The sequence below is a fragment of the Mesoplodon densirostris genome, chromosome 9, assembly GCF_025265405.1.
Source record: "Mesoplodon densirostris isolate mMesDen1 chromosome 9, mMesDen1 primary haplotype, whole genome shotgun sequence".
Classification (NCBI taxonomy): Eukaryota; Metazoa; Chordata; class Mammalia; order Artiodactyla; family Ziphiidae; genus Mesoplodon; species Mesoplodon densirostris.
The window spans coordinates 68563569-68707747 of record NC_082669.1 but is presented as its reverse complement, the minus strand read 5'-3'; the positions used below and the strand labels follow the sequence as shown (position 1 = coordinate 68707747).

Sequence of the window (144179 nt, the reverse complement as noted above, 5' to 3'; positions counted from 1 at the left end):
AGTAGAGAGTAGGCTTCCCTGTTTGATCCACCTTGTCTTGGTCCTTATTGGAAGCTCTAGGACAGAGATGAAGGCTGCCAAAAGGTAATGCTCCTGGCTAGGAAGGGAAACGCCTGCATGCTGAGGCAAAGTCCCTAAAAGCAGCTCTCAGTTCCAAACTGCCTGCTTTATCCTCGTACCAGCAGCCTTGTTGGCCAACAGGTTAGTGGCATCTTCGTCTCCAAACTTAGGTGGAAAGAATATGCTTTCTTCCTAGACTTCTCAATTCTTTTTAAAAATTAAACCTTTTTTTTTTTTGGATAACTGTAGTTATCCAAAAAATAATAAAATAATATTATAAAAAATAAAAAAATATTTTTTATAAAAAATAATACAGAGAAATCACCTGTAGCCTTTAAATAATTCCTTCAGTGTTACCTCTTGCAAAACTATAGTACGATATCTCAACCAGTGTACTGATATGGATACAGTCAAGATACAGAACAGTCCCGTCATCGCAAGCCTGCCTCACGTTGGCCCCTCCTCCCTCCCCCCCCACCCCGCCCCACCGCGACACTCTTCCTGCCCTTACCCATTCCTTAACCTCGGCAACCACTAGCCTGCTCTCTATTTCTATAATTTTGTCATTTCAAAAATGTTATGTAGCTGGAACTGTACAGTATGTAATTTTTTGAGTTTTATTTTTGTTTGTTTGTTTTTAACTCAGCATTGTTCCTGGTGATTCATCCAAGTTTTTTCATGTATCAGTAATTTGTTCCTTTTCATCACTGAGTAGCGTTCCATGGTATGCACCAAAGTTTAACCATTCACCTGTTGTAGGACATCGGGATTGTACCTGGTGTTTGGCTATTACAAATAAATCTGTTATGAAAATTGATGTACAGGCTTTTGTGTGAACATAAGTGTTCATTTATCTGTAATAAAGCCCAGGAGTGAAATTCCTGGCTCATATGGCAATTGCAAGTTTAATTTTATAAGAAACAGCCAAACTGTTTTCAAGAGTGGCTACACCATTTCATATTTCCACCAGCCATTTATGAGTGATTCAGTTTCTCCACATACTTGTCAGCATTCGGTGTTTAATTTTTTAAAAGTCATTCTGATAGGTGTGTAGCATTGTCTCATTATGGTTTTGCTTGCATTCCCCTGTTGAGTAACAATGTTAAACATCTTTCCATGTGCTTGTTTGCCATCTGTATGTTTCTTTGGTGAAATGTGTCTTCATGTGTTTCACACACTTTTCTAATTAGATTGTTTGCTTTTATTTTTTTACTGTCGAGTTTTGAAAATTCTTTATATATTCTAGATACTAATCCTTCTTTACCAGAAATACATTTTTGCAAATGTTTTCTCCCAGTCTATAGCTTATCTTTTCAAACTTTTAGCAGAGTCTTTTGCAGAGCAAAAGTTGAAACATTTTATCATCTCATGTATCATTAAATTAACTTTAAAGCATAAAAAGTTGAGATTATTTCTGGGGGCCTTCAGAGAAGCTGAACAGTGTTAGGAATTTTAAAACACTCTGGTCACAATTTCCCAAGTTCAAAGGGAACATTTTCAAAGAGTATGAATTCTTTATTTCCCCTTTGGATAGACATGTACTTCTCCAAAGTTCAGGTTGTTGTGGTGGTGTTTTTTCCAGGGCTTTCTATGAGCACTTTAATTGATTACACCCAACCCCCCTTTTAAGACAGATGTAAACAGCAACTGAGATGGCAGATGGTAATGTAAATCTATACCTCAGAGAGTTCTAAATAACAGCCACATATGTGCAGTGTTGAAGTCATGGACCCTTGGCCTACAGTGTTCCCAGTGTAAGAGCAAGGAGCCATTGTGTACGTGACATGATTTGTAGGTCCAGGAGCCCTCTGATGTGTGGCTGAATTGGCTTCCGGCTTCATTCCTGATGGATGCCTAATGGTAACTAGCTTTAAATGAATGTATTTTCATTTTAGTCACAAATATTCAATCTTTATGAATAAGAATGATCACAGTGATAGACATTTTCAGACAATTTATTTCAGTCAGTAACCTATAAAATGTGCACTTGAAATATTTGCCTTCCAAAATCGATCTAAGGCAGTTTCTGTGTTGATGGGTGATGGGGCTCCAGCTTTTCAATTAAGAAAGAGAGAGAGAGAGAAAGAGAGAGAGCACTGAATATTTGTAGGCTGGTTCTTATCCCAGAGATCTTGCTGGATCACTTTGGTTATTTCCTTCAACATTCAGAGAGGAGAATTACGGTTTCAGATCAATATCTTCTGGTAAATAAGTGTCTCTGTTTTGCTCTGGGAAGCTTTGAAAACAATTTTAGCTCTTTATAACAGAGGACTGTTTGACTTTATCTATAAGAAATTCTGATATCATTTATTCACATCTAATTGAAATAAAAATATAGAATACATTTAACCTTCCAGAAATTGTCAAATACTTAGTAAGTGCTTATGGAAATAGAAAGTAATATTAATTCACTTCAGATAATTGTAGATTCACATGTAATTATAAGAAATAATATAGAGAGATAGAGCCCCTTCTGTATTGTGCTCAATTTCCCCCAATGGTGACATTTTTTAAGACTATAGCACAATATCACAACCAGATATTGATATCCATACAATTCACCTATCTTATTCTGATTTCTCCTGCTGTGCGTGTGTGTATTGTTTCATACAATTTCATCACCTGTGTAGGTTAGTGTATCTACCACCACTGTCAAGGTACTGAACATTTCCACCACCAGAAGGATCCCTTATGTTGTTCTCTTATTTATTTATTTATTTATTTATGGCTGTGTTGGGTCTTTGTTGCTGTGCACGGGCTTTCTCTAGTTGCGGCGAGTAGGGGCTACTCTTCGTTGCGGTGCGCGGGCTTCTCATTGCGGTGGCTTCTCTTATTGCAGAGCATGGGCTCTAGGCTCGCAGGCTTCAGTAGTTGTGGCCTGTGGGCTCAGTAGTTGTCGCTCACGGACTCTAGAGCACAGGCTCAGTAGTTGTGGCACACGAGCTTAGCTGCTCCGTGGCATGTGAGATCTTCCTGGAACGGGGCACGAACCCGTGTCCCCTGCATTGGCAGTTGGATTCTTAAGCACTGTGCCACCAGGGAAGCCCCCATGTTGTTCTTTTTTAATCACACCCACCTCCCCACCTCCCATTCCTGTTTTCTTTGCCCCATCATAACCTCTGGCCCTCTGGCAGTCACTAATCTATTCTCCATTTCTATAATTTTGTCATTTCCAGGATGTTAGGTAAATGGGATCATACAGCATGTAACCTTTGGTATTGGCTTTTTCCACTCAGCATAATTCTCTGGAGATTGTTGCCTGTATGTTCTTTTTTCTTGCCAAGAAGTTTTCTATGGTATGGATATACCCCAGCTCACCTAACCATTCACCTGTTGAAAGATATTCGGGCTACTTTCAGTTGTCATTTATTACAAATAAAGCTGCTATGTACATTTATGTACAGGCTTTTGTGTGAGCATAAGTTTTCATTTCTCTGGGATAAATGCCAAGGGGTACAATTGCTGTTATGTATGGCATTTGAATGTTTAATTTTTTTATATGCAACACCTTTTGTTCCAATCACCTCTCAAAACAGGTTTCAATATGGTGACAACTAAGAGAACACATACATGGGAACGAGGCAGTGGGTTGTTTAATTTTATAAAAAATGACCAACCTATTTTCTACAGTGGTTATATCAGCTTACATTCCTGCTAGCAACGTGTGAGTGACCTAGTTTCTCTGCATCCTCACCAGCATTTGATGTTGTCACTATTTTTTATTTTAGCTGTCCTAACAGGTTTGCAATGATATCTCACTGAAGTCTTAGTTTGCATTTCGCTGATGGCTAATATGTTGATCATCTTTTCATGTACTTAGTTTGCTATCATTTTTTTTTTCTTTTTTCTTTTTGCGGTACGCGGGCCTCTCACTCTCGTGGCCTCTCCCATTGCGGAGCACAGGCTCCGGACGCGCAGGCTCAGCAGCCATGGCTCACGGGCCTAGCTGCTCTGCGGCATGTGGGATCTTCCCGGACCGGGGCACGAACCTGTGTCCCCTGCATCAGCAGGCGGACTCTCAACCACTGCGCCACCAGGGAAGCCCCTAGTTTGCTATCTTTATATCCTCTTCAGTGAAGCGCCTTTTCATGTCTTTTGCTCATTGTCTAATTAGATTGTCCAATTTTTACTGTTAAGTTTTGAGAGTTATTTATATATTCTAGATATTAGTCTTTTGTTGGATATGTGGTTTGAAAAGATATTCTCATAGTATGTAACTTACCTTTTCATCTTCACATGGGTTTTACAGAACAAAATTTTTAAATTTCATGAGTCTTATTTAATAGAGATTCTCCATTGAAACAATCTGGGCATAGACATTTCTTTTGAGAGCTTTCAAATTACAAATTCAATTTCTTTACTGGTTCTGGGTCTACACAAATGACTTATTTCCTGTGGGTTAAATTTTGGTAGTTGCTGGTTTTCAAGGATTAGTCCATTTCTTCTAAGTTATTGAATTATGAGCAAAAAGTTGTTTCCTTATTATCTTTTAAGTGGCTGCAGGATACATAGTAATATCCCTTACTTCATTCTTGATATTGGTGCTTTGTATCTTCTCTCTATTTTTGTAAGTCTTGCTAGTGGTTTATCAATTTTACTGATTTTTTCCCAAAGAACCAGCTTTTTGTTTCATTGATTTTTCTCTACTGTTTTCCTATTTTCAATTTCATTGATTTCTGCTCTTATCTGTATTATTTCCTTTTTTCTGCTTGCTTTGGATTTATTTTGTCCTTCTTTTATTAGTTTCTTGAGGTAGGAAATTAGGTTATTCATTTGAGACCTTTCTTCATTTCTAAGGTAAGCATTAATGACATAAGTTCCCCTCTCAGAATTGCTTTAGCTGCATTCCACATATTTTGATGTGTTATATTTCCATTTTCATTTAATTCTAGGTATTTTCAAATTTCCTTTGCGACTTCCTTTTGACACATGTGTTAGGTACAGCAGATACAATAGTGAATAAAGTACAGTGTCAAAGTCCTTTGCATGGAATATGGCAGGGGCAGATGGCCAAGGACAGTCAAATTTTGAAAGTTGGAAGATTGCAGCAACTATTTACCTACCCTTCTGAAAAAGAACAGAAAATTACAATCTTTCTGGAGGGACAGTGTCATATCATTTCAAGAACTGTCAAATTTTAAATGAAACTTTGAATTATTCCTGATGTTTCGGTCTCAATGATAACATCTACCCAGGAATGTGGGTGACTTGCCTTTAAATGGCATGGGTGTCCCTACTTTGTGATGTCAGCTGACCCGCCTGAATGTCTCAGGGGATGCACCACTCACCTGTCAGGACCTGACATTGCAGCTTTCCTACGGTGCTTGACTGGATATTTGATCTGTGATACATCCTTGTTTTCCACACATACCTCATCTTTTATCTCACCTTCATCTCTACCTTGATTTTCTCTCATTTCCTACAGCTGATTCAATTCCAAGGCTTGCCCCACCTACATGCATTTCTGTCTAGTTTCCAGGTCCTGGCCTATAATGGTTTGTCTTATCCAGTAGAGATTTAGAACCATGAGGTCTTTGAGCATCATTCTCACCAAAGGGGCCATAGTCCCACCTGCCTCAAGTGCATTTTTGACCCAGAGAGTCACAATCACACTGACTGATCTTGAGCACCATTCTGATCCAAACAGCCATAGTCGCCCTGACCTAACTACCTTTTATTAAGTTCCCACTTCAGTCTAAGTATGTTCTGGTGAATTCTCATCACAACCCATCAGGTATATGTTATTTTATGTTACAGGTTTAAAACTTGATTTTCAGAAACCTAGGTCACTTGTCAATGTTGAATAGCTGCTAAAGAGCAAGGGAGTGGTTTGAACCCACAATCTATCTTCTCCAGAGTCAACGTTCTTCCCTTTATCTTGCTCTGTAATGCATGTGACACTTTCCCCAGTTGTCTCTGCATTGGTGGTCTTCCCATGCTTCATGCTCTTCTATTCTCTTGCATCGGTGAAGCAGACAGATCCGACCCATCCTTTGCTCCCTCATGAAAACCAAGCTGATTTTATTCTTTTTGAGTGACATGCTCTCAAAGCTGGACATCTGGCTACTGTATAAAATGGTGATCACCACTCAGCAGAATAGCAAGGGAGCCATGTGGCTTTTCTTCGGTTACTAATCCAAAGCTTTGCTTGAATATTAATTCTATCATGGCTTCTCTGATGCCCTATTAAGTAAGTATACTAAAGATGAGAAACATGCTGAAAATATGCTGACGAATGCAGCTGTAAGTCATTAAGGGTACCCAAATGCTCTCTGGTCACTGGTTACCTCTCCAGCATGCGAGTTTGAAGACGCCTGTGGAGAATGAATTCATTGCCCTTTCCCATGCATGCTTCCTTCTAGCTAAGCTATTAGAATTTTCCAAATCTGAGACTTGCCTGGATTCTGAGAAATCTCCACCAGAGGCAACACAATAAAGGAACTGAGCCTAACCCCCACTGCGTCACCAAAGCCTATCAAATGTTACTGTAAGCGTTCATATAAGGCTGCCTGGTTGGAGGAAACCAGCGAGGGAATTGATGTGAGCTACCAGATGGTAATAGTGGCAGACACGACACATTGTTTATGGGGGCTTCTAAACACAGAGGGAGCAAAGCACATATATTTTCCCAAGAGGCACATAGAATTTTAAGGTACATGCAATGCAGTTTAAAGCTTTTGTTGCTCAGAGAGAAGTAGTTAAATGAGGGGTTGTCACATTTGAATCGTGCTACGAAAATATTAAGTAAGTTCATTAACTTTCTATGAGCATAAAAAGTGTTGACTAAGGTTTTTATGATATGGAAAAAAATCTTTTAAAGTTTTAGGACTTTGCCTCTTTGGTTTCAACTGCATGAAAAATGACACACAATTTAGGAATATGTGAAAGCAAATTTTAAACTCAGCATGTGTTTAAAACAGCGGCTGTAACTTCTGCACTTGATTTCAAGGAAATTACATGCCTCATATTACTACATGCATAAAGCCCAGTGGGAAACTCTCTTGCCTTTTGCCAGTGAGAAGGTCAGCTCCCCGGTTTCTGGCAGGGCCTCCATGCAGAATTTTGGCTTCTCCTCCTGTCTAGTAAACCCTGGCCTGGAAGGGGCAGCTCTAGAATGCCTACATAGGAGCAGCCCTGGGGTGCCCTCTGGTTGGAAGGGGAGGTTAGAGGCTCTGCCTCAAAGCTGCATTTGCAAAGCCAGCACATGGTTATTACTAGATTGTATATTCATTTGTGTTTGGATTGGTGGTACACACTATGGGCAGGCTAAGTCTACCAGCCCTTGTCTCTGCCAGTGCTTCCAGAAGAGTTTTTCTTACATTCCCATCACAATCCAGGAAGTTGAAATGATACCAATTGCCTTTAAGGTCAATTTTGAACATCTATATCTAGAATCAAGGCTCACTTGATCTGATCTTTTCTTACCTCTCCAACCTGGTCATCCACTACTGCCTAGATGATTTCCTCCCTGTTCTCCAACATTCTTGTCTCAAGCATATAATATACTGGAAAAGAAAGCACAAGGTTTGAAATCATAGAGAACTGGGGTTAAATCTGTATCATGTCTAGTTGCACTCTGGGTGATCACAGACAATTTAATCTCTGAGACCTCATTTTCCCACCTATAAATGGTGATAGTAATACTTGTCTTATACAGTTCGGATAAGTATTAAGAGCGATAATACCATGAAAGTATCTGATACAGTGCCTTGGCTCAGAGCTGTCACCTAAGAAATACTCATCCTCTTCCATTGTCCTTTGCTTCATTTTTTTAATTCTCCCAACCCCATAAATGATAAAATCAAATTTAATTTTGTCAAATAAGAACCTCCTGGATCAACTTAGACAAAATCTGTATTCAGAGGGTCAGTAGAACTTGGAAAATCATGTATGAGAACAACTAGTAAGAGGTAATAGCTCCATGACCATTCAAACTATGTTCATTAAAATCAAATCTGGGGAGAGACTTCTGTTACCAGTTAGAATATAGAAAATTGGAAGATTCTCACAATGAGTACAAGCAAGATACACCACAAAAATCACAGTGTTTTAAAAAAAAAAAAAACAATTGGAGAGTTGAGGATACATAGAAAGCTAAATGAGCTAAAAGTCAGAGAGAGTGACTATTTTTTCCAGGATAAAATAGGCTTATGGCTGCCTTTATAGCTAGTGAGGTAAAGGAAGAAAAAGAATTCATTGTAGATAAAGATAAAAAATAATCTTAATGGCTGGGTATGAGCTGGAATATGGATTAAAATCCTCAAGAACCCTGGCCAGAGTGAATCTACACCTACTTGCTATTACTTTCCTAAGGGTTTTCGTTGAGTGCAAGAAGTTAGGTAGTGTGCTGAGGCTGGGGCAAAGCAGGAGGGCTGGAGGAAGGCAGAGGTATCCTCCTCGAGACCCTTAGTGCCTTCTCCAAGTGTAGTGGTCCATTTCACTGAAAACTGCATGCAGGGCAGGAGAACTAAAGGAGATTCCCCTTGAGGCATTTCAGGTCTTCACTGAATGCATGGCGGGAACCCATTGAATGCAAGGATTAGAGAAGAAAGCCAAGGGAAATCACTCCAAGGCACTCTGGGCCATCACTAAGTACACTTTAGAGATGATCAAAGGCTAGAATCTGGGCAACAGGATGGAGAAAGATCTCCCAGAAATGCACAGAAGAGGGACTAAAGAGCAAAGAGGAGACCTCAATGATCAAAAAGCTGAAAGCAGGGCTGTCAAGCAGAGAAAGATACCCTATGGTGCTGAAAACAGCAGCTGGATAGTGAATCTTAAAGAGATCTTGAAATCCCTAATATATGGAGTCCAAGCCCTGCTGAAGGGAAAGTCCTTATCCCACCCTGAAAATATTTGGAGCCAGTGGTGAAGTGAATCTAATGAAAGCTATAACAAAGCCCCAACCCAGCTTAACTTCAGATTAGACTTATTCAGGCTCTCATGCTAGTGCCTGACAGAAGAATCAAAGTGCCCTTTTCTGGGGGTAAATATTATTCACCTCAGTCTCTACAGTTCTTTTGCCCATGTCTGCATACAATAAAACATTCTGAGACATGCAAAGAAGCAAGAAAATAAGATCTGTGGAAATGGTAACTGTGAATACACATAAAATACTTTTATTTTTCTCATTTCTTAATTTTTAAATGATAATTGGATGCTGAAAACAAAAAATTTTAACAATTTATTGTGGAGATTATAGACAATATAAGACAACAAAAGTTGGAAGGGAGGTAAAGGGAAGCATACTGTTGAAAGGTTCTTAAGTTATATGTAAAGTGACATAATATCACTTGAAGCTAGACTGTAAGATGTTAAAGTTGCATACCATAAGCCATACATAGAGCAACAACTTAAAAAAGAGAACACATTAGTGTGTCTAATAAATCAAGAGTGGTGATAAGATGGAATCCTAAGAAATACTTGATTAATTCAAAAGAAGACAGGAATTGAGGGAAAATGGAACAAAGAACATATGGCATAGAAAATATTAAGATTGTCGAAGTAAAACAATATCTGTGATTACAGTAAATGTGATGGAATGAATATTAAAATTAAAAGACAGAGATTGTCCAATTGCATAAGAAAGAAAAGCCAAACTATATACTATTTATAAGATACAGACTTTAAGTATAAAGACACAAATAGGATAAAAGCAAGAAAATGGGAAAAATATGTCAGGCAAATAGTTTAAGAAGGCTCAAGTTACAATATTAATATCAGACAAAGTAGACTTCAGGATAAGAAACATTACCAGAGATAAAGAGGGACATTTCATAATAACAAAAGGGTCAATTAATCAAGAATGCATATAAATCATTAGTGTATAGGTACATAATAACAGAGTTTAATAAAACAATAACTGACAGAACTAAAGGAAGAAATAGAGAAGTTCACCATTATAGTTAAAGATTTTAACACTCCTCTCAGTAATTGATAGTACATGTAGAAAAACAATCAGTCGCAATATGGAAGATTTGAGTAACAATATCAACCAAATTAAATTAACTGATATTGTAGAACATTCAACTCAACAACACATCGTTTTCAAGGGCATATGGAAAGTTACCAATATAGACCATATGCTGGACCACACACACACACACACACACACACACACACACACACACACACATACTCAATTTTTAAGGACTGAAATAATACAGAGTATATTTTCTGGCCTCAGTGGAATAAAATTAGACATAAAAAAACCAGAATGTTTGGAAACTCCTCAAGCAGTTGATAGTTAAGACATACTTCAAAATTTTCCGTTAATCAAGAAGTAAGAATCAAGGAAATTATTTTTTATTTTATTTTTTTAATTTATTTTTTTTTTTGCAGTACGCGAGCCTCTCACTGTTGTGGCCTCACCCGTTGCGGAGCACAGGCTCCGGACGCGCAGGCTCAGCGGCCATGGCTCACGGGCCCAGCCGCTCCACGGCATGTGGGATCCTCCCAGACCGGGGCACGAACCCGTGTCCCCTGCATCGGCAGGCGGACTCTCAACCACTGCGCCACCAGGGAAGCCCAAGGAAATTATTTTTAATTGAACGATAATAAAAATACAACTATCAAAATTTGTAGGGTGTCATTAAAGCAATGTTTAGAGGACAAAAATTACCAAAGTAGATTCAAGAAAAAATAGAAAATCTGAATAGATCTTCATCTATAAGGAAATTTAATTATAACTAAAATCTTGCACAAAGAAAACTGCCAGCTCAGATGGCTTCACTGTTAAATTTACCAACATTTAAGATGGAAATAATACCGAGTTTACATAAAATCTTTCAGAAAATAGAGAGAGGGGAACACTTCCCCCCAAATTCTATAGGGCCAACGTAATTTTCATACCCAAACCAGGCAAGGATATTGCAAGAAAACTATCAACCAATATCCCTCATGAATGTAAAACTCAAAATAAAATCTTTATGAATATGAGAAAATCAAATCCAGTAATACATAAAAAGGATGATACATCATAACCAACTAAATTTTATGTCAAGAATTCAAGTTTAATTTTACATTCAAAAATTAACAAATGTAATTTACTACATTACCAGGATAAAGAAGAAAATATGTATTATCATCTCATTAGATACAGAAATAGCATTTAACAAAATTCAACATCCATTCCTGGGGCTTCCCTGGTGGCGCAGTGTTTGAGAGTCCGCCTGCCGATGCAGGGGACGCAGGTTCGTGCCCCAGTCCGGGAGGATCCCCCATGCCACGGAGCGGTTGGACCCGTGAGCCATGGCCGCTGAGCCTGCGCGTCCGGAGCCTGTGCTCCACAATGGGAGAGGCCACAACAGTAAGAAGCCCGCGTACCGCAAAAAAAAAAAAAAAAAAAAAGAAATGCTTTCCCACAAAAAAGGCCATAAGGATATTTTCTAATATTAGAAAATATATTTTCTAATATGCTAGGGTTGAATGCAGGCAACATAATCTAGGTATTTTAATGGAGAGGAGTTCAAAAGAGGGAGTTCTAACAAAATCTGGAGGCAGTATCAAAATGAAATCTATGATCTAGGGTGAAAAAGCCATAATCACAAAGCTGCCATGGCCACCAAATCAAGCACGTCTTGTCTGCTCTGAAGCTGGTGACTGCAGGCTGGAACAGAGCCCAGCTACTGCTACCATCGCAACTGCCCGTCACGTCAGGTGGGCAGGATGCTTGCTGCATTTTCCATGGTCTTGCTTGAAGCAGAAAACAGCCTAAAGCAGCAGGTGGGTGGCCTTGGCCTCATTGCCATCTTCTAAATCTCATGTGAGCACACCTATTTGCTGAAACCTAATTTGTATCCTGGGCCTTAGCTACTGGGAGTTTGAGAAATGTCCTTTTTTTTTTTTTTTAAGATTTCTGCAGTGTAGGGATACACATCAGAAGAAAGTAGAAATGGATTCTGAGCATCGGTCGACTGCATCTCACACCTCCTCTAAAACTTTCCCAGCTCTGCCTTCCCATTTAAGTCCTTAATTCATCTGGTTTTATGCTGTCAGGAAGGAATCTTATTTTACTTTATTTTTTCCACACGGATAACTGATTGTCCAAGTACTATTTCTTGAAAAGGTTGTTGTTCCTCCACTGATATGAGATGCTGTTTCCATCATAAGTGCAGTTTCTGCATACTTATGGGTTTGTTTTGGGGTTCTTTATTCTGTTTTTTTGGTCAGTTTTTCCATCTCTGTAACACCACATTGTATTGATTAATATATCTTTATATTTTTCTTGATATCTAACAATATTCCCCTGATCTTGATCTTCTGCAGAAGTGTTTTAGATCTTCTTTGGGTTTTTGCTTTTTTTTTCATTCTAACAGTTTATTATGTAAATTTCCAAACATAAAACATTGAAAGCATTTTACAGGGAATAAACATATAACTACAACCCAGGTTTTTATCATTAACATGTTACTATACTTGCTTAGTGTATAGCTATCCATCTACTCATCCCTTTAACTTTTATTTTTGATGTATTTCAAAGTATGTTGTAGACAATAACAGCCAAAACTGATGAATGATGGAAAAAATCTAAACAGTGATTGCTTCTGTGTAGGCTGGGGCAGGGCTGACTGGGAAAGAACATGAGGGAACTTCTGAAATGATTGTGATATTCATTATCTTGATATTATCTTGAAAATGTCTTGAGTTGCACAGGTGTACCCATTTGTCAAAAGTTGCTGAATGGTATATTTAAGATTGGTACATTTCATGATATGTTTAAAGGAAAAAGACTGTGAACACAGCTCTTGTGAATGAGATGCATACTCCTACAACAATTAGTTCTGGATTTTCTTCTAACTGCCCACAGTGATGTTCACTCCCTGCCCTTCTGGCACATCAGACTCTTACCTTTTAAAGCTCTGTGAGGCACTTCATAAGCTGAGAGTGTAATTAAAACTTCAGAGCCTGATATTATTATTTAATCAAAACCAAAACTACTGGTGGGAATGTACTGATGGGCAATGAATGGATTTTTAAAATAAGTGATGTTGAGGCAACCACGTATCAGTTTGAAGAAAAAGAAAACTAGTCTCCTGCCACCCACCTTACACCAACATAAATTCCAAATACATTAAATGTTTAAAAAGTACAAACATTACAAGAAAATGCTGGTGAATATTTTATAATATTTGAATGTGAAAAATCTTTCCAAGCTAACTAAAGCAGAGGCTATGAAAATTAAGGTTTATATAAAATTTAAAAACTGATGGAACATAAAAACATTAAAAACTCAGAATCAATTTGCAACATTTATGTCAAAGATTGAATCTCCTTACCCTATAAAGAGTTCTTACATATCAAAGAGAAAGATATTTTCCCCTCCCCAAAGACTGAATATACAAACAAACAACATACATTAGAAATAAAAAAAGAACTCTGACCCACAGTCTCTGCAGCGATCAACACCAAATGGCTGTAAGTTGATAATTACTGTCAGCTTTCCTAATTTTTACCCCCGTTCCAACTCAGGACCAACCAGAGAAAGTTAACTATTCTCCCCCAAACCAATCATATGAACTAGCTCCCTTGCAGTTAGTTCATTTCCAGCTTCCCCATGGCAACAACTTGCAATCACGGCATTCTCGAAGCCTTCCATTCATTTCACTATAAAGCTTTCCTACTCCCCTGCTTGCCCTAAAGTCGGCCAAACACAAGCACTGCTAGCTGACTCCACTGTTACAGCAAGCTCTGAAATGAATAGTCTCTGCTTGTTCTCAGTTGAGTGCTGTTCACTTACTTTCGCACTCCCAAACATGTGCAAAGAATATGAATAGGCAATTAAAAACCAAAAAAGAAAAAAAAAAGAATAAAAGAAAAAAGTCAGAAGTATATGTAAATACGTTTGATCTCACTAATATTCAGATAAATGCAAACCAAATTCATTGATCAGATTGGTAGAGTTAAATGAATGATAATGATTTGTGAAGAGTATGGAATAAGGGTCATTGTTGGTGAGTTTACCTTTATGTTGAAATGGGGATAGTTTGGCAATATGTATCTAAAGCTTTAAAAAAGTTCACATTTTGACCCTGAAATCCCACTTTTATTAATTTAATCTACCAAAACTGTCTGACCTGTGTACAAAGATATCTTTTCATTGTTAATAAAAAGGAAACATGAGAAGCTATCGATGTATCAACATGGGGAATTAGCAGTATTGGAAAACAATTATAACAGGCTGTGATGCAGCCATGAAACAATGTTCATGTTTGCAATTGTGTAATTTTTTGAAAGATCATACAATGTATTTCCCTTCTTGGTAAAGTATACCTCCTGCCCCCTTGCCAAGCAGTTTTTTTGACATGAACACCTGGTCCTGAGTCTGAGGCTTCTGGCCCCAGGAGAGGGGAGGACTGATAAAGCTTAGAACATAGAAGTCATAGCTCAGCTTTGAGCATTTTAAAGTCCCTATCAAGAGAAAAAACATAAAAACAGGGCTTTAGGAAAGAAAAATAATAATTTTCTAGAAAATTCCAAAATTTTTCACAAATCAAGGATCAATCCTCAGACCATGAAAAAATGGAGGTTATGATAAACGGAACATTCTTATCACACAAGCACGAAAGTCCTTCTGGAGTCAGGGGTAGGAGAAGCTAAGAAAGAGATAAAAGGGGGGAGGGCTTCCCTGGTTGCACAGTGGTTGAGAGTCCACCTGCTGATGCAGGGGACACGGGTTCGTGCCCCGGTCTGGGAAGACCCCACATGCCGCGGAGCGGCTGGGCCCGTGAGCCATGGCCACTGAGCCTGCGCGTCCGGAGCCTGTGCTCCGCAGCGGGAGAGGCCACAACAGTGAGAGGCCCGCGTACCGCAAAAAAAAAAGGGGGGGGGCAATATTTTAGTTTTAGTGTGGGTCTTGTGCCCTACTTCTATGTGTGGCTAGATCCCTGTTAGATCTCTGGGATTCCCTGACAGAGGTATGGGAATCCCAGAGCAAAGGGCAGTTATAGCATGCTTCCCATCCGAGCTTCTGGTTGAGCATCTCTGTGTCTGTCCCACGGCTATATGGGGTGGGCATAATAGAAATGCCAGCATGGTGGACTTAGGTGGAGAGAGGGTCTGAGACAGGGTCCCATGATTCCCCACAGCCTGGGCACGATGTTGAGGAGTGCTAGATATTCCAGTGGGCCCCAGTCTGGCGACGAGGGTGGTGGTGTGGAGTGGGGAATGCACAGCAGATAGCTGACTGTTGAGAGCCAGTGGACCTGTGAGGCTATCACCATGGCACAAGGCAATGAATGACCAGTGAGGTACAATGAGATTTTGTAACAGAGGTAGTTGGATAGTCTCACAGAGGTTTATAGACAGGGCTTGAGCCTGAACTTCTAAAGTTACCTGTGAGTCTACTTTAAAGCATAACTTGACTTTTCTAGAATCTAAGCTGTAATGGGACAACAGTTACCAGTTAGAGAGATCAGGAGCAAAACAAATATCACAGGGAGATATGCAGGATCATAAAGGAGAGAACATGGAAGAAAATTGCACTGAAGCAGGGGCAGGTTTAGAATTGATAAACCGCCTCTGAAATGATCGTTACAATCACCAGTGCATGGGTATGGCTCAATTTTATGGAGAAGTGGGCATGTGGTATACGAATGTTTGGAGCTGGCTGAAAGACAAGGTGTCAAATCACTCAGACTTTCAAGGTTGATTGGCTCCTGACATAGAAATATCTGGGTCAAGTGAAAGAGATACCTTGGGACCTGTCACGGGATGGGAGGAGGGCTGGAGGAGTCCCAGATGAGAGTTACACATTCCAAGCAAGGCTGAGCACAGTTCTCTGCTGAGCAAACCTCTTCTGTGAGAAAAACTGATGCGTTTGAAAGGATGGGGGCTGGAGAAAAGAAAGGGCGTTTTTAGGCTTTTATGCTTTTATTTTTAAATTATATTTGCTAATCAAAACGTCTGTAGGCTGCAATTTAGCCCTGAGGAAAGTGCCCATTGAAAATTGTGTTGAATAGCAGACCTCAAATCTCATTATGTGAGTAATGGTCTAACAAAGCCTGCCTATTCTTTACCACCCACTTGAGCTTGCATGAGGGAAACAACCCCTAAGGCAAGAAGAGGAATCTAATGCAAACGCTGTTTTTCTACAGATGCCTTATTGTTCCTTTGCCAAATATAGCACTGAAGACTAGTTTGTTTGTGATGTAGGAAAATCATTTGGCTGCTGTGAGCTAGAAAATTGGTGTGGAAAGAGTTGTCATGGACAAATTAAATGGCCTATGTTTTACTTTGACAGTGCTATTTGGAGTGAAAAGCAGGTTTCCATACTAAATTGGGATAATGCCTTCTTTATAAGGATTAATTATATAAGAGTTTAAATTTTTCATTATTAATAGATTGCTCTCTTGTGAGCAGTGACCGTATAGCTTGTTTGAGGTACTAAAGGTTAACAGTGGGTCAAATATTCTGGATAGTAGTCTTTTTCTGGGGCAACTCATGAAAATTGTTCTGCTAAATATAAAGTGACCTTGCTGTTTATGATAAAGAGAAAAGAAAGGAAGGGAAGGGAAGGGAAGGAAAGGAATCTGACATTTCTGAGTGTTGCTCAAACTGCAATGATAGGTCCTGGCAGGTCTGCCTGCTTCCTTTCACTCCCCCTGAGTCAATAACCCACAAGATAGCCAGACTAATCTTCTTAGTATGTTTTGCATCCTGTCACTATCCTACTTCAAACCCTTTGATGGCTTTTCATTACATTCAAAACAAACTTCAGAAAGATCCTACCATGGCTTGAGACCCTTCTGACCTGGTCCCTGCTTCTCCCTCCTTGACTGGCTCCAGCCTTACTTTCTCTCTGTCCCCTAAACAGCGCAAATTCATTCCCAGCCGAGGTGGTGTACTTGCCGTTGCCTCCCTGGAAACACTGCCTCAGGTGTTCATGATTACTTTGTTTTTATTTATTTATTTTGCTTTGCTACCTTTTTAACACTTCATTGAGTTATAATTTACATACAGTTAAAGTGAACAGTTTAATGGTTGTTAGTATATTTACAGAATTGTGCAACCATCACCATAATTTCAGAATATTTTCGTCACCCCAAAAGAAATTTCGTTCCCCTTGGCAGTCACTTTCATTCCCCTCCCCTGCCACCTCATTTTCCAGCTCTAGACAACCACTAATCTACGTTCTGTCTCTATAGATTTGACAGTTCTGGACATTTTATATATACAACATCATATTGTAAAATATATGGTCTCTTGTGACTGGCTTCTTTCACTTCGTGTGATGTTTTTGAGGTTTATCCTTGTTGCAGCATGTAAGCATGTATCAGTACTTCATTCTCATATTGTTTTATTTATTGATTACATAAATGCACTTATTTGAAATTTCATTGTTTCTGCATATTTGTTTACTAGTCCACTGTCTATTCTAAAGGGCACATACTCCCACTCAAGAAGCCCTTTCATTTGATGTATATAGATAAACATACTCAGCAATCCCAGGGGGGTGAGTAGGTGGAGAAGTGAAAATCTGACAAATTATCTCTGTGGAGGACTCAGGCATATGTGAGCAAGCTTAGATGAGAATCCTTCCCCACTCCTCCACTATTGTATCTAGGGAAAAAACCTGAAGGTTAGGGAAAAAAAAAACACTTGGATAGGGAGCCCCTTGTTTGTAGTTGTTAGGACCTTCTTTGTCATGCTGGGGGGTGGGGGGGTTGCTCACCCAACCCAGGTGAGGGTCATTTGACTCTTTGGTAGAAAGTACATAGAAAGTATGCTTGTTGGACTTATATCCATTAGGGCCATGGGATTTAACAACTCTCTACAGTTAGATGTAAGTTTATCAGAATCTGATAAAACACAAATTATTTTATATCCAATAACAAATCAAATAATATTTATCCAGTAGAGGGACTTCCCTGGTGGTCCAGTGGTTAAGACTTTGCCTTCCAATGCAGCGGGTGGAGGTTCAATCCCTGGTCGGGGAGCTAAGATCCCACATGCCTCGGGGCCAAAAAACCAAAACATAAAGCAGGAGCAATATTGTAAGAAATTCAATAAACACTTTAAAAATGGTCCACATCAAAAAAAAATTAATCCAGTAGAGAAAATAACCCCCCAAAATATGATTTATTGCTCTGTAAGGCATTACCCGTCTTTTACTTAAAGTAGAAATTTTATCAAGTATTTATTTGTCTTACACTCATTATATAAACAAACCTTTCTCGTGTTACTATTTATTGTTTTTTGGGTTTTTTTGGCTGCACCGGGTGGCATGTGGGATCTTAGTTCTCCGACCAGGGATCAAACCCACACCCCCTGCAGTGGAAGCACAGATTCTTAACCACTGGACCACCAGGGAAATCCTCGTATTATCCTTTAAATAAACTGTCATCTTCCTAGTTCCCTCCTTAATGAGTTCAACAAAACTTCAACAAATTTTCATTTTGTATTTGAATGTAATGTCTTTTTTCTATAATCTTTTGGAAAATGACACACTTCACACAATTAACTTAAGACTGTAGTTTGTATGGATACGTTTGATTGCACTAAGAGAAAATCAAGTTTGGCATACAGACCTGATTTTGTTCTTTGGAAGGACACTAACTGCTTTTTAAAGTACGGTTATTAAGGTATAATTTACATACAGTAAATTCACCATTGTATGGTGTGCAATTCTATAAATTTTGACAAATACATTGTCATATTCCATCACTACAAGTCAAGATAATAGAACATTTCCATCACCCCAAAATTCCCCACTTAGCCCTTTTGGTAGTCAATGCCCAGCTTTCAATCTAGCCCCTGATAACCACTGGTCAGTTTTCTCTCCCTATAGTTTTGCCTTTTCTATAATGTTATATGACTGGAGTCATAAGAGTATATAACTTTTTCAGTCTGGCTTCTTTCAGAAGCATAATGTGTTAGAGATTCACTCATGTTTCTTTTTATTGCTGAGTGATATTCCATTGTATATATTTATAGTAATTTGCTTTTCCATTTACCAACCGATGGACATTTGGCTTTTCTTTCTAGTTTTGAGAGATTATTAATAAAGCTGCTATAAACATTAATGTGTAGGCTTTTGTTTGTATATTTGTTTTCATTTCTCTTGGGTAAATACCTAAAAGTAGTAATTTCTGGGTTGTATCATAAGTGTATGTTTAATGTTCAAAAAACTGCTACACTGTTTTCAAAGTGGCTGTACTAGTTTGCATTCCCATCAGGAATGCATGAGATTATCAGTCACTCTGCATCCTTTCCAGTACTTGGTAGAGTCAGTTTATTATTATTAACACCATTCTAATAGGTGTGCTGTAGTATGTCATGTGGTTTTAATTTTTTCATTGCAGTTTGAATTTGTCTTTCTCAGTACTCTTTTTTTTCATGTGCTTATTTGCATCCATATGTTATTTCACTGAGGTCTGTTTAAATATTACATCTTTTGGAAAAATTAGGCTGTTTGTTTTCTTATTATTGAGTGATGACAGTGCTTTATATATTCTGGATGCCAGTTCTTTATCAGATATGTGTTTTCTAAGTATTTTCTCCCAGTCTATGGCATGTCTTTTCATTTTCTTTCTTTTTCTTCTTATTCCTCTTCTTTTTATTTGTTTATTTTAAAATTTTATTCTGGTTGGATGCTAGTATTATTCTCTTTTTTAAAAAATAAACTTTGTTTTTTAGAAACATTTTAGATTTATAGAAAAATTGTGAAGATAGTACAGAAAGTTCCTATATGCCAGAACCCAGTTTCCCCTATTATTAACAGCTTACGTTAGCATGGTATATTTCTTAAAATTAATGAACCAATGATTATTAACATGATTATTAACTGAAGTCCATACTTTATTCAAATTTCCTTAATGTTTACCTGATGTTCCTTTTCTGTTCCAGCATCCCATCCAGTATACCATGTTTACGCAGTCATCATATTTCCATAGGCTCCTTTTGGCTGTGATAGTTTCTGAGACTTTGTTTTGATATTCTTGACAGTTTTGAGAAACATTGATCATACATTTTGTAGAATCTCCTTAAACTGGCATTTTTCTGATGTTTTCTTCATGATTGGATTGGGGTTATAGGTAGAAGGAAGACCATAGAAGTAAACTGTCATTTCCATCACATCATTTAAGGCTATACAATACCAACTTGCCTTATCACTGTTGAAGTTGATCTTGATCACTTGGCTGGGGCAGAGTTTATCTGGTTTTTCCACTGTAGAGTTATGTATTTTCCCTCCTTTCTGTACTGTGCTATTTGGAAAGATTTTATTGTGCACAGTCCATACGTGAGCATGGGGGAATTACAGTCCACCTCTTTGAGGATGGAGTATCTACAGACATTATTTGAAACTCTTCTGCATGGGAGATTTGTCTCTTCTCCCCATGTACTTACATTTTAATCATCCACTTATATCAATGAGGACTCATGGAAATTTAGTTCATACCTTGAATAATAATCCAAGATGACTTTATTTTGTTGCTTAAATCGTTCCATCTTTTGCCATTGAGAGCTCTTACACTTGGCTCCTGTGTCCCTTTGACATAACCCCTACTGGATTGTTTTTGAACACTTACTTCCTTTCTGGCATTACAAGTTAAGCCAGGCTAAGCTTGTATATTTCCTGCCCCAGTCCTAGAATCAGCCATTTTCCCAAGCAGTCCTATTTTCTTTTATTGGAGGGTGATGTTAGAAACTAAGGTCTAAGTGCTAGGTGTGATTGTTGCTACTGCAGTGTCCTTACTTCTAAGTCTGTTCAGCTGATAGGGCAAGAAAATATGTGTATTTTCATGTACATTTGTAAGGTATATTAATTGGTAGTTTTTATCTTGGAATATCTTTTTAAAATTTTGATATCAGGTTATAAAGTCAATACATAAACATTAATAGCCTTCAATATATATAAACAAAAATAATTTTTCTCCCAAGCTCTGTCACAGGGAGACATTCCTGTCTCTCCTTGGGGTGAGGTGGGAGGTTCTCTCTCCTCAAATTTCAAGTTACTTGGTTGCCCTGTGATCTCAGCTGTATGATAGATTTACAAAAATTATGATTTTTATCTAGCTTTCCTCATTGTTCATTAAGAATGATCTAACTTTATACAGTCTAAGAAGAAAGGGATCTCTCAAAAGTTAATCTATAATGTAGTTAGTTATTTTTGAATTCAGACATTTCATAGGAAAATGAGTCACAAGCCAGGGAATAAATTCCTCCACATCCCATTCTCTACTGCATCCACAAGACTAGAGCAGAGGTCTGCAGGATTTGGGGGAACACCAGGGTACAGGTCAAGACTGAATAATGCAGACTTGGAGGGGAGAGAGGATCCTTAGGTGATATCAACATCTGTAAGTAAGATATGTGATTTCTTGAAAAAAGGTATTGCAAATTCTCATGAAGAAGGTTTGAATGAGGCTCTGCATGAGAAAAAATCAAAGCCTGCAGGCAGGTGGGCAAGGATACCACCTGGAAGGCATCCAATGAAGGAACCTTCTAAGAAGTGCCTAACTTGTGAGGTGCTTCTCCTTTGGACTAGAAGAAAAGTCAAATTCAGCATACATGCTATAATTATTTTCCTACAAATATAATTCTCTATAGATTACTTATACTAGTAGTTCTCAACCCTGTGTACCTATTAAAATGACTTGAAGCACTTTTATAAAATGCCAGTGCCCAGCCCCATCCTATACCAATTATATAAAAATTTTTGTGGGGACTTCCCTGGCAGTCCAGTGGTTAAGACTCTGCACTTCCACTGTAGGGAATGAGTGTTTGATCCCTGGTCAGGGAACTAAGATCCCACATGCTGAATGGTGTGGCCAAAACAAAAAAAATTCTGTGTTTTTTCCTAGGCAATGGCAACTTTTTGAAAATTCTTAGGTTATTTTAATAGGCTCCAGTTTTGAGAATCACTGACCTAGATGATTTACTATAGTCTGAAAATCTCATACAGGCATGGGATTCAAAAGTAAAGGAAACCTGTCCATATGAAATCCTGATTCAAAGGAGGCCCTTGGGAGGAAGTAGCTTTACAATAAGGTAATGAATTCCATGTGCTGGTGAAGCAAGCAGGGGCTTGGGGTGGAGGAGAGATCTTTGAGGGAGATTATATAATTTGGATCCAGGTTTGTGATTCTCCAACCAAGAGGCAACTCCTCTAATTTAAAAGGAGAAGTAACCCTGAAGTAAGAGGAAGAACACTGTTACTTGGGTTGCATTAAAGACTTGCCCTGTTGTCCTAATATTTTTTTCTCAATTTCCCCGCTGTCTGGTACAAATGATGATCCCAGGTCCAGAAACCCTGCTGTTAATAGGGAAGTTTTGAAAAGTATAAATAAATAACATAGACAGTTTGTTAGCTATATGTTTTTTCCTCCCCAAACCAAAAATTCCTTGACGGATTAGACTGTGTCTCATCTTTATTTATCCAATGTTTATTAGTGTTGATATACTGATTAGTTAATTAGCTAATTAACTTTCTTGTCTATTCACTCATCAACTTCTTTTATGAACTGATATCATGCCAGGCAGTGTTTTAGGCCTGGAGATAGGATATGGAAAGGTGACAGACAAGTCTCTTCCTTATGAAGCTTACTTTCTAATAAGGGAGATAGCCACTAAACAAATAAAGTAATAAAAATCCAGGTAATAAATGCCATGAAGAAAACAAAGAGGATAAGTGGATAGAGAATATACAGAGATGTGTGTAGGAAGAAGCTCTATTTTAGATAGGGTTGTCATGGGAAACCTTTCTGTAGAGTTTGCATTTGAACAGAGATTTAAATGAGAAGGTACCAGCCATATGAATATCTGGGGAAAGTGGACTAGCAAATGCAAAGAGGGAACAGCAAGGGAAATGCCCTTGAAGTGAGAATGACCTTAATGTGTTCAGGAATTAGCAAAAAGATCCATGAAGTTGGATCATAGTGAGAGAGGCAGAGAGTGGTATGAAATGAGGTCAGAAAGGTATGCAGGGCTGGGTCATGTAGAGCTTTGTAGAGATTGGTAAGGAGTTAGGGATTTAATTATAAATATACTGAAAGCCATTGGAGATTCTTATGCAGAGAAGCAATCCATCTGATTTATGTTTTTAAAAGACGACTCTGGTTATTGGGTGGTAAGTGGATAACTTCAAGAAGGAATTAGATATTATTATGATGTTCCATTATGAGAATAAATGTCTTGGTTAGGTGAGGTAAATTGAGTGTTCCAAGACCCAGAATGGAAAAATATTCCATTCAACTGTATCTCTTGGATACCATCATGATCTAAAAGGACTCAATTAGTCTCTTTGAAAGGAAAAGTTCCTTTGAGAGACAATTCCTGTTGGATGATGTCCCATGTTATTGGCAAGAGTTTATAAAACATCTTTCCTTCAAACCGTCTCAGACATGGTAATCCAGGAGGATTCAGGTACTGCATCTTAATTGATGTCATCATAAACTGTTGCATCTGGTTGCTGCAGAGGCAGACACATGAGTCTGTATTCCATACCTATGGTAACTGGAGCATCATTTTCTATTATGTTCTATTTTGTTCTGACAGACAAATGATTAATTAGCATAATCAGCATCTCTCCTTGAAAAGGGCCATGGATCAGCGTGTTCCCCTCCATCATGTAATTGAATCAGGGCCCACACACCTGTTTCCACTTCCTTTAAACAAACACCTGTCCAATAACCAACACAAAGCAATATTAAATCTCAACCTGCCTTGTGCATAAGTACATCTTTCAACTTGACCTAATCAATGCTGAAAGCTAGGAAAACATGGGTCTCAGAGAAGACTGCTGCCTGATCATCACATGTAATCAGAGTATCTGCAGCTCTGGCCCCACTCATGATTACTTTGCAGAGTGATTCTGGAATCAGACCAGTCTAGGATCATACCTGGTTTTCCAGTTGCGTGACACTGAGCGATTCAGTTAACCCCTGTTACGTCTCTATTTCCTCATCTTTAAAACGGGGTTAATGACATTTATCACAAATGTTTGTCATTTTTCTATATGTAAGTCATTGCAAGTAAAAGGCTTAGCACAGTATTTAGCACATAGCAAGCAAGTGTTAGCATTTTTTACTATAATAAGATAATATTAAAAACAATTAGGTTGAAAATTTTCAGTTCTGGTTAAGATAGGGTAAATGCATGCCACCTTCTCTTTTCCACTGATTACAACTAAAAGTCCTGGACAGAATATATGAAGCAACTATCTGAGGACTCTGAAAAGTATACAACAGTAAGTTAACTGAGGAGGAGAAAAAAGCCACAAAGAGCAGCACCTATGAAGATGAGTTCCTGCTTCTTTTCTCCTCCCATACTTCCAGGCATAGATTCAAGGACTGCTTGAATCTTGAGACTGTACAACAGGTGCTAACAGAAAAAGTTGCATGAAAAGTCCTCTCTCTTGGGCCAGAGGGCTGGGAATGGGGCCCCTGGGAAAGAAAGATTTTTTTACCTCTCTAAGCCCTACTTCCGTAATGAGGTGGCATTCCCATGGCAGTGGGAATTGCAGCAGAAGTGGAGGTGGCATCATGGGTAGCAGCTATAGCAGCAGGGTTTCTGCAGGCTCCTTTCTCTTGCTACTTTGCCCTGAGGTAGATCCAGTTTCAGGAAGTTCATTATAGTACATGGATGCTAAAACCATGGTTTTCTAGGCAGAGCAATGAAAAGGAGTCCATAGGGGTCAGAGAATGTGGGGGGGATTCATAAGGAGGAGGTAGCAGGAGAAAGGGATCCTTTAAATCTGTGTATAATGTTTGGGCTCATCATGAGTTGTGCATGTATAGAACTTGATCATAAGCAACATAGCAAAGTCTTTGAGAACTGAACTACAAGGTAGACCACCACCCTGGTCTCAGACTGAACCTGGATGGTGCATGCACAGGTAGGCCGGGTAGTACAGAAAGGCTATGAAAACTGAATTCACAATAGAGCTACAGCCTGCAGGTGGGTCAGGACTGTGGTCTGAACCTAACTAGGTTAATTGCCTACTAAAGAAAACAAACAAAAAAATAACACTCCTCAGAAATTTTTTAACAGATCCTATATTCTCATAGCATAATATTAAAATGTCCAGGATACAGTCCAAAATTATTTGACATACAAAGCACCAGGAAAATGTTAACAATCTTCAAGGGAAAAAGTAATCAACAAATGCAAACTCCAAAATGACCCAGATGTAGGAATTATCAAATATTTCAAAACACCTCTTATAGTGAATATTCATGCAGTAAGGGTGAACATTCTCAAAATGAACAAAAAGAAATAGAAGGTATGCCAAAGAACCAAGTGGAAACTTTTGAACTGATAGATACAATAACAGAACTAGAAAGTCCACTGGAGCACCTCAAAAGCAGAATAGAGATGAGAAAAAAAAGAACCAATGAGCTTGAAGTTCGATCAATAAAAATTATCCAATCTGGAAAACACAGAAGAAAAAAAAATGTTTGATAAAAAATGAACGGATCCTCAAAGAACTGTGGTACAATATCATAAGTTCTTATATATTGTGATTACAGTCCTGGAAGGAGAGGAGAAATAAATTGGTGCAGAAACATATGTGAAGAAATAATGGCTAAAAAATTTCCTAATTTGGTAAAGGCCATATATTTGCAGATGCAAGTTCAGCAAACTTCAAATAGAATAAGCTCAAAGAAAACCTGCTCTTACTCATCATAATCAAAGGGCAAAAAACCAAAACAAAACAAGAAATCTTAAAAAGACCATAGAAAAACAATACATTAAAAAGGGATCAGTGACCCAAATGATGGCAGATTTCTCATCAGAAACCATGGAGGCAAAACAAAAAACAAAAACAATAACAAAACACTGGTGAAATAACATTTTTTAGGTGCTGAAAGAAAAATACTGTCAATGCAGATTTTCATGCCCAGTGCAAACAGCACTCAGTAATTTAGGTCTGAGATCAGGTCTGGTACTTAAAATAATTTTTTTTTCACCAAATGTTCCTACTATGTTTTAGATATAGTGCTCAGTACAAGTGATTCCAGAAAGATCAAGATTCAGCTACGCCATCAAGAAACTTACTCTGAAGTCCAAGATAAGGTGGAAATGTGAGCAGTTAAGTGCCATGTAAACACTGGAGTTAAGGATGAAGTCCAGATAAGGTACCTTGGTGACACAAAGGAGGAGGTAGTTGTTTCTATTCAGGTAAAAAGAACGAACCAGGCATAGTTTCAAGAGGAGATTATGTTTGACTTGAATATTCAAAGGTATATCCCAATGGGTAGAGAAATTAGTGCAGTACAGTAGGTACTCTGTAACAGGGAGAAACATGAATACACCCTGCAGTGGTTTGTTGGTATATTTGGGCAACTTTAAGTTTTTTAGTTATTATAGCACATGTACCTCTGAACACTTACTTTTCACTTTCACCAAATTTCCAATTTCCAGTTCCTACAGCACATTGATTGAGGGCTGGATCCAATTCTTCTTGCACACAGAGCAATCTGATTATACTGGGGAATTAATGCTCCAGGGGCAGCTTTCAACCAATGACTGATGGGAGTTGATGAATAAATACCCCAGCTCCCATACCCCTTGGACAGGATAACTCTGAAGTACTGGGGTCTCAGATTTCCCCAGTGGAATTAAGTCCTGTTTGCCCACTCTTGTTAACTTGCTTGACAATGCATACATTATTGATTTTCTTCCATTCCCTCTCCTACTTCCCCACTTGCCTGAGTAGTGTTTTTAGGGATAACTTCTCAAACAAACTATTTGAACTTGTATCCTTGTTTCAGGATCTAACTCTGAGATAACTCAAACTAAAATAGTTTCACAGATTAGGTTTCCAAAGAAGCAGATTCTGAAATGGAGATTTCGAATTTATTACGAGGTACTCTTGTAATTAACATCTGTGAGATAAGAAAGCAGGATTGGACAGAGGGAGGAGTTGGGCTGTAGTTAACAATGAAAGTCTCAAGTAACCCCATGGAGAGCTCTGAAGCTGGAGTGACTCGAGATTTGTCCCAAGTTGAGGTGAGGGGGCTTGGCTGACATTCCTTCATATCAACCAGTCATCAGTTGCACGTTTAACCTTAATTACCTCCTGTAACATCCTATCTCCAAATACAGTCACACTGCAGGTTAGGGCTTCAAGATATGAATTTTGAGGGATACAATTCATCTTATAATGTGTGTCTTTATGAAGAGAGTGTTATATGATGTAGTGGACTATGCCTTTACATAGACATATGTATAAGGATGCCTCACCTTGAGCATAAGTGAAGAGAAATCCCTAAACCTTGTTTTATACAAAGCAAGGCAGTGCTCCTTAATTTATTTCAATAAGCATTTATAGAGAAGTGACTATGAGCAAGACACTGTTATCAGATGTGAAAGATACAAAAGTGAATAAGGTTACGTTAGAAGTTCTTACTGTAATTTTAAATGACTTGACTATTTTACAAAAGGACACACAAAATCTTCTTGCAAACTAAAGCTTTTCAGAAAGCAGACCACTCAACCAGAAGAAAGGGAACCTATTACCTTTCTAAATTTCAAAGAGCATCCCTATTTAAATAAAGAGTTTTCAGGGGAAGCAAATGTATGATTCATTGCTCTACAGTTATTCAGATTAAGTGAATAGTAGAGAGTTGTTTTCTGAAACAAAATACCGGAGCATACACATAAAGTGACCAAGTGCCAGACAAATATCCTACTCTACCACTTGTATACCCAGCTCTGGAGCCTCCACTCTGGACTGAAGAAGCAGCAGAGGGGTTGGTGGAGGTTGAGGCTGTAGAGAACAGATAAGTGGTAAGACTGGGCAGAAATGAGAGTTGAACAGGGCAGGGAACCTCCCCCTGTAACGCATCAATGTTATGCACTCATTAAAGCAATGGGGAGTTTGCAAGATTCAACAGTTTTCAACAGTTCAAGAAAACTGTGTCAGTGGATAATAAAAAATAAAAGTAAATTTCATTTTATTCATAGGAATTGCTAACAGAGCAATGCAGTTGACAAATGCCTACCCATTTCCATAGAAGCATACAGATGGTCCAAAGCAGAAACATGTAACTTGTTTTGAATGGGTAAATTCTTGGCTTTTGGGAAAGAAAATGCTGGACACCTATTATATTCCTTAAGTCCTAGAAATTATATTCTTATAAAATATCTCAAAATATTTATTTTAGAAAAGAAAAATATAGATGTTCTATGACTCTGGTACACTGTCATTAGCAAATAAGCAATTATTGAATGATAATGGGAATGAAGAAAATGTAGGTGCATTTAGGAAGTAGGTGCATTTCTTTCACTTCCATTTTCCTGGTGAATGAATTCAGAGAAGGACTGGCTCTGACTGTTGGAGTGGATTACCAACTTTGGATAGCACTGAACTCTTGAAGTACCCAAATGGGAAAAGTCTTCAATTTGATTCTAATGATTAGAAATCATTCGTGACATGGAAGTCTCTTTCTTTACATAATTGGGTTGACTCAGAGAGGGGGCATTTCATACTAAACTTCTGGTCTACTAATGTTTGAAAATTAGACTATTAGAACCTGAGTCTTAGGTTAGAGAAAGGTGCTACCAATATTTTGGCTTCTGTTCACATTCTCTCATTTTCAAGAAAGACAATTTGACATCATTTCAAATAATCTACAGTCCCTACAAATTATGGCTGTTCTTTGTTGTTCAAATTAAAATTTGAAATTAGATATGTAACCCACCATCTCACAATAAAACATTTTGAAACTTTTCTTCTCAAAAAAACTTTTATCCTTTAATCTCTGCACAAATGTCCTATTTTATGACCTCTGTTATACCACAGAAATTATTTCTCAACAAGAAGAAACAGTTATATTAGACCAGATTTTCAAGTCATTAGAACATACTCTGATTTTATTTTTTCTACTTTAGCAAAGTTATTTTCTTTTGAAGAAAAGATGATTCTGGACCTGCAGACAAAAATGCATATATAAGGGAATATCTGTTAAACAAAAGCTAATGGGATTTTGTGGAAATGTTTTCCTGTGGACTGAAAGATGGATATCCTTATATAAATCTACATAGCCTATGCATATGCTGTGGTTCAGAGCAACCTTCAAGGTCTTATCCTTTTGTCTCCATCGTGAAACCTGGGTCTTCACTCATGCATAACGAAACCAAGGAAAATATATAACCCGAGTTTCCAAGTATTGTTTCTCAACTCAGTTTTCTCTATTCATACCTTGGGCTTTGAATATTGAAATGAAATCTGGATGGAATAAAATTAGTACAGGAAGGGACCCCTGTCCTTTGAGGTAAAAGAGGTTAAATTGTTCCCTTGCCAACTTCTAAATTTGAAAATGATCAGGTGGTGTGATTTTTATTTTTTTCTTCTTTTTCATTGAAATGGAATGACGCTAACATCGAGCTGGGTTTCACAATGAAAAGGTTTTCTATGTTATTAACTTTGTACAAATATTTATTGCGATGATCTCTGATTTCAGATATGTAGTCTGGATTTTCCTGAATAAAGTCAACTTGGATAGGTTAACTTTGAAAAAAAAGAGAATGCAGGATCTTGGAACTTGAAGATAGAACAGTTAGATTCCCCAGAAAATCATTCAGGGACTGCAAAGGAACCCTTGCCATTATTCTCGGGCAATGGGACAAGCAGTAGTAAGCTAAGAGTTGCTAGGATGGTAGGTTCCTGAGGAGTCTTTGCGGAAGAACTCATCTCTTTACATGAAAGCAACTCAGAACCTGCCTTTGACTGCAAGAGTCATTTGTCATTAACATAGTACCGTGCTTTTCAAACTTTTATATAGAATGAGAATTTTTTAAAGGAAAATCTCTGCCAAAGCTAAATAGATAATGCAGACAGAAGCAGGGTTACTTTGGTTGATTTGGACCTATCAGTGGGCTCCATATAAGCCCCAAGGCTTGGCAGAGCCATAATAGTGAACCACTGGCAAAACATGGAATCAGAGAGTCAACTCAATCCCTTACTAGTTGTTGGAACTTAGACAATTTATAGTCTTTTTGAGCATGTGTGTGCACATGCATGCGTGCGTGTGTTTGTATTAATTTTTGCCTCTCAGGATTGTTGTGAAGATAAGTGATAATACACATAAAGTGCTTAGCCCAGTACCTTGCATGTAAGTAGATATTCAAAAATTGCCACTACTCTTATCATCATCATCATCATCATCATAATGAGTCGTACTCTGTATGGAATCATACAGGAACCATGTTCCAGGCTTGCTCTAAAGGGCTATATATGCATTAACCCTTATAATGTACAGATGATGACACTGAGGCTTAGGAAGTTTAAGTAGTTTATCCAACGCAGATAGTGGAGTTGGATTTAAGCTTCTGGATTTAACTCTAGAGCTTGAGTCCTTAACCCCACTGTACAGTTGCTTCTCATTAATAATACAGCACAGGACTCAGTGTGTACCTGTGAAGATCATTCACTCCATCTTAGCTTCCTCCTATTCAAATGGGGAATACTTCCCTTAGCACTGAGAGGCTCAAATGAGGGAAAGTCTGTCGTGTCACATGCAAAAGACTTCTATTTTTATATGGCAACTTATATGGTCAGTTCCTTTTATGCAGTTTGATTATATGAAATAACAACCACCAAATCTTCATTTGCATCTGTTTTGTGTGGAAGCCACTCAGGTCACAAACAGGCCTGAACTTTATCAACACTCCAAACTCCAAAATGGAACTTATTTAGCTTTAAGCTAGGTTCTCAGAAAAAAAAGTTTGCCATGTCTAATGAACAGTTTTGCTGTGGGCTGCTTTTGAGAATAAGAGATTGTCATATAAGTACTTGGCATGGGGCATTGTGTATCACACAGAAATAAAAAGATAGATACTGAGTGAGACGTGGAAGCAAGTCTTCCAGCTGAAACTATCTTGTGGAGAGTAGAAAATGCTGGGCGGGAATTCTGGAGAGAGCTGGGAACTGGGCTTCTAGAGTGAGTGTGTATATTGAGAAAGATGGTGTGGAGAGAGAAAAAGAAGAGAATTGAGGACAGAAGAGGGATGTCCACACTCCAAGGAAGTATAGTTAACAGAGGAAACTGCAGGGTGGTCTGAAGGGTAGGAGGGCTCCCATGAAGCCAAAGGGCTTCCGAAAAGCAAGGAGGATGAAGAACGGAAATAGGCTATGAGATGGGTTCTAGTAATGGGTAGCTTCCAAAGAAATAGCTTCTTAGCTTGCTTGCTGGAAAGTAACCACCACTGGCCCATCTTACATAAATTATGCACTTCCCTCAAGGAGTTACTTTCCATGAAGTTTTTCTGACTGTTCCATTCTTCGTGCATTCCCCCCTCCTGAGAATTCCTGTAGCACTTAGAGACCGCCAGTGCACTCAGCCCTGGTGTACACCACCCTGCATTTCACTGGCGAAGGGGGGTGGAGGGCTCACAAGCCTCCCCAGCGGGATGGAAGCAACTTGACAGCTTTGCTTCTCCCTTCAGGGATTACACCACCTGCCTTCTAACGGGACCTCCTGCACAGCTGTAAGTCCCCAGTGGTACCTTCTCCACAAGGCAGTTAGTGTGACTTTTAAATGTAAAGCAGATCACAGGACAACCGTGCTTAAAACCTACAATGGCTTTCCATCACACTTGGGAAAAACTCAGGCTCTCGGACTCTAGCCTACAGTTAATCCGAAGCCCCACCTCTCAGACTTCAACTCCCTCCACTCCCCTATCACTCACCCACTCGGCAATGCCGGCTGTTTCTGTCTCAGAGCCTTTAAACTTCCCATTCCTTCTGCTTTATTTTTATTTTTTTTTAGAGAAGGGCTCTTTTTAAAAAAAAAAAATTAATTAATTAATTTTTGGCTGTGTTGGGTCTTCGTTGCTGTGCGCAGGCTTTCTTTAGTTTCAGTGAGCAGGGGATGCTCTTCATTGCGGTGCGCAGGTTTCTCATTGTCGTGGCTTCTCTTGTTGTGGAGCACGGGCTCTAGGCATGCAGGCTTCAGTAGTTGTGGCACGTGGGCTCAGTCGTTGTGGCTTGTGGGCTCTAGAGCACAGGCTCAGTAGTTGTGGCACATCGGCTTAGTTGCTCCGCGGCATGTGGGATCTTCCCAGGCCAGGGCTCGAACCCGTGTCCCTTGCATTGGCAGGCGGGTTCTTAACCACTACACCACCAGGGAAGCCCCCTTCTGCTTTAAATGTTCTTTCCCCAGAATTTCATATGGCTTCCTCTTCCTCACCATTCGTGTCTCGCCCAAATAGCTTCCCTTTCGCAAGGCCAACCACTCTGATGAATGTGGTAAGCTTCTCACCCCACATCACTCTCTATAGTATTATCACACGGTCTTCGCCATGGTGAGGAACTGAGGTGATCTTATGTACTTGTTTGTTGGTGCGGTGGTTGTTTCTCACTCTTCGTCCGATGCTTTGCTGAGTAGGAGTTCTGTCTCGTTCACAGCTCCGTCTCCAGCACAAGAGGAGCTGCTGACACCTAGTGGGTGCTTCTTCACGAAGTCTGGCTTGCCGACCAACTCAAGGCTTTTGGACAGTCTGCTGCCTCTCAGGCCTGGATCTTCCTTCCTCCTTCTGTTGTCACTCCTTCAACCAGGCCCTTCTGATACCCTGATCTAAATCAGCCTCCCTGTTATTCTCTCTTTCATAAAACCCTGTTATTTCCTTCAAAGCCCTTTCACAGTTTTCAAATTCATACCTATTTATGTGTTTACATTCTGTCTCCCCCAACAGACTGTAAGTTTCAGCAGGGCAAAGACTGTACACAATATATACCTTGAGGGATATATATTATATACATCTTGGCCACTGCACCCTATGCCTGGCACATAGTAGGTGCTCACTTATTCTGTATCGAATGAGTATTAAAATATTCCTCCCAGGTTTAACCATAGAGTAGAATATTTAAAAAAATAGCTAGGGAAGGATTGATACATACTTCCTCCTTAGGGAAAATTTAGATATTCTTTTTTTTTTTTTTTTTTTTTGCGGTAGGCGGGCCTCTCACTGTTGTGGCCTCTCCTGTTGCAGAGCACAGGCTCCGGATGTGCAGGCTCAGTGGCCATGGCTCACGGGCCCAGCCACTCCGCGGCATGTGGGATCTTCCCGTACCGGGGCACGAACCCGTGTTCCCTGCATCGGCAGGTGGACTCTCAACCACTGCGCCACCAGGGAAGCCCTGACCCTTCACTTTTGAATTGGCTCATATTACTTTTTAAAATTTGTATGATTTTCTTTTTCTTTAAATCTAAATAATAAACATTATAGATGGATCTTCTAATATACAAAACTCTTATTTCATATACAACTCGTTTTCTTTTCTGGGAAGATTTTATTTCAAATTAACAAATTATTGTGAAGAAATCACTTATTTATAAGAAATTAATCATGTCAGCAAACCATAATCATAGATAACCCACGAGAGCACACCCTCTCTGTGACTTTCTTCTGAAGTTTTAAACACAGTTTTGGTTTTTTATACTTTATTATTTTAAACAATATATAAAACCAAATATGGTTTAATTTCTATTTCCTTATAAAATTTATCTTAAAAATGTAAATTAGAAAAATAATATTTTTTCAGGATATGTTAGATCAATAATCTGGTTTTCATCATGGAAACTGGAGTACCTAATTGTAGGATTTAATATTTTTCCTCTTATAGCCTCTTAAAATGTCACCTTCTCCAGCTGTCTTTCATCCGTAACATTTTCCTGCCTGAACTATATGGTCAAGTAAATGTTTATTCCCTTAGAGCTGAGTTTTTCAACTTTGACATTGTTGACATTTTAGGTCAGATAATCCTTTGTTGTGAGGGATGTCCTATGTATTGTAGGATGTTTAGCACCATCCCTGACCTCCACCCACTACATGCCAGTAGCACCTTCCCCAGTTATGACAACCGAACATGTCTTCCAAACATTGCCAAATGTCGCCATGGGTGGGGTAAAATTATCCCCAATTGAAAACCACTGCACTTCCAATCTCTCAACTAACATCAGTGATGATCATGACTCCTACTATTCTCCAGGATTTGAACCTTGGTCTTTTTACTCCAAAGGACCCAAGCTATACATTAGCTTTTGTTCTTTTCTCACTGAAACTTAGCATAATATTATACCTAGAATTGATCTCAATACCTTCTTTTACTAGTTCAACCCTTATTTTATCTTTCATATAATCACTTTCTATATTTATATTACATTTGTATAGATTTCTATATCTTGAAGGGCCATGTAGTAATTTGCCTTATCTTTCAAATAGTCACTTTCTCATGTTACTATTACACTTACATAGATTTAGATATTTTAAAGTTGGACACATCTTTGGAGTGGATAGTCCAAGAATTTGGTGTCAGCTAAGCTTGAATGTGACTCTGGACTTAGGAGTTGTGGGAAGTTGGAAAATTAAACTCTCTCAGTTCTTGCTTCCTCATCTGTAAAAGAGGGAGGACTTGGCACATTTATGGCATGGAGGAAAATGGGGGTTATTTGCACAGCATAAATAAAGTGCTTGGTATAGCACTCAGTAAATATTTGTGGAATTAACAGAATGGGAAGGTAACACAGAAGGCACCAAATAGTAGGCACCCAGGAAATTACAGCTGCCCTTCATTCTCCTTTGAACAGCTACAGTCCTACGTTATATGTGCTACCTTGTTTTCCCACCCTGCCTATACACGTAGTTTCATGTTTGATACTCTTAAGTTTTTAAATCAGTGGCTAGCCTTGATAGACTAGATTATTTCTGACCTTGAGAATTGCTGAAGGGGGTTCATTGGAAGGACTCACTAAATGCTTGTCGATTTACCAGGAGCTGAACAGCGTTGTGGGTCCTTCAGCCCTCAGTAACCTCAATATTCACTTTTTTTTTTTTTTTTGCGGTAGGCGGGCCTCTCACTGTTGTGGCCTCTCCCGTTGCGGAGCACAGGCTCTGGACGCGCAGGCTCAGCGGCCATGGCTCACGGGCCCAGCCGCTCCGTAGCATGTGGGATCCTCCCGGACTGGGGCACAAACCCGCATCCCCCGCATTGGCAGGTGGACTCTCAACCACTGCGCCACCAGGGAAGCCCTCAATGTTCACTTTTAAACAAGCTTAGCAAAGGAAGACCAAAAGTTCCTCTATTTGACATGAGAAGTTCTATATTTAAGACCTGAACAACAATAAAATAGTAACAAAAATTGGTAACCACACAATTAGCATTTTCTAGGGCTTTCTATGTGCCAGGCACTGTGCTGAGTGTCTGAGTGTGCTGAGTGCCTCACAAGTTTTCTCTCATTTAATCTGAAAACGATCCTGCATCGATGACATGAATAGTCTCCCTATTTTACAAAACAGGAACTAGGCTCAGAGAGATGAAATGGCTTGTGCAATATTATACAGCTAAGTGAATATCAGACAGAATTTTCAGTTAGACTGAACTGAAGAGGAGGTACAGATGCATTGATGCTTAGAACCTTATATATGAATGTACTGTTCTATACCCCTCTGTAAAATGGGGGTGGATAATAAAATTTGCCTTCCTTCCTTCATAAGGTGATTGGAAGTATCAAATAAGAAGAAATTTGTAAGAATATATTGTAAATAATAAAGCAGTCTACAAATATTAGTCATGATTTGAAATGGAAAGGTATGTCCCGAGAGCTCACATTTGGAAGGGAAGGCTGAACTTTATCCCTGAGGTATTTATTGTTGCTGTGTCTGCTTCCCCATCTTTTCTTTGTTGTTGTTGTTTTTAAAAGTTTTTTTTTTTTTTGTGGTACGCGGGCCTCTCACTGTTGTGGCCTCTCCCACCGCGGACGCGCAGGCTCAGCGGCCACGGCTCACAGGCCTAGCTGCTCCGTGGCATGTGGGATCCTCCCGGACCGGGGCACGAACCCATGTCCCCTGCATCAGCAGGCGGACTCTTAACCACTGTGCCACCAGGGAAGCCCTGCTTCCCCATCTTTGCAGAGGTAAACACTGACAGAATACAGCTCCCTCACTGTGGTATTCTGAAGGACTTTCAAAGTCTTCATGAACTGGGCTTCCAGATGGTTATGTGAGCATGAGCAGTGCCTACAGGCTGAAGACACAAAGCTGGGGCTTTGCCTTGCCACGTGGCAGGGGAGATGGTGGTGACAGCAGCCACCACAGTGGGCAGGCACATCTTGGCAGGTGCCCCCTGGGTAGATACCAGGGAAACATGTGTCTGCAGAGACAGATTTGGTGAGGGGCTGGGCCTTGTTACTTGGAGCTGAACAGCAATGCCAGGGCCTAGGCTCACGTGTGTTAAGTCTGAACAGAAACATCATTGAACTGTCTTGCTTCTGTTCCCAGTCCTGGTTCTGCTGTGGTAACAGGGTCACACGTAGTGCATTCTAAAGTTGCTTCTCTAGAATCCATTCCCAAGACCACAGCACTCTGAGCAGCTGATGCCAGTTTGGAGAACATCTGGATTGTCACAGACTTGGAGCTAACAGCATTTACGTTAGCATCTGGAGGAAGGTTTCCCATCTCAGATTCTGCCCTAGGTGGTATTTGACCCAAAGCACTACACCTTGGCCTCACTTGGGGAGTATCGCCAGCCACTTAATCTAGATGGGGAATGGACTTTCCAGATGTTTGGACAAGGTCTCCTGTATAGGGCATGGCTTCACTGGGCTTGGGGACGTGCTGTGGGACACTTTTTTTGCATCAGGAAGGCGTTGTTAATATCAGGACAGAGTTTACCACCTTCTATTCCTCTTGGGGCCTCCGAGTCAACATGAAAGGACTTGTCTTGAGCACGATCAATTTCCAGGTGATCTCTGAGACTCACAGTGGTGGCTTTGTACATATACTGCCCCAGCTCGCTCAGGCCTCAGGAACCCATCCTTCACTTCTGTGATGTGCATCATCATAAGACCCAGAGGGCAATCATATTTGGAGGTAACCGTGCCTACAGTGGCCTCATATTCAGTCTGGGGCACAGGCAGATGCTGCCACAGATGGCTGTTTTTCCTTGGGGGTTCTCCCCCAGGGGTGATCTTATCAAGGGCCAGATCTTGGGTCAACAGCTCTGAGGGCCCGTCCATGGCCTCAAACTGAGACTCTTTCTCTACCACAGAGGTTGAGGCTTTTTCTTCCAAGACACTCCAGTCTTGATTTGAAAAAGATGTCCTCACTATGCTCCTGGAATCAGACTCCTGTGACTCTTGCTGACAGTCCTGGGATGACTCTAAGCTGTGGCTCTGATTCCTTGGCTTTCTATATCCATTCTCAGCAGGACTCTGGTAGCTTGACAAGCAGGGTATCTGTGGGAGAAATGGGAATAAAGGCAAATGGGTCAGAAAGGTGGGGGAGGTACTAGGTTTAAGAAATGCTGTGTTTTCCTTTTTTCTTATCATTATCATTGACTTAGGAATCAGGAGACAAGGGTTACAAACTCAGGTTTGTGTAAGTTTAGTACTTTACCTGGAACCTTCTTTCTACGAGACTCAGTCTCCTTCTTTAGAAAAATCAAAAGAAAATAAAAAGGAAACAAACACTGAGCTTTCTGTACTTGTCCACTGTGACTCCATTGTTCCCCATCTCTTGGGTGCCTATGGCGTGTCTTCTAAGCATTGGTTGCACTTTCCAACTGTGGTGACGCACTTTCATCTTATCTTTCCTTCTGTTCCTATTCTGATCCTCAAGGGGCCCTCTACCTGCAGGGGTGGTGGTTCCTCCAGGAACCCGCTGCTGTCAGCCTGGCAGCTGTTTGCTCTGTCGCCATGGCACCTGCAGAAAGATAAAGAGGCCTGGGGTCAGTAAAGTGAAAAGAGACCGCCAGCAGGACTGGGGTCAAACACTCTCTGTGTCTGACACACTACAGATCCTCAGTAGATGTCCACTGTGTGGAAGTATAAATGAATAAGGGAATTTCAAGGATTTTTTTCTGTTATCAGAGGGTCCATGTAAAACTGAGTCACTGGTTTCCTGTTACAAGGAGTAAAACATGAAACAAAGTAAGGGGAATTAACATCTCTTAAAACTAAATAACAATCTGATTGTGAGATGCATCTTCACTAAGGGGAAGAAAATCCAGAAGGAAATGCATATGCCACACTAAAAAAACAATAAACACCACAATTTATATATCTGTGTATATGTATTGCAATGGACAGAATGTTATGTTCCCCTTCCACCATGCTATGTAAACATTAGGAGACCCAAAGATTCAACAGAAGGGTTGAAACTTGCTGAAGATGGACAAAACAGACTTTGCAACCTCTCACTTTTTCTATATTTGTTTTGGTGCAAGATTTGTGCCACAAGCTGTGAAGGACTCGCAGTACATCATTATTCTTTAAAATTTCCAGATAATGTCTAAGCAATTACTATTCTGGAATATAAGCTTCATATAAAATGGTTGCTATTCCCTTTTTTATAACTCTGGAATGAAATTATACATTAGAGCGCTAGAACAAAATTATCGGTTAAAGCCCATTTATTCGTATGCTGGTAGGTTCAAGTCAATCTGGTCCAAATGAAAATAAACAACCACAAGCATAAAGGATCCCTAAAAAGTAGAGAGAGTGATTTCCTCTAAAAGGGATATAGTTATATTATGACTGTTACCTTTAGTTAACTGTACTTTGTAAAGCACAAAAAACCAAAAATAAACAAAAATAACCTCTGAACCTCATTTAAGTGAATTTGTGAAGAAACCAGATTATGAAAACTTCTCTTTGATGGTGAGATCAAATGGTGGAATTGGGCATATTTCTCTCAGGAGTGGAGCCTTATTTATCTTGTGTTTTAGAAGCCAAATACATGCATCTGAATCGTTTTGAGCAAGTCACCAAGAAAATGTGGTCCAATTTACAGATGGTTTTGTTTCTTCAGGAGGCTAAAAATCTTTCCTGCCTATAAACCACCTTTTTGACAACTCAATAATAAACTCAAAATTGGGTTTGCAAATTCTTTTTTAATTAATTAATTAATTAATTAATTTGGGGCTGCATTGGGTCTTCGTTGCTGTGCGCAGGCTTCCTCTAGTTGTGGTGAGCAGGGGCTACTTTTCTTTGCGGTGCACAGACTTATTGTGGTGGCTTCTCTTGTTTCGGAGCACGGGCTCTAGAGCTCAGGCTCAGCAGTTGTGGCACATGGGCTTAGTTGCTCCGTGGTATGTGGGACCTTCCCAGACCAGGGCTCGAATCTGTGTCCCCTGCATTGGTGGGCGGATTCTTAATCACTGTGCCACCAGGGAAGTCCCACAATTTGGGGGACAAATTCTAACCATTCTCTTAGGGTTGTAGTAATTACATGATACAAAGGATGAGAAATTGCCTAGTCCAGGATGGCTATGATAGATGATTAAGCAAATAGACAAATACAAATGTGCATCATTTAGCACTCCCACACCCTCACACCTAATATGTAATATGAAGGTTGGCATGACTTAGGGGAAGATGATATGGCCTCTGGCAAGAGTAAGGGACTTAGTACCTGCACCCCCAGGCCAACCCAACCCAGTTCCTGAAACTGTCGAGGCCAAGACAGGTAGGACTTCAGAAGCCTCATCACCTCCAATAGGATTTTCCCTACGCACTTAATATGGACAAGGAGCCATAGCTCTTCCTTACTCCACTAGACTGGGGTCTTGACTTACCCCTACCTTATCCCTTACCCCTACCAGTCCCTTTCCCCTAGCTATATCTTATTATTCAAACCCTTGCCTACTGGGTGGATCCTGTACCAAACCACCACGAATCCCCTCGTGAGTTTGTCATGCCCCTTAGACTGATGATTCCCCCATTCTGCCAATCCCGTAGCTCGGGGGGTTAATCTCTCTATAATGTATGCTACAATCCCGTAGCTCGGGGGGTTAATCTCTCTATAATGTATGCTACTAAGATCCAGTTTGCTCCCATAGCTGAGTCATCTAGAAAATCTGGAGCCAAGTCTACTGGGTTAAGATTCTGATTCTCCTACTTACTAGTTGTGTGGTCTTGGGCATGCCACTTACACTCTCTGAGTCTGTTTCCTCATGGGAAAAGAAAAAATATGCTGATGAGGATAATATCCAATAATATATACGTGAAGAATTTAGGTACATGGAAAAGATGATGTAATTATATATACATTTTTACTGCAGAACATCATCTTAATATATTATCAGAATTCAATCATTACTAATGTTATTAAATATCATAATGAGTGTCATTATTAATATTAATATTTACTAGAAATTACCTTTTCCAGCACAGGACTGTCCTCACAGAGTTAAGATTTTACCCTCCCAATTAGGTAGACCCTGCCCCGGGAAGGTTTGCTTCACCATCTCACGGGTGTGAAGCATTTCTGCCTGGGAGGAGAGTGATGCTGCAGGCACTTTGTCCAAACAGTCACCAGGTGGCAGCATTACACCAACCACAGCACAGAGGAGTCAGGGCCCTGACAAGAGTCTCTGGAATGGCTTAAAGCAGTTAAAAGAGAAGTCAACCTGAAGGGTTACTTTTCTGAGCTGAGTTAGTGATAAAAGCTCTGAATCCTAAGTGGAAAGTTTTTACTTAATGTAGTCTGAGTTCCTAGAGGCTCAGGAAAAAAAAAGAAAGCCTGTGGAATTGAAACAAATGAGGGGAGGGAGAAAAAGAAAAGGAACCTTTAAGGATGTGATGTATGCTGGAGTTGTGCAGAACAAAAGAAATGGTTCAACCTTAGGCTGTTTGGGGTTCCCATCTTCCCTGAGCTATTCTACTCTACCTCTTTGCCAAGTTCTCTCTTCCATCCTCCAATGGCAGAAAATTCTGTGACAGCTCCGTGGTGAAGTTACATCTCAGGGGCAAATTATCTTTGAATTGGACTGTACATTACAGATTATGCAAACTCGAATGCCTTTAGGAGCTGGGCAGGTCGCATAGATATGTGAAGGGAGCCGTGTGAATAGTTTGGACTCCAGAGTGTGTGTTCCCCCAAAGGCATTTAAAAAAAATTCATTTGTAGGGCTTCCCTGGTGGCGCAGTGGTTGAGAGTCCGCCTGCCGATGCAGGGGACACGGGTTCGTGCCCCGGTCCGGGAAGATCCCACATGCCGCGGAGCGGCTGGGCCCGTGAGCCATGGCCGCTGAGCCTGCGCGTCCGGAGCCTGTGTTCTGCAACGGGAGAGGCCACAACAGTGAGAGGCGTACCGCAAAAAAAAAAAAAAAAAATTCATTTGTAGAACAAACACCCCCCCTCTATGGGCCTGTCAGTCCCCCATGTTGGAAGCCTGCATGGTGCATCCTACCATCCAGTGCAGGAGTACCTTCCAGAACATTCCTTATAGATGGTCATCTAGCTGGTGCTTGCCCACTTGTGGTGACAGAGACCTACTCTTGTGTACTCAGAGGGTATCATACCTTTTAGAAAATGTCTTTTTATATTGAGCCAAATCTACTTTAGCACTTTCCATCTGTTGCTCATAGTTCACTCCGTGGAGTAATACTGGACGTGTCAAACCCATTTTCCTCCGAACAGCTCTCTTGTACTCTCCAGGCCTTTTCTCCTCACCTTAAATCTCCCCAGATCTCCTTAAATCAGCCCTCAGAGGGTGGGGTCTCCAGGCCATTTGTGTTTTGTATTTTGGAATAAGCACTTACTTAATAATGTTTGCTGTAAAACTGGGCGCCCAGAGTTAGATTCCGTGATTGAGCCATGGTCTGACCAGCATGGAGTAGAGCAGGACTGCCTTTTTCCTTCTTCTCGATATTTCTCTTCTGTACACACAGCCTGAGTTTAGTCTAGTCAGAAGCTGTGTTTGCAGTGTTGGGTTGTACTGAGATCAGTCTCTATTTTGTATTCTCACAAAATTGACCTAGCTAGTTTGGGACCACGTTTTCATCCAGTCAAGGATGATTTTGACCTTCATTCTGAAAGCTATTTGTGTTATCTATGGCTTTGAAACACATTCTTGCTGTGGGCCAAGTCACAGCTAATATTCTGAAGAGAACAGGCCATGAGACAGAGCCGGGCAGCGTGCTCTACTGCAAACCCCCCTTCTTCCATTTAACACATGTTCACTGGCCCTGCAGGGCCCTGCACTGCTCCAGAAACTCCACGGACACAGCAACAAAAGTACCTGGCCTCACACAGCTTATATTTTATCTTGACTGAATTCTAGAACTCAAGAAAGGCTGACAATATTCGTGATTGTGGCAGGTACAGCTGAAGAGATTTAATTTTTCCTTTTATGCCAGCAGGCTGGCAGCAGAGGAGTTTCTATCCCATAAAGATTTCTACATAAGGATTTGATAACTTCCATTAGCACCCTGCTGACATTTTTGTTTCAATCTCTTTCTTACAACCTGGGAATCCTTACTTTTTTCCTTTTTCCTCCTACTCCCCTCCCTCTCCCTCACCTCCTCCCTCTTTTTTTTTTTTTTTTTTGTTTTTTGTTTATTGCTCCAGGTTTAGCAATTTCTCCTTTGTTCTTTAGTCAGAATAATCTTCCTTCATCATTACAAAAAAAATAGCTGCTTCTCTAAAATCAGCTTCTTTTTGGCTTAATACCATTAGTTATTTTTTAGCATTATAGAAGTAATACATAGCAGTGAAAAAAATTTGGAAAGTGAAAAAACATAAAAAAAGAAAATAAAAATTACATATAATCTAACCATACAGGAAAGTTACTATAATATATACTTCAATCCAGTACATTTTCTTTGTGTACATGTATATGTATGTTTTATAAAATAATCATCCTAACATACACAGTATATATTCTGCTTCTTTTCACATAATATATTGTGAATTTTTCTCTATCAAAAATTCCTTATAATTCGTGTGTTCATATGTGTGTATTTGTAAGCACATGAATTTCTTTTTCAGATTTTGATATAATGATTGTGCCACTTGTATAAAAAAGTAACTAGATAGGTTTCTTTTTTTTTTTTTTCCCTATGCTCTCAAGCAGTGTAGGGAGCTTAGGTAGTATCACGTCCTTAAACTTTTTTCTTTTTTTTTTTTTAAGAAGATGTTGGGGGTAGGAGTTTACTAATTAATTAATTTATTTTTGCTGTGTTGGGTCTTCGTTTCTGTGCAAGGGCTTTCTCTAGTTGTGGAGCACAGGCTCCAGACGTGCAGGCTCAGCAGCTGTGGCTCACGGGCCCAGTTGCTCCACGGCATGTAGGATCCTCCCAGACCAGGGCTCGAACCCATGTTCCCTGCATTAGCAGGCAGACTCTCAACCACTGCGCCACCAGGGAAGCCCGTCCTTAAACTTTTTTAAGTGCTCAGCCATAAAACCACTGATCATGGTGCATCTTAAAAGATGAAATTCTTTGACAACTTTTAATTTCTACAATAGTTATTGACATTTTTGGATTCCTACTTCTTGAATTAATGGAAATACTTTCTTTTTCTTACTTATTTTCTAATGTTGTCAGTCAAATAAATCATTTATTTTCATTCTACACTCTCTAAAAAGAACAAAGACTAAGTTTCTGCCTCTTGTCATAGCTTTGGCTTTATTGCATAAATTTTTGTATGTACTTTTTTTTCCTTGAATTCTACTCTGTCTAATAATAATAATGTTGGAATTCCTGTTTTCTTTTTGTTTACTTTAGCATACTTTTTGGTATATTTTTGCCCATTCATTTTTCTTTTAACTTTTCTGTGATTCTTTATTTTAAATGTCATTAATTTATTTTAATGACCTTTGAGTCTTTTCCTTTGTTAGATCCATTTATTATATCTATAACCATTTTCATAAAATATGATCTTGGTCTTATTGTTCATAATTTTATGTTATCTACTTTTTTTTTTTTTTTTTTTTTTTTGTGGTACGCGGGCCTCTCACTGTTGTGGCCTCTCCCATTGCGGAGCACAGGCTCCGGACGCACAGGCTCAGCGGCCATGGCTCACGGGCCCAACTGCTCCGCGGCATGTGGGATCCTCCCGGACCGGGGCACGAACCCGTGTCCCCTGCATCAGCAGGCGGACTCTCAACCACTGCGCCACCAGGGAAGCCCCTTACATTTGTTTTTTTTTTTTTTTTTTGCGGTATGCGGGCCTCTCACTGTTGTGGCCTCCCCCGTTGCGGAGCACAGGCTCCGGACGCGCAGGCTCCGGACGCGCAGGCTCAGCGGCCATGGCTCACGGGCCCAGCCGCTCCGCGGCATATGGGATCCTCCCAGACCGGGGCACGAACCCGTATCCCCTGCATCGGCAGGCGGACTCTCAACCACTTGCGCCACCAGGGAGGCCCTGTTATCTACTTTTATAATTGTGATTGATGTAGTAAGCATATGGCATACTTGATGCAAATCTTCTCTCTTTTTTTTAAAATAGGCATCACTAATAGTCCATGCTGGTCTTTTCTGCTGAGCTGGGATTCAGCCTCAGAATATTTATCAGTTCAACATTACTAAAGGCTAATACTAATCAATGAGAATTGGGACATAAGTTATAATCTATTTGCTATTCTTGTTGTATTAATAAAGACCATAACTTCACATTTAAGCTGACCTGATTTCGAACTGCATCATAAATAGCTATCTCAGAGACTTAATCGAGGATTAAAGGAGATAATGTAAAACACTTAGCCTAGTGCCTGGCACTCAATATTTGTTAGTATCATTAATATGATTAATTTTCAATGATTATTCTTTTGCCAGGTGGACTATATTTTCTTAGGTTCCTTTTTTCCTCTGGTAATTCATAAGCATATAGTGTATATAGATACTTATTTATTAGATATTCTTGAGAAAAAAAGAAGGGGCACAGAGCCAATTTTGAATTGTAAACCTGCATTCATCGTTCGGGAAGAATGTAATGAAAAATTTTCATTTGGAACCGGTGCTTATCTCATATTTGAAAATAGGAGAATAGAAGTTTCCAGGGCTAAATGAACGTCACCATGACCATTTGAGACAATAGGTGGATTACAAATTTTGTGATACCAATTTCTTTGAAGCTTTTAATTTCTGTACTGATTCAACTACCATAGTTTTGAAGACCACTGGTCCAAATGTTTTTTCTCTTGCGAAGCTGTCTGGGAGCAACATTATCCTTGCTTGACTTAACCAGCTGATGGGCAGCTGATTATGCCAACTGCTCAGACAGCAAGAGGCAACAGTCCATTTACATGGTAGCCTACTTCATCAAAAGTAACAATTTAAGTATCCAAACTGGATCTATTTTTCTTACAATTATAAGTAAAAACTGTTTATTAAAAATACAATTCTTAAAAATGTAATAATCTAGGATGAAAAAGGAAAAAAAGTTTGGAGACACCAAGCTGGAGAACTAAAATTTTCATCAAGAATCAGGCTTATGATTTTCATCTACCTACATTCTAGGGGACAGATGTAGGACTGGTGGCTGCATTGGGGGCAAAGGGGAAACTCTTAGGGAAGCCACTTGTGTGTTGGTTAGTCTCCATTTGCCCTTCCTTACTTTCACTGCCGCTACTCCAGTCATTTTTTGCCCTAACACTGAGTACTTACTTACCACCACTTCCTTCAGGGTACTATTTGAAAATAGCTGCACTCCTTTACAGTGAGATCCCCAGGTAAAGTGTTTTCCTTCTAAAGCTTCTACTTTTACCAGGCTCCAGTAACATGATTCTTTCCCACTGTTTTTTCAGACCTAGGAGTGGTAATGGCTTTCTGCTCTTCCTAGCCTAGGGGTGCTTCCCTATCTCTTATTGGTTCCTTGAATTCAGCCCACCTCAGTAAATAGTTCCTTTTCAAACCTCTCTTCAGTTAAACTTTTTTGAATATGCTATTGCTTTTCTGTCTGAGTGAAACATCCAGGACAGTCACCCAGATAACTAAAAATGCTTTGCCATGGCTAACCTAGTATTCTCATAGCATTGTATCTTTTTATTTAAAATTTAAAAAAAATTATTTATATATTTATCTTGCCATACTGTGTGTGCGATCTTAGTTCCCTGACCAGGGATCAAACCTGGGCCCTCGGCAGTGAGAGCACAGAGCCCTAACCACTGGGAAGCCAGGGAATTCCCAGTATCTTTAAATTTTAATCCTAATTTATCTCATTTTTTTTTCTTTAAAAAAAAAGGAGGTTTGGGTTTTTAGGGACCTTAACCCACTGAAGCTTGTTGGAAAGATGGACAGAGGATTGAAACCCCGTCCTCCATATCTGTCATATTTAATCCCTTTCACCTCTTTGCCTTGTTCATTTTGATTTTTCTCTAAAGAATGTCTTTCATGTCACTCTTTTTTTTGCACTACCAATGTTTTTTTACTACTTCAAAAACATTTTAAATTCTGGTAAAAATTATTTTATATATTCTCATTCATTTACTTGACAATTATATTACTGATTGGCTACTCTGTGCCAGGCATTGGATGAATAATGGAGAGACCTGAAAGACACAGACCAGGCTTTGAGGAACTTGTCTAGTTGACAAGGCACAGATTATGGGTAAAATAGATGGTAAAGAAAAATGCTAAAAGTGCCTTTTAATTTAATTTGATAGCAATAAAGAATACCCCAGAAGATCTTTTTCAACATATGTTTTAGAAACACATATTTTATAAGACATGCCTCCTAAGCAATGAAATAAAATAATTTTAAAGCTGATGACTAGCCACCGTCTAGAAAAAAGCTTGCTATATTTATTTATTCATTTCCAGAAATATTTATCTATTGAGTGCTTACTGTGAGTTAGGCAGTGTTCTAGATTCAGGGGATACAATGGTGAATAAGATTGTGTCTCTCGGCAGAAATTCAGTCAAATGTTCTGAGAATGAGCTCTGAGGATGTTGGTAGCCCTTACAAAGAGTAAAATAGCCTTATAACAGAGTCTTTGTACACTTTAAAAACTAAGTCCTTTTATCTGGGGCTCCAGCAGCACTGGCTCCTCTTTAAAGCATGGTTTCACTGACATTTGTAAACTATTTGGATTCAAATGCTAAAAACTATTCAGAAGAGAAATCCTGAATACCTACTACAGGGGAAAAAAATCAAGTGAAGATGTTGTATGCAGTTTTGTGATATTCATGATAGCAAAGGGAAGCATGATAACAAATGAGAAATATAATCACGGATCTATAAATAGTGAAATGCAAACACAAGTATATTAGAAAAACTTATTTCTACCTAGTAGCGCTAGATAAGTGATGGCAATTGAAGTATGATTAATGGTAGTGCTCAGAACGAGGTTACACACCCAAACTTAAAGCGTGATTGTGGTCACAAGGTGGCGTATTTCAAATTGACTTTTCAAAAGGAATTATATATCTGGCTTAATTTCAAACAAGCAATTTTAATATCTTTTGTCATACAGAGTATATTCCATTGCTTTATGTGATGTTATCATTCTTTTTTCTGGTCTTTGCTCTTACAAAAGGAAAACCAGAAGATGCACAGCAGTAACAGATTTTGAGGCTGAATTCTTTTTTTCTTAGAAGGACATGTTTTTGCCAAGTTTGCAACCCACTTGAACTTCTGTTTGTTCTTTGATTTTAGAATAAACTTGGGTTCCTTTTAACATTGGGAAAATTACAGATTTTGCCATAGATAAAGAAGTCTAACAAAGTTTACTCAAGATTTTTATCATCACCAAGTATCTGTAAATAAAGAACCTTCTTAATGCAATCATTGTAGCTGAATCTGAAATATAGTGTCTTATTAAGGTGAAACCATTTTATTTTCAGTTAAGCATTCATAAAATAACTTTGTAAAGGAAATATTTTTTAAAAGACGTTCTAAGAAAAGCTTACTCTAATTTTTAACTGTTTGAAGAAGAGCTTGCTTTATTTAAAAAACTACTTGATCATTTGTTTCCCCAACAAACATGAGTGTTTGCTCTGTGCTAGGCACTGAGGTAAATTCTGGGGATTGAAAAGAAATCAATTATTCATGCCATCAAAATGCTATTACCTGCTTAAATTTACTTTTACACATATCGTTTAAACAAAGAATAATTTGGGAACATGTTACACAGAGAACTGGTTAATCATAAAATAATCAGAATTGAAGATTCAGAACTGAGAGTCTTGGGTCTGGATTTGTCACTAATCATCACTGGCATTGGGACAAGTCATTAACCTTGTGGGCCTTTCTTTCCTCATATGTAGAGTATGAGGGTTGGCCTAGAAATGGAGTCATTAAGCCTTCCATTTTATAATGACAACAATTTGATTGCCTGAAATAACCATAACCTCATGCCCACCCCTAAATGTCTGAGCATGCATATTGGCTCAACATGGTCCACCAAAGCCTACCAAGACATGGAGAGGGTAACTTGCATGTATTTATAGACAAAGAAAAGGAGGGAAGACTAAATTTATTTTTAAAAATAAATAAATAATTATGGTTAATATATACAGATTACAGGTAACATGGGCATATTTTAGAAATTATAAGAAGACGAAGGTGAACAGGGAGTCAGAGAGGATTTCCTCTCTCAGACATATTACAAGGTGGTGAACAATCAGGTTTCACAGAGTGAATCCTGGAAGGCTTTGTGTTACCCACTCCCTTATGACCCATGTGATAAAACATTTTATCTGCTTTGGCTTCTAATGAAATGCAGTCTGCACCAGCAAAACTCATTTTATAATAAAGTTACATCCTGATAGGTTATTTGCAGCCCAGAATTTGGGCAGGGCATTCCAACTGGAGTCAGAGAAATCTGGGTTTCGTCCTGATGCCAACACTTGCCAGTTGGGTGAACTTGAGCAAGTTACTTAACTTTTATGAGTCTTGGTTTCCTCATTCACAAACTAGAAATAACTGTAGGTGAGTCTTTATACTCAACTATAATTATGGGGTACTATGTTGTAACCAAATTAAGGAAGGGAAGTTTCTGAAATATGCCTTTGGCCTTTCTTGACTCCCTTTTACTTTCTTGGCTCAGAGCCTTTTCTAACATCATCTCTACCTTCTCCAAGGAAAAAGGAGGACCCCACTTAGAAGCATTTTGTCTTGGAATTAGGCTATGGATCAGCGAAGAAACAAATATTTGTGAAACTTGGGTACAAAGAGTTGGCAAAACCCAGATGCCTCTAGCAGTGTTGTGTATCAGAAGCAAAGGGCATGAGAGGGATCCCCCAAAGAATAATGTAAACTTGCCTTCTTTCCATTTCCCCATAAACGGCCCTATTATTTGTTATGGGATACTGGTCATACTGGGGAGAGGGGCAAATTGGGTGGTGATTGGAGAGATACACATAAAACAGAAAAGTTCTTACGTTTGGGGAAATGATTACACCGTTGGTCTGGATACAGACTTCAGAGTCCTTGCTCCCATAACACTAATGGGTACCAAAAAGGCATATGAGTTCTAAGGGTCTGTGAGCCAGCTGGCTTCTGTCTTCTCCAGGCTTCCTTAGGATCCCAGGGAGGCCATAACTACCAGGAACTGTCAGAAGAGCATGTACAATTTCTCTAACAACAGTAAATATGGTGCTTCTGAAATTATTTCCCCACCATTTCCCTTGCTACAAATAGAAAAGGAACTTTATTTTCTTCCCCTACAGTGATTTGTGTTAGAAGTAAATTTAAGCACCTTTCTTCTGAAGTTAAATATTCTTTTCTGAAACTCAAATATTTTATCTTCGCTCTGTCAACCAAGTTTACTGAATTTATTTTAGGTCCCTAAAGTACTGTGGGAGCAGGAATAGGGCACAAACATAAACCAGAAAATTACAAGAGAATATGGTGATGTTTTTCCTTAGAAGATGGGACACTGAATTATTTGTAAGGTGGGACATTGAGTTATTTGTAAGGTAAGGGACTTGTCTAAAGAGTGGCTGTTAATGGAGACCAATCAGAATAAGTTTCCTCTGAAATAAGTTTAACTAAACTCTGTTCTTTCCACTTACCGTGAAGTTTTCTTCACAAAAAGCAAGACGATTTTGATTTTATACTGATACACATTTTCTTTTAAGTAAACTGTTGGAGATATTTGGTTATATCTCAATGCCCCTCTTGTGTAACTTAGAAAGGCTTAATATTGCATGGAGGTATGATACCTTGGCACTCTGAAACTTAAGGCTACTTTTATTATAGGTTATCAATGAAATACTTGCTATTGAGAAACTCCTTTACATAAATCATCCTCTCTGCCCAGGTCTATCACGTTTTAATTGCTGGTGTTGTCTCCATTCTAATTAGAGCAGCGCTTCAAATCTACTGAGGTTATAGGAGTAATAATAGGATTTTCCCTTCTCTAGGTTTTTCTTCCTGAAGGATGCCAAGTGCTTTAAAAATTGAATAAGTTGGGCTTCCCTGGTGGCGCAGTGGTTGAGAGTCTGCCTGCCGATGCAGGGGACACGGGTTCGTGCCCCAGTCTGGGAAGATCCCATATGCCGCGGAGCGGCTGGGCCCGTGAGCCATGGCCGCTGAGCCTGCGCGTATGGAGCCTGTGCTCCGCAACGGGAGAGGCCACAGCAGTGGGAGGCCCGCGTACCGCAAAAAGAAAAAAAAAAAATTGAATAAGTTGATAGACAAATTATACTGGGATGAGCACACCTACCAAGGATGTGCAACCATCTCCAGGGTAGCTCCCTGTAGCTGTTTACTACCTCACAGTGGTGCCTAGGCGCAGTTGATTAAAAAGGAAAGAAGAATGCCACTTGGAATATAAGCAACAGGGGGTTTGAGGAAGAGCAGATATAATTATCTAGATTGGAATGTGACCAGGCCAACCACACCATATATGCAAACTACTAAGATTAAAATAATTCCTTTTATTGATGGAGTAATCGGATTTGGAAAGGCAAAAAGTAGGCAGGAGAGGTTTGGGAGTCTGACAGTTGTTTGAAAGACAAGCTAGTGTTTTTACGCTGCCAACATATGCATTTTAGAAACCTTTTTGGTCTTGTGTTTTTTGTCTCATTCACTGGTACTAATCCTCACGCTGTTTCTTGCTTTGGGCACAGAGGAAATCAGAAAAAATCCACTGAAAACTACTCTCCCAGCTATCTAGGGAATCTACTGTGTGATTTAAGGCACTAGCTATTTTCAAAGCTAAAATAACAGATAGTGCCTGTGGAATCAGAGAAGATGAAAAATTGAACCTTTGTCAGTGTGTGGAAGGGGTATGTTAAAAAGTGTATTACCTCCTTCAATTCCTAGTCCCACTCCACATTCCCCTACTGTTTTTCCTGGGAACACTTCCTAATAAATCACTTTAACACGAACCTTTTACCAAGGACTCTTTCTGGGGAACACAGTCTAAGATAAATGGTAGGGATGATTCATAAATGAACTCTAGAACATAATGTTAAAAAAATCTAATTATCGAAAGTCCAATATACGTAAATATTCATCACAGGCCCTGAAGGGCTAATCATAAATAGAATAAATGAAAAAGAAGTAAATTAACAATAATTTACATTAAAAAAAAAAACCAAGAAAGAGCCACAATTGAAAACCATGATCAATTCAAGGTAATGTTACTAATATGTTGATAACAAACCATAATTCTTGAAAATTGTAAAAATTCCAAAAATTTACATGTGTGTATGTACAGTAGGCATCTTAAAACGTTGTCAAAGCATTGTGTAGCAGCCAGGCCTCTTTATAGAAAACTGAATTAGAATTCTCAGTAAACTCTAATGTACCACTTGTATGAGCTCTTAATAAGTCACTTAGTATGTTACTAGTAATAGTCTGGATCATATCTGAAAATGAAAGTCTGTGTAATTACACATACCTTCCTTTTAAGAATCAAAGAAAAGACTTCCATTTTTTAATCAGTTAATGTCTCATTTTTCTTAAGAGAGTACTAAGGACTATCTATTGATAATCACTTATCATGTCTTCATATCTTTCCATAGAAACGACAGAAGAGTATTTACAAATGACTTTCAAGATGAATCCACAGTAATAACTACAGTACTAATAGCCACTATTTATTGCCCACCACTACTGTTTGTGATGTTCTGTACACATTGTTTCTGATCCTTACAACTGCCAAGTTGGGTAGATTTCATCAGGCTTATCATAACAATGGAAACATTGGGGTTTGCGGGCCTCAAATAACTTACCATAGGTCACACAATGTGACCTGACCTTATGTTCATGCTTTTTCCATTAAAGCACACATATCAAATCTTTGGTATTTCACCAGTCAGTCCTGTATCCATGTCCAAAGAAGAAAGGAGAAAATATTGGCATTAATTTTCTAAGGGCTAAATTCTGGATTATGGTGATTTCTAGAGTTTTGCTAATCAATATATACTTTCCAGAAGCCACTCTTATGCTCCTTAAGGAAATTAATATAAAATTAAGCTGAACTAAATAACATTCTCAAGCTTACAGCTTAGAGTTTAAAAAGAAATATCTGTTTAGTCTCTTGGCTGATGGTGATACAAAACATCAGCAGTGGACCTGAAGTGAGGTCCAGTGTTTATTCCTGCCATTCTACTTCAGGGAATAAGAAACGACATTCCAGGGTTCCTTGTGATTTGAAAGTATAAATGGAATTTCTGAGTCAGGAGTTTTCTCAGTGGTTCTTTCTGAAATAGGTTTCAAAAAAAATGAGCAATGAATATTCTAAAATCAGATGACAATGGTGTCCAATCCCTTCTCCTCAGAGAATCTTTCCTAACCGTCTAATAAAATATAACTCCCTGTACCAGGACATTCTATACTCCATTACTTCATTTTATTTTTTCATAACCTTTAAAAACATCTAAGATTACCTTATTAGTTAATTAATTAATAATATAAATGTATATTTATTGAACACCCATTATGTATCAGGATCTGGGTATGTCCTAAGGAACTGGGCATACAGTATTGTACAAAACAGAGAAAATAACTCTATTCATGAGATGTGTACAGCTATTAATTGTATGTCATCTCTTCCTTTTGTGGAGACTTTGTTATTTATAGCTCTGGACACATAATAGGTACTCAATAAATATTTGTTAAATTACTAGAAAAAGTATAAATCTGCAAACTTGCATGCAGTTATTTTTTAAAATAAGCTATTGAGCTAAAGTTGAGTCTCTCTTCCCTTCCATACCCTTCTCCCCACCAAAAACAAAGATAACTAGCCCTGGTCTTCTCCTATAAAGCATAATTTTATTGGAAATATTTATGAACTGACCTCTCCATCCCCCTTACTTTAGATGCTTAAGAAAATATTGGAGGTTATATAGGTATTTTAAGCATTGGATGGTTTGGACTAAATAACAGTCTGAAAGTCCATGGTACCTGGAGTCAAGGACACTGGATGGTATAACGAAGAGGTCTCTAAATTTTAATACAGATGACCTGAATTCAACTTCCAACCTTGGTGCATACTAATTGGTTGTTTTGTGGCAAATCACTTAACTCCTCTGAGCCAAAGTTTAGCATCTGAAAAATGGGGATAAGCCTGACTGCTTAAACTACTATACTGGTGACTGTAAGGAAAAAACTTAAGAGCTAGAAAAATATGAAGCTCTTATTAATGGCAAGAATAACACAAATGTAACTTAATGTCATGAGAAGCCATCTCTCGAATTCAGGAAGGTTCAGAATGCTGTCGGGTATACAACATAAATATAAACATAACCAATGAATCTAGCTTTACACAGAAACAAAACAGACTGCTGATCATATGGGGATTTAAAAGAAGGATGGTCTTAACCAAGAATATCTTTCCTTCTGGTGTGTCTTACTACCTGATATTCTACTAGTAGAAATGTTTCAATCCATTGTTACTGAATAATAAAACAAATGTAGACTCTGGGCTAAAATGGTAGAATGAACACATATAATTTTTTTCTTTGCAAATATCTTGCTAAAACTGTAGTAAAGAAATTTGTTCATATAGTAGCATCTTGGACATGGAATTGTTAAACCATCTTTGAGAAATGTACACCAGGACTTGTTCATTAGGTTGGCAGCAGAGGGGCAGAAGGAAGTATAAAAGGGAGGGAAGTATGTGGATGTGTTCCTATTTATATTTTGATGATAACCATTGATGTGTGTGCATCTCTTAGCTGTACTATAGGAATATATTGTTAAGTAATTCAAGGGAAACATACCTCCTTGCTAATACTTTAATAGTTTAGATCGGATAATGAGTCCTCTTAAAAAAAAAGAAATTTGTTTTATTACAAAGACATAAAAGGAGAGAAGTACTTTTGGAATAATGGAAAAATAGCCTGCCAAACCCCATTTCTACATAAAAGCAACAAGAACACTGGCAAAAATTGTCAAAATTAACTTTTTCAGAACTCTAAAAATTAACTCAAGGCTTGCAACAACCTAAGGAGCATTTATTCAAGGGAAAATAAAAAGCTGGATATAAATAAGAACAGTGAACTTTGTGGCATTTTAACTTACCCTAATCCCATCATCCTTTCCCCAGCTCTGCATGAGCCTTGAAAACCAGCAGCCTTGGAACAACAATAGCTGTGAAAATCAGAAGACTTAGCAGTGAGTGGTAGAAGCAGAAAAAGTGTGAGCCTCCCAGAAAAGCCCATCCCTGGAGAACTGTCACTAGTTGACCTGGCTGGCAGCTCTCTGGCAAAACCCCATTCACTAAGCTTGTCTTTATTTGATCTGACTCACAGGTCCTTAAGTGAGGAAAGCCACATCTTCAGGGTATTTGTCAAAAACAACCAATTATAATTGTTTAACATTGCAGCTACCTGAGATGGCGATACCACTTGGGGCAAACATGAAGCTGACTAATGCCCACAGAAGACTTTGAAAAGCTCCAATATATTCCTATGGATCTAGAAGGTTGTACACATGTGCAAGGTTGTGTGCATGACAGGAAAGATCTGAGGAGACCCCAGTCTTTCACCTCTGGCTGATCTTGAGGCTCTGAACAAGGAGGAAGTGAAGACTAGAATGAGTTGTAAATAGTTGGTGCACTGAAGCTGTGCTCCAACATATGCACAGAAACCATCAGCAGTGCGTGGGAGATTTATTTGTTCAAGGCACTTAAAAAAAAATCTGCCCAATCATTAACTGACCACTAAGCTATCTGAGTAGAGACTTCAGTGACTGCACATGACAAAGAAGACAGACTTCACAGAATTAATCCAGGGAAGTCACTTTAAAACAAACCAACCAACCAGAAACAACAACAAACTATCATAACAATAAACCATAGGGAAACTCAATAAGATTAACAGTTAACTTCCCATCAGAGACCATGAAGACCAGAGGCTGTGGGATGACACTGTCAAAGCACTGAAAGAGAAAAGAATGCCAACCAAAAAATTCTATATTCAGCAAAGCTGTCCTTCAAAAATAAAAGACAATTTAAGACATTCCCAGATAAACAAAATTGAGAGAATTTATCACTAGCAGACCTGCCCAGTGAAAAAAACTAATGGAAGTCCTTCAAGTTGAAGTGAAAAAACACTAGAGGGTTGGTGATGCTAAGATATCCTAAAGTGACAACTGTGCATCAGGCATTAAGCGCCGCCATCTTGTTGATTAGAAAGGCACACTAAGAACAGAGTTTTTGTTTTCTGATTATATATCTTTTTAATCTAATGAAATCACTGGAGGATGTTCTCTGAAAAAAAAAGGGGTACCCAAAGAAATAAATGAGTTCTAGGAAAAGGATAATCCAACCCAAAAAGATGTAGGAAAAATAAGGTGAAGGAAAATCCCTGAGGATGACAGTTTCATAGCAGGCTTAGAAATCATTCTATCCAGAGGAAAAAAAGGATGGAAATTACCATAAGAGTAGATGCCAAGAGTAAATTGAAATTATTAGATTTGTTAGTTTACCTGGCATAAAAATTTATTTTATGAAAAAATATATTAAGAAGGTATTGGAAAGTGTAGGAAGAGCTGGTAATGTACATAAAAGAAAATAAACAAAAAGAAAAAAATACCTTGCCCAAAATATCTTGGTCCATTCTTCTATTCAATAGCTCCATGTAAACTTTCAATTTCTCTGATAAAATCCCAGTTGATATATTATTTGATATTAATGTTTGAAAATAATAGTCTGATGGGCATAAAATTTTTTTATTCTTCTAAATTCAAAGCTTTTTATCATTATCAAGTCAGGTCAACAGAAGTCCATACTACTGCACTACATTATCTTTGCAAAAATTTATTTAAGTGACGTTGATTTTATTTAAGCCTTTAGAGCTTGGCCATCGTAAGTTTCTCCGTCTCTCTCTTTCTCTAGCTCTCTCTTTCTCCCTCGTATCATTGCTCTATGAAGACATTTAGATAGGGCCTTGATTTTGCCTTTTTATCAAAGGCAGGAATACAGCTCCTGAGAAATCTTTGTTGTCTCATTCATCCATTAAAGAAATACTTTCTGAGCTTCGAATAGGTGTCAGATTCCCACTAGATTACCAAGGTATGCATGTCAGTGTCTTTGGACTGCTAGGAAATCACAATTTATTCACTTTATCGTTAGCAAAGATCAAATACTGGTTTTTGAAATAGTCATATTTTTCAGGAGGCAAGAATTTATACTAATAATATTACCTATTAATCAATAGGAACAATAATGATAGAAACAGAACTTTGAATTTCCCTGTAGACTGCATATTTTTAAAAGAAAGTCATTTAATGAAAATAGAATATTTAGAAGTTCATATCATGTTATATTTTATTAAATAAATTTAAAATCCTATTGGTTAGTGTATCAGACCATGACCAAGGTTAAACCTGTGCAATTGCCATGCAGGTGGGCAAATTGCACATGCTGAAGGAAATAGACCATGTCAGATATCATCCTTGAAGTCTATGTGGGCACCAGAAGCAGACTACAGTTGGCAGCAGAAGAAACCAATCAAATTCTCAGCTGCTCTAGCTCTGAGCCACTCTCTAACCTCTCTTCCCAGGGAGAAGAACCAGCCTCACCTCTGGTTTCAACTTTCCCAGGGAAGACTAAGAGGGGAAAATGCCAACTCTCTTTCCAAAGTGAGGAGAACAGCCAGAATAAGATCAGATATGGAAGGAAAAGCCCTAATATTCAAAGCCTCTTCTAGTACCAGTTTCCTTTTCATTTGCTCAAACTTTTCTAGAGCCTTGTGCTTACCATACAGGATGATGTTTGCTACACAAGACAAGTACTGGGATCTTTCTTCCAACAGATTCCTGAAAAGAAGGTGGGAAGCTATGATTTTCCCCTTGCATTCCCCTAAGCCATGGATGTTCACATCGATTTCATACTACCTAGGACTTTTGGCAAAACACAAACTCCCTTATTAATGGCCTAGTTTCTTGATGCAATATTCACCTTGGATGATTTTATACTAGTACTTGGCCAGTAATTAAAGGAACCTAGAAAGGAGTGGGGGAAAAGTGGTGGGGCTGAGCTGGGGCAAGAATAGGGGATAAACCGTATGACAAAAAACATCTGAAACACATCCTCTTTACCTTCCCTTTCTTCCTCTTTGGTGGCTACTATCAACCACCTTGGCCGCTCCCTTCATTCCTTCCATCATCACCTCTCCAGGCTCAAAAAAGGGCCTGTGGGGCTTCCCTGGTGGCGCAGTGGTTGAGTCCACCTGCCGATGCAGGGGACACCGGTTCGTGCCCGGGTCCGGGAAGATCCCACATGCCGCAGAGCAGTTGGGCCCGTGAGCCATGGCCGCTGAGCCTGCGCGTCTGGAGCCTGTGCTCCGCAACGGGAGAGGCCACAGCAGTGAGAGGCCCGCGTACCGAGGAAAAAAAAAAAAAAAAAGGGCCTGTGACGGACTGATTTTCTAATCCTCTTCCAAAACAACCTGTTAGTCTAAAACAAAATAAATGATTCCTGGTTTCATATCTGATATAAGCTATCCTCTGAACAAACCCTGAAACACATCTCTTGTTAAACAAAAATTAAATTTTTATAAGGGGCATAGAAGAGCATGCTCTTGTTTATTTTCATCTAGCATAGTTCTGTGGGGATTTATATAATGATAATAACTGTTATTATTATTAAGCGTGAATTTAAATAAACTGAACCCCTAGTTAAATCATAAACTTTGGTTTGCTCCCCCTTTTTTGGTGTGGTTCATTTCAACCATATTAATATACTTTGATTTTAATATTCCCTTAGAAGTACGACAGTGTTTTCTCTGTTGAATTATAAATCTAATTCTGGGCTTCCCTGGTGGCACAGTGGTTGAGAGTCCACCTGCCGATGCAGGGGACGCGGGTTCGTGCCCCGGTCCGGGAAGATCCCACATGCCGCGGAGTGACTGGGCCCCTGAGCCATGGCCGCTGAGCCTGCGCGTCCGGAGCCTGTGCTCCGCAGTGGGAGAGGCCACAACAGTGAGAGGCCCGTGTACTGCAAAAAAATAAAATAAAATAAAATAAAATAAAATCTAATTCTACCTACATTTTAATATTAGGGTGGTATCTTGACTATTCTAACATAACATTAAAATTTTTGTTAGGGAAATAGAGGAATGTTTTGGCAAGAATAAAAGTTTTTGTGTCAGACAGATCTGTGAATCCTAGCTTAGTCACTCAATAGCTGGGTTACCTGGATCCAATTATTTATCCTCTCTAAGCCTCAGTTTCCTCTTCTGTAAAATGGGGGTAAAATCCACTAATTCCTGTGGTTGTTTTAAGGATGAGTTAAGAATGGAAAGCGCTGTGTGTGATGCCTGGCCTATAGAATACTCAGTACAGGTTTATCCCCATTCTTTAAGCCCACTTCCCATGCTAAGTGCTCCACGGATGTGATGCCAACCCCTAATCAAGACATGGCTACAAAGATGTATGCAAAGAATCCGTAAAAGAAATACCAATTTAGTTAGAGACATATGTTTTGCACCAGCTAATTATAATCAAGGCAAACTGTGTTCAGGCCTATGGTAAAGGCATATCAAAATTTATGGGAGCACTGAAGAAAGGGTGCTCCAGGGAAGAGGGTTCTTGGAGGAGATGATAGAAGAGGCAATAGCTGAACTGAGACCTTGAGGATGGATGACTTTTGGCATGTAGAAAAAGAAATTGGAAGTGGATTCCATGAAAAGGGAGCAAGGCAACTACAAAGATGTAAAAGTGGGAAGTGCTGAGGGATGCAAAGCAACCTGAATACATGCAGTTTGGGCTGTGGGAAAGGAAGTGAGACTGTCAGGATGTACTGAGGCCAGAATGGGAAAGACCTTGAATTCAATCCTAAGGATATATCCGAGTATAGACAATTAGGAGAAATGAAATTCAAAAAACAATCATGAACGAACACTAGAGCATTCTTATGGAAGTAAAAGCTCCCAGACAAGTGTAGGGTTATAGCTATAGAACTTAGCATCAAGCAACTGCTCCTTTTATTTGATAGTGGATAATACCAGCCTTCATGCTATTGGAACATACTCAGTCAATTAAGAAAAGTACTGATTGCCGGCTGCAAAATATCCCCATGGTGCCAAAATGTCTGTGGAGTGGGTGGGGAGGGGGAGGGAAGGTGTGATAATTAAAAGAATTGTTACTTGCAATGTCACAGGAGCCAATGTGTTAACTCTGCATGCTGGAAGCTAGACTGCTCCCAGCTGCCACAGGGAGGGAGGATGTGGTTTGATCCCTGGCACCACTCGTTGGGACAAGATGAATCACAAATGTGTTAATAGTGAGGTTCCATGTCATAATGTGCCAGATGGAGGTGGTTACATCTCTGATTGATTGCCTCCTGGCCAAGACAGGGGTTTTCCAGAAGGCTCCAAATTGGTGTTGGAGCTCTAGGGATCAGCAGGTCTTTATTTTGGTCAACGCGGACCTGACATTCTTGACTTTATGAAGTGTGGCTTCCCCAAGACACAGGCAGCCAGAAACAGTACGTGGATGAGCAAAGATGTGATGAGGGTGTGATATATGGAAGAAAGTTTTGCACTGGACTAAGCGTGGCTGTTAGTGAATCTATGTATGCACTGGAAATAAGGGGGTGCAGTGGGGGTGAGGAGATGCACTAGACACCCTGCCCGTGAATGAATTAAATAACTAGAGAGAGGAAAGGAAAGAAAAAGAAGAGAAAGAACAGGGAGGAAATGCTTCCCAGCCTCAGACACCAAATCCCCACAGCAGATGAACCCGGATGCCAGGCTGAGGCCACCAGGCAGAACTACAGAGCAGAGTAATGCTGGGTGACCTTCCCGCCTGTTCCGTTCCTTTCCATTCACCCCAACTATAACCACCCAGCCCTTTGTTGTTGTTGATTTTTCTCCCCAACGCAAGCTTCCGACTATAAACAGCCAACTACAAGGGCAATAACTGTGGCATCCTACTGGGAGCTAACGCAGCCTCTCGTGCAGGCGCTGGGTCCTAATACAGGACAGTGAATAAAGCTTCATTACAGAACAATGGAGTTAGCTGCCAGAGCCTACAGATTTGAATAAACAACAAATAAGCAACATCTGTTCCAGCATATGTGTATGGTAAAAAAAAAAAGTCACAAAATAAAAGAATTTGTAAATGCCAAAAGCAACACAAAACTGGCAGTGCTACTGTAGAGTGAATTTTTAATTGCACATGCAAAGAGGCAGGCTGTGGGTATTAGTCTCACATATGTCTTGTTGCTGCCAACCTGGGAGTATAGATGAATTTAATTAAATAAGGATTATCCCTTCTCCCCAGTACAATTACTTATTTATAACAATGATAAAATTGCCTAATAAAAATTGTAATATTTCAAAAACAAGCCTAGAAAACACCCTGCTTTCTGTAAGTCGTTCAGGGCTGTTTGAATTTGAGCGTGTCTTTTAAAATTGTCTTTGCCTACTGCCAACGAAGAAAACAACAAACAGTAACCCTTATCATAAAGCCTGCTGCAGTTAAACAGCCAAAGATGGTATTATGGAGAAATATAAAGAAGACACAGAGCAGCATGGGAACTGGCTTTCGTGGGGTGTGCAGAAAATTAAGCAATTGGACTCAAATTGAGGCCAGGCGCCTGAGCCAAGGGACAGAGCCACTGAGACCTGTGCTCCACCAGTGTATGGGTCCTAATCTGTCTTGTGAACAGGCAGTCTCAAGTGATCAGTTCCCTTCATTCTGGCTATCCTTTTCCCTGTGCACTAATTCCCCCAAAACAAGTAACACTACCTAGGCCAAGCAAACAACCAAAGAGGTGGGCACTCCTGCCCCTCTTCTCATTGCCAATGGAGTCCATTTTTACCTTCAAGTTAGCAAATCACACCATCGGGGAGGTCAGTGGTAATAATCCAGGTATGAAGCCATAAACACCAAAGTAGATTCATGTGTAGGAGGTTATTATAGAAATCAATATCTTCTGAGTCTCATGATGTAAGTTTGTTTTATATTTGAGCAATGTTGTTGTTTCAATAGACTTTCTGCTCTAGGGTTTAAGGCAAGTGCTAAGAGCTCGTCACCATGGGGATTCTGTCAATGCCAATTTAGAAGGCAACCAGAAACAAGAGACAGTCAGGGACTCTGAGATGTGTGGCCATGGGCAACCACACAATCTCTGTACATCAGTTTCCTCATCTGTGCAATGGGAATGATAAAAATAGAATCCACCTCCAAGGGAGGATTCAATGAATTAATAGATGGAAAGTGTCAGGAAGTGTGCCTGACACGGAGTGAGCACTCAGATGTTGCCAGGAAATTAAAATGATGCTTTATCAAGGCACTTAAATCTGTACTTGGCTCTTTCCGGGATGTTAGCAGCTTTCAATTCATCTTTTGCTTTTTCCTCTTGACACTTTTGCACAATTGTACATTAATAATTAGTTTCTCCTAAATCTTGTAAGCTCCATGAGACTAGGCTCTGTTTGACTTCCATCTGTAACCCCAGCACCTAGAACAGGTTCTTGTATGTATAAGTGCTCATTGAATATTTGTTGAATGAATTAATTCAGTATGGAAGGAGGACAAGAACCTGGCTTGAATTTTGGTCCTTCCCTTGGCCAGGTGTGTAAACTTAGTCAAGTTAATTTATTGATGTCTTATCTTTTTTTTTTTTTTTTTTTTTTTTTGCTGTATGCGGGCCTCTCACTGTTGTGGCCTCCCCCGCTGCGGAGCACAGGCTCCGGACGCGCAGGCTCCGGACGCGCAGGCTCAGCGGCCATGGCTCACGGGCCCAGCCGCTCCGCGGCATATGGGATCCTCCCAGACCGGGGCACGAACCCGCATCCCCTGCATCGGCAGGCGGACTCTCAACCACTTGCGCCACCAGGGAGGCCCTGATGTCTTATCTTTAAAGAGGAAAGAATAGTGTGATCATTACATTAAGTAATATAATTAAAACTGCTTGGGACACTACAAATCTGTGTATTGATGTAAATTGTTAATTAACAAGGAAATGCTCCTTCATAATAATTGTAATTGATTGGAGTATAAAGTTCAGCAACAGATTTCACATATATTCTGATAAACCAACTTTCTGAGAGATGTTGTTGAAATGTGTATAAAAGTGAAGTAAACTGTCTGCATTACTTAGTACTAAATGCAACATGAATAAAATGAAGGAGCAATTCACAGATTTGAAAGGTATGTACAAATTGGATAAATTCCTAATTTGCAAATATTGAAATCTATGACAGTAAAACCATGAAAAAAACCATGCACTACATTTTAAGCTAGTCATTATACTCTGCCCATAATGCACTGTTGCAACATTAAATCACTACTGATGAATTAGAATTGGGAACTCTTTTGGCTAAGACAAGAGAAGCCCAGAAGGCGACATGATCAATGTGGGGAGGCAACATGTATGATTGCCTGATGGGTCAGGCACTGTGCTAGGCTTACTGGGTAGATAGGACAAGATTCGTACCCCTAAAAGGAACACAGTTTGGCACAAGAGAGCCAGGTTACAGTTTCTCCAGTAAGTCCTGTGGAGGGGTCATTCACCAAGGGCAATAATAGCAAAAGGAAGCGGGTATAGGTAGAGAAAATAAAGGAGGAAGAATAGCAGGGACTACGGAATTTGTCTGCCTAACAAAGGAAATAGGCCATTTTTGGTGTTTTCTAAATTCGAATACCAGCCTCTTTGCATTAACAAAGAAAGAAGAAGAGAGAGGAAGAGGGAGAGGGAGAGGGAGGGAAGAGAAAGGAAGGAAAGCGAAAAATTGAGAGAGGATAAACGATACTAGTTTAGTGGTAACTGATGAAGAAGACGACTAACCAGGAGATAGGATATAAAAGTTATCTCTTCAAAGTTCTCTAAGTCCCCAAATATACTGAAATTGTAAAAATTTACATTTAGGATTATCTTCACTGAATGATTATTCTGTGTAGACAAATTAGAAAATACAGATAGCAAAAGGAGGAAAAACCAGATGTAATTCTATTATCTGGAGATTGCCATTGTTAATACTGTGATCTCTCCCTCTTTCTCTCTCTCTCTTGATTGATCAAAGGATTGATTTTTGTTGTTGTTGTTGGAGGGCTAAGGGTTAGAAACTTGTTTCAAACATTTTCATTTGTACTGTATAAAATGTAAGAAGGGGAAAGACAAAATATTATCTGAAACTCATCATCATGAGATGGTCACCAAACTATTACCTGGAGTTTATCTCATATGTAATTTTATGTGTATTATATGGATTAAATATGTAATTTTATATAAGCAAATTGAGATATTTTTCTGTAGGAACATGAGTTTTATTTTGACTTGTTTTTATCTCCTAACTCTAAGTCTTTAACCACTGTGGCATAAAATACCAGTTGTGTTTTCATTAATCACTGCATGATATGCAGCATTATTTATTTAAACAATTTTTTATGTTGGATATCTAGGCTAGTTCTGTTTTTTTAATTTAATTTTTTGAGTGTTTTTATTTTTATTTTTCACACCTCTTTTATAACTGTTTTAGGATAACTTTCTAGAGGGTGCGCACAGCTCAGAAGGTAAACCATTTGCAATATTTCTGATACCTGTTGTTATATTGCCTTTGGAAAACAATGTGTATCCTTGACAACATTAGATTATATGATTTCTTAACCCTCCATCAATTTAGTAACTCATTTGTCTATTTTAGTGTAATTTAAATTTATATTTCTTAGATTACTACTGAGGTTGAAATTTGCTTCATTTACATTATTTTGTTGAGTAAAATTCCTACTGATGCCTTTGGTTTTTGTTAAATTTTCTCACATTGGGAAATATTTCAAACACTAGAGGGTATAGAAAAATAAAACAACAAATACCTATTCCTTGAAACCTTCCACCAGCTCTGTTAAAGCGCAACATTTAGCCATAGTTTCTTCAGTTTTTTTTTTTAAAGGAAACACCACAGTTACAGTAGAAGCCCTTGGTTTATCTTGTCCTGATACCATTTCCTCAGTCCTTTCCTTCCTTCCCAGTTAACCAGGATCCTGAATTTGGTGTTTATATTTTTCCTTGCATATTTTTGTGCTTTTACTTTAATATGCATTAATACAGGGCAAAATGTTGCTAATATTTGTGATATTTTCCCAAGTGGATAAATTAACTTGTTTATTATCACTGTTGTGTATTATTCTACAGTATGACTATATTATAATATCTTTAACGGTTCTGTTATTGATTTGATTGCTCTTAGGTTGTTTTAAGTTTTTCACTATTTCAGTGTTGCAAAAAAAATATTCTTATACCTCCATTCTTCTGCATATATGTGAATATCTCTCTAGGGCATATACTAAAAATGGAATGGCCGAATCAAAGAGTCTGTGTATCTTAAACTTCACTAGATTTTGCTAAACTGCTTTGAAACTGCTTTACAAAATGGTTGTACCAATTTATAATCTCACCAGTAGTGTAAGAGTTCTCCCCTTTCTCCATAGGCTTACCGGCATTTGGTAGTATCAAAATATAAAATTTTGCCAATATTTTGGGTTTAAAATAGTATCTTATTTAAATTTACCTCCTTCTGATTATAATGGGATGAAGCATTTTTTCTTCTTTATTGGCCAACTTTTCTGTGAATTGTATATTTTTATGTTTTGTCCATTTTTGTTTAGTCATTTGCCTTTTTACTATTTTCCTATCAGAATTTTTACTGAAGTTGTGTTGCACTTCTAGATTAATTGGTGAAAATTTAATTTTCAATAAATATACTGTCTTCATTTAGATATATTCCAAGGTACTTTTATAGGTTTATTGTTTTTGTTGAAATTCTGAAAGAAATCCTTTTTTTCCCCCCATTAATGTCTTCGTTTGGTTATTGCTGATGCATGGCAATAATACTGATTTTTGCATTTTGCTCTAGAATTCAACAAGCTTGCTAAACCTTATTATTCTACTAATATGTCTATCAATTCTCTTGAGATTTCTATGTAGACAGTCACCTTGCCTGCAAAGGTGAACAGTTTTTAAGTTTATACACTTCTTACTTTCATGGTGTTGTCATTCTGCTTTGACTTTTAGCTCAATGTTGAATAAAAGCAATGTTAGCAAGTTTTGTTCCTGGCTTAATGGAATTTCTTTAAGGTTTCTTTGCTAGGATTGATATTTGCTGTCAAGATTTGATAGATGCCCTTAGATTAAGAAACTTCCCTTCCATTGCAGAGTTTTTATTTCTTTGTTTTGATATTTAACCATTAATTACTTTTGCATTTTGTTACTTTCTTTTCTGCATATTTTGAGATTATTAAATGTTTTTTGAACTGTTAATGGATAGGTTTTAAGTGATTTTACTGATGGTCCCTCTTTAAATTTATGGGAAAACACTATTGCTCTTGTTAGATGTTTGATATGCAATAAATTTTATGTAGTAAAAAATAATAATCCTGTCTTCTTTATGATGAAAATATACTTCCAGTTTGTCATTTACCTTTTCATTTTTTATGGTTGTTTTCACATGCAGGTGTTCAATTTTAGGTAGTAAAAAATCTATTAATTTGTTGTATTTTAAGTAAAGCTTTTAAAATCATTCTCTATTTCAAATGATATAAATATTCATCTATATTTACTTCTAGCCCTTTTGTAACTTGCTTTTTTTCTTTTTTTGCATTTAGTTGTCTATTTTTTTTTTTTTTTTTTTTTTTTTTTTGCGGTACGCGGGCCTCTCACTGTTGTGGCCTCTCCTGTTGCGGAGCAACAGGCTCTGGATGCGCAGGCTCAGCAGCCATGGCTCACGGGCCCAGCCGCTCCGCGGCATGTGGGATCCTCCCGGACTGGGGCACGAACCCGTGTCTCCTGCGTCGGCAGGTGGACTCTCAACCACTGCGCCACCAGGGAAGCCCCTAGAGTACTTTTTTTTCTTGCAGGATCTTAGTTCCCTGACCAGGGATTGAACCTAGGCAGTGACAGCTTGGAGTCCTACCACTGGACTGCCAGGGAATTCCCAGGACTATGTTATTTTGAGTAACATCTTAATCAGTCAGGACATTGTCCTAGAAGGGCAGTGAAGGGAATACTTCATGAATCTTCCTTTGAGAATGACTTTAAGCTGCCCTTGCATATAGAAAAAATATGAATGGGTATAAAATCATTGGTTCACATTTTCCCACTTCTAAATTATGTGTACATCAGTTTCCTCCCATCTGCCATTTAGTGTTCCTAATGACATGTTGGAACGTTTTCACTTGTAAGTAATCTGTACTTTTCTGTCTGGAAATTTGTGGATTACCCCTTTCCCCACCTTATCATTGTATCTCATACATTTTACTGTGATATTTAGGTGTTCTCATTTCCTTCATGTACCTAGACTTAATAAAAACTATTTTTGTTGCAATATTTATTTATAAAAGGTAAGATTTAGCTAATTTACACTGCTACTGCACTCCCTTTGTCCTTGTATTTCTATCTATCTATCTATCTATCTATTATCTATCGTCTATCTGAACATTTCTTACTTTTGCAGTCTATCAGCTTTAATCATTATCTTGCCAACCTTCTATCTAAGGTAAAGACATTAGTGTACTGTACTGAATGTTTTCTGTTTGCTCCTCCAGATCTAGTCTCCTTTCTTCTCTACTCTATGTGTCCCTTATTGACCATATCAGTGAGCTTCCTTGATCTCTGGGTTTGGCCATTGGAAATTGGAGGATAGCGAGAGAGGGAGTTTGGAGTATTTATTTTCCCACCTGCCTCCCTGCTGGGTCATCCACAGCTTGGCTGCCTCACTCTACAAAAAGCCACAGCTTTCCGTACAGCTGTTCACCCCCCGGTTTCAGCCACTACTCCTTCCCCTGTCCCTGCAGTCCTAAGAGTGGTAATTTCTCCCTAATATTTCCAAACCTAGGATTTGGCACCATTCATTGCTGGGTTTAAGCTTGCTCGTAAGTTTATGGAAACTACTTCTCAGTCACCCAGGTTGGGTGCCATCTGTTTTCTTTTTGGATGAAAGTCCCTGTTCTTTCCTCCACCTTTCTTCCAACTTTTCATCTACCACATCCCAACAGCTATAATTCTACCTTCAAAATGTTTATGTGACCAGAATTAAGTCTCTGTGTTTGCCTATTTGTTGATTCTCGAAGCTGAAAACCAATCAACAGCATTTACATTGTTATAGCTGTGTAAATATGATTCAATGCAGAGTCTGTAGTTTGGTCAGGTGGCATTTCCTTTTCTTTATGCCCATTGCCATCAAATGGTATTAGATACCATTAATTTAAAGATTTCTATTATTTATGTACCACTAAAAAAGGAAAAAACCCTCTGCCAATTAAATTATGACCTGCCATCAATTGTAAGATGTATCTTGATTTCAAGGAAAAATTGTTCCTTATAATTGATGAAATACAGTGGTCAACTCTTCCCTTGCCCTCTTGACTTGTTCTTGAGCAGTTCTCGGCCTGGAGTCACAATCCATTTCACAGCCTGCATTATTTTTCTCATTCAGCAACCACATGTCTTCCAACTGCAGAGGAGTCATTTCAAAGTTGTATGGTATGGTATTTAAGAGTTCAGACTCTGGTGCTAGATGACCTGAATTTGAAACCTGGAACCACTTTCTACTATCTGTGAGGCCATGGAAAGTTACTTAAACCTCTCTGTGCTTCAGTTTCTTCATCTAATAATTAGAAATAATGATAGTGCCTAACTCAATGGTTTATTTTGAGGATTAAAAGGTGTAATGCACGTGAAGTACCCAGAACATGTGAAGTACCTGTTACACTGTGACTGTCCTTGTTAAATATAATGAAATTGCTCTGTGAGTGGTCTCCTTTAAATGCCCCTTACTGCTTGGGTCTCAAAGTAGCATCCTCAGTCCTCCTCCAAATGGTAGAAGGGCACACAACAGGGCATTACTGTTCCTCAATTAAATATCTTCACCAGTCTTTTCTTTCTCTCTGCAACTTGTCCCCTCTTTAAATACACAATGAGCTCAAGAGTTGTGGAACTGAGTCCTACAATTTCCTTAGAAAAGTTGCATATACAGATTTGTCACATGTTGACTTTGTATCTGATATCTTTTTTAGAACCTCAGTCAAAACTAGGACGGGAAGAGTCCAACTCTAACCACCTGTTAGGACTATGTAATATACTCCTTGGATCTGTCTTCCTTGACATTTTGTTTATTATATCCATTTCATTTTTCTATTTGATTCTTAAATAATTTCTCACACATGTCTCCTACTTTTAAAATTCAGTTATTTTTCTGCAGTATTCAATCTGTCACTTACTGCCTTCATTGTACTTTTTCGAATTATAATTTTTCTATCAGCTTTTTGCTGATAGAAAAAATCACCTCTGTGATTTTTTTACTTTTTTATTCATACAGCAGGTTCTTATTAGTTATCTATTTTATACACATCAGTGTATACATGTCAATTCCTATCTCCCAAGTCATCCCACCAACCCACCCCCACCCCCCCTGCTTTCCCCCCTTGGTGTCCATACGTTTGTTCTCTATATCTATGTATCTATTCCTACCTTGCAAACTGGTTCATCTGTACTATTTTTCTAGATTCCACATATATGCATTAATATCTGATTTTTATTTTTCTCTTTCTGACTTACTTCACTCAGTATGACAGTCTCTAGATCCATCCACATCTCTACAAATGACCCAGTTTCGTTCCTTTTTATGGCTGAGTAATATTCCATTGTATATATGTACCACATCTTCTTTATCCATTTGTCTGTCGATGGGCATTGAGGTTGCTTCCATGACCTGGCTATTGTAAATAGCGCTGCAGTGAACATTGGGGTGCATGTGTCTTTTTGAATTACAGTTTTCTCTGGATATATGCCCAGTAGTGGATTACTGGATCATATGTAATTCTATTTTCAGTTTCTTAAGGAACCTCCATACTGTTCTCCATAGTGGCTCTATCAATTTACATTCCCACCAACAGTGCAAGAGGGTTCCCTTTTCTCCACACCCTCTCCAGCATTTGTTGTTTGTAGATTTTCTAATGATGCCCATCCTAATTGGTGTGAGGTGATACCTCACTGTAGTTTTGATTTTCATTTCTCTACTAATTAGTGATGTTGAGCAGCTTTTCATGTGCCTCTTGGCCATCTGTATGTCTTCTTTGGAGAAATGTCTATTTAGCTCTTCTGCCCATTTTTTTTTTAACATCTTTATTGGAGTATAATTGCTTTACAATGGTGTGTTAGTTTCTGCTTTATAACAAAGTGAATCAGCTATACATATACATATATCCCCATATCTCCTCCCTCTTGCATGTCCCTCCCACCCTCCCTATCCCACCTCTCTAGGTGGTCACAGAGCACTGAGCTGATCTCCCTGTGCTATGCGGCTGCTTCCCACTAGCTATCTATTGGTTTTTAAATGGTTGCTTTAAATCCTCAAAATTTCACAGTGTACTTTATTTTCTATTTTTAGTTTTATTTATTTATTTTGATTTTTATTTTTTGGCTGCATTGGGTCTTCATTGCTGCACATGGGCTTTCTCTAGTTGCGGCGAGTGGGGGCTTCTCTTGTTGCGGAGCACGGGCTCTAGGTGCGCGGGCTTCAGTAGTTGTGGCACGCAAGCTCAGTAGTTGTGGCTCACGGGCTCTAGAGCGCAAGCTCAGTAGTTGTGGTTCACGGGCTTAGTTGCTCCGCGGCATGTGGGATCTTCCTGGACCAGGGATCGAACCTGTGCCCCCTGCATTGGCAGGTGGATTCTTAACCACTGTGCCACCAGGGAAGTCCCTCGTGGTGTACTTTAATATTGTGCCGTTTCACATAAGATGTAAAAACTTTGAGCTATATTGATCCATTTACCAACCTCCCCTTCCTCCATGCTGAAAATGTCATATGTATTACATTTATGTATGGTATAAACATCACAGTTCACTGTCTATCATTAGTCTGAAGAGCTTCCTTTAGCATTGTAAGTGCACTATAGAACTATACTAACGAGTTATGGTCATAATTTCCAAATGAATCTAAGTTAACTCTCAGATTAGTCAAGGCATACCTTTCCTGTCACTATAATATCAGCAAACACAGAAAAATTACCACAGTATCTAGCAGTTCACAGTTAGAGGCTCTTCCAAGAAATGCCCACCAATAAAAGAATGACTACAAAGAATCATTTGGAATCCTCAAAAATGAATATTTTCAGTGAGATGAGAATTGTTATATGTTTCCTTCTTATATTTATATTCCCTCGTCATTCCAGTGATAATTTTTCAGTGATAAAGGGAGGATGGTACATTTATGGCCTTGGGTCCCCCTTTCATAAGAAGAAATTTTGCTCAAATTCATTTAGGGAAATGCTTAAATACACATTTTCTGCTAATATTCAGAGTATTGTGCTTGAGTAAATGAAATAGTCTTTAAAATATCTTTAAGTTTTAAAGGTATTTGAAGTGTTCATCACATGCCTTCATCTATTTGTATGTATATATGTGGCTTAAAACTACAATTCATTATTACTTCCATGGTTCTGTGGATTGATTCAGCTTAGCTATGTGGTTGTTGCTTGGATTCTCTCAGGCAGTTGCAGTCTGATGGCATCTGGGTTGGAGGCATTTCAAAGTTTGACCGAACTGGGTAACTAAGATGGTTTATTCACAGGTGAGCTCATTCAAGGCTGTCCCACCAGAGTGATCACATGTGGCATACCCACGTGTTGCACTTTTCACACAGAATGAGCTAGGGCTAGGTTCCCAGAAGGAATATTCCAAGAGCAGGTATCTCAAGAAACAGGAAACAGCCAGGTGGGTTAAAGGATAAGCTTGAAAGTGGCACAACATCATTTCTGCCATATCCTATTGGTCAAACAGTCCATGTGCTTTCCTCTTTTGAGTAAAGTCATCTTTTGAACTTTGTGTAAACATTCATTCATTCATATGTGTATATACTTAATATGTACATATATAATTCATATATATGTAATCCATTCATATATATCAATCAAAGTAATAATTTTCCCTTTCCCTATTAATCAAACTAGTTTTACTTGTTTTTTCTTAGTCCTATTTTTTCTTGGGTTAACAACACTGTTTTTTTGTTTTGTTTTGTTTTGTTTTTGTGGTACGCGGGCTTCTCACTGCTGTGGCCTCTCCCGTTGTGGAGCACAGGCTCCGGATGAGCAGGCTCAGCGGCCATGGCTCACGGGCCCAGCCGCTCCACGGCATGTGGGATCTTCCCAGACCGGGGCACGAACCCGCGTCCCCTGCATCGGCAGGCGGACTCGCAACCACTGCGCCACCAGGGAAGCCCAACAACACTGTTTTTGAAAGTAATAAAATCACTTTGCTTTACTATAATTCAGATTTTCTCCATTAGGCTAACCTTTACCCATCTTAATTTGTTCTATGAGTTTGAGATTAAATGTAAATTAGTGCTTTTGCCTAACTTCCCAAATGATTTTTTGGAATGACTGGGGAGACTTACATAGTATCAGCAGACCTCTTAATTGAATGTCAAGGAAGGCAATTCCTATTGGCAAGGGGACCTCCAGCTTCACTGAGAAGCGTTCAATTAGATGGAAAACAGATGCTTATTTTTGTCTTATAAACCTCAGTGCAGGTTAGTGGTAATTACTTCGAAGAGCAGGATAACAATTTATGTAATCAGCAGGACCCTATAATTACTAATGCATAATTTCTAAACAGCGTTTAGCAAAATGAGGCCCATACATACACTTTGTAATGAAAAAAATGTGTTTGACACCACACTAAATTAAATTTTAAATTTGCATATTTTCTTCTAGGAAACACACAAGCTTCATCTGCTTTATTTTGCTTCACTAACCCCTACTTTTAGCCCTTTTATAGGATCATGGAAATGCTGAATCACAATGATGGCTGAATGGCAGCGTAAGAACCAGTAGTGGAGAAAGACTTCCTTCTCCGTGTTCTAGGGTAATATAACACCAGTTTAAGAGAAGATTTAGAATGTTACATCTAGGCAACTTGTTTCCACTGTGAGATTAATATGATGGTCATAGAATCACTTAATGTAGACTATAAGTGCCAGCAGAGAACTTCAAAATTATCTGTACTTATCTCTGTATTACAGACGTAAAAACTGAGGTCCAGTAAAATATGACTTGTGCAACAGCAAGCAGTTGGCAGTAGGAGTAAGGAAGTATTCACTCAGTTAGTCCCAGGTCTGTGTAAAATCCATTTCATTAGCCTATTTGGGCCATATAGAGTTTTTGTTAGACAATAACACATACTACATTAGCCCCAGGGATACTGGACATTTCTGTAGTAAGTATTTTGAAATTTACATGTACATATGCATTGCTAGCAGGTGTTTAATAATAGTAGGTCGAAGTAGTAGTAATAGTAGGTATAGCAACTGTTGAAGATAATTTAAGTTCTACATATTAAGAAAATGAGCACTAGTTATTGACATTTTCTTTGGGAAAGACCATTGATGAAATTGTACACCTTGATGAATTCTTACCTACAGTTCCTGAGGTCATGTCAAGAGGATTACCAGCCTCTTCTTCAAAGCTCTGGACCTGAGACACCAAAATGCATCAGTCTCATTAGAAACGCTTTCATAATAAATTCACTTCATTTATTTAATCAACATATAATGAATACCTACTGGCTGCTGCCAAGAGGATTAAACATGATTTCTGAACTCAAGAGAGCTAACAGTCTGTGGCAGGCAGGTGGTATGTACAAGGCACTCATAACAAAGATTCAAAGAACTAAGGGAGTTAAGAAGAGGGAAAGGGAAAGATCACTTCTGGGTGGAAGGAATAGAGGCCCTGCCTGGAAAATGTGGCATTTGAACTAAACTTAAATAATATTATTACTATTGACCTAGAAATATTTCTTTTGTTCCTAAAGAGTTTTAACTATATCTGGAGCAAGCAATTTATTTCCCATACTTAATTTTAGCTCTCTAAGGGATTTATTTACAACTTGGTAAATTTGTGGAGAGCAATTCAGGAAATTTCATAACTCAGTTGCTATATAAAGCTTAGAAAGCTCAAAGAAAATTTGATTTTCAAATTGAGAGAGTAGAATTTATTTTAAAAATTCTTTTAAGAATTAATGAATATTACCCTATTAATGCCAATAAAATTACTGTTAAAACAAAATAATTATTTCTTTAAAAATAATAACAGCTTTCTATAGAAACTTGATAAATATAAAAAGTTAAAGAAGGTAAGAAAATGGTTACTGTTATTATTTTGGAGTATGTCTTTGCAGGTTTTCTTTTAATACATTAATTCTGGATATAGTAGCGTAGTCAAATTTTCACTCAAAATTTGGAGGGACCTTTTTTCCCCACATCATAAAATTTCTTTGAAAACACCATCTTCAATGAGTGCACAATAGGCCATATTTTGAAGGTACATTAATTTACTTAATGATTCTCCTAATGTTGGAAAGTTTTCTAAATTTTGCAAATAGAAATCATGCTGAGATGAGTATCTTTGTACATAAATCTATTTCTACATGTCATATTATTTATTTGGGATTCATGTCTGAATATTGAAGGCTGAATCAAAGGATGAAAACATTTTAAACATTGTGGTACATATGGCCCCAAATTACCTTTAACCCAGGAATAAACAGAGGACTATGAGGATATAGCTCAGCAATGTAAGAAGAAATATTTATTCCCTCTTTTTAATCCTTCATCTCTTTTTTCACAGAAGGTACTTTATACTTGTAACTGATTAGACATACTTCTTAACATTATTTTTACTGGTTTTGTAACTCAAACCAGTGTGCACCATATAAATTTTTCAGTATACTAAGTAAATTTTTTCTCTGTGACCATTATCCTGGAGAAAAATCCACTTAGCGCAATGTAAAGTACCTATTCATCTATTAAAAAAAAAAGAACAGAAACAAAACATTCCCAATAATGTAAAATGGAAACCAGGTGTATTCCTGGGTTATTCCACCTGGGCCCAACTTATTAATAATAATAAAAAAAAGAAATAATTATAACGTTTGAAACATTTCTCACCTAAACAAGATGCTGACTGGCATTGTTTAATAATATGGGTAACATTCTTACATAGGAGTTCCAGAGAGCAGGATCCTTGTATGTAAGCGAGAGGGAAGGTTAAAGATGTCATATTGTAGATACAAAGAAGCATCCTAAGAGAGTCTACAATTACAGAAGTTTCATAAGTATTAAATTCTCATAATATATTTGGGAATTAAAAAAAGAAAGGAACAGACTCAGTTTAACTCAGTAAAATTAAACACAAAAATGTTGATTTTTGCATTAAAAATCTATGTACAACTTGGTTGGAATCATAATTTTGAGAAGTGAGCCAAATATTACCATATTCAGCCTTTAGTAGGACTTTAGGGAAGGCATCATAGAGTGATCTGGAGGCAGAATTTGGCCAGAGTTGAAATTCTGATAGGTAGATATTTAAGTACATTGGTTTATGTTTTAACTGCCATGAAAATCTGCCAATTTCACACATAGTTTTCATTTCTTGTATTTTTAAATTTGCCATTAAAAAATGACTATTAAATCTGGCATTAGCTCCTGTTTAAGCTACAACCTACCCAAGTTTCATTTACTCATACATTGGTATTGAGTGAAAGAAATATTTTTCTCCCAGTCTGTGTGATGAAGATTTAATATTTTAAATATACATTTTTAAGAAAACAAAATTCGGGACTTCCCTGGTGGTGCAGTGGTTAAGAATCCGCCTGCCAATTCTGGGGAAATGGGTTCGAGATCTCGTCTGGGAAGATCCCACATGCCGCGGAGCAACTAAGCCCGTGCGCCACAACTACTGAGCCTGCGCTCTAGAGCCCGCGAGCCACAACTACTGAGGCCCCCGCGCCTAGAGCCCGTGCTCCGCAACAAGAGAAGCCACCACAATGAGAAGCCCGCACCCACAATGAAGAGCAGCCCCCGCTCGCTGCAACTAGAGAAAGTCCGCGTGCAGCAACAAAGACCCAATGCAGTCAAAAATAAATACATAAGTAAATAAATTTATTTAAAAAAAGAAAACAAAATTCAAATAGTGAGTTTTTTAATATCATTTTGAAGGCTCTCTCTGCCTTATATATACATATAGTCTCTTACACAAATCTGGGCAAATACTAAAGAAACACCACAAACAAAGTTGGCTTCAAAGTTCAACAGAATATTTTGTTTTTATATGGAAGCCACTCACAGACTAAATTAATATTGTCAAATACTTCCAATATTAATTTACTCGTTTATGAATATTTACCAAGTTCCCACTATGTGCCACAAAATGTGAGGTTTTAATTTTTTTTTTATTTTTGGTGTCTGAGTGTGTTCTCCCTTACCACACCTATATATACTAATACGTATTGCTTTTCCTTGAATAACTGTCATATAAGAATATTTGAAAGTTTGCCATGCAAGGACTAGCATTCTTTTCCTAGTTCTTTATGTTGAATATGATGATATTTATCTCTCCCTGTACTCTTACATATAGATGACATACAAGGAACTTTGTTCTCCTCTAAGTCAGTATAGTTTGATGCAGAAGAAGCTTAGTAAGGGGACCGTGGAGTCTAATGAGGCTTGTCAACAGGCTGGAGTTTGGTGAATTTCCTGTTTGGATCCTAGGAAATAGACAGCAGACTGAATAATGATTTGCAGATTGTCTTTATAGTAATTTAACTATTAGTTTGGTAATTAAATAATTTTTACAAGATTGAATAAAAGAAAATACTCTTTTTTAGGGCCACCTGCGATTGTATTCAAATCACGGCACTTGACCAAAGCTCTGTTTTTTCTCCATTTATAATTTTTATTCATTTTATGCTATTGTTTTAAAGTCAGATTAATATTTTAAGGTTCTTAAAATAATTTTTGACATAAGACATATGCATACAAAAACATATACACATAGATATTAGGATCATTAACAGCTATATATTTTGAGGCAATTTTTATCTGTGGGATGGGGAGACCTACCAATAGGCATTCTTAGACTTCTTTTAAAGTTATTGTTAAGCTTTAACATCCTACGATTTCCTTGATTGTCTCAGCCCCCTGGCTGATTAAGAACCCCTTTTCTTACTCCCCAGATATCCAAACTTGTCTCTTTAGTGACATGAAAGTTCATCAGCAGAGCTGTCACTCTCCCTACCATGTTATTGGTTTTTGTGCTTATCCCTGCCATTACACTGTATTTCCCTTGAGGGCAGAGGCTGTGTCCCAGAGCCTCACATGTAGTGGGCTCACATGTAGAGTGTCTCACATGTAGTGGGCTCACATGTAGAGTGTCTCACCTGTAGAGGGCTCGAAAGAGAGTGGCCTGACCTTGGGATTGGCATATAAATATCCTACCCAACTTCTAAACAATTTACATGAAAAGGGGGAAAAAGCCTTGCTCTTCTGTACTTTCTCTGTAATTAAAGAATAAAGAGATGAGTGAAAATGTGTATATATTTTTTAAAAAAACTTTGAAGTACAATTGGGTGTGCCATCTAAATGACAATGAAAATTAGCATGTGTGAATGAAGGTGGGATGAAGAGGCAAAGAATATGTGTGAAATGGAGGTCAAGCTATGTGAGTATCACTAAATCCCAAAGTCCCTACTTTTTTTGTCCAAGGCCCTGCATTAGGTGTTGCAAGGGAAATATCCCCAAGACATATTCCCTTGAGGATAAAATCTAATCCTCAAAGAGCTGACAGTCCAGCGGAGGAGGTGTTATCAACACACACACACAATCTTTACTGTAACAAGCTCTCCCTGCCAAGGCTACGAGAATACAGAGGAAGAGTGGTGCGCTAGCTTCACTTAGTGGGAAGTAGTTGAACTGACCCTCAAAGAAGGTGAAACATGAAAAGTTAGAGGGTAGATGAAAGTATACTGAGATGCATAATAAAACACTGAGGAAAAGCAAAGTGAAAAGTAACCTGTGGATTCAGTTGTGAGCAAAAAAAGGAAAAGAAATGGGAGAAAGCAAAGGCTGGCTTCATACTAGTTTAGTTCTGACTGAAGTAACCAGAATGACCTTAAATGTCCTAGATTAAACAGAAGTTTGGAATGATAAAATGTAATGCTGAAGGGTTGAAAGGTGAAGGGGTTAAATGAGGGGTGGAAGGTAAAAGATGCCTTGGTGGGAGTTACTTCCCTTAGAAGTTGAGTACACTGACCTCTTCCATTTCGAAGGAGTCTGGTGCTTTGCCTGCAAGACAAGACAAGCTCTTGAGTTTGTAGTCTGAAGTGAGTTCTCCTTTTGAGTTCTGTCCTTGACTAACCCCTCAGACACACAGGAAGGAGGAGGCTGCTTGGCCAGCATGGATGCGTGAGGACACTGCTTGCTCAGAAGAGCTTGGGGAGGATCACAAGGTGTCAAGTCATCACAGGCTTGAAGAGACCAGTGCTCTGCTGAAAGAGACAAATGACTTTGGTCATGTTTGTTTGTCATGGCAACTCTGCTCCACACCCTGCTTCTGCAGAGATGATGGAAAATTTGTTTCTCATCTTCAATGACTGTGATGCTCCCAGGCTATAATCCCTTCTAGTGTTCTGCTTTGAACCTTTCCTAAAAAGTTCACCCGTTCTTCTTCGATGCTCTTTGGCTTCACTCACTGAGGTTCTTTGCGCACTTTTTCCTTCATCTTCCTCTTCAGCTTTGTTCTGTTGACAGATGTTGACATCTGTCAATGTTGACATCATTCAGCAAAGATGAGAAAGCACTGGCCACATGATCCAATATTTCCAGCTGTTAGAAACAGCCTGAACGATACAAGGAACACACAGTTTTTAGTTTCAACGAAACTGCATTCATGTAGTAAAAACTGAAGAGATTTGTTAACACATGTGATTTTCAAGATGGAAAGGACTTTAAGTTTCTGAAACTCAAGTTTTCCTTAGTGTGTGCCATTGATTATTATGGAGGAGATTCCCCTACATAACAAGGTATCACTGTATTATAGGGAAAGAGAATGCCTTTTATATTTAGTTGAATATGCATGACTATATAGATTCATATAGTTTTTATGTGTTAATCTACAAAAACTATAGGCAAGGATGAATCTTGAGATTAATGTCATGTGTTAAAAGTAAATGTCAAAGAGTGAACCCAGCTCTTTCATATGAATTGAGCTTGGAGATTCTTCCATAGCTTGAGGCAGTCACCATCCTCATCATCACCTCCATCATATCCATCTATACCCTTCACCTGAGAGTGTGGAAAGATCATGACATATGGTATCAGAAGGCCTGGATCCAAATCTCAGATCAACCAGTCACTGAAAGTGTGACCACAAAGTAAATGAATTAATAGATTCATGGTGCTTAATCCTGTGCCTGGCACACAGTAAATGGCCAGTTTCTTCATCTGGAGAATGAGATAATAACACCAGTCTTACATATCTTTCACATCTGTTGTGAAAAGCACAATACTACATAAATATCAGTTAAAATAAATGTGCACAACTCAGGAAGGGAATGTATTGTCTTCAGTCTTCCAAGAGAAGATAGTCATTAATGTGAAAACCCATTTACCTTTCCAAACAAACCGGCTCCTCAACTTGTAAGTCTTTCTGAACCACCTGGCCTCACTCATGCGGGCAATATGCAAGAATTGGCTTAATTAGTATGTGGGAGAGATCTAATGTAGCAAGGGCTATTTTGGGGATGCATTGCCACTTTGAAAAAATTGTAAAACGTATTTTTGGTATCTCCAGACAGTAAAACTACAGTAATGGAAACAGAAAATTTTGTTTTATTACACAGCCTTCTCTCAACCCCAGTTATAGCATGAAGGGTTGCATAGCTCATCAACGGCCAAAGGCCCATTGGTGTGGAAGGATGCTGTCCTCTGTTCTGTTGTTTGCATCATCATAGCAATGCTACAGACTCCTCCATGAGCAAATCATTGTGCCTACCTGTCTCCTTCACCTGAAAGTGGAAGATATTGACCATTCATAATTCTACTCCAAAAAAATGTGATGGGCGTCTTATGGAGGACTGTGATATTCTGTCAAGACCTAGAGGAACTCTTGGGTTCCAGATGTTTTCAGAAATATTCTGATTACGCTTCCCCCTTAAATTTAGTTGTAAGCTCAAGAGCATGATTGAATCATAATTCCACTTTTACGACTGTCTTAGTATCCTTTCTATAGCAGATTTTTATACTTAGACTAATACAAAACCTATCAATTTAATTGGTTCAGGCAATTCAGAGAACATAATAGTGTGAAGTGTTGGATGGGGGGTTTCATTTGTTTGTTTTGCTTTGAGGTACACTGAAAATGAACCAACTGATTCTCATCCCTTCAAGTTGGGACTTTTTTTTTTTTTTTTTTTTTTTTTTTTTTTTTGCGGTACGCGGGCCTCTCACTGTTGTGGCCTCTCCCGTTGCAGAGCACAGGCTCCGGACGCGCAGGCCCAGCGGCCATGGCTCACGGGCCCAGCTGCTCCGTGGCATGTGGGATCCCCCCGGACCCGGGCACGAACCCGTGTCCCCTGCATCGGCAGGCAGACTCCCAACCACTGCGCCACCAGGGAAGCCCCTGGAACGTTCTGTACTGACTTTGAAGGAGACATACTTTTCCATTCTGCCTATGGGACAACCAACTAATTTTACTAGTGCTTGTTTTACATTTGACTTTCTCAGTTTTCTCGAGTTGAAAGTGTACTGTAAGTGTTGAGTCAGAATAGTTACCGTGCTCTATTAGCACAGTTCTAAGTGGTGGAAATAAGAGGGGGCCAGCAGTCACAGGATCAGGGGCCAACTCCTGGTTTCCCTATAATCCATGTGTCGATTTCATCTGTGAAATGTTTACTTCACAGATCTGCTCAATCACTCCTCAAATATTGGTAAGTGTTATTATTCTCCCCCAATAAATAATTGATCAAAGATTTTGCATCTCTGTGGGGCTTGGAGGAGGAGACAACAAAGAACGGTATTAATTTCTTCTAAAGGTAAAGAAACATTACATTGCAACACCTTCAGTTTTGCATACTCTTTTTAAAAAATGTCATTGCTGAGATTTCTGAGACCCATTTCACCCATATGAAAGCAGGGGAAACAGAAACTGAAATGAAAAATCTAAGTAAAACCTCTGTTCCTGATATTTATTTGAGAGAAACACTTCATCTCACTTGACTTTCCTTTCAGTGAATTTATTTATTTAGAAGAATTTATTTAACAGAATTTTGGCATGTCCCCCAGTCCAGAATTCTGCAAACTCTATTCCACGGAGGAGATGTTCTTTAATGCTCTCTAAGAGAGGTTCTGTACTGAAATGATTTTGAAAACGCTGCACTGCATCCCCTCTAGAAGACTGAGAGTGCACCTCAGCATATTAAACAAATCCTGCAGCAAATAAACCTGTTTAACTGTAAGCCATCTTTCTCTCAAATTATTTGAGCACAGTACACATACTCCAAGAATATCCTCAGTAGTGTCCTAGAGAAAAGTATTCCATTGACCATCAGTTGGAGAAAAATTGCAGCATGCATGATAACTATAAGATTTAAGCACAGTTAATCCACAAATCTGAAGATATGACAGATTTATAACTACCAATTACAGCTTGGGGTGGAAATAAGCAGTGTTCTAAGCCTCACAGATGAGAAAATTAAGGTGTCACTTAGTGACTCATGATAAGCCTTGCCAGATCCCGGTTTCTCTGACCTCTGGGTATGTGGCTATGGTATGTATTAGTGCTGTTCACCAGTATTGTCTTCCTTCTGGGCATGTGGTACGACTGCACATTGTCACCCCTTTGGAGTTAAGTGCGGCCACATGATTTATTTTGGACAATGAAATCTGAGCACACTTGATATAAGTTCTGAGCAGGAGGCTTTAAGACCCAAGTATGGTTCTCTATTTCCACCTTTTCCCTGTCATTACAACCAGTGATGTTCCAGATAGTTGAGCCAAGTCCATGGATAAGGAAAACATCACGGAACAGATCTTTCTTCCTCCCAAAATATACACCAATCCGCAGTGGACATGGAGAGTGATCATGACATAAACTTGTTTCTGTTTGAAGTCACTGAGATATTGGGGTTGATTGCTACTGCACGGATCTCCTGGCCCACCCCTCCTAATGCTGTGGCTCATCTGACTGCTCATTGCCATTGCTGAGATTCTGACGCCATGTGGTCCTCACTTACTGTACAAGTTAGGGTTCTCAATGTCCATTCGCTGCTTTTGAGCTTCAAGAAAAACACGGATGTTGATTCCTCTGGCTGCTGAGTCACAATCCAGGAATCTGGCTGGGATTCGTGTGTAGATGTCTGGCTCGTCAGCACCAAACCCCAGATCCAAGAGAATCTCCACTGGATCTTTTTCCCAAAATTCCAGCCATTCAGGAATGCTGCAGTAAAAATATGAATATCTTTATCCAGTAACAGTTCACTTAACCAAAAGCCATTTTTTTTCCTAGTCACCTCACCCACCCAATCTTCCAGAAATTGAGTAAAGGAGGAATCTGAATAGACAAACAGATGGTGCATTTCCTAGAGCTCATACATACTTCCTAAAAGGACAGTCCTTCACCCCCACTCAGGAACTGCTTGTCTGTACTTTAAAATGAGTTTACTTCACAGGTTTTCCATTTCATAACAGGCAGATGTTAAATGAGATATCGCAGGGAGATTGTAGGACAAAAATCAGAGGCAGTGAAGTGATAACCACAAAAAATGGTAGTTGATGGCAATATGAAACAGAAGAAAAAAAAAACCCTGAAAACAGTAGACTAAAAAAAAGAATATTTAAAAAGAGTATCAGGGCCTCCCTGGTGGCGCAAGTGGTTGAGAGTCCGCCTGCCGATGCAGGGGATACGGGTTCGTGCCCCGGTCTGGGAGGATCCCATATGCCGCGGAGCGGCTGGGCCCGTGAGCCATGGCCGCTGAGCCTGCGCGTCCGGAGCCTGCGCGTCCGGAGCCTGCGCGTCCGGAGCCTGTGCTCCACAACGGGGGAGGCCACAACAGTGAGAGGCCCGCATACCGCAAAAAAAAAAAAAAAAAAAAAAAAAGAGTATCAGTCTGGGGCATCCCCAGTCACGCAGATTTGTTGAGGATATCACTAATTGGAGACTACAGGACTAATGTTCACAAATAATGACTTTAAGTCCCTAGGTGAGGTTAAAATATGTTCTGTATTTTTTTGGACTTGGCTGAGAAACAAGAAGTACTTTTTTCAACTTGTTTTATTCAGTGCTGGCACTTAAAATGATACCCTGCAGTTATGTGGAAATTATATTTATATATACCAGCTTACTTCCCCCTCACTGACTACCCATTTACACAAATATTTATTGAATGTCTGTCATGTTCTAGGCTCTCTGGTAGGCACCTAAGGCACAAAAAAGAACAAAAATAATATAGTTCTGCTTTCTAATGGCTCACGTTCTCATGGCCAAGAATATAATTATTGATTGATTTGTCATTAAAAATACTTTCAATATTATTTATTTTTAAATCTATATTTAATCAGGTAAGAAAGACATGAAATACACTCACTTTGTTAAAAATTGTAATGTCCTACATAAGGGTCTCCCCTTTGGCCATTACCCCTGCAAATCCTGACTGCCTTCCTACTGAATTTATGTGTATCCTTCCAGACATTTTTTTTATGTAGTTACATATATGCTTTATAGTTTTCACTTGTTGGCTTTATAAGCAGTAACTTATTCTTTCTGCATCTTGATTTTTTTTTTTTTTTTCTTTTTGTGGTATGTGGGCCTCTCACTGTTGTGGCCTCTCCCGTTGCGGAGCACAGGCTCCGGATGCGCAGGCCCAGTGGCCATGGCTCACGGGCCCAGCCGCTCCGCGGCATATGGGATCCTCCCAGACCGGGGCACGAACCCGTATCCCCTGCATCGGCAGGCGGACTCTTAACCACTGCGCCACCAGGGAGGCCCTGCATCTTGATTTTTTTCCTCTTAAAATATGACTTAAAGATCATTGTAAGTTAGTATAGTTATCTCTACCTATTCCTTTTATCACTGTACAGAATTCCATAAAATGGGTGGGCCAATAGTTTAACTGGCCATTTCCCCATCGACAGATATTTAGTCCACTTTCACTGAATCTTTTACATCCTTCTTGCAAGTTGGGGTTCCGAAATCCTTTATTCATTCTCTCATCCATCCATTCAACAAGTATTTCTCAAGTGCCTATTTGTAATTTCATGAAATCCATCGTTGAAGAGAACGATTTTTCTGGATGAAAAGTGCCTGGAGATCACGTACCTTTGTGGTATACTTGCAGCAGACTGGCAAGAGTTGAAACTGGTCCCTCTGGAGAGACTGGGAGTTTCTAAACACTGATGCAGAGATCTGCAGTCAGGGGTTGGGGGGGGGAGAAATACCAACGATGAGATGTGTTGATTTAGATAGTCCCCTGGGAGGTCATTGTGACCCTTTCCCTTCCAGAGCAAACATTTGCATTTCCTCTTTATTTCTAATAATCTCGTAATGGCCACACCTTTGAAGAAGAGAGAGCGTGCAGCAGAGGAACTGCTCCTCTCTTCAAGAGCGTTGTGTTACAGAAGGTGTAGGAATGTAAGTGTTAGGTGCCCGCAAGTGCCCATTATAAAGGTGACAGAATGTCTCACTTTGGACAGATGGCAAATCATTGGGGAACCTTTCAGGAATACAGCTTTGCTAGGCACCGACTTTCAGGAAAAAGTTAAAATTATGTGAGGTAGAGCAAGCAACCACTGAAGCGACTCTGCATGAATCCTCATAATGGTGGAGGGTTTCATACCGCATGGTTAACTCTAAGTGCTGTCTCCTGTGGTCATCCATATGCAACACTAACAAACTCCTTTCTTATGGCAAAGGCAAAAACGAGCGTCTCTCTCTCCAAATAGGCCTGCAATGCAAGTCATTTGAAAGGGTTTCCAAACAGAATGGAACCCTGTTATAATGTAGTTCACTTTTATATGGCTCAGATATACCATAACATATCTAGCCTCATCAAATATAACAGCAAGTGGGCACAAAATTGGAATTTATCAAAGAATACAATGTTGATATCAATTCTCCCAAGGAGACCAAGTTATCTTACATGGGCTCTGGAATTTGCCTTAGCCTGGTCCATATTTGGTAAGAAGAGCTGGGCCCCGCCTCTTCTTTGTTTAATTGCTTCTCTGTATTAAGGCCGAGAAAGTGCACGTTTCTGAATAATAAAGATTCTGTTTTAGACTGAGCTAGCTGAGAGCCTTGGAAGGCAGGAAGAAGATACCTTTCACTTACTGCCTCCCCTCAGTTTGCATGAGGTTTGCCATAATTTTTCTTTCACTCTGTGTTTGGGATTCACACTTTATTTTATAATGTTCAGCAGAGCTACCCAGAAACTGCCCTGACCTTGGATCCAGGAGAATCCACGTACTGTCACAGTTCTAATCAAGCTGTAGGAGCACGGATGAGTCACTGACCTTAACTTGTCATTTTCCTCTTCAACAAAACGAGTTGCCTGAGAGATTTCTGTGGTCCTCTATGATTCTGTGAGTAGCAAAAACATCTAATCTTCTAAGAGGGAAAAACTATGCCGAGGTAGCATTTTAGGTGTGAATCAGTAGGAGGTAGAGGGATACAGTGTTGAACGTTTGGTTTTCGACAAGTTCGAATTATCCGGAGAAGGCAAGAGTGACTAGAGTGTGGGAAGCAGAGTTCCCAAGCCCCCAAAGCACACTGTTTGTTCCGGTGGTTCTTACACTGGAGTGGGCCTCAGAATATTTGAAGGGCTTGCAAAAACGTAGATTTCTGATCCCTACGTCCAGATTTTCTGATGTGATGTGACTGGGGTGAGGCTTGGAAACTTGCAGTTCTACTAAGTTGCCAGGTGATGTTCCTGCTGCTATTGGGACCCCTTTGGGACCTAGTCTCTCTCCTCATATTAGGGACAATCAAAATGCTTTCTACCTAACAGTGGAAACCGTAGGCATTCTTGTCCAGCAAATAGCGTGATAATAACGGACAATATGGAAACACGGATGTAACTACTTTATGAACAGGTCCTCATGAATAGCTGAATTTTAGTAGAATACCATTTACATGGATGCTTTAATTAAACTCCCCCCAAGCCAGCATTTGCTGAGTTAATTTGCACACTCCTTTATGACAATTAAAGAACCTCTATCTCTCTCGAGGCTGGTACAAATGGTTTAGGCACTGTGGCTAAACCAGTGACAAGATCCCAAGATCCATGGCATTATAAAGAGACCTCCTCACTTCCACTTCATTTATGAAAGACGTGGCTGTAAAATCCTGCAGTGAAATAACAGTGACTCTGTCACCTACCTCGTGGAGTCTTTCACAGTCATTTGAACCATTCCTTGTTCATGAAAAGGAACTGCAACAAAAAAGAGGAGATGAGCTTAATTTCCTTTTTTTCTAAAGGAAGGTTTTCTCACCTTCAAACGAACCAACATGGCATTGATTTCCATATCCAAGACTGTATCGGCCTGAGATACAAGGCATCTCTGTAGTGAACAAGACAGAATGTAATTAATGGCTAAACTGTGTGGCAAGCACTTGAAGAAATGTGGTACTTGCTCAGTGAAGGGGGAAGTCAGTGGCAGATGAAGTAGTCAGCAAAGATTTCATGGAGGAAACAGTACTTGTCTTGGATTTTTAAGAATGGGGAGAATTTGATAGATGGAAAAGAGGTGTCATCATGAAAGAAGGGTGTCATTAGCAAGTGCCAAGCACAGTGATAGGGCTAGGCTGCTTAGATCACAAGGCATTCTGGAATACTCTCTCCTGGTACAAAAGGTTGAGGAGCAAGGATGGGGACAGGCAAAAGAACACACGAAGAACCCAGCATTCACGGAGCAGTTTCCATTAATTTGTATCACCTAATCCTTACAACAGTCTTATAATTTAGGACCTATTCTTATTTTTTCAGATAAGGAAACTGAGACTTACAGAAGTTGAGTAATGAGCCCATGACCACACAGTCAGAAGTAGCAGATCCAGGAATTTCTCATTACATTTATTATTGATTATAACAATAATAGTTACTATTTATTTAACTTAAGTTTGTGTGAGGCAATGTGCTAAGCATGTTACATGCACAATCTGTTTATCCATGAAATAGGTATCATTCATCCCCACTTAATAGAGAAGTAAATTGAGGCTCAGAGTAAATAAATTTCCCATGGCCAGTAGGATGTCACAGCCTATTTTTATTTGTTGCTGTTGTTTCTTTTCAAGACACTACGCTGTCAACAGATTGTCTTGTTGCTTATTTGAAAGCCGGAAAGAAGAGTTTATTATGTTTGTGTTAGGACATGGAGAACCATAAAAAGTTTTTGAGCAAACAAGTAAATGTGAGCAGGACGATGCTGAAAGTCCATTTGCCTGGTGAGTGGTGCTGAGGACAGAATAGAAGAGCTACTTATTGGATGTCAGAGAGGCCTATTCAGGGGCCGAAGCAGTACTCAGAACCTGTGTTGTGAGGTAACGCTGCAGCAGACATCTGTAGAAGGAAGTGTTCAGAAGATAGGCAGTTCCTCAGAAGTCCCCCACTCCATCCCCAGGGCTTCCAACTTCCTCTCACTGTGGCTCTCCTGGGCGCAAATGTGTGACATGTATCAAACTGGAAGTATTACCACCCAGCACTTCTATGAGAATGTGAAGTTCTTCACCATAAGAAATATAACACAGGTTGGGAGAGATTTTGGAAAAACAAGCTTAAATGATTGAAACATATATAAAAAAGGAAAATAATAAAGGGCTCTTCAGTCTGGAGCCAGAGTTCCTCTCTGGGTAGGGGGGTCTCTGAATAGATCTCAAGGTATCTGGGAACTTGTCTCTGAATACCAAATTTTGAGGGTGAAGATAAGAATACTCATAGTTTTCAGCTGGTATTTTTTTAAGGCTCAGTGACCCTGCCGAATGGAAAAGGGTAACTGGTCTAGAAAGATAGAGACTAGAGGTATATATTACTGAGGCGTGAGCAAATAGTGCATTCTTAATTAAGTCCGAAATACATAACTACAATTTTAAAAGGTAATGAGAAAACAGATACACTAAGTTCTGCCCTGTCACCACAAGAGCTATATAGGGTGAAAAATATTAATCTATGATAAAGGTTTAAAAATAAAGTATATATATCTCCATGCTACCACTCTCAATCTCACTCTCATAGCAGACATCATTAATCAATTACACCACTTTCTCATAGAGCCTAGATAGGCTCTCAAAATTGTCAGGAATTGAATGAGATGAAGCTTTTATGCCATCCTTTGTGTAGAGTAAACTTCATGAGTGGCTTTTTTTTGAAGAACAAACTTCACTCTTTGTTTAGAATAAACTATGAGTTTAGAATAAACTGCTTCATAGAACATTATAGGGAGCCACTACCAAGGATGGAATATCAAGGTGAATGACCATTATTATGATACAAATTTGACATTTATTAAATGTGCTATGTGATATCTGGTGACAGTTATTTATGTAAGTTAAAATATCTGACTCAAACTTATGCACCAGTTTAGAAATTAGCTTAGAATCCAAACTCCAGTCTTTTGCCCATTACCTAAGTAGTTTTAAAACTATGGGTTTTAGTGAGGAACTCTTTTGCAAATTTCTAGCAATTTAAATAGATAAAAGGAGTGCTGTTCTGGGCAGAGTGGTCTCCCATTTAGCTCTTCCTTCACTCTGTCAGTCACCTCCACAATCCAGAGTTTGAAAAACATCATCTATTCAACACCAAATCGCTCACCTAGGCAGGCATTGCTAATCCACTGCAGCACTCTTGCTCACTGAACTCAGTCTCAAAGCTTCTCAAACCATAAAGCCAATGCCAACTGATGAAAGTTGTCACATGGGAGAAAGCCTATTTGCCACTTTATTAATCATGTTATAGATGCAAGCACAGTATAATTTTTTGGCAGTCATGTTGTAATGACTTGATGAATTAAATAATAGGCTGCCCAAAATGGAAGGTTAAAATAAATATTTATCATTTTCAGCAATTTTTTGTCTATTTCTCCCTGCCCCTACCATCTCCATCTATTGCTTTGCATGTGTCTCACAAAGGCAGGCTCCATTTGTGCCTCGTTAGCTCATCCAGAGAATTCTGGAATTTCTGAGCAGCTCGTGCATAAAATACTCTGGGGTTCTAGGACATTTGGCTTCATATTCTGCCAGTACCGCCACCCTTGCGGTCTTTTCTGGTTGTCTGCTACTGCTCTGGATTTCCTAGAACACGTGAACGGATGTATACGTCCGGGCCAAGGGGTCTGGCATTGTGGCCGCAGTGAATTGCTCAAACTGTCGGACAGGAAAGGAACCATTTTCAGATACTGATGAAAAGAGTTAGCTCAGCCTTGTTGAGTTTTCAAAAACCCTAGCCCCACAGAAAATCTAAGTCATCCATAAAATTCCACATCCCTTCACTCAGGGCTTCTTCATGAGATTCTAGTGCCCACACAGATCTAGTAGCCACATTCCACGGATCACACGCTGCAGCTCTGCAGTCCAGGTTCAGGAGCAATCTGGTTGCCAGGACACCAAGGGCAGCCCCAAAGGGGAAAAGAAGCCCCTGAAGGGAACATATTTTCTAAGGAACGTGCAAAGTGGACCTGGCTAGTTCACCGTGGCGTTTTCTGGTCTGATGACGCACATGAAAGCCTTACACAGTTTTAGCATCAGCGGGCCCTCTAAGGCCCAGCTGTCGCCGACAGCTAGGGGCTGGGCAGGATGTTTGACCCCCCCTCACCTGAATCTCGCACTCACTGATATACAGATATAGCTTTTACATCTTTTGTTAGACTCTTTATACTCTTTTTGATCTTGTTTAAAATGACACAAATGTCTATCTCTAGCCAATATATTCAGACACATAGCCTTCTCTGCTGCCAAGCTTAGATTCTGGAGAAAATGAAGCCAGGGAAAATCGATATAATTTTTTAAACTCACAAGACAAGCCTGATTTTTTAAATTGTAATCTAATTATCAAAAATTAATTAGCTTCACTGCTTCATTTCCATTTTTCACTCCCTGGACACCCTGAGTCCTGGGAGACCAAGGGGCGTTTTCAGCATTACTACGTGTTTACTTCCTGATGACTGTGGAAACAGGAACTGGCCTTCCCAGTGTTGGACGCTGACAGTTGAGTCTTGCACAGGACTGTGTGAAACTATTATTCCTTGCCTGTTTGAGGTTTTTTTGGTTTTACTTTAGCTTTTTTTTTTTTTTCCACTTTGTTAATTTGTAAGGTAAACTTCCTGGAACCTGAGGACAAGCTGGTCAGGGTCAGGCCCTTGCTTCTTTGCCTGTTTTCAACAATGAACCTGAAGCTGGTAGCCCAGTTCTCAGCAGCATTGGTATTCCTAGGCTTTTGTTAAAACCCAGAAGATCCAGCAGCCCTGGCTCAGGTCTCTTCAGGGCAACATCTGCTGGAGGTGATGCGCTCTGCAATTCTCTGCAGTCTCCCCGCCTACCTGGTTCATTAGCACTCACCTGCCTGGCTCACAGAAGCATTTAAGTCTGTGACCTCTGATCAGAGCACAAATTTGACACCTAGGGAATGCCATCATGGGACAAACTGCTCCTGTTACCCCGGATTTCCCCAAGCTTCTTCAGGTAGAAGGTGGGACCCTTACAGATGCACCTGTGCTCACCACAGAAGCCTGCCTGCTAAGCCTGCTCAAATCCACACTGGCTTCTCTGAGTGCTTGGCTCTGATATTTTCTCCATTTCTTTGTCCTTCCAAGATAGCACTCTTATTAAGTTTTTAAAGCCAGATTTTACTCTCTAAAAGCATTGAGGGAACAAAGAAAGAAAGAAAAAATTCAAGTCCTCCTATCCTCAAGTTTCCTAAGGGTTGGTCTGAAGGAAAATTAAAGTGAGAAAAAAAAAATTCCCTGCTCTACTCAATACATCCCATTGCATGGGTTAAAACGCCAGTTCTGATTCCCTTTTAGATACTTGAGTCTCCAGCCACCCTCCCTACTGTTAGGTGGACTTCTGCCATCTGAAGCAGCAGACACTGCACTTAACCCTGCAAAATGTATTACTGGAGAAGATGTAGTGAGATATGCAGAAGGCACTAATTAGCACCTTTATTGGCTTGGAAAGCATTTTTTATTTTGGTTTTCCTAAGCATTTCTGACTGATTCATGGAAGACATTTGGTTCTTTGGAATATCGTCCAATAGACTAATCAAATTGCATTTTCACAGGGCTCTAAAATAATAGCATTCTGCAGCTTTCTGTATATTTAACTCCTGCATGACCAAGACACTTAGTAGAGGCAGTCATCAGGGTTTATTTGTCTCAGTTGGCAATTTATTAAACTATATTCTTACAAAAAAAAGAGACACTGACATTCTCCCTGACCTTCATGCTCAGAACTTTAAAGCCAGTTGTGATGCTTTGCTCTTCTTAACCCAGATAGCTGTTTATTTTCCAGATGCTGTGGACTCTTCTTCTCTATTCCTCTGCTGACACCCAGCCCAAGCTCTCATCACCCCAAGCTTGAGGTCATAAATAGCTTCTTCCCAAAGGGTGCACCTTCTTCCCATTGCCAGGATAAACACTGGAATCTGTCATCTCTCTTCTTAGAAACCGTTCATAACTCATTACAATAGAGACGGCAAATGTGAGACACACCTGCTTCAATTCCCCAATGCTGCACCTGTGGAGTTATTACTTATTATTCATGACCCTCTATTCAGGTGAACAAAGATATGGCTTCACAGTTCTACTCAACACAGACCCCAGCTGTAACTACCCATCCTTTGGCTGGAACTTGAGATGACACTTCTTTGCCATCCCTGTCCTAAGACGTCAAGCGTGATTCCCTCTTTCTGGATTTTAAGGCATTTATAACCTGACCACACCTTATTTAACAGAAACATGTCTCCCTTTGCTCCTTAGCGTGAAAGCTTTTCTCTCGTCTTATCACCCTATATGCTTTCCTGCACACATTCAATTTGCTTCTCACTCCGTGCCTTTATTCAAGCTCCTATTGCTTCCAGGAAATGACATCGACTTGCTTTGTCTCTTTGTTTTTTCAAAACCGTCTCTCTCTTTGATTAACTAGCTCAAGTCTCACCTTTTTTTGAAGATTGCTCAATCTGACTAAATCATGTTTATTATGGACCAGTTTTACTAAGATCTTTTTGTTGACTAGCTTTAGGGAAATCAGATGTGTGAGATGATTCTTGCCTCAGTGGCCTTTACAATTTTGTTAATGAGGCCGATCATATACTAATAATTTGAGGTAGCACAGACCAAGTGTCATATGGGTAGAACCCATGATGGATGTCACTGATGTTCAGAAGAGAGGCTGAGTCTCTTAGTGCAGATGTCAGGAAGGGCCTTACAGAGAATATGGGACTTGGGTAAAGTCTCAAAAGAAGGGCAAGAGGTAAACGGAACAGGAAAGACTTTAAGACAGGAGGAACTGGATGAAGAAAGAGAAAGAACTAGGTATAATGAGAGGAGATAAGACTAGAGAGTCTTATAGAAAATTGGAACAGGTTATATTCACATTGTAAGGGTCCTGGAAAGTCAGAGTGACATACTTGAGAGCAGGAGTCATATATTCTACATCTTTGCATCCTCCACCTTGCATAGCTCTCTGCTTTGAATGTTTTCATTTGATAAACATTATGCTTTCATATTATAAACATTCTTATAATATAGACAACAAATTTAGAACTTGATCTTATAAGTTCTTATTATTTAATAATTTTTTAAATAATTAATTTAGATTGATTTTTGGCTGCGTTGGGTCTTCGTTGCTGTGCGCGGGCTTTCTCTAATTGTGGCGAGCGGGGGCTACTCTTGGTTGCGGTACTCGGGCTTCTCATTGCGGTGGCTTCTCTTGTTGCGGAGCACGGGCTCTAGGTGCGTGGGCTCAGTAGTTGTGGCTCGCGGGCTCTAGAGCGCAGGCTCAGTAGTTGTGATGCACTGGCTTAGTTGCTCCGTGGCATGTGGGATCTTCCCAGACCAGGACTTGAACCTATGTCCCCTGCATTGGCAGGCAGATTCTTAACCACTGTGCTACCACAGAAGTCCCCAAAATGGGTTAGTTTACTCTTCAGGGACCTCTCTGAGAATCAGAGAAGAAATGTCTAAATATTAAAAAAGACAAATGAATTAACCACTCATCAAATAATCAATGGCACCAAGCAGAACTTTGATAGAAACTGTCTTTTTGCTGTAGGAGATCGTTCTGGTCTTTTTACTTGCAGTTATGCGTGGATGTGTTGTTGAACAAGCACACATGATATAAACCCACATGTTGACACATGTACTCAATGTATGAGTCTGCCCTTGCAGCATCAGGATGGTATGCTCCACAGTCAGGCAGAGCTGATGTTGGATTTGTTCTCTGGTGGTGGGAATGGGTTTGCCACAGTCCAGCTCCTCTCTCCAAGCTTTCTTATGCACAATTTTAATATGAAACCTGGGATTAGGAATGAGTCAGCAGCCTGAGAGGAGGAAATTTAACATCCATGACCATGATCCCTTTAGTACCACCGCTGACCCCAAAGAGGCTCTGAATGTCCTATTGTGTTTGTGATTATAGGAAGGTCTGTGGATCCTTACTGTGCTCAAACCAATAATCAAACTTGTTTGCTTGTGAAGTTGGTGACCAAGAGGAGTTAACTTGCACCCAGTGGTGGTGGTTCTTGGGAAGTGAAAAGAGAAAAGAAATTGAACGATGCCCATGAGGCTCTTTCCTGTCATGTGCCCTGAGCAGACAGTGTCCTGGAGATACATCAAAAGGAGACTGTCGGACCACTCAGCTAAGATACCCTAATGTTTGTCAGAAGACAGGGCAGAAGGTGAGAAACTTTTGTGAAGTGCATTAGTGAGACTCGGGATTCAAGCCGTATGGGCAGCTGTCCAACTTTCTACAGTTATTGATGTTCATACGGAAGGAAGGAGCAAGGGAAGTTATTTTTCACGAAGGGAGAAGCCCAAATGATTTCTATCGGTAAATAATCCTGGGTAAGCGATGTTTCAGTGCAAGAGACCTCAAAGCCCCAGGAGGCAAGGTCCCAGAGGGGAGACCCAGGCTCTGCCAATGGCTCTGGGAAGCCAGGGGAAGGTGCCACGACCACCTCAGTACTTCTTGGCCACTGGATCATTCCCATCATTCCCATCAGCCAATACACTTTGCCTCAATAGCTCTCATTCCTGGAAGAGAATATCTTTTGTCTCCACCTCTCCTCCAGCTGTCATTTTAATTCACTGCTCCCTTTTACCTCATAACTCCTCCAAATACTTCTCTGTTTCTCCTTCTTCTATTCCCATTTCACTTGAAAGCAGTACAATCAGGCTTTCTCCTCCAGTGTTCCTCTGAAATAGCTCTTTTCAAGGTCACCAGTGACCTAATTGCCAAACCTAACGGTCAATTCTCATTCTTCATCATATACGACACATTAACAACAGTTGACAGTGTGGATCACTCCCTCCTTGATACCCTAGCTTCACCCATCTTCCAGACACTTTTCTCTTGGTCCTCTTTTTACTTCATGACCTACTCCTTCTCCTCCTCCCTTGCTGTTTTTTCCATATCTTCCTGACTTCTTCTCTGTCTCTGTGCACTTGCTTGGTGACCTTATTTGGACTTCTGGCTTATCATCATCTATATGCCAACTAGACCCAAACATTTATCTATTCCCGGACTTTCCCCTGAACTCCAGATTTGTATTTCCAATTCGTACTGATGTATACCTATTTACTAGTATCTCCTTGGGTATCTATTAGGTATTTGAGTCACAGCATGCCTAAAATTGCATCTCTTACCACCAGCCTGATACTTCATGTTCTTCCCAGCCCAATAAGTAACCATGCATCTTCCCAGATGCTTGTGCAAAATCCACTGCATTCATCCTTGACTTCTCTCTCTTTCATACCCTACATCCATGAGCATATCCTGTCCTGCCTATATTCCAGATATATCTAGAATCTAGCACTTCTCTCTGCAACAACTGCTACTGCCCTGGTCTGTGCCCCCATCCTCTCTCCTCTGAATTATTTCCTTAGCCTCCTAACTGGGCTCCCTGCTTCAAAATTTTCCCCAGCAGAGTTCATTTTCCAAGTAGCAGCCAGAGCTGTCCTGTTAAAAAGAACCAAGACTATGCCACTCCTTTCTATAAAACATGTTAAAAGTTCACTTTTCCCTCAGAATAAAAGTCAAAGTACTTACAGGGATACATATAGCCCTAAATTATTTGGCCTCTGAATAATTCTTGAACTCATAGCTCTTTACTGTATCCCTTGCTCATTTAGCTGCAACCATTCAGGCCTCCTTGCTGTTCTTGGAATACAGAGGGTACATTCCCACCCCAGGGCCTTTGCACATGCTGTCTCATTTGCATGGAGCAGCTCATCCTACAAATAAGCAAATGTCATGTAACTTCACTTCTTTCAGGTAGCTGCTCACAGCTAACCTTATCTAAGATACCTTCCCTGGCCATCTATACTCCTGGCATATTACATATTTATTTGTTTTTTGTGTCTATCTCCACTGCATCTTTCTTTTTTGCTATCTCCAATCTTAATGGAGTGTCTAGTTTGGAGGAGGCATTCTATACATATTTGTTAAATAACTGAAGAATGGAATAAAAGGGCATTTGTCAGAAGTGTTGTGTGCTTATGGACAAGGAAATGAAGTTGATAGCATGTTTGTTCTCTAGTCTCCAGACTAAGTCTAAGGCTCAAGGAGAGATATGGGCTGCAGGAAGAAGCTGAACGTTTATTTCCATCATGAGTTTTTTTTTTTTTTTTTTTTTTTTTTGCAGTATGCGGGCCTCTCACTGTTGTGGCCTCTCCCGCTGTGGAGCACAGGCTCCAGACGCACAGGCCCTGCGGCCATGGCTCGCGGACCCAGCCGCTCCGCGGCATGTGGGATCCTCCTGGACCGGGGCACAAACCCGTGTCCCCTGCACCGGCAGGCGGACTCTCAACCACTGCACCACCAGGGAAGCCCTCCATCATGAGTTTTGTGTGACACAGAACACTAGTCATGCTGCCTAGATCCCTACATTCAGTATAATAGAAAAGTGTTTCTACAAATTCTGCAAGAACTAGAGCACTATAAGGACTCAAAGGCAGTACCCAGAGGAGCACAAGAAAAACTAATGCTCTGGGAGGAGCTTCAAGATGGCGGAAGAGTAAGACGCGGAGATCACCTTCCTCCCCACAAATACATCAGAAATACATCTACATGTGGAACAACTCCTACAGAACAACTACTGAACGCTGGCAGAAGACCTCAGACCTCCCGAAAGGTGCGTGAGGAGAGGGGATTAAGAATGTCGCTTAAAGGAGCTCCAGAGATGGGCACCAGCCAAGGCTATCAGCGCAGACCCCAGAGACGGGCATCAGACAGTAAGGCTGCTGCTGTAGCCACCAAGAAGCCTGTGTGCAAGCAGAGGTCACTGTCCACACCTCCCCTCCTGGGAGCCTGTGCAGCTGCCACTGCCAGGGTCCTGTTATCCAGGGACAACTTCTCCAGGAGAACGCACGGCGCGCCTCAGGCTGGTGCAATGTCACGCCGGCCTCTGCTGCGCAGGCTCGCCACGCATCCGCACCCCTCCTTCCCCCAGGGCCTGAGTGAGCCAGAGCCCCTAATCAGCTGCTCCTTTAACCCCATCCTGTCTGAGTGAAGAACAGACGCCCTCAGGCGACCTACACACAGAGGCGGGGCCAAATCCAAAGCTGAACCCCGGGAGCTGTGCGAACAAAGAAGAGAAGGAAATTTCTCCCAGCAGCCTCAGGAGCAGTGGATTAAATATCCAAAATCAACTTGATGTACCCTGCATCTGTGGAATACCTGAATAGATAACGAATCATCCCAAATTGAGGAGGTGGACTTTGGGAGCAACGATATACATATTTTTTTCCTTTTTCTCTTTTTGTGAGTGTGTATGTGTATGCTTCTGTGTGTGATTCTGTCTGTATAGCTTTGCTTTTACCATTTGCCCGAGGGTTCTGTCTGTCAATTTTTTTTATTACTTAAAAATTTTTTTTTCTTAATAATAATTTTTTAAATAACTTTATTTTATTTTACTTTACTTTATCTTGTTCTTTCGTTCTTTCTTTTTTTTTCCTCCCTTTCATTGTGAGCCATGTGGAGGTCAGGCTCTTGGTGCTCCAGCCAGGTGTCAGGGCTGTGCCACTGAGGTGGGAGAGCCCAGTTCGGGACACTGGTCCACAAGAGACCGCCCAGCTCCACGTAATATCAAATGGTGAGAATCTCCCAGAGATCTCCATCTCAACACCAAGACCCAGCTCCACTCAATGACCAGCAAGCTACACTGTTGGACACCTTATGCCAAACAACTAGCAAGACAGGAACACAACCCCATCCATTAGCACAGAGGCTGCCTAAAATCATAATAAGGCCACAGACACCCCAAAACACACCACCAGACGTGGACCTGTCCACCAGAAAGACAAGATCCAAACTCATCCACCAGAACAGAGGCACTAGTCCCCTCCACCAGGAAGCCTACACAACCCACTGAACCAAACTTAGCCACTGGGGACAGACACCAAAAACAACAGAAACTACGAACCTGCAGCCTGCGAAAAGGAGACCCCAAACACAGTAAGTTAAGCAAAATGAGAAGACAGAGAAACACATAGCAGATGAAGGAGCAAGGCAAAAACCCACCAGACCAAACAAATGAAGAGGAAATAGGCAATCTACCTGAAAAAGAATTCAGAATAATGATAGTAAAGATGATCCAAAACCTTGGAAATAGAATGGAGAAAATACAAGAAATGTTTAACAAGGACCTAGAAGAAGTAAAGAGCAAACAAACAGTGATGAACAACACAATAAATGAAATTAAAAATTCTCTAGAAGGGATCAATAGCAGAATAACTGAGGCAGAAGAACGGATAAGTGACCTGGAAGATAAAATAGTGGAAATAAATACTGCAGAGCAGAATAAAGAAAAAAGAATGAAAAGAATTGAGGACAAGTCTCAGAGACCTCTGGGATAACATTAAAGGCACCAACATTCGAATTATAGGGGTCCAAGAAGAAGAAGAAAAAAAGAAAGGGACTGAGAAAATATTTGAAGAGATTATAGTTGAAAACATCCCTAATACGGGAAAGGAAATAGTTAATCAAGTCCAGGAAGCACAGAGAGTCCCATACAGGATAAATCCAAGGAGAAACACGCAAAGACACATACTAATCAAACTATCAAAAATTAAATACAAAGAACAAATATTAAAAGCAGCAGGGGAAAAACAACAAATAACACATAAGGGAATCCCCATAAGGTTAACAGCTGATCTTTCAGCAGAAACTCTGCAAGCCAGAAGGGAGTGGCAGGACATATTTAAAGTGATGAAGGAGAAAACCTTACAAACAAGATGACTCTACCCACCAAGGATCTCATTCAGATTTGATGGAGAAATTAAAACCTTTACAGACAAGCAAAAGCTAAAAGAATTCAGCACCACCAAACCAGCTTTACAACAAATGCTAAAGGAACTTCTCTAGGCAGGGAACACAAGAGAAGGAAAAGACCTACAATAATAAACCCAAAACAATTAAGAAAATGGTAATAGCAGCATACATACCGATAATTGCCTTAAATGTAAATCTATTAAATGCCTCAAACAAAAGACACAGACTGGCTGAATGGATACAAAAACAACACCTGTATATATGCTGTCTACAAGAGACCCACTTTGGACCTAGGGACACATACAGACAGAAAGTGAGGGGATGGAAAAAGATATTCCATGCAAATGGAAATCAAAAGAAAGCTGGAGCAGCAATTCTTATATCAGACATAATAGACTTTAAAACAAAGGCTATTACAAGAGACAAAGAAGGACACTACATAATGATCAAGGGATCAATCCAAGAAGAAGATATAATAATTGTAAATATTTATGCACCCAACATAGGAGCACCTCAATACATAAGGCAAATACTAACAGCTATAAAAGGGGAAACTGACAGTAATATTGTAGGGGACTTTAACACTCCACTTTCACCAAGGACAGATCCGCCAAAATGAAAATAAATAAGGAAATGTAAGTTTTAAATGATACATTAAACAAGATGGACTTAATGATATTTATAGGACATTCCACCCAAAAACAACAGAATACACATTCTTCTCAAGTGCTCATGGAACATTCTTCAGGACAGATCATATCTTGGGTCACAAATAAAGCCTTGGTAAATTTAAGAAAACTGAAATCTTATCAAGTATCTTTTCCAATAAAACACTATGAGACTAGATATCAATTACAGGAAAAAATCTGTAAGAAATACAAACACAGGGAGGCTACACAACACACTACTTAATAACCAAGAGATCACTGAAGAAATCAAAGAGGAAATCAAAAAATGCTTAGAAACAAATGACAAAGAAAACATGATGACCCAAAACCTATGGGATGCAGCAAAAGCAGTTCTAAGAGCGAAGTTTATAGCAATACAATCCTACCTTAAGAAACAAGAAACATCTCAAATAAACAACCTAACCTTATACCTAAAGCAAATAGAGAAAGAAGAACAAAAAAACCCCAAAGTTAGCAGAAGGAAAGAAATCATAAAGATGAGATCAGAAATAAGTGAAAAAGAAGTGAAGGAAACGATAGCAAAGATCAATAAAACTAAAAGCTGGTTCTTTGAGAAGATAAACAAAATTGATAAACCATTATCCAGACTTATCAAGAGAAAAAGGGAGAAGACTCAAATCAATAGAATTAAAAATGAAAAAGGAGAAGTAACAACTGACACTGCAGAAATACAAAGGATCATGAGAGATTACGACAAGCAATGATATGCCAATAAAATGGAAACCTGGAAGAAATGCACAAATTCTTATAAAAGCACAACCTTCAAGACTGAACCAGGAAGAAATAGAAAATATGAATAGACCAATCACAAGCACTGAAACTGAAACTGTGATTAAAAATCTTCCAACAAACAAAAGCCACGACCAGATGGCTTCACAGGCGAATTCTATCAAACATTTAGAGAAGAGCTAATTCCTAGCCTTCTCAAACTCTTCCAAAATATAGCAGAGAGAGGAACACTCCCAAACTCATTCTACGAGGCCACCATCACTCTGATACCAAAACCAGACAAAGATGTCACAAAGAAAGAAAACTACAGGCCAATATCACTGACGAACATAGATGCAAAAATCCTCAACAAAATACTAGCAAACAGAATCCAACAGCACGTTAAAAGTATCATACACTATGATCAAGTGGGGTTTAGCCCAGGAATGCAAGGATTCTTCAATATACGCAAATCAATCAACGTGATACACCATATTAACAAATTGAAGGAGAGAAACCATATGATAATCTCAATAGATGCAGAGAAAGCTTTCGACAAAATTCAACACCTATTTATGATAAAAACCCTCCAGAAAGTAGGCATAGAGGGAAGTTTCCTCAACATAGTAAAGACCATATATGACAAACCCACAACCAACATCGTCCTCAATGGTGAAAAACTGAAACCATTTCCACTAAGATCAGGAAACAGACAAGGTTGCCCACTCTCACCACTCTTATACAACATAGTTTTGGAAGTTTTAGCCACAGCAATCAGAGAAGAAAAAGAAATAAAAGGAATACAAATTGCAAAAGAAGAAGTAAACCTGTCACTGTTTGCAGATGACATGATACTATACGTACAGAATCCTAAAGATGCTACCAGAAAAATTCTAGAGCTAATCAATGAATTTGGTAAAGTAGCAGGATACAAAATTAATGCACAGAAATCTCTTGCATTCCTATACATTAATGATAAAAAAATCTGAAAGTGAAATTAAGAAAACACTCCCATTAACCATTGCAACAAAAAGAATAAAATATCTAGGAATAAACCTACTTAAGGAGACAAAAGACCTGTATGCAGAAAATTATAAGACACTGATGAAAGAAATTAAAGGTGATATAAATAGATGGAGAGATATACCATGTTCTTGAATTGGAAGAATCAACATTGTGAAAATGATTCTACTACCCAAAGCAATCTACAGATTCAATGCAATCCCTATCAAATTACCACTGGCATTTTTCACGGAACTAGAACAAAAAATTTCACAATTTGTATGGAAACACAAAAGACCCTGAATAGCCAAAGCAATCTTGAGAAAGAAAAATGGAGCTGGAGGAATCAGGCTCCCTGACTTCAGACTATACTACAAAGCTACAGTAATCAAGACAGTATGGTACTGGCACAGAAACAGAAATATAGATCAATGGAACAGGATAGAAAGCCCAGAGATAAATCCAAGCACATATGGTCACCTTATCTTTGATAAAGGAGGCAAGAATATACAGTGGAGAAAAGACAGCCTCTTCAATAAGTGGTGCTGGGAAAACTGGACACCTACATGTAAAAGAATGAAATTAGAAAACTCCCTAACACCGTACAGAAAAATAAACTCAAGATGGATTAAAGACCTAAATGTAAGATGGGGCACTGTAAAACTCTTAGAGGAAAACATAGGCAGAACACCCTATGACATAAATCACCACAGATCCTTTTTGACCCACCTCCTAGAGAAATGGAAATAAAAACAAAAATAAAGAAATGGGACCTAATGAAACTTAAAAAGCTTTTGGACAGCAAAGGAAACCATAAACAAGACGAAAAGACAACCCTCAGAATGGGAGAAAGTATGTGCAAATGAAGCAACTGACAAAGGATTAATCTCCAAAATTTATAAGCAGCTCATGCAGCTCAATATCAAAAAACCAAACAACCCAATCCAAAAATGGGCAGAAGACCTAAATAGACATTTCTCCAAAGAAGATATACAGATTGCCAACAAACACATGAAAATGTTCAACATCATTAATCATTAGAGAAATGCAAGTCAAAACTACAATGAGGTATCATCTCACACCGGTCAGAATGGTCATCATCAGAGGGTGTGAAGAAAAGGGAACCCTCTTACACTGGTGGTGGGAATGTAAATTGATACAGCCATTATGGAGAACAGTATGGAGGTTCTGTAAAAAACTAAAAATAGAAATACCATACAACCCAGCAATCCCACTACTGGGCCTATACCCTGAGAAAACCATAATTCAAAAAGAGTCATGTACCAAAATGTTCATTGCAGCTCTATTTATAATAGCCAGGACATGGAAGCAATCTAAGTGTCCATCAACAGATGAATGGATAAAGATGATGTGGCACATATATACAATGGAATATTACTCAGCCATAAAAAGGAATGAAACTGAGTTATGTGTAATGAGGTGGATGGACCTAGAGACTGTCATTCAGAGTGAAATAAGTCAGAAAGAGAAAAACAAATATCGTATGTTAACACATATATATGGAATCTAGAAAAAAAAAAGACCATGAAGAACCTAGGGGCAAGATGGGAATAAAGATGCAGACCTACTAGAGAATGGACTTGAGGATACGGGGAGGGGGAAGTGTAAGCTGGGACAAAATGAGACAGTGGCATGGACTTATATACACTACCAAACATAAAATAGCTAGTGGGAAGCAGCTGCATAGCACAGGGAGATCAGCTCGGTGCTTTGTGACCACATAGAGGGGTGGAATAGGGAGGGTGGGAGGGAGGGAGATGCAAGAGGGAAGAGATATGCATAACTATTTCACTTTGTTATAAAGCAGAAACTAACACACCATTGTAAAGCAATTATACTCCAATAAAGATGTTAAAAAAAAAAAAGAAAAGAAAAAATGATGCTTAGGGAGTGATGAAACATGAATTGTCCATATGTTGACACCCAGGGGAATCTGTTGGGAGTAGAAGCAGTGACAATGGAAATGAACTCATTCATGAAAACGTGTGAGGCATCTTCTGATGAAACCCAGAAATACTTATGGGCGAAGCTTTGCAATAGACCCTGTGTCACCAAGACGGAGGCAATAATCTATCAAATTTGGGGTACTAATTTCATTATAATTTAATTTTTACCCAGATGCGTATATTGAAGAATACTTGCATCCCTCAGATATATCCCACTTGATTATGGTGTATGATCCTTTTAATGTGTTGTTGGATTCTGTTTGCTAGTATTTTTTTGAGCATTTCTGCATCTATATTCATCAGTAATATTGGTATGTGATTTTTTTTTTTTTTTGTAGTATCTTTGTCTGGTTTTAGTATCAGGGTGATGGTGGCCTCATAGAATGAGTTTGGGAGTGTTCCTTCCTCTGCAATTTTTTGGAAGAGTTTGAGAAGAATGGGTGTTAGCTCTTCTCTAAATGTTTGATAGAATTCACCTGTGAAGCCATCTGGTCCTGGACTTTTGTTTGTTGGAAGATTTTTAATCATAGTTTCAATTTTTTTACTTGTGATCGGTCTGTTAATATTTTCTATTTTTTCCTGATTCAGTCTTGGAAGGTTATACCTTTTTAAGAATTTGTCCATTTCTTTCAAATTGTCCATTTTATTGGCATAGAGTTGCTTGTAGTAGTCTCTTAGGATGCTTTGTACTTCTACTTCTGTGGTGTCTGTTGTAACTTCTCCTTTTTCATTTCTAATTTTATTGATTTGAGTCCTTTCCCTTTTTTCTTGATCAGTCTGGCTAATGGTTTATCCATTTTGTTTATCTTCTCAAAGAACCAGTTTTTAGTTTTATTGATCTTTGCTATTGTTTTGTTTCTATTTCATTTATTTCTGCTCTGATCTTGATGATTTCTTTCCTTCTGCTAACTCTGGGTTTTGTTTGTTCTTCTTTCTCTAGTTCCTTTAGGTGTAATGTTAGATTGTTTGAGATTTTTCTTGTTTCTTGAGGTAGGCTTGTATAGCTATAAACTTCCCTCTTAGAACTGCTTTTGCTGCATCCCATAGGTTTTGGATTGTTGTGTTTTCATTGTCATTTGTCTCTAGGTATTTTTTTGATTTCCTCTTTGATTTCTTCAGTGATCTCTTGGTTATTTAGTAATGTATTGTTTAGCCTCCATGTGTTTGTGTTCTTCCCTTTTTTATTCCCTGTAATTCATTTCTAATCTCATAGCATTGTGGTTAGAAAAGATGTTTGATATGATTTCAATTTTCTTAAATTTACTGAGGCTTGATTTGTGACCCAAGATGTGACCTATCCTGGAGAATGTTCCGTGTGCACTTGAGAAGAAAGTATAATCTGCTGTTTTTGGGTGGAATGTCCTATAAATATCAATTAAATCTGTCTGGTCCACTATGTCATTTAATGCTTGTGTTTCCTTATTAATTTTCTGTTTGGATGACCTGTACATTGGTGTGAGGTATTAAAGCCCCCCAATATTATTGTGTTACTGTCCATTTCCTCTTTTAGAGCTGTTAGCAGTTGCGTTACGTATTGAGGTGCTCCTATGTTGGGTGCATATATATTTATAATTGTTATATCTTCTTCTTGGATTGATCCCTTAATCATTATGTAGTGTCCTTCCTTGTCTCTTGTACCATTCTTTATTTTAAAGTCTATTTTATCTGATATGAGAATTGCTACTCCAGCTTTCTTTTGATTTCCATTTGTATGGAATATCTTTTTCCATCTCCTCACTTTCAGTCTGTATGTGTCCCTAGGTCTGAAGTGGGTTTCTTGTAGACAGCATATATATGGGTCTTGTTTTTGTGTCCATTCAGCAAGCCTGTGTCTTTCGGTTGGAGCATTTAATCCATTCACGTTTAAGGTGATTATTGATATGTATGTTCCTATGACCATTTTCTTAATTGTTTTGGGTTTGTTTTTGTAGGTCCTTTTCCTCTCTTGTGTTTCCCACTTAGAGAAGTTCCTTTAGCATTTGTTGTAGAGCTGGTTTGGTAGTGCTGAATTCTCTTAGCTTTTGCTTGTCTGTAAAGCTTTTATTTCTCCATTGAATCTGAATGAGATCCTTGCTGGGTAGAGTAATCTTGGCTGTAGGTCCTTCCCCTTCATTGCTTTAAATATATCATGCTACTCCCTTCTGGCTTGTAGAGTTTCTGCTGAGAAATCAGCTGTTAACCTTATGGGAGTTCCCTTGTATGTTATTTGTCATTTTTCCCTTGCTGCTTTCAGTAATTTTTCTCTGTCTTTAATTTTTGCCAATTTGATTACTATGTGTCTCGGCGTGCTTTTCCTTGGGTTTATCCTGTATGGGACTCTCTGTGCTTCCTGGACTTGGGTGGCTATTTCCTTTTCCACGTTAGGGAAGTTTTCTACTATAATTTCTTCAAATATTTTCTCAGGTCCTTTCTCTTTCTCGTCTCATTCCGGGACCCCTATAACGTGAATGTTGTTGCGTTTAATGTTGTCCCAGCGGTGTCTTAGGCTGTCCTCCTTTCTTTTTATTCTTTTTCCTTTATTCTCTTCCACAGCAGTAAATTCCACCATTCTGTCTTCCAGTTCACTTATCCATTCTTCTGCCTCAGTTATTCTGCTATTGATTCCTTCTAGTGTATTTTTCATTTCAGTTATTGTATTGTTCATCTCTGTTTGTTTGTTCTTTAATTCTTGTAGATCTTTGTTAAACATTTCTTGCATCTTCTCGATCTTTGCCTCCGTTCTTTTTCTGAGGTCCTGGAGCTTCTTCCCTATCGTTGTTCTGAATTCTCTTTCTGGAAGATTGCCTATGTCCATTTCATTTAGTTGATTTTTGGGGGTTTTATCTTGTTCCTTCATCTGGTACATAGCCCTCTGCCTTTTCATCTTGCCTATCTTTCTGTGAATGTGGTTTTTGTTCCACAGGCTGCAGGATTGTAGTACTTCTTGCTTCTGCTTTCTGCCCTCTCTACAATTATTTTTAATTAATAATATTTAAATCTTCTTTATGTACCTCAAGTGTAAATGAAATAAGGTTTTATCAATACAAAAAAACCCCTTAAATGGAAGTGTCCCTTTTTGCCATCCAAGCTTGGCTTACACAAATAAGGAAAAGCTAGGGATAAAATTAATGGCCATGGATTTACACCAGTATGCAGTATATTGGTTTCTGGTAAAAAAAAAGCATGAACTTTGAAATCAAATGGAATTCAAATCATGTGTCCATGGCTTTGGCTTTATGTGGTTTTAGGTAAATCTCTTAACTTTACCAAGTCTCTGTTTCTTCAATATTTAATGAGGTTAATCAATCACCTTGCTTGAGAAATACTTCACAATATTTTTAAAATATGCAACAGGCACTCAATATATGATAATTACTAATTATAATTTTGAGTCTGAAATGTATAGGGATCAGAAACCTAGTGAACCTCAGGAAAAAAAACAATAACCATGGAATTTTCTAACTCTTAAACACTAGTATCTCACTCATGTCGATTTTCCAAGCGTTTAGTTTCTCATAATTTAAAATTTCTGGAGTTAAGGTAGAATGGGCTTCTTATGACTTTCTAGAAAACTAATTCGATACATCTTTTTTATTTTAAGATCCAGATGTGGCCATTTTTCATTTCTACGGATACTTGACTGACATTTAAAAAATTAGCGTTGTCCTACTTCAAAACATTTAAATTCAAGAGGACTGAGTTGTGACTGTAAAATCTGGTGCACAAGAGTCAGAAGACCTGGAGGGAGAAGTAGATGCTAGTGAACTGACCCACATTGTTCATGCTTTGACTTTTCTAGCAGGGACACTGATGCAGAGCTTTCCTCCCAGGATACTTCCAGGAGTGTCCATGCATAACACGGATAGTAAATTATACTGTAGCCCTCTAGAGAGAAAACGTGGCTGCAGAGTCAGATAGACTCATGTTCAAATCTCAACTCACTTATCTACTAACTGGGTTACTTTGGGCAAGTTACTTAACCTTTCTGAGTCTCATTTTCCTCTTTGAAAAAGTTAATAATGATAATATCCACCTCAGAAGATGGTTCTGGTAAATGAGGTAATATACACAGAAAGTACCTAGGCTGTGTGCTCTCCATGTACTAATTTCATTACCCTCTGGGAGCTCTACCTATCATAATGGTGGTGAACAAGATAGGCCAACCAGATTCCAGTTTAATAAAAATTAGACTTTAAAAAAAATTAGACTTTAGGTAGCTGCAGAGCAGCATGAAAGCCAAAAAATCAACATTAGAAGCCAAGACCTGACCTTGGCCATCTCAAGACATAGGAGGAAATCAGCAATAGGGCCACTGAAGCCTTATTCCACCTCTTCATTTTATTTGAGGTCCACTAGAATGCTTTCCATGGGAGGTACTGGGTCACCTGGAAGATGAGCAGGCACTTGGATCTTGTTACTACTTTAATGTATAAAGCCTCAGAATGATCACTGAGGGAAACCAGCCTCAGAGTGGTTTCTACTTGTTGTCAGTTCAGTAGTATCCCCCTCAAATTTCATTTCAGTATCTGAAATTTCATATCAGAATGTATCCTTTATCTGGAAATAGGGTCTCTGCAGATATAATTAGTAAAGGTGAGGTCATACTGGATAAGGGTGAGCCATAAGTCCTAAAGCCAATGACTGGGGTCCTTAAGAGAATAGAGAAGACTCACAGGGAAAAGACAGCCATGTGAAAACAGAAGCAGAGCATGCAATGATGTAGCTACCAGTCAAGGAATGCCAGGGTTTGATGGGAACCACAAGAAGGAGGCCAGGAAGGATTCTTCCCTTAGAACCTTCAGAGAGAGAATAACCTTGCTGACACTTTTTTTTGTTGTTGTTCTTTTAAGGTTTTATTCTCTCCATTTTTCCCTTTACTTGTACTACAGACAGCATTTAAAATCTTGTTGCCATAGTGACTGATATTAAAGCACATACAAGAGAATCAATCCTGAAACTCTAAGAAAATATACTTGAAATAAAAGAAAAATCACTACAGTGAAACATACTTATATATAATAATTTCCCACCTGACATTGTATTATTTTTCTTCCCTTAGAAGATATAATGATTGAACTATATAGTGCCCCCAAAAGGTTGCAGGATTTAAAGAACTTTAAAATGTTTCCTTAAAAGAGAACCTTGCTGACACTCTGATTTCAGACTTTCAGCCTTCAGAACTGTGAGAAAACAAATTTCTGATTTAAGCCACCAAGTTTGTGGTAATTGGTTATGGCTTACCTAGGAACGAATGCACCACTCTACATCATACTGAGATTGTGGGAGCTTTTACAGGATTTTCCCTCTAGCAGAGACTACTTTTCTTTCTCTTCTTCAGTTCCTTTTGTTTCACCACAGTTTTCTCTCTGACACACCTCTCATGACCTTCAGGTCTCCAGTTTCTGCTACTACTGTTATAGTTTCCACTTCCTGGTGCGGTCCTTGGCTTCCCTAAACTCAGGGTGCCTTGAGCTCATTGCAGCAAAACCAGCACACAGAGGGGCTGAGAGAATGCCCAGCCACAGGTCCCTCCACACACCTCCAACCAGCTGTAACTAAAAATAGTGGCACTTGATCACCCAGATTCTCCACCTGCAAACAGATGAACACCAGCCTTGCTACCACACAGGTTACTGAGTTTAAAATATGATAGATGAGGAAGGGCCTTGTAAAAGTGAAGGCTCAATTCAACTTGTAAGAAGCTATTCCATTATTATTAAAAACTTCGCTACAGACAAAGGACCTGGCAAATAGAAACTGCGCATGTCTGATCTCAGAGTCATCTTGTTACCCTTCTTTCCTCCAACTCTTCACCTCACGCTTTTACTTCATTGACTTGATTCAAAGGAGGAAGGGCCATGATTTGTCTTAATTTCTGGGAAGTGAAGCTTTTACTATAGTTACTGACAACCCCAGAACTGGTGCCAGGCCTCCTACTATAACCTGGGCAAGATGAAGTATCAGAGGGATATTAAATGCTGGCTATATTTCTTAACTTCCTGCCTTTTCATGAGACTAAACTGTCAGGAACAAAGGTACTTAAATTCAATTTACTGGCAAACATCTTCGAGATTTTTGGCATCATGGAACTTTTATATTTAAAAAAAATAAAGAATCTTGGCAAAGGAGGAAATTTGAACGATATACCTAGATTTTTAAATTAAAAATTCCTAAATTTAAACTGGTTTGTAGCCAATGGTCAATCTTAATTTAAGTGGCAGCGAAGGAAGTGAAATAATTAAAACCAGCCAAGTAAGTAGCAATTAGACTAATAATTTTCCCTCTTATCATTAAACTCCTTATTTATGTTATTTTTACATGCATTATTTAGGGCATTACATCAATTTTAAAACACACTGTTTTCACATTTTAACATCTATGAAATCAGGATGTGTCTAGTAGTCAATGTTGCCTACTATAATGCCTAGTTATAATTGACAGGGATGACAAGGATGGTTGCTTTATTTTCCTATTGGAGTGGTACTTAAAATGTGGGTGTATTTTATGATTGAGGAGGCTTACATTCTATGAAATACCGTATTTGATTTAATGAAGATGTAAACTGTGAGACCTGTAGTTAAATTACTTTTTCTTCTTGTAATGTTCTTATCAAATCTCAATGTAACAAGTGTGATACATTTTCTGCTTTGGAAATACATATTTGTACTGTTTGCTACAGAATTCAGTCATATGTTGTTTTTGAGAACAAATGCATCATTAGAAAGAGACGATATAATTTTAAGACTGAAGAATAGAAAGAAACTAGATTTAGAAATAAAAGTACAATACAGTGTGAGGAAAAATTAAGCAATTTCATTTTCATTTCTATAATTACATCCTTGCAAAATGTCTTCACAGACCCAGTGAGTTTTCTGTTAGAGTCTGAGCTAATGATATGGCAAGAGTCCTTGTTTCTAGCCCCCAACTTGCTGCTGGATAACACCTATCCTTTCTGAGCTTGCCTTAAGTATTAAAGAAAGTGAGCTGAATGGTTTCTGAGATTTTTTTTCCATTTCTAGGAACCTCTGATAATTCTCATTTTTAAAAGATTTATTCACACAAACATTTTAATACATCTCCTACTCAGGTCCACAAAGCATAACTGCTTCTGGGTTCTCTGGTCTTACCAATGTTGTTGATGACTGGCTGAAGGTTTTCATTTACAGAGACACTATAAAGAAACAAAAGTATTGTGAGTCAAACAATGTGTGTAAATAAATTATGCTAAATTGCTCCTTAATTAAACAGAGTTATGCAGTTAGGCTTTATTACAAGAGGACTTTTGGAAACCAATGAACAGCTGGGGGCTGAAATAATATTATTCTATTTTGTACTTTTAAACCGATATATAACTTTTGCAATAACAGAGTAATCCTTCAAACACCCAGTTAAAATGAAAATCCCTACATGTCACACTTGTCCCAGAAGAATTACACATAATGTTTTCATGGATCTTTGCAAGAAGGATGGGTAAGGGCATAAAGAAACACTTACAAGAATTCAGAGTCCAGCCAGTGTTGAATACTTTCTTGTTTGGAATCTTCTACTAATGAGAAACAGACCAGTCAGTCAAAGCATAACCAGCTAAAGTGATCTCACCCTGTTATTCAGCCACCACCCAATAGGTCTGTTTCCTAGTATTTAGTCACATGCTTCTATAAGCATATTCATTTTTTCCCCAAGGCAAAACTTCCGGTTTTCCATAATCACCTTTTCCTGAAAATGAAGTGTAAACTTGCCAAAAGACTAACTTAAAAAAAAAAGAGAGAGAGAAAGAAAAAAATGTGAAAAGGAAAAAAACAAATCACCAAAGAGCAAGAGATGTTAGAATACTTTTTAAATTACCTGGTGTGAATACAAAGGGTAAAAAAGCATAGGAGACTTTTGTCTTTCTCTTGTTGGATATAAATCTCATGGAGCCTCTCCTTACTGAATCACATTTACATAAGGCAGCTAGCCAGTGATGTTCATTTGCAAGGAGTTCTCTGCCAGGTTAGAAACCAAATTTGCATTCATTCCAGGGGCAAATTGCACTACAGTCCCAGAATTGCCAAAGGCACCCTGTGTTAAAAAGGCATCTAGTCTTTTAAGGTGGATCTTTATCACTGGCTCAACAAATAGTCAACAGGCAAAAAGGAAAGGATATAAAAGTAGTTTTCCTATAAATATTTGTTTCCATTCTGGTTGGTTACAGGTTACTCTGGGCTTATTTTCTTTGACTTTATCCTACGAAGCAGTGAGGTACCTGAATTACCCCCTCACAAGGTGTCTGGTGAACCAAAAAGGCCAAGTGGACATGGGAGGTGCTTAGTCTTCAACTGAGGTACTGTGAAGGGATAGAATAAATTGGTGGTGGGCAAAGAAGAAAAGCCATCAAACAGTTACATCATAAAAAATCAAACAAACAAAAAATCACAGTGAAGGGAGAAGTGTTTTCTTACTTATTACTCTTTAAACATTTAAAATTATTATCAACACCTTGTGCAAGACCCAGCAAATAAAAGCCTTTCAATAAAATGTTTGATGTCCTACAAGAAGCTTCATGTCTCTGGCATGGACTCCACATAGCTTTATGATCCTGGGGACTTAGGATGAGGGGATCTTGGAGTGGAAAGGAAGCAGAGTTCATTCGTTAGTTGGTCTGTTTCCATCAAGAAGGTCTGTGTCTTAGGTGCTTGTAGGGCAAGTCAGATGTGCCCATTTCATAGAAGTTTCTGGTATCATGCCAGGAATACTGGTATCTTCAAAGTCAAGTGTTTGTTCCAAAATCATTTGCCCCCAGCCCCAAACCCCCATATCCCTCACCACTCACAGTAGGTTGGATTCAAATAGCCCTGAGGGCCCGTTCTCACCCAGCATGGGGGCGGTGAGACTGTGGCTCTCCTCCTCAGAGCCAGGGGGCAGCTGCTCATCCAGGGGAGCCCATGTCCTCTTGGTGGACCTCAGCATGTCTCTCCTGCTCTTTTCCTGGTCTCCTTGAGACTTCTCCGCCATCTTTAAGAGAGTAATTCAACAAGCTAATTAAAAACACACATACAAACAGATTAGACACAAAGAGCTCAGCTTTCAGGTTTGGCTCAGTGAGAGGGAGAGGACGACAGGATTCACAATTCAATGAGTGGACCCAGCTTTACAATTTTTGGGAGCCTGGCTCACCTACCCAAGCAAGGTCCCTGTCTCAATGAGATAACTGTTTCTTTCTCAATGGAGAGGCAGCTGGAGACCAAGGACTAATGTGGTCTCACCCTTCACCAGGCCACACCCACACTCTGGATGATTCAATCTGGTGTTCTGGGATGTGGATGGCAAGCAAAGAAATTGGACTGGAGGACCTACCCAGCCAAGGAGAAAGTTTAAAAGCACTGATTAATATAATAAGTATCCTTCAAATTCATCCAACAGTTACATCTATAACAATATGTTTAGAGACACAAAATGTAAAAAATAAGGGCTTTGGCTGAGTCTCATCTCTGCAATTTATTGTGTGGCCTTGAATAAATTCTATAACCTCTCTGCATTCCCTTATTTTTAATTGGGGATCAATTGCACTGAATTTTAATAACTGTTAACCTCAGCAGAATACTTATTATGTGCTAGATTCTATGCTGAATTCTATAATCCGTTATTTAATTTAATTGTCAATGAAGGAAGTGATTTAATTGCTTTTTTAAATGAATTTGTTTATTTATTTATTTATTTATGGCTGCATTGGGTCTTTGTTGCTGTGCGCGGGCTTTCTCTAGCTGCTGCGAGCAGGGGCTACTCTTCGTTGTGGTGCATGGGCTTCTCATTGTGGTGGCTTCTCTTGTTGTGCAGCACGGGCTCTAGGTGTGCAGGCTTCAGTAGTTGTGGTGTGTGGGCTCAGTAGTTGTGGCTCACGGACCCTAGAGCACAGGCTCAGTAGTTGTGGCGCACGGGCTTAGTTGTTCCACAGCATGTGGGATCTTCCCGGACCAGGGCTCAAACCCATGTCCCCTGCCTTGGCAGGGGGATTCTTAACCACTGCACCACCAGGGAAGTCCAGAAGTAATCTAATTGTCACAATTTTGTAGTAAATCAAAGAGCAGTGGGGTTAAGTTGCTTACCCAAAGTCACACAACAACCAGGATTCACACCCAGGCTCTGGACTCTAAGCATGTTCCCATGACAATTAAGCTGCACTATCTGCCCTGTAAGATGGTTGGGACAATTAGGATATTAATAAATACATTATTTACATGGCACAAGAAATACAGGCTGTCCCCATCATCTCATTTGACATTTATTAGTATAGTTGTGAGGCTCACAGAGTAAGAAAGGAGACAAGTTTAGAGAAGCTGTGTAAATTGTGTAAACTTCCCAGACTATCAGCACATAGAGAACAAAGGCCTCCTTCTTACTAGTTGATGTGTCAGTATTTGATTGCATTCTCAGCATATAGTAGGTGCTAAATAAATATGTACAAAACTAAAGTAGCAAAGCTAGAGTTCAAAACCACTAAACCGTGACTGAATTCCTTCCATGGCATCTACTTGAAATTGCATTAGTTTATTCTTCAAGTTTAGAGAAATGAACGAATAGTCAAATACCTACTTCAGCAGCATGTCTTGCATCCCTAAACTTATGCATAATCACTGATCACATGACATGTAGACAATCATTTCTAATCAGCATTTTAACAAGTCAAGTTGTTCAGGTTTATTATAGACATTTGAATATTTTCATTTAATTACAGATGAGCATTCCAGGTGCAATTGTCAATAAGGGTCTTCCTATATGATTTATATATTAAAATTCTGTCATTCAGTTGAAGTATAAATATACAATTACTGTTGCAATAATAAATTACTGCAAAAATTAATTGTGATGACTGTTAATTTTATGTTTAAAAAAGCAATTATTAAGAAATCTCAATTAATTAAAATTTAAGGCAAAGTGTGGAGAGTTAATATCTATACTAATGGTAGGTCTTTTAGCCAGCTAACTTTAGAAAGTTAACTTTAGGAATATCTTCTGGGAGCAATAAATGTTTATAAAAATTTCTATGATAACATAAGACAAAAATCATACAGAGATGATTATATTTCTAAAATTTACAGAATTATTTCATATGCTAGAATTCATAACGGCAAAATAAAGTTTAGAAACTACATTTAATTTTTAGTTTAATTTTTGAGTAAAAAAAAAGTTCTCTTTGGTAATGCCTTGTATCTTGTATGTGTGAATTATAATAAAAGCATCAACTCTGACAGTACAAAATCTCACAAGGAGGAAACCTCCAAAATCATGCTCAACAACATTCATGAAATATCAGACTCCATAAAGGATCAGGGCTTGAAGGAAAGAATAATGTATTACAAAAAAAAAAAAAACATTCCCCCAGTAATCTTGCTCCTCCACTGACCTCAGCTGAAAGTCAGTTTCTGTTTATCACAAAGATTTTGTTTTGTAGTGGCAGCAAGGGCTGTCAAGCAGTTCAGTCCTCAAATTGCTGCTTCTGTACTATAATGTTGAATTTTCACCTAGCTACCACTTTCTCAAACACAACACTGTAAAAGTCATCCAGATTTTAGATAATGGTGCTGCTTTATTCATATATCCCCAAACTTCCATTCTGCAATGGCATGTGTGACCTCAGCCACCAGCCTTGCACAGCCAGTGAGGATATGCTCCCTGCCTGCTCAGTTGTACTTGGCTTTAGACCAGGAAAAAGCTTGCCAAGGAAAGTGGGAACCCTTGCTAAAAGCAAGGGTCAGGGACAGGTTTGTAAAGAAAAACTCGTTTGTTCCCTCTGTTATAGTGGATGCCTTCCCCATTAGTAAACAAATCTGCTTCTGGAAATGTATTCTCTGATGCTTGAATGACCTTGCTTTGGCATCCACTGGCTTGACCCACAGAGAGTCCTTTGGAAAGGGACACAAATCAGGTGGCAGGCCCAAATAGTCCAGTGGACTGACAGGGCAGAAGTTATGTCATGTGGCCTCTGCTGACTCATCTAGTTAACCCCTCCCCAGGACCGCTTGGAACCTGTCTTGCCAACTCTGACTTGGCCCAAAGTGAATCCTCATTCTGGATTGCATAGTCTCCTGTGCCTGAGAGGCCCTCCTCTCTCTTCAGTTCCCTTGTATCATGATTACTATGTCATTAATCGTTATGTGTATAAAGAACTGCCATTAACATGGGAAATTTCTTATATTATCTAGTTTAACTGAAAAAAACAAGAGGATGTGAAACTATATATGCATCAAGAACTCAATTTTGCAGGAACAAAACAAGACCAAAACCAATGTATTGAAGAGACAAAAATTAACATACTGAAATGTTATCAGAGTTTCAAAATTTTTTAAATAGTCAAAATGAGAAAAAAATTGGCTTTGTTACATTAATATTACATCACATTTTCTTTCACTTGAGCAAATTCAACCATACATGATACTCAGAGCAGTGATAATGATTACATCTTTGTCCTCTGGAATTATTTAACTTTTTGCATCTCAACACAAACAGGTTGTCTTGCCAAATTGGTAGTTCATACTGCGGAATAGAGACTGTGCTTTATTTACCTCTGTATTTCTCATAGATCCCAGCACAGCATTTTACCCTGAGTAAATAATCTTTAACTATTAGTTGCTTGCTTGGTTATTGGGAAAGGAACGTGCAGTTGGCTTAGCTAGTATTCTTGGTTGGTATGTGGTTAAAAGAGCAAGTGTTTTCAGATCAGATAACTCCAGGTTTTAATCAGCTCTGCTGCTTTTCTGACATCTCCTTGGGGAAATTTTCAAATTCCTCTGATAATCTGTTTCCTCATCTCTGTAATGAGTATGAAATAGTAACTTCATAGGGTTGTTGGGAAAATTTAATGAAAAATGTATATAGAACAATCAATACCCATATTGGTCAGTTTTTTTTTTTTCTTCTCTTCATGTTGCCTCTTGTCATTGTTCTGGCAAGAACTGTCAAGTAAAGAAGATGAATCAACAACCAATGCAATAGTTTTTCTCATAGGAGATAAATTTGACACTTATTTTGTAGATAACCCATGTCATCTTGAGATTACTTAGTTTGGATTATTGAGAAGTAGATATATTTGGGGAGTATGAGAATAAAATAATTCTGTGACCATGAGAATGCAGATTTCCCTGAGACTAGTTAGAGGTTCATATCAGACTTTGGAAATTCCCTTAACTATGGACTTAATTTCAAGGTTATAATTACAGGCTGTAGCTCTAGCCTTGGCCACCACTTCTGAATGAGCCCTGTGGTCAAGAAGAGAACTTCATAATGAGACAACAGCTCCAAGGCATTCTGGGTCCACAAGGGATCTCACGATCTCTATGTCTCCCTCTGGATTCTTGTTATCACAGCCTTTGTTCAAGCCTTCGTAAGATCTCACATAGTATCCAGGCTTGCCTTTCTCCCCTCTATCTTCTATATGTAATGCCTTCCCTAGTAGCAGGATTTAAGAGAAGTCTACATAGAGCCATGGGCTCCAGGAAGACCTGTCCCTTTTCCAGCTGTAATGCCATTCATAGATGTTTGAAAAGGAAGCCCCCAAAGCTCCTTATATTCTCAAAAAGATAATTACCATGAGCCTCAGAACCACTCACCTCTCTTCACAAACTAAGAGATCAGTACTGAGAGGCTGACACTCAAAGAGAACTGATTTACATTTCTTGCCCTAGGAGACCACAGGATTAATCCCATCATGCCCTAGAGCCATGCTCATATAGCAGTGAATGTTGCCTCATCTGGCCCAGTCTCCCACCCTTTCAGGACTCTCCTAACCCTTGTGCCCTCTGGAATTCATGGATTGGAACCCACCAAATCCCCTTTATCTGAAGCTCTTCACTGAATGTCCCTTCAATTCTTTCTCTAATTGAAACCTGGACATAGCTTCCTTTGTCACCGTCTCAAGTTGTGGCTTGTTCTTTTTTGCCCATTGAATTAGGAACATAGTCTTGAAGATGGTGTAAATTTCCTTCATGTTCTTCATTGCTGCTTTCAGATCTTGTTTCCTCTGTCCTTTGAAGAGCATGCTATCAGACTATGTAGGACATCAACATCTAGGACATTTGCCCCATTTACTGAAAGTTTTAAGATGGTATTTCTGTCATCTTTCTGGAAGATTTTGTTATCAATCTAGATGACTTATCAACAACTGAGCACTCAGTTTAATAATCTGTCCACTTTTCATATCTGGAGAAAACCACAATTCGAAAAGACAATGCACCCCAATGTTCACTGCAGCACTATTTACAATAGCCAAGACATGGAAGCAACCTAAATGTTCATTGACAGATGAATGGATAAAGAAGATGTGGTGTATACACATACAATGGAATACTACTCAGCCATAAAAAAGAATGAAATAATGCCATTTGCAGCAACATGGATGGACTTAGAGATTATCATACTAAGTGAAGTAAGCCAGACAAAGACAAATATCATATGATATCACTTATATGTGGACCCCCCCCAAAAAAAAAAGATAGAAGTAAACTTATATGCAAAACAGAAATAGACCCAGAGACACAGAAAACAAACTTATGGTTACCAAAGGGGAAAGGAGGGGAGAGATAAATTAGGAGTTTGGGATTAAACAGATACACTACTATATATAGAATAGATAACCAACAAGGACCTACTGTATAGCATAGGGAACTATACTCACTATTTTGTAATAACCTATAAGGGAAAAGAATCTGAAAAAAAATACATATATATATATATATATTATATATATGCATGTATAACAATCACTTTGCAGTACACCTGAAACTAACAATATTGTAAATCAACTATACTCCAATTAAATAAAAATCTGCTCACTCTCAACAATCCTTCACTCTACTTGATTCTCATACTTCAACATTGTAAATGAACATCCTTTTAAATCCCAATTTCAAGCATCCCCTGTCACCACTATTCTGCTCACATCTTTGCCTGGGCACAATTACCGGGTCATTCCCTTCAGTTTACAACATGGTATAATGTTTCCCATCTTAAAATAATCCTCCACTGACCCTTTCAATCTGTCTCCAACTCCTACTCTACTTTGCTACTCAACCGACGGTGATTCCCAAATTCACGTTTCCAAATCTGGCCCATAGCTTCAGAATAAGGTCCCCGAGACTCAGAATGGGGTATTCCCAGTTACGTGACATCTCCACTTAGATACTTATAGACAGCTTTAACTTAATATGTACCACACTGAATTCTTCGTTCTTTCCTTGACTTCTACATGACCCTCCCACGTACCTGCATCTATTACAGTGTCCGTCTCAATAAATAGTACCACTATTCAAGTAGTTGCTCAGGCCAAGAACTTGCGAGTCTTCCTTGATTCCTCTGTTCCTTTCACATCGCACATCAAGCCATTAAGTTGAGAGAGAGAGGCAGACAGACAGACAAAGGAGCCCTTGCAATATATCTCAGACCAACCACCTTCACTGGTATCAACCTGACGTGAAGCAGAACTTGTAGCTTCACGTGGATCATAGCAAAGATTCCCATCCACACCTCCCATTCTCTTTATAACCCACTCAAATCAGCATAATAATGGTCAACTATCAGTTCTTATCATTTTAGAATTTTCAGCAGCATTTGATATAGTTGACCCCTTCCTCTTAATGGAAACAATCTTTTCATTTGTTTTTTAATACCACAATTTCCCAGGTTTCCTCCTATCTCACTCAAAGCTTTTTTTTTTTAAGCTCTTTTGCTGGTTTTCTCCTTTCCAACCTCTAAATTTTGAATGGTCTATACCACAGTCCTCAGCCCTCTCTTATCCTATCTACATGCTCTCCCTACATGAGTGCGGCTTTAACTGCTACTCTCTAATTCCACAGTTCAGTGTAAATCACTATTAAAGTATTTTTACATTGTTTTATAAGTCTGCTTAATGTCTGTTTAACAACTCTGCTTAACCATCTTTGTTCTTCAGGACAGAGATCTTAGCTCTCATATCATAATTATGTGGAAAAGATAATGTATGTTTGTTGATTGAATGAATGAATGCCAACAAGGGATTGAGAATATCAAAGAAAATCTGGTTATGAAATCATTAAGAATGGTTTGGTATTTAGCAGTTAAACAACTTATCAGAAGGTGCAACTTGCCAGGAACATGTATACAGAATCAGGGAATAGTGCACTGTGGATCTGAATTTTAAAAGTGATAAGATTTTTTATATATATTCATATATACACACACACATGCATATATATATATAACATAACCATTTTGAAGCAGAATTTTCTGTCATCACTTGATGCCCACTTCTGCCATTTTGACCAAAACTATCTGAGTAGATACCTTTTTCTACTCTTCTCTTATGAGCCTTCCAACAGCTAACAAGCAGATGAAAGATATTAATTCATCACCAGGGAAATTAATAAACAAATAGTTAATTGGTATATGACATTGGGCATGTAGTTTCAAGTTGTCTTGGGATGTAATTTCTTCTTGCGTGATATGAGAGAATTGGATGAGATGAGATAATACCATAAATTGATTATTCAATTTCTAGCCTCCACACAGACTGTTTAATATTTGACCAATGGAGCTCATATTTAAAAATCATTTTAAAGCTATATTCATCAAAACTATAAAGTGAGAATAAAACATTGTTCCTATTACTCACAAGTTTGGAAGACCACTCAAAAACTCAAGCAACAAACCCAAGCCAGGAATGCCCTTCTGCTCTTCCTACCTATCCAAGTATCAAAGTCCCACAGATACTTGTAAATGTTCCCAAATGATTCAGTGAAGTAGAGGCAGAGCCTGGGGAATAGAGTGTTCTGTCATCACTCTGCTGGGAGGAACAAGCAGTCTGTGATGACTTGTTCTGTGGGTGGTTTCCTCCCACCAGGAAATATGTGAAGGGTGTTCACTCCTGCCATTTAGGAGCAAGCTGGATCTAAAGACAAGGCAGTTGTGCCCAAGTTGGAACCCAAAGTCAGTTCTCTTGGACTTGGAGTTTTCCTCTTTTGCTGGGGAAAATAAGCAAAAGATTATTATTTCAAGAACCTTATATACAGCTTCCTGGAAACTTGAAATGACTCTGAGGCTGGTAAAGTTGGATCGAATGATCCATCTGCTGCTAGCTCTGTTCCAGTCCCTTTCCAGCTTTAAAGAGATTTTAATTTCTCAATGATCCCCTCCTTTGTCATCATTTCTACTCTTGTCTTCCAAACATTTGCTTTGCTTCATGCTAGGGAGGGAGGATGAAAGGATGTGGGGGCATCTATGCACTACTTCTGGTCTCCCATTTCAACATCATTGCAGCCTAGGTTCCTTCATGTACATCATATTCTGGATACACAGAACTACTTGTTCCCAAATGTGCCCTCCTCTCTGATCCCACTGGGTACAGATCCTTCGATAGTGCTGCCCCTTCTCCTTACTGGATACTATCTCATTGAGTTCAAACAGAACTTATTCTGTAGAACTTTTTCTCCTTATCACTCTCCACTCCCACCCCAGCCTGCTTCTGGAACTCACAGCAAGCTGTGTGACCCCTTATTGTAGCACTCTTCACACTCAAGTTAAGTAGTTTTTTTTTACACTTCTGCCTTTCTCACTCATCTAAATGGACTTGTTGGGGACAAGGACCATGACTTACTCATTTTTGTATCCATGACACTTAGTCTGGGACATGGATAATAACAGGTGATTAGTAATAACTGCTTAATGAATGTATAATTACTTCTGACCCTGGACTCTGTCTTTGCTCAAAATTGTGGGAATTGTGAGTTACTCATCTTTGTAATCTTCATCATTTTAGGCAAGGTACTGTACACCTGTAGTTGCTCATAAAAGCACATGGTATAAATGAACTATAAGTTAAATAAATTCAATAATGATATCTACTAATTCAATTCAGTTCAATATTTTACTGTCTACTGTGTACAAAGAAACTTTGAGAAGCTTACAGTATAAGAAGTAGAATTTATTAACTACATATTGTGAAGCAGAATATGCATTTTAAAAGAAGTACAATACAGCTGTTTTCAAAAATTAAAAGAGGAAAACGTTCTTTTAGGGGCATACGAAAAGGCTTCTTGGAAGCGAAAGTATTCATTCTGGCTCCTGAAGATGGGATAATGGGTAGGCAAGCATTCTAGACAAGGGGTTCAAAACACATGTAAGCAATGATAGCATAAATTTTACCAAAGGGCTATTAACCGGTGACTTTGCAACAATTAAACAGATGTTCTTCAGTGTTAACTTACTGAAACCTTGTGTCATCTTATCTGACGGTGTGATGATTAATTTTATGTGTTCACTTCACTGGGACGCAGGGTGCCCAAAGAGCTGGCTGATTATTATTTCTGGGTGTGTCTGTGAGGGTGTTTCCAGAAGAGATTAGCATTTGACTCAGTAGATTGAGTAATGCAGATTGTTCTCCCCACTGTGGATGAGTATCATTCAATCTGCTGAGGGCCTGAATAGAAGAAAAAGGGTGAAGGGAAAATTCTTTTTCTCTGCCTGATTGATTGAGTTGGGACATGAGTCTCCTCCTGCTTGGGAAGTCGGATTTATACTATTGACGCTCCTGGTTATCAAGTTTTGGACTCAGATGGGAACCTCACCACCAGCTTTCCTGGGGTCTCCAGCTGGCAGATGACATATCATGGAACTTCTCAAGTTCCGTTATTGTGTGAGGCAATTCCTTATAATAAATCTCTCGATAGACAGACAGACACATAGATAGGTAGGTAGAGATATTTCTTTCTCTGCATATATCTATGTCTGTATCTATCTACATATCTATGTATCTATGTTCTGTTTCATTTCTCTGGAGAAAGCTGACCAATGCAGATGTTTATTTCTCTCTCTTTTTAAAAAAATATTTTATTTATTATAAAAGTCTTTTTAATAGATCTTTATTGGAGTATAATTGCTTCACAATACTGTGTTAGTTTCTGTTGTACAACAAGGTGAATCAGCCATATAGTTGGGCTCTATCACACTTTCCTTCCATCTACCTTTCCTAATAACCTTCGCAAATGACTGGTCCAGCAATTTGCTTTAAGATCTTCAGGTGCATACATCTCAAGTTTAAAAGTATACTGTTACACAATAAAAACTGCATATTTCAGTTCAATAGGAAACTAACACGATGGTAAAGATCTTAATTATATAAATGAGAAAGTATTCACAAAGAAATAGCTGATAGTGAAGAGAAGAGATCAAGATTTAAGCCAACTCCTGTGCCTAAACACGCTTTCCTCCTAGACTTCTTACAGAGGCAAATTCTAGCAGTATTCTTTACTCCTTTGGTATCAGAGATGTCATCATTGTTCCTTTCCCACTGTGATCATAACCATAAAATCTCAGGGAATGTAGCAAAGGGAATAGATCTTATTCATTATAAATGATCTTAAGAAACTGTCATGATATTACAGCTTCGTACCCACTGACTGTGTTGGGAAGACAAACTCTTCCCAGATAAAATCTGCATATGCAAAAATAAGTTATGTATGCATTGTTAAAAAGATTCCTGCATTAAGGCAGGAAGACTTTGTACTATTTCTTACAACCAACAGTATGTGAATCTACAATTATTTCTAAATTAAATATTAATTAAAAAACAAAAAAGAAAACAAAAGAAAAAGAGCCCTAAAAATTCATCAAAATAAATTTCAATAGTGTTAATGATTTAATGTGAAAAAATGAAATACAAATAGTCCTAGAAAAAAATATTGTGCATATTTTTTCTAATCTTGGGGTGGTAAAAGCCTGGAGAGAAATGACACCAAAGGCAATGAAGGGAAATCATGATGGATTTAACCAGATAAAATTTTTAAATTTACTGTGGCAAAAATAGTAAACATGTCAAAATGTTTTAAAAAATGTAAAAATATTTGCAGTATATGTGACATTAAAAGTTTTCATATCCTTAATATATGACATGCAATTACAAGTCAAAAAGAAAAAGATACATGGAAGTAGAAGCAGTGTAATGATCAGGCAATTCAAAAATAGAAAATCTATGAATGACTAAAAAATGTAAATGTAATGTCTTATTATTTAAGAAAAGGAAAACTAAAAAGAGGGACTTCCGGGTAAGATGGCGGAAGAGTAAGACGCGGAGATCACCTTCCTCCCCACAGATACACCAGAAATACAGCTACACGTGCAACAACTCCTACAGAACACCTACTGAACGCTCGCAGAAGACCCCAGACCTCCCAAAAGGCAAGAAACTCCCCACATACCTGGGTAGGGCAAAGCGGAGAGATTCCCGCACAGAGGAGCGGTGCCGAGCGGCACTCACCAGCCCGAGAGGCTTGTCTGCTCCCCCGCCGGGGCGAGCGGCGCTGGAGCTGAGGCTCGGGCTTCGGTCGGAGCGCAGGGAGAGGACTGGGACTGGCGGCGAGAACTCAGCCTGAGGGGGGCTGGTGTGCCACAGCTGGCCGGGAGGGAGTCCGGGGGAGCTCTGGAGCTGCCGAAGAGGCAGGAGACTTTTTCTTCCCTCTTGGTTTCCTGGTGCGCGGGGAGAGGGGATTGAGAGCGCCGCGTGGAGGAGCTCCAGAGACGGGCGCGGGTCGCGGCTGAGGGCGCGGAGCCCAGAGACGGGCGTGGGACGCTGGGGCTGCTGCTGCCGCCGCCGAGAGGCCTGTGTGCGAGCGCAGGACGCTGTCCACACCGCCCTTCCGGGAGCCTGTGCAGCCTGCCACTGCCGGGGTCCCGGGACCCAGGGGCGGCTTCCCTGGGAGAACGCACGGCGCGCCTCGGGCTGGTGCAACGTCACGCCGACCTCTGCCGCTGCGGGCTCGCCCCGCACTCCGTGCCCCTCCCTCCCGCCCGGCCTGAGTGAGCCAGAGTCCCCGAAGAGGCTGCTCCTTTAACCCTGTCCTGTCTGAGCGAAGAACAGACGCCCTCCGGCGACCTACACGCAGAGGCGGGGCCAAATCCAAAGCTGAGACCCAGGAGCTGTGAGAACAAAGAAGAGAAAGGGAAACCTCTCCCAGCAGCCTCAGAAGCAGCGGATTAAAGCTCCACAATCAACTTCATGTACCCTGCATCTGTGGAATACATGAATAGACAACAAATCATCCCAAATTGAGGAGCCAGGAGTCAGTGCTGTGCCTCTGAGGTGGGAGAGCGAACTTCAGAACACTGGTCCACAAGAGACCTCCCAGCTCCACATAATATCAAACGGCGAAAATCTTCCAGAGATCTCCATCTCAACACCAGCACCCAGCTTCACTCAACGACCAGCAAGCTACAGTGCTGGACACCCTATGCCAAACAACTAGCAAGACAGGAACACAACGCCACCCATTAGCAGAGAGGCTGCCTCAAATCATAAAAAGTCCGCAAACACCCCAAAACACACCACCAGACGTGGACCTGCCCACCAGAAAGACAAGATCCAGCCTCATCCACCAGAACACAGGCAGTAGTCCCCTCCACCAAGAAGCCTACACAACCCACTAAACCAACCTTAGCCACTGGGGACAGACACCAAAAACAACGGGAACTACGAACCTGCAGCCTGCAAAGAGGAGACCCCAAACACAGTAACATAAGCAAAATGAGAAGACAGAAAAACACACAGCAGGAGAAGGAGCAAGATAAAAACCCACCAGACCTAACAAATGAAGAGGTAATAGGCAGTCTATCTGAAAAAGAATTCAGAATAATGATGGTAAAGATGATCCAAAATCTTGGAAATAGAATAGACAAAATGCAAGAAACAGTTAACAAGGACCTAGAAGAACTAAAGACGAATCAAGCATCGATTAAAAACACAATAAATGAAATAAAAAATACTCTAGATGGGATCAATAGCAGAATAACTGAGGCAGAAGAACGGATAAGTGAGGTGGAAGATAAAATAGTGGAAATAACTGCTGCACAGCAACATAAAGAAAAAAGAATGAAAAGAACAGAGGACAGTCTCAGAGACCTCTGGGACAACATTAAACGCACCAACATTCGAATTATAGGGGTTCCAGAAGAAGAAGAGAAAAAGAAAGGGACTGAGAAAATATTTGAAGAGATTATAGTTGAAAACTTCCCTAATATGGGAAAGGAAATAGTTAATCAAGTCCAGGAGGCACAGAGAGTCCCATACAGAATAAATCCAAGGAGAAATACACCAAGACACATATTAATCAAACTGTCAAAAATTAAACACAAAGAAATCATATTAAAAGCAGCAAGGCAAAAACAACAAATAACACACAAGGGAATCCCCATCAGGATAACAGCTGATCTCTCAGCAGAAACTCTACAAGCCAGAAGGGACTGGCAGGACATACTTAAAGTGATGAAGGAGAAAAACCTGCAACCAAGATTACTCTACCCAGCAAGGATCTCATTCAGATTTGATGGAGAAATTAAAACCTTTACAGACAAGCAAAAGCTGAGAGAGTTCAGCACCACCAAACCAGCTTTACAACAAATGCTAAAGGAACTTCTCTAGGCAAGAAACACAACAGAAGGAAAAGAACTACAATAACGAACCCAAAACAATTAAGAAAATGGGAATAGGAACATACATATCAATAATTACCTTAAATGTAAATGGACTAAATGCTCCCACCAAAAGACACAGACTGGCTGAATGGATACAAAAACAAGACCCATATATATGCTGTCTACAAGAGACCCACTTCAGACCTAGAGATACATACAGACTGAAAGTAAGGGGATGGAAAAAGATATTCCATGCAAATGGAAACCAAAAGAAAGCTGGAGTAGCAATTCTCATATCAGACAAAATAGACTTTAAAATAAAGACTACTAGAAGAGACAAAGAAGGACACTACATAATGATCAAGGGATCAATCCAAGAAGAAGATATAACAATTGTAAATATTTATGCACCAAACATAGGAGCACCTCAATACATAAGGCAAATACTAACAGCCATAAAAGGAGAAATCGACAGTAACACAATCATAGTAGGGGACTTTAACACCCCACTTTCACCAATGGACAGGTCATCCAAAATGAAAATAAATAAGGAAACACAAGCTTTAAATGATACATTAAACAAGATGGACTTAATTGATATTTATAGGACATTCCATCCAAAAACAACAGAATACACATTTTTCTCAAGTGCTCATGGAACATTCTCCAGGATAGATCATATCTTGGGTCACAAATCAAGCCTTGGTAAATTTAAGAAAATTGAAATTGTATCAAGTATCTTTTCCGACCACAATGCTATGAGACTAGATATCAATTACAGGAAAAGAGCTGTAAAACATACAAACACATGGAGGCTAAACAATACACTACTTAATAACGAAGTGATCACTGAAGAAATCAAAGAGGAAATTAAAAAATACCTAGAAACAAATGACAATGGAGACACGACGACCCAAAACCTATGGGATGCAGCAAAAGCAGTTCTAAGAGGGAAGTTTATGGCAATACAATCCCACCTTAAGAAACAGGAAATATCTCGAATAAACAACCTAACCTTGCACCTAAAGCAATTAGAGAAAGAAGAACAAAAACATCCCAAAGTTAGCAGAAGGAAAGAAATCATAAAAATCAGATCAGAAATAAATGAAAAAGAAATGAAGGAAACGATAGCAAAGATCAATAAAACTAAAAGCTGGTTCTTTGAGAAGATAAACAAAATTGATAAACCATTAGCCAGACTCATCAAGAAAAAAAGGGAGAAGACTCAAATCAATAGAATTAGAAATGAAAAAGGAGAAGTAACAACTGACACTGCAGAAATACAAAAGATCATGAGAGATTACTATAAGCAACTCTATGCCAATAAAATGGACAACCTGGAAGAAATGGACAAATTCTTAGAAATGCACAACCTGCCAAGACTGAATCAGGAAGAAATAGAAAATATGAATAGACCAATCACAAGCACTGAAATTGAAACTGTGATTAAAAATCTTCCAACAAACAAAAGCCCAGGACCAGATGGCTTCACAGGCGAATTCTATCAAGCATTTAGAGAAGAGCTAACACCTATCCTTCTCAAACTCTTCCAAAATATAGCAGAGGGAGGAACACTCCCAAACTCATTCTACGAGGCCACCATCACCTTGATACCAAAACCAGACAAGGATGTCACAAAGAAAGAAAACTACAGGCCAATATCACTGATGAACATAGATGCAAAAATCCTCAACAAAATACTAGCAAACAGAATCCAACAGCACATTAAAAGGATCATACACCATGATCAAGTGGGGTTTATTCCAGGAATGCAAGGATTCTTCAATATACGCAAATCAATCAATGTGATACACCATATTAACAAGTTGAAGGAGAAAAACCATATGATCATCTCAATAGATGCAGAGAAAGCTTTTGACAAAATTCAACACCCATTTATGATAAAAACCCTGCAGAAAGTAGGCATAGAGGGAACTTTCCTCAACATAATAAAGGCCATATATGACAAACCCACAGCCAGCATCGTCCTCAATGGTGAAAAACTGAAACCATTTCCACTAAGATCAGGAACAAGACAAGGTTGCCCACTCTCACCACTCTTATTCAACATAGTTTTGGAAGTTTTAGCCACAGCAATCAGAGAAGAAAAGGAAATAAAAGGAATCCAAATGGGAAAAGAAGAAGTAAAGCTGTCACTGTTTGCAGATGACATGATACTATACATAGAGAATCCTAAAGATGCTACCAGAAAACTACTAGAGCTAATCAATGAATTTGGTAAAGTTGCAGGATACAAAATTAATGCACAGAAATCTCTGGCATTCCTATATACTAATGATGAAAAATCTGAAAGTGAAATCAAGGAAACACTCCCATTTACCATTGCAACAAAAAGAATAAAATATCTAGGAATAAACCTACCTAAGGAGACAAAAGACCTGTATGCAGAAAATTATAAGACACTGATGAAAGAAATTAAAGATGATACAAATAGATGGAGAGATGTACCATGTTCTTGGATTGGAAGAATCAACATTGTGAAAATGACTCTACTACCCAAAGCAATCTACAGATTCAATGCAATCCCTATCAAACTACCAATGGCATTTTTCACAGAACTAGAACAAAAAATTTCACAATTTATATGGAAACACAAAAGACCCCGAATAGCCAAAGCAATCTTGAGAACGAAAAATGGAGCTGGAGGAATCAGGCTCCCTGACTTCAGACTATACTACAAAGCTACAGTAATCAAGACAGTATGGTACTGGCACAAAAACAGAAAGATAGATCAATGGAACAGGATAGAAAGCCCAGAGATAAACCCACGGACATATGGTCACCTTATCTTTGATAAAGGAGGCAAGAATGTACAGTGGAGAAAGGACAGTCTCTTCAATAAGTGGTGCTGGGAAAACTGGACAGGGACATGTAAAAGTATGAGATTAGATCACTCCCTAACACCATACACAAAAATAAGCTCAAAATGGATTAAAGACCTAAATGTAAGGCCAGACACTATCAAACTCCTAGAGGAAAACATAGGCAGAACACTCTATGACATAAATCACAGCAAGATCCTTTTTGACCCACCTCCTAGAGAAATGGAAATAAAGACAAAAATAAACACATGGGACCTAATGAAACTTCAAAGCTTTTGCACAGCAAAGGAAACCATAAACAAGACCAAAAGACAACCCTCAGAATGGGAGAAAATATTTGCAAATGAAGCAACTGACAAAGGATTAATCTCCAAAATTTATAAGCAGCTCATGCAGCTCAATAGCAAAAAAACAAACAACCCAATCCAAAAATGGGCAGAAGACCTAAATAGACATTTCTCCACAGAAGATATACAGACAGCCAACAAACACATGAAAGGATGCTCAACATCTTTACTCATTAGAGAAATGCAAATCAAAACTACAATGAGATATCATCTCACACCAGTCAGAATGGCCATCATCAAAAAATCTAGAAACAATAAATGCTGGAGAGGGTGTGGAAAAAAGGGAACACTCTTGCACTGCTGGTGGGAATGTGAATTGGTACAGCCACTATGGAGAACGGTATGGAGGTTCCTTAAAAAACTACAAATAGAACTACCATATGACCCAGCAATCCCACTACTGGGCATATACCCTGAGAAAACCATAATTCAAAAAGAGACATGTACCAAAATGTTCATAGCAGCCCTATTTACAATAGCCCGGAGATGGAAACAACATAAGTGTCCATCATCGGATGAATGGATAAAGAAGATGTGGCACATATATACAATGGAATATTACTCAGCCATAAAAAGAAATGAAATTGAGCTATTTGTAATGAAGTGGATGGACCTAGAGTCTGTCATACAGAGTGAAGTAAGTCAGAAAGAGAAAGACAAATACTGTATGCTGACACATATATATGGAATTTAAGAAAAAAATGTCATCAAGAACATAGGGGTAAGACAGGAATAAAGACACAGACCTACTAGAGCATGGACTTGAGGATATGGGGAGGGGGAAGGGTAAGCTGTGACAAAGTGAAAGAGCGGCATGGACATATATACACTACCAAATGTAAGGTAGATAGCTAGTGGGAAGCAGCCGCATAGCACAGGGAGATCAGCTCGGTTCTTTGTGACCGCCTGGAGGGGTGGGATAGGGAGGGTGGGAGGGAGACGCAAAAGGGAGGGGATATGGGAACATATGTATATGTATAACTGATTAAATTTGTAAAATAAATGTAACCATACAAATAAAAAAAAAAAAAAAAAAAAAAAAAAAAAACTAAAAAGAGAATGAGTTACCATATTAGAGTTTCAGATAGAATTTCATTAGCGTGAGAATAGCTGACTCATTATGATTACTTTTGACTATTGCTTCCTCCTTTTAAGGTTTGAGTCCCACTGTTAAATCATTTCCTAACATATTATAATAAGACTGATAATTAGGTGATCTTTTGATGGCACTTTATAGTGAAAGATTTATAGTGAGAAAAATGCATACTCTTTTTTTTTTCCTTACAATTCTTCAATTTTCATCCCTGAATCAAATTGCCTGGCTTGTCAACTAAAAAATACAGGGTGTTCTGTTAAATTTAAATTTCAGGTAAAAAGTAAATAGTTTAGCATAAGTATGGGTCATACATTATTTGGGACCTATTCATACCAAAAAATTTTGCTGTCTATTTAAAATTCAAATGTAACTGGGTACCTTGTATTTATCTGGCAAGCCTATCTTTGAATCAGCTTTCTCTACTCTTGCAAAAGAAGCTTTCACTTCTACAGCAGTTTCCACCTGTACCAGAAAGCCCACATGGCCTGAGCACATCAAGCTCAGTTTTCATATTTAGTGAATTAACTGATTAGTTAAAAGCCAAAGAGTGTAACTCTTTTACTTCATCTTAACGAATTAGACTTCCTTCAGATAGTAAGGGAAAAGTGACACAAATGATCCAAGATACAAACAATAGATACAAAAGGAAGGAAATACAATTTCTGCATCTTAGAAACATTGCTTGAAATAATATTCACAACATAGAAGAAATAAGCTAACCATTTTGAGCCTAGAGCTTTCCCATCCCCTGTGTTTTAGACCTTTCTGTGTTAATGGCAGCCACCCAGGCAGTCACAGGGATGCTGAAATCATCCAGGCCAGAACCCATGACAATTAGATTTCTTACCTTATTGCTAATAGTCTCTCTTCCTAGGAATCACTCCGTCACACAGCTGCAGGTATAAAAAAAGTTTCAGAACATGCCACAGCTGCCCTTTCATTCCAACTGAGAGAAAATGAGAACAGAGAACTAATATCCCCTCCCTCACAACAAACAAATGATAAAAGTTACTCTACCAGAAGAAAGGAATCTCAGCAGAGAAGTGGCCCTTGTAGTTAGTTTGCTGTAGTTGTTATCAAAAAGTGTTTGTAGTGGTCTTGGATGCTTTCCTGTCTCCTTAAGCATCACAGCTGCTAACATTAAAAAGGCTTTGTGACAGAACTGTGACCTAGGTTTTTATTTGTGCCTATTTAAAAGTTAGTCATAGAAAGCCAGGACAGTCTGCTTGCAAAGATCCGTGGTCAAGTCGGGGATAAAGATATGTAGTGAATCCCTTTACCCTCCCTTTTAAGGAAAGAAAGCAGCAAGAAAGTACTGGTTAGAAATAGCAGAAGTTATTAGTAAGAAGTCCTGGACTCAGAGGAATGCGTGGAGAATGGTTACAATGGTTCCAGTTGTGTTTTTATTTCTATGAATCCTCTTGCTGTCCCTTTAATGCCCTCTGATCTGTTGGCAGTAGCATCAGGTCTGAATGCAAGACTGGAAAGCACTTCGCTGAGGAAGTAAAGCAAACTTGTCTTCATTTGGTTACCATGGTTATGGTACTGTGTGTTACCAACCTGATGATTTGCATTGCAAACCATCACTGGCAATGAGGACAGTGGAACTTGATATTCCAGGTGGAGAGGTTCAATTCACAGGAACTTCTATTGGAAAGTTCAGAGCAAAGAGAACATAAATATACACACATACTCCCAAACCCATAAAGAGGACCAAACTGTAAGTGCTAACAGTCAGTATTATCCTCCATGGAATTTCAGTATCTATAAAGTATTTTAGTTGAAAGATCAGACAATTTCATTTTAGAAAGGTAAATAAGCACATTTTTGGCCTCATTTTAAAAAATTAAATTTCACAGTCACATTCAGCATGCATTCTTGTGAAAGACACAATGCTAAAGCACTCCCTAAAAATTATTCCATCCTGAGTCATGCATGCCAACAAATAGTCTTCATTTTGAAAAGCTGCATTAGCAGAGTTTGAAATGATGGAAAAGACCATGTGCATTTCTACTTATATTTAACTTCAAACAAACAGGAACCCTAATATATAAAAGGAGAGTGCTGAGGTTGTCTTCAAGAGGAATGAGTGGAAAGGGCCTCATCAAATCTTCCCTCTCCCTCTATGACAGCTAGTGAGGTTCCTCTGCAGATCTCCTAGTATTAGTGGGTAGAATCCTAATAGCCCTATAAGCTGGCCTGAAACCTATCCTGGGAGAAACTCTTGTCTTTTAGGCTTCTCTCACCTCTTCACCACCAGGTTCTGAGACCCTTACTCTCGGAAGCCCAGGAGTCTCTTGAGGCCTGAGATAACACCACAGCCACCTTTTCCTCCTGTGGCATCCACAACCCACTCAGCCCTAGGAAGAGCAGAACTTTTGTCTTGGACAAAGGCTAACTGGCAAAGCATACTTTAACTGAAGTATCATGTGCAGAACTACACTTGGAAAATGGAGTCCGTATTTTAACAGTTTTCATTTTAATAAAAGTGATTTTTTAATACAAATAGACATTCAATTGCACCCACAAAGAAATCCTCAACTAGCCATATTTTAGTTGCCTATTAGTTATATATGTATTATTTATGTAGATCATTTATTGGGAAGTTGCAGTACATGATGGATTGAAATCTGCATTAGAAATTAGGAGAATAGGACCCTATCTTAACCCAGTTCCTACTAGAATGGTCTTGGGAAAATCAGTTCCCTTCAGAGATACAGTTAATTTGGAAAAATAATGTGTACACTGCCGAATTTTTTTTTTTTTTTGCGGTACGCGGGCCTCTCACTGTTGTGGCCTCTCCCGTTGCGGAGCACAGGCTCCGGATGCGCAGGCTCAGGCCATGGCTCACGGGCCTAACCGCTCCGCGGCATGTGGGATCCTCCCGGACCGGGGCACGAACCCGCGTCCCCTGCATCGGCAGGTGGACTCTCAACCACTGCGCCACCAGGGAAGCCCCATTGCTGAATTTTTAAGAAAGCTCTCTGCATGAAAATTAAAGGTATCATATTGTATCAAAGTCTGTGAAACAGGGAAATTGATAGCCAATACATTGTTATTCTATGAACAGTCTTCCAAATAAAACACCTTCCTTCTAGTTCTGTTCCCTAGCATGCAGAATAATTTCTTCCTTAGTAATAAAGAAATACTTAAAGGTGAATTAGTTCACTGCCTAAGGGAGAGGTAATAAAGTAAATCAAAGTGACAACAGAGTTGCTAAGTTTTGGGGGGTAAAAGGAGAGGGTTCTATGGAATCTCATAGTTAGAGTCCTCAGCCCAGGTTTGAGGGTTTGGAAAAAGCATCCTGGAAAATATGGAGTCTAAGCTTGATCCTAAGGGAGAACAGAAGTTAGTCAAGGAGGTGAAGAAGAAGGGAAATAAGCTAAAGGGGGTGCTCCAATTAGTAGGGAGATGAGGGTAGGGCAAAAATGAGACTGGAAAAGTGAACCCATGTATTTTCCATATTTTCAATAAGTGTATCATTCTCATAACCTTGATCTCTTTGGAAATTCTGTAATACAATGGCAGAGACCCAGAAAAGCTAAGTGATTTGAGAATATCACAAAATGAATTTTTGGTATATTAGGCCCTGGAATTAAGGTCTCAGGAATCCCTTTCCTAATGCTTCTGCCATTAATGGGTCATCCTGGGAAAACAGGCTAAAAGAAGAGGCACAAGTTTAATGTCTTTCCAATTAACTGAGTTTACTTGTAGTTCCATTTGTCTGGGGTAGCCTTCTTAAGAATGCCAGTAAGTAAACATAAGCTCCTATCCTCTGCATGGGGTGGGGAGAAGGAGGGCGATCCAGGCAGAGGGAACAGCATGTGCAAAGGTCTGGGGGCCAGAGAGAGAATGGTACACTTGAAGAATTGCAAGAGTCTAAGTATGGCTACTGCATAATATATGAAGAGTCAATGTCAAGTGATATAGCTGGTGAGAAAAGGAGTAAGCAGATCATAAAGGCTTTGCATTCCATTAAGAGATTTGAACTTTATTCTGAAGGTAGTGAGAAGTGACATGATCAGATTTATATGCTAAAAAAGATCCTCTTGCTTTAATATGGAGAATTCAATGAGTGGAAGGAACATGACTAAAGACAGGAGGCTGGGGACCAGGTGAGATACAATAGTGACTGCAGCCATAGCCCCACAGTTAAAGACATGAGTTACTTTAGAACCATGTGTGAGAAAAAAATCAGCAGGTCTTATTAACTGATCCACTCTGTGGGGAAAGACAGTGGTCAAAGATTTTTCTCAAGTATAGGTTTATAAAGGGATCTAGTGTGTTTTGTTTGCAAATATAGAGTTTGGGGTTCCCATGGAAACACCAAGGGGAAGTATCAGTATGCAGTTTGGATACATGAGTCTAGTGTTCAGTAATGAAGTCTGGGTTTACATGCATGTCCAGTAACAAAATAGCTTCTAATTGAAGCCAAGGTGACAGGTGAGTTCACTACAGGAAGGACTGTGGAGTGAAAGTAGGTCCTAGACCAAGATGGAGGACAAGATGAAGGGAAGAATTAAGAGTGCCAAAATCAGAAGCGGGCTTGTAAGCTCTGGAGAACTGAAACCTTTGATCTACATGAGAAGCCAAGTTACAATCATCAGGCAGCTTGATGAATCTAGAATAGAGTCAATTGTATTGTTGAAATGTCTAACGGGTTCAAACTATCAGAAGGAGACACAATAGACAGTTGAAACTTTTGATTCAAAGTTTCTCAAACCTAAATGTGCATGGAAGTCCCTAGTGCTAGAGATTTTAGTCAGTGGGTCTGGGGTGGGATGAGAAAATATGCATTGTTACTGATAAGTTCTCCAAAGCAACTCTGATGTAGCGTGTGCCAAGGGAAGAATTTCAGAATCATTGTTTCTGGTTAGTGCATCCTTTCTCCTGATTGGCCAGTTTTGCTTCTTGACATTGTTCTTCTACACACAAATACTCACCTTCTACTATTAAGCATTTAAAAGATATACTGATTGTTGAGCTATACGTGGAGCTTGTGGTTTCTAGTACATTTCCAGCTCATTGGGAATGTTCCCACTCTTACTCTTCTCACTTTTACCCTGTGAAAACTTCACTTACAGAGAACATGTGAATGATGATGGTGGTGGTGGTTTTTAATGATCAGAGGCAGAGCCTGGGGGAGGGAGACAGACCTTCAGCCTCCCTAGAATCTCATCAGACCCACATTCTTTAGTAAGATCAATTGAAGTGTTTTCCAAATAGCTCTTAATGTTCAGTAGATGGACATTAAGGTGGTGTTTCACTTTAGTAAGACCTTTAATGATGCTTATTACTGTTTTTTACCCCTCTGAGTTAGATTTGTCATATCATGCATGCTCAATAAATATTTGGGTATTCATTCTTATCACAGTAAGTCCTGCTAGGTCAATTTAATCTTTCTACAGTAAAGATCCAAATCAAATGCTGCCTCCACTGGGAATGGGACTCCCCTACTTTACTCTCATTTTGCTTATGCTTGTCATGGAGCACTTACCACATTGTGCCTGCTATTAGACCACTGATTCTTAAATGGAGTTTATTTTGCCCCCAAGGGGACCTTTGCCAATGTCTGAAGACATTTTTGGTTGTCACAGTGGAATGGATGATGCTACTAGCATCTTATGGGTAGAGGCCAAGGATAGTGTTAAGCATGCTATAATACACAGAGCACTTCCCCCGTCACAAAGAACTTTTCAGTCCCAAATATCAAGAGCATTGAGATTGAAAAAAACTCTGTATTAGACAAAGGAAAGACATAAATTGCTTAGGACTTAGAGCCACAGGTGCTTAGTTCCAGCTCTGGCTCCAATGTTACCTGTGAGACAATGGGCAGGTCTCAATTTCTGAATCTGAGTATTCTCATCAGTAAAATGTAGATACTTATTTTACAGATGCTCCTCTCACAGAAATATTGTAGGGTTCATGGCAATAATGCATAAAAATGGCCTGTAAACTTAATACACTCATCATTGGATGCTTTGAGATTGTATGTATAATGATGACTATAATAATAATAATTATGCAGGGAGTTTGGATATATAGGTCTAGAGCTCAGTAATGAAATCTAGGCCGGATTTCAAATTTATCTAGAATCTTACTCATTTTATTTTATTTATTTATTTATTTTTTTTGCGGTACACGGGCCTCTCACTGTTGTGGCCTCTCCCGTTGCGGAGCGCAGGCTCCGGATGCGCAGGCTCAGCGGCCATGGCTCACGGGCCCAGCCGCTCCGCGGCATGTGGGATCTTCCCAGACCGGGGCATGAACCCGTGTCCCCTGCATCGGCAGGCGGACTCCCAACCACTGCGCCACCAGGGAAGCCCATAGAATCTTACTCATTTTAATTTCATCTCAATGAGTATTGATTGAGCAGGCTCTCTGGGCTGGCATTCTTCTAGGTACTATAGATATAAAAATGAGACATTCTCCTTGAATTAAGGGGTCTTTTTTAGGATGGAGATAGAGATATAAACAAAAATTATAATCTCATGTAAAATAGCCTAAGATAACAGAGAATAGGTAAATGAAGTTTTTTTAGAAAAACAGCAATTAAAGATATATTTTAGAAGTTTATGGGTTGCATTATTACTGGCAACAAAAAAACTTTCTTTACTACCTCTCTTTACTGATCCCCACGGGGAAAAATATACATTCTAATGACTTAGATTACCCACTCTACACAGTAGATGAAAGTCAGTAAGGAACTGAAATTGCTTTTTAACAATGAATATGTTAAATCTGACCATATAGAAAAGTAACAAAATGGAGGCAGCTCTCTAGTCTTTAATCCTAAAATGGAACCACTAGCCTTGACTCAAAACAGTGGCGTATGCTGTGCATTGCTCATTGCTCTAAGTGAGGCATAAAATGCCCTCAGAATGCAAACTAATGGTATTTGAGGAATGCAAACTAATGGTATACTTGAAGTTTTCTAGAACACATCAGGCAGCTGGACACTATTCCCAGTTATCTTGCTCATAGGAAATAAATAACTGCTCAGTAAATGTCCGATAAACTGAATGGGATTGACAGTAATAGAGGAAGTGGGCACTGATGTTGCCCCTTTCTCTACAAAGCCCCACAATGTTTGGTTGGAAGGGAGAGTACCAAATACCCAGGGATATCTCATTGAAAAGAGTGAGTGGACTCATCTTGTCTCTACACTGTCTTGGGTACTCAACAATTTCAGCATAACTGAATAGTTGATATATTACTAACATGTACCTCCTACACTGTCCATTGTCATATTCCCTTCATGGATCTCCTAACCTAGAACGTACTCAGTATTGCCTAGGCTAATAGCTCCAAGCCATTTTAATCCAAAGGGCTACTCAGTGGTTCAAGAAGAACCAACACCCTTACAACTACCATTTACATCAACAAACCTCATAGAGTTAGTAAGTAAAAAAACCTACTGTTCCACACCATGAGCACAGTGAATATGGCACAGTTGGACAGCACCTAAGATCTCTAAAGGATGCAGTCCAAGAGAATCTCTCCCATTTTTGTGAACTTTACCTTCAGGAAACGCAACAGGTCCTCACAGTGAGGATGCAAGAAAGAGACTCTCATGGCTCTGGGAGCAGTAGGGGAAGAGTAATCATTGTGAAATATGCTCAGATCCTTCTCCATAACAAAGGCCTGTTCTCCAAGAGAAAATATTTTGCCAGAACCTCACCCCAGTTGTGGAAAAGCATTCCTCCTACTCTAGACCACTTTAGATTTCTTGTCTCACCCAAGAAAAACCATAGTCAGTAGGGGTCAGGGCTTCAAGGAAATAGATTGGGAATGCTGCTGCCAGGTATGGCAATAGGGGCAGGAAGGAAGAAGCTATACTATTGGAGAAATGCTTGTGAAAGTCTCAGCCCCAACACAGAGACCAACTAAAACACTGAGATCTAATCAGAAGATTGCAGAATGCATCCTCTTCCCCACATTCTACTAACATACCAACAGAGTTCTGATATAATCATAGTGGATTACAACTTAAAAATCTAGACTCTCTCTCTCTCGTTCTCCCTCTCCTCTCTTTCTCTCTCTCTGAGGAGTACTTGGGGAAAAATCCAAGTCAAGATGGGAGACAAAAAACCAGGACAAGAGGAATTTGAAAGCCTCTGGCATCAATAGCCACAGCTAACATTAAATACAGCCCAATCTCTGGTCAAATAACATAAATTCTTACACTAAAGGCTATTTACTTCAGTTCTTATTACCTGATACAACATGTATTACTTTCAACAAAAAATTACAAGGGAAGAAAAAACACAGTCTAAAGAGGTAAAACAATTATCAGAACTAAAATCAACCATGATACAGATGTTGGAATTATCAGATAAGAAATGTAAAATAACTATGATTAATATGTTAAGGGTCTAATGGAAAAAGTATATAGCATGCAAGGAAAGATGGGTAATATAAACAGAGAGATGGAAACTCTAAGAAAAAAATCTAAAGGAAAGTCTAGAAATCAAAAATGCTATAACAAAAATAAAGAATACATTTGAGGTACTCATCAGTAGACTCACACAGCCATGAAAAGAATCAGTGACCTTAAAAATAGGTCAGTAGAAACTTCCCAAACTGAAAATCAAATGAAATAATGACAGACTCCACAGATTTAGGACATTCAGAAAGCACTAAGTAGGATAAATAGTAGAAAACCATAACTAGGCATATTATTTTCAAATTATAGAAAACCAAAAACAAAGAGAAAAGTTTGCAAGAAACTGGGGGGCTTGGGGAGATGTACTTATAAAGAAACAAGGATAAGAATTACAGTGGACTTCTCACCAGCCATAAAAGAAAGAAGAGAGTGAGTAAAATATTTCAAATATTGAATGAAAACCTCTCACCAAATTAGAATTTTACAACCAATGAAATTATCCTTCAAATGTGAAGAAGAAACAAACGTATTCTCAGAAACACAAAAATTAAGAGAATCACTAGCAGGACTACCCTATAAGATATGTTAAAATTTTTTCTTGAGGTAGAAGGAAAATGAAACAGGTCAGAAATTTAGATCTACAAAAGAAAGGAGAAACATTGAAGAAGGAATATATACATGTAAAATAAAATTTTTTATTTTTCCTATTCTTAATTTATGTAAACTATAACTGTTTGCAGTAATAGTAGTAGCAATGTATTGGATGATTAAAGTATATGAATAAGTGAAATAAAATATAATATCACAAGGATGGGAGAGAGGAAGTGGGAATACCCCATTATAAGTTACCTGCATTACATGAGAGGTGGCATAATGTTATTTAAAGGTGACTTTAGATTAGTTAAACATGAGTAGTGTAAACTCTAAGGAAACCACTAAGTATGTTTTAAAATAAGTATACAGCACGCTAAAAGAGAAAATAGAATAGTCATATAAAATGCTCAATAAAACCGGAGGAAGCAGAAAAAAAGAGGGGAAAAAAGAAACAAAGAACAAATGCAACAAATAGAAAACAATTACAGACATAGTAGGCATAACACAGAGACATTATGCCAATTATATCAATAATCACTTTAAATGTGAATGCTCAAAATACAGCAATTAAAAGACAGAGATTGTCAGAGTGGGTTAAAAAACAACAACCCCCAATTTGAAGTTATCTACAAGAAATCCATTCTAAATATAAACACTGAGATAAATTAAAAGTAAAAGGGATGGAGAAAGATATACCACACTAATTAAAAGAAAGCTGGATTAGCTATATTCACTTCAAACAAAGCAGACTTTAGAACAAGGAAGATTATCAGGGGTAAATATCAGCATTATGTAATGATAAAGGTATAAATTCTCCAGAAAACATAACAATTCTAAATGTGTATGTGTAACAGAGAACAAATCTGACTCCATATTGGCTCAATTCCTTTAGTTCTAACCTTTGTGCTCTGTTGCCTGTGCTTAGTCATGATGGCTCTGCGCCTTTCTCTCTTCAAACAGTAAAATAATGTTGCCTATAGCCTGGAATATACATAATAACCCTTTCTCAAGGCTCTGCCTCCCAGGCTTGACCTTTAAAGGCATAACACTTTTCATTCATATAGAGATAAAAAGTTGCAGAACAGAAAATAACATTTGTTTTTTTGAAGGTTTATGGGAACATTGTGATCAGACCTATGTAGACAGCTGTAAGAACAAAGAATTATCACATCCCCTCCAGAGTCTGGCTGGCACCAAGATGTCTGAAACAACCAGCCACACCCTCTCCTCTTTTAGTATAAAAGAAGCCTCACTTCTAACTCAGGTGAGATGGTTCACTAGTCCACCACCTTCTTGATCTGCTGCCGTCCTGAATAAAATCGCCATCCTTTGCCCCAACAACTTGTCTCTTTTATTGGCCTGTCATGCAGTGAGCAGTAGAGCTTGGACCAGGTAACATATGTACTTAACACAAGAGCATAAACATACACGAGGTGAAAACTGATATAACTGAAAGGAGAAATAGGCAAATCCACTATTATAGTTAGAGACTTCACCACCCCTCTTTCAGTAATTGATACACAAAGCAGGCAGAAAATCAGTGAGGGTACTGATGACCTGAACAGCACTATTAACCAACTTGATCCTGTTGAAATGTACAGAAAATTTCATTCAACTATAGGAGAATACATATTCTTCTCAAGCTCACATAGAACATTCAACAAAGTTGACCACATTCCGGGTCATAAAATGTACCTTAATAAATTTATAAGACTAGAAATCACATAAAGTGTGTTTTTATGCCACAATAGAATCAAACTAGAAATCAGTAACAGAAACATAACTATAAAATTTCAAAATATTGGAAGATTAAACAACACAATTCTAAATAACACCTGGGTTAAAGAAGAAATCTTAGGTTTAAAAATATTTTGAACTAAATGAAAATGAAAATACAACTTACCACAATTATCAAAATTTGTAAGACGTAGCAAAAGCAGTGTTTAGAAGGAAATTTATAGTATTAAATACATATTTTAGAAAATAATAAAGATCTGTAATCTAAGCAACATAAGCTTAAAGCAAGTAGAAGAAAAGAAATAATAAAAATAAGAGCAAATATCAATGAAATTGAAAAACAGGAAAACAATAGAGAAAAATCAATGAAACCAAAAACTGGTTATTTGAAAAGATCAATAAAAGGGATGACTCTTAGGCAGGCTAAGTGAAAATAAAAGGGAAAAGAAACAAACAATGTGAGAGCCAGGTTTCTCATGGTTGGAGTGGAAATTTACAAATAAACAAGGGGAAGAAGTTAGAACAACCCAGGTGGTAATGGATTAGATTTGAGGACAACAGTATGAACTCACAGTTAGCTTAATATACATACAGATAGTTACATATGGAAAAATTTATACATATGTTTATATAGATGAGTTAGCATACACATATATATTTCCTCCCTCTGTCAGCTGAGAGGGCCTAGAAGCAAAACACCCAGTAGTAATAAGCATGGATAGTACCCAGATCTTGGTTTCTAATATATCATTCTCCTGTAAAAGGAACCAATGCACCTTGAGAGATTGTTGAACTATAAATGATAAACTCGTAACATCTTAAAGTAATGAAGTGCTAAACATGCACACACACACACACACACACAATGATGTGGTATGTCAAAGAGATACAAAAGCCAGCTGAAAAAGCTCCTAACGGCCCAAGCTGGTACAATTTGAGCACACAATACATAAAGCAGTACTGGATTATAACCCAAAATTTAAAATAAATATCCACGAGTCCATACTCATATAAATAAGTGATTTATATAAATAATTAACTGTGGGAGAATAGACAAATCTCCTGTGAAAAAGAATTCCAAATAATTTATTTACATACTACACTTTCTAACTTCTTACTCCTTGAGTGTGGGCTTAGCATAGTGACTCTCTTTCAAATAATAAAGTATGGAAAGGTGGGAGGGAGTAACTTTACTGATAAGAAACCTGACAAACAATACCTGAACCAGGTGATCAAGGTTAACATCAACAGACATGTCATGTTGATAGTTTGCACCCTTGATACAATGAGATGAGAAAGCTATTTTACCTCTGTGACCTTCCTCCCTCACACCCATAACTCCAGTCTGATTATAAGAAAAATACCAGACAAATCCCAGCTGAATGACACTCTACCAAATATTTGATCAATATTCTTCAAAAATGTCAAGGTTATCAAAAACAAGGAAAGTCTCAGAAACTATAACAGTTAAGAGGAACCTAAGAAGATGTGAAAACTAAATGTAATGTGGTATCTTGGATGGGATCATGGAACAGAAAAAGAACGGCAGGTAAAAACTAAGGAAACAAAAGTACAGACTGTAGTTAATAATGATGTATCAATATTGATTGATTGATTGATTGATTTATTTATTATTATTTTTTTTTTGTGGTATGCGGGCCTCTCACTGCTGTGGCCTCCCCCGCTGCGGAGCACAGGCTCCGGACGTGCAGGCCCAGCGGCCATGGCTCACGGGCCCAGCCGCTCCGCGGCATATGGGATCCTCCCAGACCGGGGCACGAACCCGTATCCCCTGCATCGGCAGGCGGACGCTCAACCACTGCGCCACCAGGGAGGCCCGATATTGATTTATTAATTGTAATAAATTACCACACTAATGTAAGATGATAATAATAGAGGAAAGTGGATATGGGGAACTCTGTACTATCTTTGCAATTTTTCTGTAAATCTTAAACTATTCAAAAATTTGTAAAAATTATTTATCTGGCAGTTGGACAAGATGGTATTTAGTATACTTATTCTAACTGATATTCAGTGATTTTAAAATAAGATATTTGTGATTTGCTAAGTGACAAATAGCAGCAGCATGCATATATATATACATTAAAATTATACATATATTGAGAGAGACTAGAAATATATACATATATGCATGATTGTGTGTATATATCTATGTAGATGTAATATTACTATATTCGGATATATAAGACAATGTTAAGAATAGTTATCTCTGGATGACATGATTATGGACAATTTTTACTTTCTTCATTTTATTGACAGCATTTTAAAAACAACTGACTAAGGACACAATTATTTTTGTAAAATAAAAACAAGTCAGTAAAAGTTTTTGTTTTAAAAATCAATGAGTATCCATGATGAGTGTTGCCTGTCTGGACCATGTGCCCCTCCTCCAAGCCTAACCAATTCTTCATGCTTACTTCTATCATTGTATTTACAAAATAAATTATATATGTATGTTATTTGTCTGTCTTCCTTCCTAGATTATAAAATTCTTAAGGACAAAAAAATCTGTCACTTCTGCATCACTACTGTCTAGTACAGAGCCCAGTATGTTGTGCGTTTAGGGGCACAGGCAGAGGGCAATGCAATGTGAAATCTTGGGCAAGCAACTGAAGTAACTAATCCAGTTTTCTCATACATAAAATGAGAAATCTGGGCTACTTCCAACTCTGGGGTTCCTTCCAGATTTAAGATTCAACATTCTCTGCCTGTCTCAATGAATTAGGCATAATTTCACAAAATAAGAACTCCAGGGAAATTATGTGACTTGCCCAACTTCTTCTTTTGCATCTTCTGGAAGATGATGGAAGATTGAGATTCAGGAAATGTCTGCTCCGTGGGAATTGTTTCAGAAAGCCTTTTTCTGTAGGTTTTAAATAATTTATTATTTGCAGTTAAATTTGTCCTTGAAAATTTACAAAGGTTTGAGCAAATCAGAGTGGTTAAAATATGGAAGGATTAAATACAAGGGTAATTATTTCATTAAGGCCTTACTGAAATTATTCTTTAAAAAATTTCTGCAATATGCAGAAAATACTCTGTGTGATAAAGTGAACATATTGCTACATGTGTGTCATTCTGATTACACTGCTTTTTCCTTGGGCCTGAGATTAACAAAGAATGATGAAAAAGGACAAGTCACCATCCATACATCTTGAAGTCAAACTCCGAGCCCCTTCCACCATCAGTGGTTCTGCCATCTCTTAATCAGCAACATTTTCCAGTTTTCCTACTCCTATTCCCCACTGACACTGATCCCTTGAAACATCAAGTTCACCTAGAAGAGCCTATTATAATTTGTTTTAGTTTTCTATCGAGCTGCAACAAAGTACTACAAATTTAGTAGCTTAAGACAACACAAATTATATTATAGTTCTAGAGGTCAGAAATCCAAAATTCGTCTCACTGGACTAAATTAAGGGGTTAGCAAGTCTGCACTCCTTTCTGAGGGCTCTTGGTAAGAATCCATTTCCTGCCTTTTCCAGCTTCTAGAGGCCGCCCACATTCTTCAGATCCTGGCCCCTCCTCCAGCTTCAATACCAGCAGTATAGCATAGACCAATCTCTCGGACATTGATATTCTACTCCTGCTATCACATCTCCTTTTCCGACTCTGACTCTCCTCCCTCTCTCCAATAAGGACACTTACAGTCACGTTGGGCCCACCCAGATAATCCAGGATAGTCTCCCCATCTCAAGATCCTTAATTTATTCATATCTACAAAGTCCCTTTTGATATGTAAGGTAGCATATCGACATCTTTGGTATGGGGGCCATGTTTCTGTCTACCATGTATCTGTCTTTCTCTCAATATCCAACAGAGTGGACACCTCTATTTTCGTGGCAATCTCTGAGTTAGGCACTTTTTGGTACCAGTCACATCTTGTCACAGAGAAGTCACTACTTTGTCAGTTCTATAAGATGACCCTTTTAGAAAGTGTAAATGGATATGTGAGGCTCTAATTAAAGCACGCAATACTTTTCTATTCAGACAAAATTTGTGTTTTCTTAAGAGTATAGCTTTGGTGAGATAGACTCAGATTTAAATCTGGGCTATATCATCAATTATCTGTGTCACTTAGAATAAACTGCTTTCTTTTTCTGAGTTTGCCATCTCTAATTCAGCCACATTTTCTACCACCTAATTAAAGACCCCACCATCCCTGAGATTTTTTCTTTAATGTGAGATTTGAAGGATATATAGGATGTCTTAAATTATACAGTAACTGTCATAATTGAGCTTCATAGACTTATTAGAAATAAATGAGTAGAAAATAAGGAAGATCTTATAATTTGGGTGGGCTTTTTACTTGAAACGTCTAAGGTTTGATATATTCATTCTCTTCTCTGAAAATATTTTCAATATCTATTCTCTAGAACCTATAAACACATGCCAAAAAATCTTAGAAAAGCTACCTAAGTGTCTAACAAGACACCCAGGTGATGAAGTATTATGCAGATTATAAGATATGATGTTTATAAAAAGAGTTTTCTTTTTAATCTCCGGGTCCCTTCCTCTCCTAGCCCAATCCTTGTGTCTCTGTGATTCTCTGAAACTTGTCCAAGTTGCTCTGCATGCCCTGTGGTTCTGGGAGTCCAGCTCTTTTCTCCTTTTTAAAAAATTAAACTAAGTTCCCAAATGTACCCTCCTTCCTTCCCCAGTGCCCCTCTTTAATAAAATTATATTAACTTGCTAAAAGTTCAATGTTTAACTAGAAACCTAGTATATTATTAGCAACATAACTTATTCAGGATGACTCAAAATATACAGACTATTTCTTTTCCTAGCACAATATCAATGGCATCTTCAAACATGACAGAGAAAATCATTAGTCCTACCTGTAAAGAGTGTCACACCTTGATCATATTCTTGGGATCTGTGTCCTGCTTCCTTCATTCTCTTTTCTCATTCCCTCATTTACATTCCCACCTTCAGTCATTCTTTATTTAAAAATGTATCAGTCTGGCTCA

General features: G+C 39.0%; 1 protein-coding gene across 1 annotated transcript; it reads right to left on the bottom strand.

The window, feature by feature from the left end:
• Positions 1-35570: 35570 nt before the first annotated feature.
• On the bottom strand, positions 35571-129665 carry ITPRID1 (ITPR interacting domain containing 1). The gene is given in 18 exon segments (XM_060108298.1): positions 35571-36207; positions 36242-36639; positions 36641-36739; positions 36741-37241; positions 37635-37692; positions 72529-72602; positions 77217-77278; positions 77281-77496; positions 77499-77703; positions 77738-77802; positions 81196-81398; positions 83277-83363; positions 85332-85383; positions 108903-108946; positions 109270-109318; positions 110628-110769; positions 129319-129364; positions 129489-129665. Coding segments are annotated over 16 exon segments (2589 nt in total). The 5' UTR covers positions 129319-129364; positions 129489-129665; the 3' UTR covers positions 35571-35873.
• Between the last annotated feature and the right edge of the window lie 14514 nt (positions 129666-144179).